General features: G+C 43.8%; 5 protein-coding genes and 1 long non-coding RNA gene across 12 annotated transcripts; 3 read left to right on the top strand and 3 right to left on the bottom strand.

Moving 5' to 3' along the window:
* Positions 1 to 14,649: 14,649 nt before the first annotated feature.
* On the top strand, positions 14,650 to 47,392 carry ASH2L (ASH2 like, histone lysine methyltransferase complex subunit). Of its 5 annotated transcripts, XR_014327078.1 has the most exons (19): positions 14,671 to 14,864; positions 15,557 to 15,623; positions 15,743 to 15,888; positions 18,787 to 18,875; positions 19,157 to 19,251; positions 22,764 to 22,859; positions 23,530 to 23,625; positions 24,492 to 24,567; positions 27,036 to 27,129; positions 27,877 to 28,094; positions 35,335 to 35,502; positions 35,792 to 35,985; positions 38,815 to 38,907; positions 40,459 to 40,557; positions 41,285 to 41,344; positions 41,441 to 42,266; positions 42,919 to 42,998; positions 43,305 to 43,471; positions 47,272 to 47,392. XR_014327078.1 is itself a non-coding variant. In XM_082863852.1 (16 exons), exons 1-16 carry the CDS (start codon positions 14,677 to 14,679, stop codon positions 41,546 to 41,548), a joined length of 1,887 nt encoding a protein of 628 aa, XP_082719978.1. In that variant the 5' UTR covers positions 14,671 to 14,676; the 3' UTR covers positions 41,549 to 42,563. The 5 variants fall into 5 exon arrangements, 1 of the variants encoding a protein (XP_082719978.1); XR_014327077.1 differs by having other exon boundaries at positions 14,650 to 14,864; positions 42,919 to 43,471; XR_014327079.1 differs by lacking the exon at positions 42,919 to 42,998.
* STAR (steroidogenic acute regulatory protein) lies at positions 45,479 to 50,259 on the bottom strand (the record flags this gene model as incomplete). The annotated part of the gene is made up of 7 exons (XM_082863853.1): positions 45,479 to 45,592; positions 46,120 to 46,213; positions 47,090 to 47,274; positions 47,391 to 47,549; positions 48,680 to 48,807; positions 49,094 to 49,207; positions 50,196 to 50,259. 7 exons carry the CDS (start codon positions 50,257 to 50,259, stop codon positions 45,479 to 45,481), a joined length of 858 nt encoding a protein of 285 aa, XP_082719979.1.
* Positions 49,354 to 52,167, top strand: LOC309977632. 2 transcript variants are annotated; one of them, XR_014327081.1, is made up of 3 exons: positions 49,354 to 50,047; positions 51,360 to 51,497; positions 51,955 to 52,167. It is a non-coding gene; the product is annotated as an uncharacterized lncRNA (long non-coding RNA). The 2 variants fall into 2 exon arrangements; XR_014327082.1 differs by lacking the exon at positions 49,354 to 50,047 and adding an exon at positions 51,116 to 51,199.
* Positions 52,168 to 59,991: 7,824 nt separating this feature from the next.
* Positions 59,992 to 71,765, bottom strand: LSM1 (LSM1 homolog, mRNA degradation associated). Its single transcript, XM_082863951.1, has 4 exons — positions 71,383 to 71,765; positions 67,366 to 67,434; positions 65,876 to 65,991; positions 59,992 to 62,493 (listed from the first exon to the last, which is right to left on the bottom strand). Exons 1-4 carry the CDS (start codon positions 71,426 to 71,428, stop codon positions 62,323 to 62,325), a joined length of 402 nt encoding a protein of 133 aa, XP_082720077.1. The 5' UTR covers positions 71,429 to 71,765; the 3' UTR covers positions 59,992 to 62,322.
* A 209-nt stretch (positions 71,766 to 71,974) lies between these two features.
* On the top strand, positions 71,975 to 104,952 carry BAG4 (BAG cochaperone 4; the record flags this gene model as incomplete). Of its 2 annotated transcripts, XM_082863953.1 has the most annotated exons (5): positions 71,975 to 72,244; positions 88,825 to 88,932; positions 98,950 to 99,204; positions 100,080 to 100,334; positions 101,059 to 104,952. In XM_082863953.1, the coding sequence occupies 5 exons, from the start codon at positions 71,975 to 71,977 to the stop codon at positions 101,548 to 101,550; spliced, it is 1,380 nt and encodes a 459-aa protein (XP_082720079.1). In that variant the 3' UTR covers positions 101,551 to 104,952. The 2 variants fall into 2 exon arrangements, with proteins under 2 accessions (XP_082720079.1, XP_082720080.1); XM_082863954.1 differs by lacking the exon at positions 88,825 to 88,932.
* Positions 93,151 to 94,537, bottom strand: LOC309977690 (heterogeneous nuclear ribonucleoprotein A1-like). The gene has a single exon (XM_082863952.1). It carries the CDS (start codon positions 94,483 to 94,485, stop codon positions 93,373 to 93,375), a length of 1,113 nt encoding a protein of 370 aa, XP_082720078.1. The 5' UTR covers positions 94,486 to 94,537; the 3' UTR covers positions 93,151 to 93,372.
* Positions 104,953 to 106,603: the final 1,651 nt, after the last annotated feature.

A 106,603-nucleotide genomic window follows, 5' to 3' on the forward strand; every position in this document is an offset into this window, starting at 1 on the left:
TGGTGCACAGGCTTAGTTGCTCCGTGGCATGTGGGATCTTCCCAGACCAGGGCTCGAACCCGTGTCCCCTGCATTGGCAGGTGGATTCTTAACCACTGCGCCACCAGGGAAGCCCAAAACTCATTCCCTTTGTACCATATTGGTTGGAACTGAGGTCTGGGCTTTAGGAGATTGGTAGCATATTCTCATTTGTGCAAAGGTTATTTATCGAGTACCTACCGTGTGCCCATGTGCAGGCACTGTTTTAGGCACTGGAGAGCAGAGCAAAGCCCTGCTTTCCAGAGCCGACCTGGCGAGGCAACATACCTTTAGCAATTGAGGCAAGTGTGATTCTTGCTTTGTGCATCCAGCTTTCATTGCTGAAATCACAAACCTGGCCTCCTCAAAATAAGCTTCAGGATTTAGTGCGTCCAGGCCTCCCTGACCCCCCTCAGGGGACACGCGCCCCTTGCTTCAGGACAATTAATCCCGTGTGGAAGAGCCAGCACCCCGGCGATAGGCAACAGACGCCTCAGTTCCTGGAATTAACTAGAACAAAGCCTCTCTCCTCTCCGCAGCCAGTTGAAGGAGTGTGAGAAGGTAAGAAAACTGCAGATTAATTGGAGAAAAGTGTGGCACTTAAAGATCAGGTTTTCTTGGGACTTCCCTGGTGGTCCAGTGGGCAAGACTCCACGCTCCCAGTGCAGGGAGCCCGGGTTGGATCCCTGGTCAGGGAACTAGATCCCACATGCATGCCGCAACTAAGGAGTGTGCCTGCCACAACTAAGACCCGGTGCAGCCGAAATTAAAAAAAAAAAAAAAAAAAAGTTAGGTTTTCTTGAATGCATACATTCTGAAGAGTATGACTTGAATGTGTCCTGCAGGGAGAGTGGCAGAGAGGAGGCCCCATGACCAAAGTAGAGGTGCATCCCTCCTCCCCCCAGCTGTTCAGAGGCCAGAGCACAGGGAGACAGTTTTAAAAGGAAGACTTTGAGCTGTCATTTTGTTCTGAAGAGGAAGGAAGGTTTTTAGTTTCCAGGTACGATATTCAACTCAGTGCTGCCTCCTGCTGGAAGACTCCGTTAAAACAAGGAAGGGAGCATCCCTCTCAAAGTGACTCAGTTCCATTCATTCCCTTAGGTGAAGAAAAGCTAAGGATGGTGCCCGTGTTCAAACTTCTCCTAGTCCGTCCACCCCAACCTGGGAGAAGCAACACTGCCCTCCAAAAGGACAGGCAGGACTTGGAACTGTTAAAAACTTCTGAGCCTCTGTAGGAGAGGTTCCGATTTGCATTGGAATCCTGGGTATAAGTGTACTTGTCACTTAGGCAATCCCCCAACTCCTGGGACAGTTTCTGCTTCTGAGCCCTCCGAGAATCACCGGAAGCCCACCCAGAGCTGTGTCTCCTGGCTCCCAAGCTGAGCCTCTAACAGACAAGGGACCTCTACAGCAAGCTAGAAAGCTCTGATGTCTGCCAAGAGGCGTGTTGACACCCAAATACTCTGCAACCTGATGAACTTGCTACGCCTTTACTCAATTCACTGACCAGTTATGCCAGTGGACCTGGTCCGATCTGGGGAGAGAGAGTAGTACGACTTCCTCTCTCCGAACCTGTGTAGATGGCAGCCTAGATTGGCCTTTTCCGGGCAAGGGGCCATCCCGCTGCCCAGGGGCAAAAGAGATCTTTGTGTGCGGGCAGTTTGTAGAGTGTGTGTCCTGTGGTTCATCCCCTCCACCTGTTCAACCCTAGGTATGGAAGCGCTCCAACCGCAGAGGACACGATGGCAGCACCATTCTTCGCTGTAGTCAGGATTTAATTGGGGACTTCCTTGGCAGTTCAGTGGTTAAGACTCCACACTTCCACTGCAGGGGGCACAAGTTCGATCCCCGGTCGGGGAGCTAAGATCCCACAAACCGTGTGATGCAGCCAAAAAACAATTTATTGGAAGCACCACTCAACAGTGACAGAATGTTGACAGAATGTCCTATTAACACCTCCAACCAGAACCTTCAGCCACTGGCTCCTCTATGCCTCCTGGAGACTCCAGCTTCTTCTTGCTCCGGACCTGCAGGGTTGAGGATGGGTCATCGGAAACAGGAGGGAGAGCTGTTGATCCTGACCCGTGAGACAGCTGGCCTGCGTGTGTGACACTCACATATGGGTGCCACACACCATGTATGTGACCAGAGGGGTAATTGGGTTCAGGGTGGAGGGGGTAGCAGAGGACCCTGGCTCTTGGGCCTGCATCACGAACACTTAAATCCTGGAGTAACTGCGTGAAAGTTGGTGGTTCACTCAGAACCTTCCTTTTGTCGAGGAGGGGAAAGAAAGGAGGTCAAGATTTTGTCCCTTGGGACTTCCCTGGCGGTCCAGAGGTTAGGACTCCGCACTTCTACTGCAGGGGGCATGGGTTCGATCCCTGGTCTGGGAACAGATCCCGCAAGCCGTGTGGCCCAGCCAAAAAAAAAAGGGATTAAAAAAAGGGAATTCTCTGGTGGTCCAGTGGTTAGGATTCTGCACTTTCACTGCTGTGGCCCCGGTTCAATCCCTGTTCGGGGAACTAAAATCCTACAAGCCGTGCCAAAAAAAAAAGAAAATTTCGTGTCTTCCTACACCTGAATGAGGCAAGCTCACTCTCAGGTGTCCCCTACTTTGAGTCTCCTCAGATAACTGCTGTCCTCTTGACCTTCCCCAGATGGTTGGGGGTTCCTGTACCACACAGCTTCCTTTACACTCAGCTGCTCACTACAGCTCATGCCCCGCAATTCCAGCAGAACCACCACCTACCACAGCCTGGTTAGGACTTGAGAGGACTAGAGCAAGGGAAAATTTACCCTCACTCTTTCCCTGCCCACCTTTATGGCCTTCAACAGAAAGCTTTCCATGGGGACTCCCCAGAGAAACTCCCTAGGGCCTAACCCACGCATTCTAAACAGGCCCTATCACGAGCTCCCGGAAGAACTGGAGGAGGGATGCCTCTTGTTTGCGTGCTGTGATTTAAATAACTACGGGGAGTTCCCTGGTGGTCCAGTGGTTAGGGCTTGGTGCCTTCACTGCCGAGGGCCTGAGTGTCCCTCAATCCACGCTGTGCGGCATAAATAAATAAATAATCTTTGTCCCAGTCCTAAGGCAGAGCTCCTAAGACCCTTGGAATTTCCTGTGATGAGAGTCATACAGGTGTCTACTGGTAAGTTAATGAGGTGACTTCGTGAAATCTAAAGATGCCGGGCACAGGTCACCAGGGGAGCCCATCACATGATTAGAAGGTTGGAACTTTCGGTCCCACCCGTGACCTGAGAGGGGAGAGGGGCTGGAGACTGAACTCAGTCACCAGTGGTCAGTGATGAATCAATCATGCCTGTGTAATGAAGCCTCCATAAAAACCCAGAAGGAGAGGGTTCAGAGAGCTTCCTTGCTCGTGAGCATGTGGGGAGATGTGGAGAGAGTGGGGTGCTGTGAGAGCACGGAGGCGCTGCACCCTCTCCCCACACCTTGCCCTATGCATCCCTTCCATCTGGAAGTAAACAATTTCTCTGAGCTCTGTCAGCTGCTCTGGCAAATTAATGGAACCCGAGTAGGGTGCAGGGCGTGGGAACCTCTGATCTCTACCCAGTCGGTCAGAGGCACAGGTGACAACGTGGACTCGCTATTGGCGTCTGAAGTGGGGGAGGAGGGACAGTCTTGTAGGACTGAGACCCTAACCTGTGGGAGCTGATGCCATCTCCAGGTAGACAGTGTCAGAATTAAATTGTAGGTCACCCTGAGAATTGCCTGGTGGTATGGGGGAAACCCTCTCCCCACGCACTGGAATTGGTACCAGCATCAGTAGGTCCCTGCCCTCGTAGCGCTCAGGATGGGACCTGAGCTTCCAACACTGTTCCTCCTTATCACCCTGCCACATCAGCGCTTCTCAAGTTTTTCTGGGCCACACCACACGGCCTGCGGGGTCTTCCGTTGCAGAGCACAGGCTCCGGACGCGCAGGCTCAGCGGCCATGGCTCATGGGCGCAGCTGCTCCGCGGCATGTGGGATCTTCCCGGACCGGGGCACGAATCCGTGTCCCCTGTATCGGCAGGCGGACTCTGAACCACTGTGCCACCAGGGAAGCCCGGCCTGCGGGATCTTAGTTCCCTGACCAGGTGACGAGCCTGCACCCCTTGCAGTGGAAGCGCGGAGTCTTAACCACTGGAGCACCAGGGAAGTCCCAGCGCTTCTCAACTTTAGAGGGTATCAGAATGACCTGGAGGGCTTGGTAAGACACAGGTCGCTGGGTGGAACCCCCTGAGTTTCTGATTCGAGGTCTTGCAGTGGAGCCTGAGAATTTTTATTTCTAATAAGTCCCCAGATGAGCCTGATGCTGCCAGTCCTGGGAATGCACTTTAAAAACTGCTGAGCTCCATAATTGGACGACATCAGCTCCGCTCATCCAAGCCTATCACAGCAAACCTACATCCACGACAAGGGCCAGAGTGGAGAACCAGCTGGTCGGTGCCCCTGTGTCCTTGGATAGACAAAGACAACTTGTTTCCAAACTTCTCAGATGCCAGAGGAGCCCGTTACTGAACCCTCTGGGCTGCTTTCCCCAGGGATTGGTGACAACTTTGGCCTCACAGTGAGACAAGCCTCATTCATAGGAGAGAAATGCAATACCGTTCATCAACAAACATTTCTTGAGTGTTTTCTATGTGCCAGCCATTGGGCTAGGTGTCTGGGATACATCAGTGAACAAAATAGATAAAAATCCCTACCCACATGGAGAATTACCTCTTTCTAATAAAAGGAAGAATAGAACTCTTTTTAAATGTGTTGAGTAGGACCCAGATACCTGGTTACTGGAAGTAATCAGGAGTCTTTAGTCAACTCAGTTTATAAACACTAGAGATTAAGGTCCAAGAGCTCCAGCAGAGACTAAAGGAATGCTCCAGTGAGATGAAACACCACAATAATTATCTTCATCTTTTGGAAAATTACAAGGAACACAGAGTGCTTTGTTTTGCTTTATAGAGGATTAAAAAACCACTGGGGCATGGGGTGGGGGGGAAGAGCAGGGGGAACCCTAGGAATCTAGGGTTCTGGGCATCTAACCAACTGCACTTTTTTAGGAAAGTATCCAGAGACTTTTGGCAAAGGCTGGTACAGGGATGGGGCATGCTTGTTTCCGTACAAGTTCTCTCCGTAAGACACTGAAGCCTTTGGGAGTCCAGAATCCTCTCTATAAAGTACAAATACAACTCTTCTGGAGGGCAAACACTTTCATCTTTGCCAGTGTCATGGATGTAATTCTTGGTCCACAGCTCAAGATGGCAAGGAATATATCTTTTTATAACTGTCGACTGAAAAAAATGCACAACCTAAAAGTTGAGAAGTATGTTTTATTTTGCAGACGAAACTGAGGACTTAAGCTCAGAAGCCAGCCTCTCAGATAGTTCTGAGGGACTGCTCTGAAGAGGTAAGGGAAGAGCCAGGGTATGTAGGAGTTTTTGCAACAAAGACCCCGTAGTCGGAACATCAAAAGATTACTGTTGGGACTTCCCTGGTGGCACAGTGGTTAAGAATCCTCCTGCCAATGCAGGGGACATGGGTTCGAGCCCTGGTCCGGGAAGATCCCACATGCCGCGGAGCAACTAAGCCCGTGTGCCACAACTACTGAGCCTGCGCTCTAGAGCCCACATGCCACAACTACTGAAGCCCAAGCACCTAGAGCCCGTGCTCCGCAACAAGAGAAGCCACCACAATGAGAAGCCCGTGCACCGCAACGAAGAGTAGCCCCCGCTCGCCACAACTAGAGAAAAAAACTTGTGCACAGCAACAAAGACCCAACGCAGCCAAAAATGAAAAAATAAAAGATTATTGTTAATTAAAGAAAACCAGACATCTCAAGTTAATGAATTTAGTGTGCTTTTCTGTGCATGGATGATGCAAGAGTCTGGGCTCACTGAAATCATTCCTTTGATATGCACCTTAGCTATCTAGGGCCAGCATCCTGCTTTCTCCATCCTAAAGCCCCTCAGCGTGCACAGCTGGGGCAGCTCTAATGTGATGGCTTGATGGCTGCAACATCCTTTGTCTACTGATGTGGCAGGTGACATTTTTCATCCACATAATCCAACCTAATTTCTCTTTACATTCTCTTTACATTTCTTTGTATAATCCAAACAGAATTTCTTGTGAACTGTGTTCTGTTGAGGGTGGTACATCCAGGCTTCATTTGAGGCTCCTCTCTCTTCCTGGGGACAGGGTTTCAGGTGTCAGGGTCCGGGCAGCTGGTGCTTGATGCTATCTATGCATTTAGGCATCCACCGAGCCTTCTCTCGTCCCACCTGGTATCCAGTTATGGGCCCACGTGTGTCATTGAAGCCTTGGCCCTTCAGCTCCGGCTGCTCCCTCCGCTACGCATGGACCAGGTTAGAGGACATGGGAGTCTTCCTGCCTCCTCTGGGCCACACCAGGGCACCCACATCTCCGCAAGGCTGAGTCCCAGTCTATCTGGACTTACTACATAGTCATGGCCCATCCCTTTCTCATCTCCTGGGTAATCTCTTCGTGTGGGAGGAAAAAGCATTTACCCCAAACATCTTAGTTATGTGCAGCGTCCTTTCTGTTCTCCTAAGAACGTGTATTATAGGGGTTTTTTTTTTGCCGCACAGCTTGCGAGATCTTAGTTCCCCAACCGGGGATCGAACCTGCGCCGCCAGCAGTGGAAGCGCAGAGTCCTAACCACTGGGCCACCACGGAAGTCCCTGTAAAGGCTATTTCTTTTTCATGCAGCGCTTTCTCCCGGAGGCACATTAGAACCACGTGGGAAGCTTTTTTAACGCTCTCAGTTTCTGGATCCCTCTTTTACAGGGTTCAGTTATATTGTCCAAAGGGTATTGTCTTTTTTTTAAATAAGATGTTGGGAGTAGGAGTTTATTAATTAATTAATTAATTTTTGCTGTGTTGGGTCTTCGTTTCTGTGCGAGGGCTTTCTCTAGTTGTGGCAAGCGGGGACCACTCTTCATCGCGGTGCGCGGGCCTCTTACTATCGCGGCTTCTCTTGTTGGGGAGCACAGGCTCCAGACGCGAAGGCTCAGTAGTTGTGGCTCACGGGCCTAGTTGCTCAGCGGCATGTGGGATCCTCCCAGACCAGGGCTCAAACCCGTGTCCCCTGCATTAGCAGGCAGATTCTCAACCACTGCGCCACCAGGGAAGCCCACTGTCTCTTTTTTTTTTTTTTTTTTTTTTTTTTGCGGTATGCGGACCTCTCACTGTTGTGGACTCTCCCGTTGCGGAGCACAGGCTCCGGACGCGCAGGCTCAGCGGCCATGGCTCACGGCCCCAGCCGCTCCGCGGCATGTGGCACCTTCCCAGACCGGGGCAGGAGCCCGTGTCCCCTGCATTGGCAGGCGGACTCTCAACCACTGCGCCACCAGGGACGCCCATGTCTTTTTTTTTTAAGCGCCCCAGGTGATTCTAATGCAAAGCCAGGGTTAAGCACTTTGTGGAAAGGGAGAGAGGGAAGGAGTGTGGCAAGAAGACTAAAGAGGGAAAAGAGGGGAAATTTACGATTTCAGAACTCTTCTGCTACATCAAGTAATCGCTAAGCAGGGTTAGTTATTGTGAGTTTTAAAGAAAGCCCTGTTGTAACCAAGCAGGATGTTATGGGGCCTTCCCAGGACAGAACCCCTCCCCCATACCCTCTGCTTTATCTCCTCTCTGAAGCGCCTAGATAATAGTATCTGGTGCACATTTCCTGAGTTGTTTTCCAGACGCTAAAACCACCACCAAATGGAAGAAATTAACTACTTGGTGACCATGAGCACATACCCCCAGACCTACTGGAGCCTAAGGATTGTTAACCTCTGTGACACCACCCTGGCCAATCAGAGAATTGTGCATCCTGGGACTTCCCCTTCCTCATCTTGCCTTTAAAAATGCTTTCCTGGGACTTCCCTGGCGGTTCAGTGACTAAGACTCTGTGCTCCCCATGCAGGGGGCCTGGGTTTGATCCCTGGTCAGGGAACTAGATCCCATATGCTGCAACTAAGACCTGGTACAACCAAATAAATAAACATTTTTTAAAAAATAAAAATGCTTTCCTGAAACCCATCTGGGAGTTCGATCTTTTGAGTACTAGCTGCCTTGGACTCCTTTCTTGGTGTCCTGCAGTAAATGCTACACTCCTTCACCACAACATGATGTCAGTAGATTGGCTTTACTTCGGACCCAAGTCTGGCTCAGTAACACTTTTGAAAAGGAGCACATTAGAGAAGCTTGTGGGGAGATGAAATAGAGCTAGAAACACTCTGCTCCCTGCTACTCCCAGCGTGATCCTCAGACTAGCATCCTTGCCATCACCTGGGAGCTTGTTAGAAATCTCAGGTCCCACCCCCAGATGTCTGGCTTCTGTGAGGTACTGCTTGAGCCATTCCAGCTGCCCTCCATATCAACAGGGTCTACATCTGTGCATTCAACCAACTGCAAATCAAAAACATATACTTTTTAAAATTCCAGATAATTCTAAAGAGCAAAACTTGAATATCTCATACACCAGCAACTATATACATAGCTCTTACATTGTATTAGGTATTATGGGTAACATAGAGATGATTTAAAGTGTACAGAGGATTTGTGTAGGTTGTATGCATTTTATATAAGGCACTTAAGCATCTGAAGATTTTGGTTTTCTCAGGGGCCCTGGAGCCAATCCCCCTGATTCCAAGGGATGACTATATTTTACTAAGGGCAGGCTCCTGGGAGGAGGCAGGTCTAATAGTGGGTTGTTAAGTGGTAGGAATTTCTGGAAAGCTTCATTCATTTCTGAGGGAACAGCAAGAAAATATTCATGCAAGAGGTGAGTGTAGGTGCTGACACAGAGATGTAAAATGGACACAGATTTGGGTCAGTTTCTGCAGAATTAGAATCCAGTTCAGTTCACATGTATCTCTGTTTTCTTTTTAAATGAGAAGAAAATCCTCAGTTCCTTAAGGGTCTGGACCATTTTTTCTCTGCTCAAAAGGTGACAGAAGTAGTGTTGTTGAACCCAAGTTCATGTACCCAACACACAGTGAGGCCATACAAACCAAAAACATCAGCGTTTGGAGCAGAGAAAGGTTTATTGCAGGGCCCAGCAAGAATGGGCCGCTTGTGTTCAGAAGACCCAAACTCCCAGACGGTTTTCAGGGGAGAGTTTTTAAAGGCAACATCTGGGGTGATGGCTGCGGGGTGTGTCACGTTCTCCTAATTGGGTGGTGGTGAGGTAACAGTGGTGTTCCAGGAATGTCAATCATCAACTTTCTGGTTCCAACCAGTCTGGGGTCTCAGCAAGTAGTCACCATGCTCCACCTGGGTGGTGGGGTTGGGGGAGGTCTTAGTTCCTATAAAACAACCCAAAGATCTGTGTCAGACTGTGATGTATATCCCTGCAGGAGGAACTAGGACTCTGTTTCATGGCTGAACTGTTGTTTTTGACTGCTTTTCCTTTGCTTCTGCATTCCTTCACTTCTCTAATTAATAACTGCTTGAATCTGGTCTTTGGAACTCAGGGAAGGTGGAGGAGACGAAAGCCTTTTCCTACAAAAAGAAGTGGGGGAGGGGAATTCCCTGGTGGTCCAGCGGTTAGGACCTTGCGCTTCCCCTTCCCCTGCAGGGGGCACGGGTTTGATCCCTGGTCGGGACGAAAATCTTGCTAAGCCACGCAGCACAGCCAAAAACAAAAAAAAAAGAAGCAGGGGGTGGGGGGAGGGAAAGGCTTTTGTACCCTGGCAGTTTCAATCCCCCTTTTCTCTGATGCTCCTCTATCTTTAGCGGAACAGGTACAGGACAAGAAAGGGAGGGAATAAAGTTTTGGATACAGAGGTTAACCATAAACTTGGCAGGGGAACTTGGTTTTGGGGGACTAGGTTTCAGTAGGTTAGTTCACTTTAATACCTGTCCTGGGAGTTCCCTGGTGGCCTAATGGTTAGGATTCCAGGCTTTCACTGCTGGGGCCCGGGTTCAATCCCTGGTTGTGGAACTGAGATCCCACAAGCCACACGGCCAAAACAAAAACAAAAATAAAACAAAACAGGGCTTCCCTGGTGGCGCAGTGGTTGAGAGTCTGCCTGCCGATGCAGGGGACACGGGTTCGTGCCCCAGTCCGGGAGGATCCCACATGCCGCGGAGCGGCTGGGCCCGTGAGCCATGGCCGCTGAGCCTGCGCGTCCGGAGCCTGTGCTCCGCAATGGGAGAGGCCACAGCAGTGAGAGGCCCGCGTACCGCAAAAAAAAAATAAAAAAATAAAACAAAACAAAAAAACCTGTCCTGGTGTTACCCGAAAACTGGGTCTCCTCTTGGTGGATGTCGAGCCATAAGATACAACCAAGCCAAAGATAAGAAGAAGGAAGGATTTATTACTTGTATCAAGTAAAGAGAACACCAGGGATCTTTCTCAAAGTTGTTTCCAAACAGCAAAATTGGGAAAGTTTTAACCTAAGGGTACGTGCATGTTCTTGAAGGGGCTTGAGCAGTGGACAGTCCAAGCTTTAGTTGATTGAAGTCAGGAGGGTCAGAAAAGGTCAACATCATCACCCCTTAGGTTCCAGTTGATCTGGTGATCGAGCACTTGAGGAGAGATTTAAATTCTGCAAAATAGCTCAAGACAGTGCTTTACGCTAGTCTTTACCATTGAAGTAGAACTGGGAGTCTACAACTGATTTGTTATCTTTGCCATTGTTAATTCTCTTGCCTGATAGGTTTGTCCTTTTGTTCCCTTAAGATCATTATTACAGTAAGTCCCCTACATATGAACAAGTTCCATTTGAGAGTGCATTCGTAAGTCCAATTTGTTCATAAGTCCAACAAAGTTAGCCTAGGTACCCAACTAACACAATCATCTATATAGTGCTGTACTGTAATAGGTTTATAATACTTTTCACACAAATAATACATAAAAAACAAACAAAAAATTAAAAAAACGTTTTTAATCTTACAGTACAGTACCTTGAAAAGTACAGTAGTACAGTACAACAGCTGGCACACAGGCTGGCACTGAATGAACAGACAAGAAGAGTTACTGAGGGGCTTCCCTGGTGGCACAGTGGTTAAGAATCTGCCTGCCAATGCAGGGGACATGGGTTCGAGCCCTGGTCCGGGAAGATCCCACATGCCACGGAGCAGCTAAGCCCGCAAGCCACAACTACTGAAGCCCGCGGGCCTAGAGCCCACGCTCGGCAACAAGAGAAGCCACCGCAGTGAGAAGCCCGCACACCAGAACAAAGAGCAGCCCCTGCTCAATGCAACTAGAGAAAGCCTGCGTGCAGCAACGAAGACCCAACACAGCCAAAAATAAATACATAAAATAAATAAATTTATTTTTTAAAAAAGAAGGGTTACTGACTGGAGGAGGGAGTGGAGGTGAGCGATGGTAGAGCTGCAGGGTCATCAGCAATAGGAGACGGAGGGCGAGCTGCCATTTCACTCATGCCGGATGTTGATGGCACAGGTTCTGGCTCCTTGCTGGAACTGAAACAGGAGAGAAGGGGGCAGGGCACCATCTTTAAAAGAATGACATAGCCCAGGGACACGACATAAACTAATTAGAACAGGTCCAAGAATGGCGGACAAGCTGACTTCCACTAGACCTTGAGCTTCTGAATAGACCCATTGTAACACACCCACGGGTGCCATGACAGTTCCAAGGCCAACCATAAAGGTCAAAAAGGGGGCGGTGGCCCAATTCCTGGAAATATCCGCCCCTTCCCCAAAATCCTTGGAATAGTCCTCCCTTTCATTAGCCTAGGAAATTACCCACCCCTATAACAACTGACAACCCTGTAACCTGGCGGCCGCTCCCACCTTCTGAGATGGCCCACACTCTGTCTGTGGAGTGTGTTTCTCTCTAAATAAATCCACTTCTTACCTATCACTTCGTTTCTCACTGAATTCTTTCTGCCATGAGACATCAAGACATCATGCAACAGACTAGCAAATTTAGCAGATGTTGACATTTTTCCCTATTGACTCAGGTTTTCTCTTTATAGAGGTACAATGCCTCAGGAAAAAGGTGGGAAGATTTGTCCACACATCTATTTCTACTTCCAGCCCTCTATTCACTTCTCAATCCACTGCAATGTGAATTCTGCCCCCACCACTCTATTACTCCATTGAAATCATTTAGGACTTTTAAAATGAATGTTACCAAACTAAACTTAGGTCTGCTGGCCAAATGTGCAGCAAATTCAATCTACCAACGCCAGGATGTGGTGAAGGAAAATACAGCATTTATTGCAGGGCACCAAATGAGGGAGTGGGAGACAAGCTGCAGATCCACTCTCCAACTTGGTCTTTGAGTCTGGGGTGTTTTAAAGGGGAAGACCAAAGAGGCTGGGATTAAACACTGTCTTGTGACATTTCACATTTTGATTAAGAACACTGGTTCTGGGCTTCCCTGGTGGCGCAGTGGTTGAGAGTCCACCTGCCGATGCAGGGGATGTGGGTTTGTGCCCCGGCCTGGGAGGATCCCACATGCTGCAGAGCGGCTGGGCCCGTGAGCCATGGCCGCTGAGCCTGCGCGTCTGGGGCCACAACAGTGAGAGGCCCGGCCGGGTACCACAAAAAAAAAAAAAAAAAAAAAAAAAAAAAAAGAACACTGGTTCTTAATCATAGTTTCGAGAGTCAGAATGTCTCTGGTTTACATTCTGTGGCCAGGGTCTATTAGCTCATCTTGCCCTGGAGAAACAATCTGAGTTTGTACGTTAATGGTGATGTCTATAACAGCAATTTTAGTACATTAACGATGTTATTGACCACAGCAATTTTAATCATCTGACTCTGGTTGATTACTGTTCAGTAAACAAGGAATTGAGCTCAGAGGGGACAAGAAAGGGAATGAAGTTTTGGATAGAGAGATTAACCATAAATTGAGTAAGGGAACTCGGTTTTAGGGGGACTTGGTTTCAGATCATTCATGACTTTCATTTAAAATGCAGATGCTGTCCAGGGTTCAATCCCCAGACCACTGCCCTTTGAAAACAATGCTATACCAGTGTTTTTCAAATTTGGGTCATCAAATCGATTTAGTGTGTCACTACTGGCATTAAAAAAAAAAAAGATATAGGGAATTCCCTGGCAGTCCAGTGGTTAGGACTTGGCACTTCCATTGCCAGGGCCTGGGTTCAATCCCTGGTCGGGGAACTAAGATCCCACAAGCCATGCGGTACCGCCAAAAAAACCCCCCCAAACAGGGACTTCCTTGGAGGTCCAGTGTAAGACTTTGCCTTCCAATGCAGGGGGTGTGGGTTCAATCCCTGGTCTGGGACTAAGATCCCACATGCCTTATGGCCAGAAAACCAAAACCTAAAAAGAAGCAATTTCGTAACAAATTCGATAAAGACTTAAAAAAAAAAACGGTCCACATTAAAAAAAAAATCTTAAAAAGCAAAATAAATAAATAAAAACCACTGAAGAGTATACTTAAAAAAAACAAAAAATACATGAACAAGATTTCTTTAATAGCTGGAAATTTTACATCATCTTATTTCCGTTCTTCTTCCTTCATAAGATAAAATGGAACATATATATATATGCACCCACATATAAAAATATATAGGTAATTAATACATATGTGTATATATCTTTTTTTTACTAAAGGCTAAATACTTCTCTGCAATAAAAATATGTATAAAAGTTGAAATTAAATTTTTATATACTTTCTGTGACCATAAATCTCTAGTGTTAAAATATTTCTTCAGTCAATTATCAGTATACAACTGATCGAATAAACATAGTATACATTTTGATTACTAAACATAAAAATTAAAATTGTATTAGAGATGCAATTCTTAATGAGACTGAGGATTAGATTTTCAATTAATCCATATATCCATGAACATCGCTACTGCTAGAATGAGACAGGTTCAGCATCAATTCTATTCCTATTTTTCGTGTTTATAGATATAAGAGCTGACAACCTTTGTTTACATAAACAAGCAGATTCCCATTTAGAAATCAGTTCAACTCAATTCTTTCAACGACTTCAAAGTTCTATGCCAAATCATATGGTGATCTCTTACCAATTACTTTTTTTGTTGTTGTTTTGTTTTGGCCGTGTTGTGCGGCTTGCGGTATCTCAGTTCCCTGACCAGGGATTAAACCTGGGCCTCCACAGTGAAAGCGCCGAATCCTAACCACGGAATTCCCCAGTTACTTTTTTGATTTAAATTTTCAATTAATTTTAAAGTCACAAAATTAAGCCGCCCATCCCTAGACGCCACTAGGAAACCTGCTCAAAGTGGCAGATCACGAGGGCAGTACAACAAACTACTTCTGGGGCGGGAAGACGTTTCCCACGTCTAACGGTGAGGAAAGTCTGCAATGCACATCACAGCCTTCAAAGCCTCTAGGCTGCCAGCGCTCTCAAGGCGCCTCATCTGCGCGGTGATTTCGTCCCGGTCACGAAAATGCGCAGCGTCCACCCTGAAATGAAGTGAGTCCTAGAGGCAATCCAACGAGTAATCTCACCTCCTCCGCCTTCACGTGGCTCGCTCTGTAGCTACCCAGCCCCGAGGCCCCGCCCACCTCTGTCTGCCCTCCCGACCCTAAAGCGGGTTTAGAGCGCGCCTTCCCTTGGCAGGCGGTGTGCTCACTGAGAATCTTTACTATTTGAAGGTTAGAGGGCCAGTGAGCAACTCGCGCGAGACGCAGACAGTATTCTCGCGAGAAGTCTGGGAGGCGGCAGTGATGGCGGCGGCGGGAACCGTACCCGGCCCGGGAGTGAATGCAGGACCCGGCCCGGCAGTGGCTGCAAATGCAACACCGGCAGAAGAAGGGGAAACGAAGCCGGTAGTAGCGGTAGCAGCCGCTCCGGCCGGGGAGGGGACGTCTGCTGCTCCAGCCGCGGAGCCTGGCTCTGGAGAGGCCGAAAGCGGGTGAGACGTCCTGCAGCCCGAGGAGGACAGAGGGAGGGAGGGGGACGGGGGGGGAGGGGAGGGAGGGGGACGGGGGGGAGGGGAGGGGAGGGAGGCCCGCCCCTCTCGGAATCCCGCGGCTCCCGGGAGCACTCCGGCCCGCCCCTTCCGAACCCAGGCCCCGCGGCCAGCCGCTCGCCCTGCTCCCTCCCGGACCTTAGTCCCGCTCGCCGCTTGGCCTGTCCCCTCTGAACTGTATCTCGGGCTACGCCTCTTTCGCACCTTTTAGGCCAAGTTTCTCCTCCTACCTCCCGGCCCTTGCACACCAGCAGGGTGCTGATAGGTCACTTTCTAGCAGGAACCCTTCAAAAATCCCAGAGAGGAAACCACTTTGCGCTGCCAGACTGGTGGAAGTAATGGTCCCTCTGAAAACAGAGCGGAAAAGCTGCATCTCTTCGAACCTCCCCCAGGACCAGTTCCATCCCCTGTAGACTTGTCTGTAAGGGCCGATTAGGTTTCCTTGATGCGCCATGGGCTTGGGTTTATCTTGGCCGCATTCTTCCTAATGCTGGGCATCCAGTCTGAGAACAGTCTTTGCTGAAAAAAGTAGGAGTGTGAAGTTCAGCTGTACTTTGATCATCTTTGGGAATAGGCGTTTTCAGGTGTGTTTCTCTTGAAAATTCTTCTTTCTGAGTGCTTTCTTTATTTTACAGGGATGCAAACTCAGTTGATGTAAGTGGTGGCTTGGAGACAGAATCCTCTAATGGAAAGGATACACTAGTAAGTATTTGTTTTGGATGTTTGCAAAGCAAAATAGGGTTGGTTTTTAAAGTTTTTAAGCGAATCAAAAATACAGTCAGGTCAACTAACTTGATTCTCTCATGGTTCTGTGGACACAGGAAGGTGCTGGGGATACTTCAGAGGTGATGGATACTCAGGCGGGCTCCGTGGATGAAGAGAATGGTCGCCAGTTGGGAGAGGTGGAGCTGCAGTGTGGAATATGTACCAAGTGGTTCACAGCAGACACCTTTGGCATAGATACCTCGTGAGTATTTTTCGTAGACTTTGTAAGAATCACTTTGTAAATGTTAGATCTCAACACGTCCAACAGTTGAATAGTCACTGTCCAGGCAAACGTAAATGCGTAGTGTTTCCTGTGTCTCCTGATCCCTGTTCACTGAGTAGTAGGATTTGAATCAGGAATTGTTTTAATAGCCGGAGCATGTCTTCTCTCTACTAAGGGCAAGCCCTTAACAGGTATAATGATAGTTATTATCCCTGTGTTTGCACTTAGGGCCTGGACGGGAGACAAACCATGTAATTACAAAGCATTAAATAAACAAATTTGAGACAGTGTCATTTAAACCTTGTATTGGGTATTGTGGATTTGGGGGAAAGGGTTGGTGTATATGGTGGAAAAAGCCTGATGTCAAAAATTTGAGATGGCCAGTCCTCTTCATGCCTGAGCCATCCTTTTTTTCCTTTTGGTTTCTAATTCACTCCCTTTAGGTGTCCTGAATTCTCTCCTCAGCAAAACCAATTTCCAGTCTTTACACCTCTTCTAGTGAATTAAAACCATTTTATGAACGATTGAGAATGAAAGGCGCCTTTACTTATTCTGAGTGTTCGGTCAACAGCTAGCAAGGCAGCATTACTGACTCACTGTCTATGGAAATAACTATACTGCTGCCTCTCTGGGGTGTTCTTTATGGTCCGTATTATACAAATAAATTTAGATAAGACTGTCTCAGAATAGGGCTGTGTTGTTAATTCTGAAATTAATCCCCCTTGGATGGGTTTGTGAAGAAATAACCTTCCTTTATAATTTGATGACTGCTTTCTAGTTAAAAAGTTAAAGAAATACTAATGTTCTTATTAATATGTGACTGGTGAGGAAGGATAGAATGTTTAAAAAAGAAAGAAAATTACTGAAGGATCAGGAAGAAGTGATCTTGGTAGAAAGACCTATAGGGAAAATATATAAGCTGGTCAGTTAGACCTAAAATTGGGCCACTTTTGCCAAGGAGAATTTGTTTAGATAAACAGGGTCTAGGAAAGGAAATTTATCAGAGTGATAATATGGAAAAATCCAGCAATGAATCAAACCACAGTTCAGAGGTTTGGTAGAGACCAGTTTGTACCTGAATTTGAGAAGTTATACCTAAAACCCAGCAGGTGGGACAGATTATCGTTTATGGCTGAGATGGAGGAAGTGAGTGAGCTAGCAGGGTATGAAAAAGGCTGCTCTAAACACTTGATTGTGTTTGAATTAGGTAACTATATACCTGCCTATCTCTTCTGTAAGTGAGCTTATCACAATGGACTGTTTAATGGAAGGGGCTCTAGAGAGAGGTAAAGGTAAGGGAACTCGATCTTAACAGTCCTAAGGATATTTCTTAATTCCTTGAGTGGTGGCAGTAGACACACATTTGGGAACATCTCTTTAAGGATACCTTAAACCAGTTTCAGCAAAGTCCAAGATAAACCTGCCTTTATTTTGATTTCTTCTCTTCCAACTTAAACCAGTCTTTTGTTTTCCTTTTACTTTCTCCTTTTCAGGACCAAGCTCTCCCTATACTTTTCCAGTCACCCAGTATAGCCACCACACTTCTCTAATGCATGGTTCCTGTTAGCCCTCAGTCTCTCCCTCCACCAGTTTCTTCCTCTCTGCCTTCAAACAGGCCTTCTCTTGCCGCCAGCTCACCTCTTAGGAGATTTCCTCTATGATACAAGCAGTCTTAGTGGTTAGGACTCTTTTTATTTCATGCCTGCCCCCGTCAAATCAGCTACCAAGCTTGACCAATTTTTTTTCTTCTTGTGCACTTGCTTGTCCTTTCCATTTTTATTGTTTCACTCGAGGTGAGGTTTTTTTTTTTTAACCTTCTGCTGGAACGGCTACAGAAGCTTCTTCCATATTCCCGTTTCTAATCTCTTCTTCCCTTCAGACCCATCCTATCACTAAACTTACTGCTTTTACAAGGTGGCTTCCCCTTCAAGATGTTCCTGTTACCCACAGAGAAGATCCACTTCCACGGGCATGTAAGGCCTCTTGTACTTCTTACCTTTCAAGCCTTATCTTTTACCATACCCCCGACAACTCCCCTCCCCTGGCCAAACTTGTGTACACTAGTTTGCCACTTTGCCTCCTAGTTTGCACTTTCTCTACACAAAATAGTTTGCCTCTAGAAAAGAAGACCAACTCATCTTTCCAAATCCTAATTTGTGTCCTCAAAAAATCTTCCCTAACTCTTAAATCTGAAGTTACTACTGGGTCCTTTAAACTCTTAAATAAGACTGTCATCTGTAGGATTCATTTGGTAATGAGGCAAGTCATGTTTTGTGACTTCTGTGTTGTTCTTGAATAATTATTTGCATTTTAAAATTAATCTTTTTATACCTGTCTGCCCTTTCCAACAATGGTATTGGCACTTTACAAAGATACTTGAACATAATATAAATACAGACATTTAAATGTAAAGATATTTAAGGAGACTACTTTGTCTTCTTCCACAAGTCGCCTGGTATACTCTTTTAGGTGCTTACAAACTATAATAAACTAGCTTGGATAGGGCTCAGGTCAGAACCTTGCAGATGCCGAATTATCAACTATAGTGGATAAGGTCTTACTAAATTTTTGTGACAGAAAAATCCAGCTATTTGTAAAAATATGAGCCCTGTTTTGGTGACCTTTTTTTTGACCCTGCTGTGCAGCATGTGGGATTTTAGTTCCCCGACCAGGGACTGAACCTGTGCCCCCTGCAATGGAAGCGTGGAACCCTAACCACTGGACCACCAGGGAATTCCCTTGGTGACCTTTTTAAGTTTTAAGAGTATATTAATACATTAGCGTTATTATGTAACTTTCACTGAGGGAGAGGATCCCCGTTGATTTACTTCTCATAAGTGTGTGTTCACTAATTTGCACAATTTGGCTGTTCTCCAGATCCTGTCTACCTTTCATGACCAACTACAGTTTCCACTGCAATGTATGCCATCATAGTGGGAATACCTACTTCCTCCGGAAGCAAGCAAGTAAGGACAAACTCCGGAGTACTGCAAAGTGACTGTCCTCTGGTTAGCTGGCAAAGAAAAGGGATTTGGGCTCAGCCGAATCAGGAAACCTTTGCTTGGTAGCTGGTAGAAGTTACCTTGGGGCTTAGCTCTGAATAATTGCTATTGTCCATTTCAGATCAAATGATGACTCTGTTCTTTGCTGCTGTGGTTGTTAATCTGTGGACCACCTAGTTAAATATTCTTTTGGTAACAGGGATATATTACTACAGGTAACTTTTTCTTCCTTTTTGTTTTTATAGACTTGAAAGAAATGTGCCTTAGTGCTTTGGCAAACCTAACCTGGCAGTCCCGAACACAGGATGAACATCCGAAAACCATGTTCTCCAAAGATAAGGTAGAGATAGAATTATTGTAATTGCAATTATGCCAAAGAATCAGGAGGAACTTCTAAATACAGTGGACCCTTGAACAGCATGGGTTTGAACTTCACTGGTCCATTTATATGCAGGTTTCTTTCACTAAGTACATCCTACAGTACTACACATTTCAAGGTTGGTTGAATCCTTGGATGTAGAACGACGAATACAGAGGGCTGACTGTAAACTTACATGAGGATTTTTGACTGTGTAGACAGTCGGTGCCCCTAATCCCAGAGTTGTTCAAGGGTCAACTGTACAGTCTAACAATAAGTTCTTTCCCCCCAATTTTTATGAATATATGACTAATTCAGTGGTTACTTTGTTCTCATTTCATGTGATTTACTAACTTCCTAGTGTGTGCTCATTGTGTCATTGGCTTAGCTATTAAAAGGATGAATCCTTATATTAAAAAAGAGTGTATTTAAAAAAAAAAGATAAATCCTTAAATAGTTTTGATTGGCTTTATAGAAACAAACAACTGTCTGTCCCACAGTTAATAATCAGACCTTGAGGTGAACCTTCTCAGCTTAGTTTGAGCTGTTTTTATGGATGCCAATCACAGATTTTGTCAGGGGAAAAGGCCAGTTTATTAAAAAGATTCATCCTTTATTGTTAAACTGGAAAACCGCATGACTAAAGTCAGGACTCAGAATTAGATGATCAGCCCGTCCGTGAGTCTTTCCTCCTGTGACTCACGGGAACAAAATATGACTTAAGTAAATTGTACAACTTTGGAGTTTACGCTGTGACCTGGTATACACGCATATGTGCCCGCTCTCATTTAAAACTGAGGCCCTCTCTGATCTTTTCCCTCTGCGTGCCGATATTTTCTATTCTAGTCAGTGCTAGTATTCACCTACAAAATTGATTTTATAGCCTACTAATTGACTGCAGCCTACAGTTTGAAAGACACTGGTTGGGGAATTCCCTGGCCGTCCAGTGGTTAGGACTTGGAGCTTCCATTGCAGGGGCCACGCTTCCACTGCAGGGAGCACGGGTTCAATCCCTGGTTGAGGAGTTAAGATCCTGCAAGCCGTGCGGCCAGGCCCCCCCAAAAAAAGAAAGACACTGGTTGGTGTAGGGTATTTAGTGAGACGAATATATTCAGGATCAGACTGACCAGGGCCTTTTCTATTAAACAGAGAGGTTAGACTTAACCCTGTAAGCCGGAGGAGTCAGCAGAGGGTCCCCTCCCTACGCCTCACCCCGCCCCAACCTTTTTTCCTACATTAAAAAGAATGCATTTAAATAGAGGTGTGCTGTGATTAGGTTTGCCTCTTATTTTTTTCTCTAAATTGTTTTTCTGAATTTTTCAAATATATAGAAAAATTCAGATAGTACAATGAACATCTGTTTATTCTTTATCTAGATTTGCCAGCTGTTACCATTTTGCTGTGTTTGCTTTATCTCTCCATATCTATATATTCCCCCTAAGCTTATGTGAGACTAAATTGTAGATATTACACTTTACCCAATATACTCTCATAACCACAGTATAGTGATCATACTGAAAAAACTTAATGTTGATGCAATACAACTATCTTATATATACAGATTATATTTTTGTGTATTGAGTGTACATTTTCTCAGTATTTTTATTGTCTAAATAATATCCGTCATAGCTTTTTCTTCTATCCAGGACCTGATCAAGGATCACACATTAAAATTAGTTGTAATGTCTCTTTTATCTCTAGACTAGTTCCTTTATTTTACTTTGTTATTTTAGTCTGCTATAACATTTGAAATTTTGAAGAGCCTAGACCGTTATTTGCCATGATGCTCCTCAATTTGCATTTATCTGATTATTTCCTTATGATTAGGTTCAGGTTAAACATTTTTGGCAAGAATATTATGTAGATTAGTGTGTGTTTTTCTGTGTATCACATCAGGAGACATAAGATATTGCTTCGTTTTATTATTAGGGATCCTAAATTTGACTACTTGGGTAAAGAGGTTATTTATTAGTCGTCCTGAATTTAACTACTTGATGTTTCCATTGTAAAGAGACCCCTTTTTCTTTGTAATTATTAAGTAATTTATCCTTTCAAGCAGTGGTTGTAGCAGCCATTGACTGTCCTAGCCTGAAGCAGTTAATAGAATGGTCATTGTAAACAGAATACATTTACTGGTTTACAGTTCTTCTGTAAAGAAGAGTCCTCCCCCCCCCACCGTTGTTGTTGTTTTTAATTTTAAGAATCACTGATTTTTATAGTCCATTATGGGATTTCTGGATTTCTGATGCTCAGATTTGACCAGTGTAGACCCATCCCAGCTGACTCCTGACACTTTTTGATATGTCCCTCTTCAGTCTTTGAACTCTTCCTTACTTTCTGGAACAACAAAACATCCCAGTCTTCCCTTGTGCTTTGCCTGATTCAGCCTGGTTCCTTTTAGTAAAGATTTGGTGTTCACGGAACTGATTCTGGTGGAAGGTGTTAGCGGCGGACAAACTCTGGTGGGCTGGGGGAGATGGCCTAGGATGGGGGGAAGTTGGTGCCAGAGGATCAAGCTCAGAGATTGTTGTGGTCATGCAGGCAGGGACTGGCGAGGACCACAGTCAAAGCAGTGGGGGTGGAAAGGAGCCCTGATTGGTGAAAAGTTTCTGAAATTTAAAAATTCATTTAGTGGGACTTCCCTGGTGGTCCAGTGGTTAAGTATCTGCTGTTCCAGTTCAGGGAACACGGGTTTGATCCCTGGTCGGGGAACTAAGATCCCACATGCTGCTAGACTCCTGAGCCCTCACTCTTGAGCCCGCGCCAAAACTAGAGAGAAGCCCGCACGCGGCAACTAAGACCCGACATAGCCAAATAAATAAATTAATTAATATTTAAAAAAAATTCACTTGGTGACCATTTAGATGTGCAGGTTATACGAGAAGAACAAGAGTGACTCCGTGTGTCAAGCCTGTGACTCTGGGTGACGGGCGATTCTGAGTGTTAAGAGCAGATTTATGAGGTGAGGTACAGAGTTCAGTCTCGGTCAGGAGAAGTCTGAGGTGCCTGCGTGGTTTCCAGCTGGAGATGTCTCTGGTGGGAAGGAACAGGAGCTCAGGAGAGAGAGTACCTGGGAGTCATCTTACAGAGTTAGGGCAGGTCTTTTCCCTTTAACTGGATTATGAGCCCTATGTGACTAAGAGTTGTATATACTTGTTTGAGTCAGAATTTTTTTTTTTTTTTTTGGCTGCGCCTTGCTGCATGCCGGCTCTTAGTTCCCCGACCAGGGATCGAAGCCGTGCCCCCTGCAGTGGAAGCGCGGAGTCTTAACCACTGGACCACCAGGGAAGTCCTTGTATATATATACTTGTTTGAAATTCCCCACAACCTATATGTTGTTCGCATGCAATTATGTATTTGTTCAGTTATTAAAAGGCAAAACATTAATTTGTCTTTTGATTCTGACAAGGTCTTTGAAAATGCAGCGTTTTTTTTGTGAATATAATTTTGAAAGCAACTATAAAAGCTTTAGTATATTTTGTTTTAAAAATTAGGATATCATACCATTTATTGATAAATATTGGGAGTGCATGACGACCAGACAGAGACCTGGGAAAATGACCTGGCCAAATAACATTGTTAAAACGATGGTAAGTAGGCTAAAATTGACTAGACTCAACATTTAGAAAACCAGTGTTCCTTGTAAGAATTTATATATATATATATGTGTGTAAATATATATTTTTGGTCTCACTGAAATAATGTGATGACTGAGAAAATGAGAACAACCTAGTACTAAATCTTGGAGCGCAATTGTAAATTTTAATAGTTTTCACACAAAATCAGTAAATTGCACATTGTGTCTTAAATGAAGACATGGTAGTATGTACGATGCTGAAACCTTTGTCCAGTGCACTTTGGCAAGTATAATTTTTTATATTGAAATTGGAGACAATTGTTTTCTTTGATTAAAAAAAAAACTCTGAACATTATTGTCCTTAGAATTAGAGAGAGCACCTGGGGAGAAGTCAGCACAAGCTGTTAACAGTATGTATCTCTGTGAGATGCAGGGATGGGTGAGGGTTACGAAGGACAGTGGCTCTCATTTTTTTAAGTTTCTCTATTGTTTGAATTTTTTGATGGTCATGCATTAATTTTCTAATCAGGGAAAAACAATACTGTTGTGTGTTGGGTTTTTTTCTGGTGGGGGGCGGGCTTTGGGATTTGGAGATTACACCTAGGGATTGGAGTTAGCGGTTCATCATCCATTCATTTTAAGTATAAAATTTCCAGTAATACTAAAATGCTGTTTCCTTTTAGAGTAAAGAAAGAGATGTATTCTTAGTAAAGGAACACCCCGATCCTGGGAGTAAGGACCCAGAAGAAGATTACCCCAAATTTGGCCTTCTGGATCAGGTACATTAATATGCTTCATAATCCCCTTTTGATTTTTAAGCCACGGGGACAGAGAGAATCAGGCTTTGTTGACATTTGTATGTTTGCCATGTACAAATGCCCATAGCATGGTGGGTTCCAAATAAATGGTTCTTACTACACATGGAAAGAAAGAACACTCACCTTAAACCGGGAGACTGGTGTTTTAGTTCTGGCCCTTCCCTAAAATGTTATGACTCGATGCGTGTCATTTTTATCTTTTTTAACTTCCATTTCCTCACTTGTAACACAAATATGCCATTCCAAGTTATTTCTCCTTTTCTTTCCATCTCAAATTTTGCTCTAAAAACATTTGTTAGTGTGAAGAAAAATTTGCCGTGAAGAAGAATTTGTGAGTCTAGCATAATATGAGGAAAAAGAAAACTTCCCCTCTTTGTTTAAATGGCAGGTGTCACATTCAGCATCTCAGGAGGTCAAATCTTTCAGCTGTGCCTTAAAATGTTTGATTTGCCCACATTGAAAATTTAAGATTTCATATAGAAATTCAGATTTCTGCCTTTTCTTGTAAAATGCGAAGCTCTAAGAGAAAAAAATTCGAAGCTCTGACTACACTGGGTCTGGTTCCCACAGGGAGGTGTGCCCTCGGCCCGGCCGTACCCCCCAGCACAAGTTGGTTGCCACTCATCCTCATTCTTAACCACTTGGAGCCTGACACTTGGCTGCCTCACATGTGTTACTGGCTGATCCCTGAAGCATCTAAGTTTGGGACCTCTGCAGGTTTCAGATCTAGGTTGTCATTCAGTTAGAATTTCTCCTGTTCTTTTGAGCATTGCCAGGTTGGTTTGATTAGATAGCCTCCCTTTATAATTGAATATTTTTCCCTCTAGGATCTTAGTAACATTGGTCCTGCTTATGACAACCAAAAACAAAGCAGTGCCGTGTCTACCAGTGGGAATCTAAATGGTAAGTGTTTCAGTGTCTCATTGATGAAATACTTATAAGCTGTTGAATTCAGATGTGCCTAGAATTGGGCAGTCTTTGGGTTGACTCTTAACTGGATATTTACTAAGATGCTTTAAAGTCCAAATCTCAATTTTTAGGAGCTAGCCAAGGGTTTGACAGATGGTAGTAGGGGAGAACTTTTTGTCACTTTACACTACAGTTTGGTCTTAAGTGAAACAGATTTAGCATAAAACAAGGTACAATTTTAAGGTCAGATTCGCTGTGTTTATATTAGACTCCCCATCTGTATCTTCATAACTAACACTTTAGATTCACTTGCTCTGCACTCTTTTTCCTTAATTCAGCTGTTATATAATACACTTCCTGCCCATCTTCTCATTTTTCTTGCCCTTAATCTTCAGCTTATTCACATGACAGCATTTCTGTGTTGATCACCCACTGTAGCATATTTTTCTCTCTAACCCATCTAAGAGCAGGAAAGCCCTTTGCTGCTAATGGTAATCTAATGAGAGTGGGTATAATGGGGAGGTAGCTAGCTATTCATCTGACACATGGTGTCATTACCTTGTCTTTTGGAGTGGTAGCATCTTAAATATGTAATCATTCCACTGTTACTAATATTCTAAGATGGGTGGGAAATAGCTAAGTGTATTGTTCATCTTTTTACATTATTTGTAAAAATTATGTAATTGTTAAATTACATAATTGTAATTTTAATCTCCTTTTAATTGTTAACATTTGACAAATACATGGTGCCACTTCTGTTCTTACAGGTGGAGCCTCTTTTGGAGGTGAATTCCTCCTCTGTCTTCTTTCAGCCTCTCAGACTTAAGTATTTTGTGTTTTGGAAAATGCTTTTCGCTGAGTTGTGGTAGAAGCTAAACCTAAGTTAAATTTTTAAAGCATTGTGGAGATGGTGGCAGTAGCACTCGATATGAAACAGTAGTTCTGGTTTAATGTTAGTAATTGGAAGCTTGTACGTTGTCATATTCTGCCTAACATGGCCAGCAGTCCCCTTTGTGTTGCTTGTTTTGTTCAAGATGGATCTAAAACTTCTCTCAGAATAATTGAAATGCAGATGCCAATAAAAACTTAATAGTTTTTTGATTAAGGTAACTCGAACTAGAGATGTTAATGTTGCAGACGTTTAACATTAAGCCTTTTATGAGGACTAGGAATGACAACCTGGTATGTTCGTAAAAGGAAGTTCAGCATGAATCTGGTCCTGTCTACGCAGAATATGACCTGCCTTCAGTGTCTTGATCCCCTTTTTTTTTCTTCTTCTTTTTTTTTTGCGGTACGCGGGCCTCTCACTGTTGTGGCCTCTCCCATTGCGGAGCACAGGCTCCGGACGCGCAGGCTCAGCGGCCATGGCTCACGGGCCCAGCCGCTCCGTGGCATGTGGGATCTTTCCGGACTGGGGCACGAACCCGTGTCCCCTGCATCGGCAGGCGGACTCTCAACCACTGCGCCACCAGGGAAGCCCATTGATCCTCTTTTTATTGCAGCAGAACTGCTGATAATTTCCAAGCTTGCCCCAAATTAAGATACAGTATTTCATGCAGTTGTTTACATAAAGGTGTTTTCCTACAGTCCAGGGATATTTTCTGGAAGTTCGAAAAACAAACTGAGAGGAATGACAGAACTGGACAAATATTTGAGTACCTTTTTAGAAATATACAAGGTAGTATTCCTTGTGGCCCTTGTATGTAGCTCATTTTTTAAAAAATAAAATTTATAAATTGTCTATGGGTATTTTCTCTTAATTCCACAAGCCAGGTTAGTCTAACCTAAATTTGGGGCATTGGCACAATTTTAATAATTGTAAAGATCGCCTGCTAAATTTAAAGCCGCCTTTCCTGCTCGTGTCACAGACAACCATACTGGATGCCTAGCGGCACTGGACAGAACCACCTTTTTAGTACCTCTGTTTTTGTTTTCCACGTTTGGTGTACTTTTGTCTTGTTGGAAATTCAAGTCCAGTGCTTTAGCAGATGCTGTGCCTCTCTTATGCTTATGGAGTGTGCGCCATGTGGAGTTCAAGCACGCGCGCACCCCCCTTGTAGTGGGGATATTCTCTCCTTATGGGTGTTTGTATTCATTTGGGTGGAAAAGGGTTTTATCCATGCACTTGTTTCTAGCTGTGGGTGTTTGGAATCTGAACGAGTGAAAATGCATTTGTGTCACATCCTCGGAAAGTGTACTAGTAGTTGCAGTTCATTTAAGAAGTGAAGGTCTAAACTATAACACAGGTATCGTTAGTGCTAGGTTCACTGCACTTACTGCCAGAACCCAGAGTCCTGGGGCGGGAGCCGCTCGGCAGACTCGTTCTGAACCAGGGTGAAGTGCACTCTGCTTTCAGGCAGGAAATCCTCCTGTGGTGTTACACAAATGCACGCTGGGAGTGTTAGCATCCCCATGGGGCATCTGTCACAGCTCATTGAAAGTGATCTGCCTTTTCTTTAAAGGGGGAATTGCAGCGGGAAGCAGTGGAAAAGGAAGAGGAGCTAAGCGCAAACAGCAGGATGGCGGGGCCACGGGGACCACCAAGAAGGCCCGGAGGTGGGCAGAACACCCACCCCACTCACCACTGTTAGAGTGCCCTCTGCGGCTGGCAGAGTCCGTCAGCGGGGAAGGGCTCAGGTGTCTGAGGACGCAAGCCTGTCTCTTTTTCTCAAATCCTTAGCACTTTGAGGGGTAAATGAGCCCCAGACTAGGTGACCTGTTTTAGGAACTTGTTACTAAGTGAAACAGCCCTGGGGCAACAGCCCTGGGGCAGCACACCTGTGGTGATTTACCTGGGAGTAAAGTTCCATTAAGGCATCTTGAGGAAGAGTAGATGGACCAGAGAGAGTGAAACAGATGCTGAATGTTAGCTCTTTTACATAAACTTTCTGCCTTCTCCCCTCTGATGGCTGTTCCCTTCACTTTGCTCAGTACTGAGGTGGCGGAATCCAGGTCATTTCCTATTCAGCCTGGAAACAGGTAGTAAATGCTCATATCTTTTGAGTTTCTGTTCATTAGTTATAGTAATAAACATGCTAAAGGCAGCTGCCCTTGTTCCTCTGCACCCTTTCTCCTCTGTGGTCTACCGGCTCAGTTTCATAGGTATCCATACAGATTAAAGTAATTTTCATTTCCCCGTTTTGCCTGCAGAGGGCAGGATCATCTATTTGAATAATGAAAAGCATTTGAAGTTACATGTGTTCCAGCAGAACTCTAATAAATCAGAGGCCTTTCTTACAGAATTGAAGGCACTGGAGCTAGAGGGGGTTTTAGTTTCTTGATTTTATTTTTTCCTTTCTGCAGTGACCCTTTGTTTTCTGCTCAGCGCCTTCCCCCTCATGGCTACCCCTTGGAACACCCATTTAACAAAGATGGCTATCGGTATATTCTAGCTGAGCCCGATCCCCACGCCCCTGACCCTGAGAAGCTTGAACTCGACTGCTGGGCAGGAAAACCGATTCCTGGAGACCTCTACAGAGCCTGCTTGTATGAACGGGTTTTGTTAGCCCTACATGATCGAGGTAGGTAAGCTATTAATGTTTGTGTTGGACCCAGTGTTACTTTGAACTTCTGTCGTCAGCTGTGTCCCGTCTAGAATTCGACAGACACATCATGCTGCTACCACTCCCTTACCCCCATCTCTGACTACACCCAGCCGGGATGTGCAAGAAATAATTTCTTCCTTTTCTCTTCTTATAAGCTCTAGCCAATTATATATGGTATGTGGGGTTTTTTTTTAACTTTCTATTTTGAACTAATTTCAAACTTACAGTACAGTTGCAAAAATAATAGAATTTCCATATATCCCTTATCAAGCTTCTCCTAATAATAAGATCTTACATAACCATAGTACAGTTATCAAAACCAGGAGATTAAATAACATCAGTAAATGCTATGAATGAAACTAAAGACTTTATTTCAATTTCACCAATTTTTCCTCTAGTGCCTCTTTTCTAGGATCTCACATTGCATTTAGTTATTTCTCCTTAGTCTGTTGCAGTGTTAATCAGTTACTTTGTTGACTGTTCCTCAGTGAGGGTCTGTCTGACTTTTTTTCATGATTAAACTGAGGTGTTGCACTTTTGGAAGAACACCGCAGACATGAATCCTTCCCACTGCGTCACCTCATGAGCTGGTGATGTCGATGTGTCTTATTATTGGTTGTGTTGTCTTATTATTGGTGTTAAGGTGGTTTCTGCTGTCTCTATTGTCTTTCCCTTTGTAGTTCATAAATATCTTAGGGAAAGATACTGCGAGGTTATGCAAGTATCCCGTTTCTCTGTAAAGTTTTGCCCACTAATTTTAGCATCCATCAGTGGATCTTGTCGGCAACAGTTGTTAATGTGGTATTTGCCTGATCGTTGCTATTCCTTTTCTTTATTATTTAATTGATTATTTTTATCAGTGTGCATTTAATAGATATTTATTTTGTTGCTCAAATTACTCCAGCTTTGGCCATTAGGAGCTTCTTTAGGTTGGTTCCTTTTTTTTTTTAATTGAAGTATAGTTGACTTATAATATTGTATTACTTTCGGGTGTACAACATAGTGATTCAATATTTTTATAGATTATACTCCATTTAAAGTTATTGTAAAATAATGGCTATATTTCCTGATGCTGTACAGTATATCCTTAAAGCATCATTGTTTTTTTCTAATTGGGGTATAGTTGCTTTATTTATTTTTTATGTTTTTATTGGGTGTTTGTTTTATGCATAGTGGTTTGTACCTCTTGATCCCCTAACCCTATCTTGCCCCTCTTCCCTTCCCTCTCCTCCTGGTAACCACTGGTCTGTTCTCTATATCTGTCAGTCTCTTTCTGTTTTGTCATGTACATTCATTTGGTTTTTTAGATTCCACATATAAATGATAACAGAGGATTTGTCTTCCTCTGATTTAGTTCACTGAGCATAATACCCTCCAGGTCCACCTACGTTGTTGGGAATGGAATCTTGTGTCCTTTTGATAAGCCCCATCATCTTTTTTTCCTTACTTGCTGACGTCACAAGATGTTTTTGGTTCATCTCATATTTTCCGTGCTCCAGGCCAAGTATCGGCTCCGTGTCCAAGGAGCCCGGGTTCCTTTGATTGGAGAATGGTGTTTAGAAATGAAGATGTGGGTGTTCTGTGTGCTTACTGTTACAGGGTGTTGCTTCTAGGCTCCCTCTGTGAACCGAGGTGGGAAATGTATGTCCGTATTCTGAACGACACATATATACATGCCTATACTGAGTTTACTTTGCTACCTTGGATTTTAATCAAACACCACAAGATTATTCCAGCCTTCCACCTTTCCATATTTGTAACTTCTTTCTTGAACAGTAAAACCTGACTCTAATTACCTCCAATACATTTTCTTACTCGTTCATGTCTAATATGCACATAAGGTGGTTTGAGAATTGCAAACCACTGTAGGAAACATTCCCTAACTAGATTACAGCATTTATGTACAGCTCTTTTTGTCTTAGCCTTGCATATCCCATCAGGATAATGCTAACTTAGATTAGTTCTTTCCTTCCCCACCTCCTTCAGTGTGCTTATGTTTTTCATTTGTGATACGGTAGGCTCAGTTGTTAGTGTTGGTATGCCATTTGGGGTTCTCCCACATCTTGGGGGCATGTGCATCTGTGTCAGGGGAGAGTTTGAAGGGTATGTGCAACATTACTGTAGTTCTAGAGCTACTGTTTTTCACAAAAGTTTGCCCAGAGTGTCATCCCTCCTCACCCCTGCTGCCCCACTCTCATTTCCTCTTTTTCTCCCACTTTCCCACCCACCCTCTACATGACCAGTCTCTCTGGTTTCTAGTTCATCCTTTATTTCTTCTGCACAGGTGAGCACACACGCGTGTATTTCCTTTTATCTCCTTTTTTCGTACATGAAGGGCAGCATACTGTAGATAGTCTTGCATTTTGCTTCATGCAGTTACTCCACGCCAGTTCAAAGAGCTCATCCTCAGTTTTTTCTTTTTTTAACTTTATGATATGGCATTATGTGGATGTACATGGTTTATTCAGCCATTCTGAATATGGGCATTTAGATTGTTTCCAGGATTTTGGATTCATCAAGAGGCAGTGAATAACCATGGGCGTGTGTGTTTTTGTATTGGTGGTATACGTTCATGGTTGAATTCTAGAAGTGGAATTGCTGGACCAAACGGTAAGTACGTATATACCTAGTTTTGTTAGATATTGCCAAAGTCCCCTTCAAATGGCTGTGCCGGTTTGCATTCCCACCAGCAACGTAGAGAATGTTTGTTTCCCCATGACCTCACAAACAGAAGGTGTTGTCCTAGATTTTAATTTTGGCCAGTCTGAGAGGTGAGAAATGGGAATCTCAGTGTTTTAATTTGTGTTTCTTTGAGTTTGAACATTTTCTTTCATGTTTAAGAGTCACTACCTTGTGAATTATATTTGTGTGTTTTTATTTCCCATTTATCTGTTGGAATTTCGGTCTTTTGTCCCTTTATATGCTAGGGATGTTAGCCCTTTGTCTCTGGGATATGTTGTAAACATTTTCTCCCAGTTTGTCAGTTGTCTTTTAACTTTGTTTATGACTTTTTTGTCATGCAAAACTCTTTTTAATGTATAATAGTTCTTTTAATGGCATAATTTATTCAATTATTCTGAGAATAGCATTCATTATCTGTTAGAATGTGAAAGTGAATTTAAATAAATACTTTTAGACAAGTGTACCTCATGGATTTCTTTGCTGTTTTTCTGAAGTATTAATGCAGATCCAGGTAGCATATTATTTCACCCTTAGATGTCTCAGTATTTATCTCCAACAAGGATTTTTTTTTATTTTTTTTTTTGCGGTACGCGGGCCTCTCAATGCTGCAGCCTCCCCCGCTGCGGAGCACAGGCCCCGGACGCACAGGGCCAGCGGCCATAGCTCACGGGCCCAGCCACTCCGCGGCATGTGGGATCTTCCCAGACTGGGGCACGAACCCTTGTCCCCTGCATTGGCAGGCGGACTCTCAACCACTGTGCCACCAGGGAAGCCCCTCCAACAAGGATTTTAAGAAACATAACCACTGTGCCATTATCTTACCTGATAGAGGTGAATAATAATTTCTTAATTATTCCATACTCAGTCCATGTTCACATTTCCACAGTTGTTTAAAATATGCCTCTTTCAGTTGTTTCTTTGAATTGAATCTAAACATGTCCATATAGTTATTCCATTGGGAAGCCCATTCATTGTTTCTTGAATTGATGCTAAAAGCTGTAACACTTGCACTGATGCTAGTCCTTCAGAAGTGGAGTCAAGTGAAGTCACTTGGACGTAATCCCTCAGTTTAATGACCATTGTACATGGATCGGGTTGACTCCTGTGAGTGACAAGCATACTTTGATAGTAAGGAAGGGCCAAATAAGTGACGTCAGGGTTTAAGAAGTGAGCCTTGTTGTGTTTCACTATACATAATAGTTATAATTCTGGAGGGGAAAAAATGGGAGAACACTGGCCCTTATTTAGCAGTAACATGTTAGAATTTAATACGTAGGATAGCAGTGGCTGCCTGCTGTTTATGCTGAGCCTTTTAAAAGTTAATAATAAATCTATATTGTATCTTTTAAACTTTTTATTTTGAGATAATCTCAGATTTATTAAAAAAAAATTGTAAGAACAGTACTAAACTTTTTTTTTTCCTGAACTACTTGAGAGTCAGTTGCCATGATGCTGTCTCACCTTTGAGAACTTTATTGTGTATTTCTTACAAACAGGGACATTCTCCTTGTGTTACCTAGTGCTGCATAATGAATTACCATAAAACTTAGCATTCTAAAACTACCAGTGTTTATCATCCCATAGTTTCTGAGAGTTGGGAATCTGGAAGCAGCTTAGCTGTGTGGTCTGGCTCAGGAAAACTCAGGAAGTTGCCGTCAAGCTCTTAGCTGGGGATGGCGGTCTGTTTCCAAGATGGCTCAGTCACGTGGCTTTGACGGGACACCCTCAGGTCCTCACTGTGTGGGCCTCTCCATAGACTGCTAATTTGTCCTCATCCATGGAAGCTAACTTCTAGAGCAAGTTCTCCAAGAGAGCTGTAAAGAGTTTGACCTGTCTTGAAGTGGGACAGTCACTTCAACTTCATTATATTTGTTACAAGAAATTAGTTGCTAAATTCAGCCCACACTCAAGTGGAGGGAAATTAGGCTCCACCTCTTGAAAGGAAGAATATGAAAGAACTAGTGGATATTTTTTTAAACTTTCACATCTTACAGAGCTGACACAACGATCAAAATCAGGAAATTAGCATCTGATTACTACCATCCGATGCTCATATTCTATCCAAGTTTGCCCAGTTGATCCAGAACGTCCATTATAGCAGAAGGGTCCAGTTGAGAATCATTTGCTGCATTTAGTTGTCGTGACTCTTAAGTCTTCAGTCTGGAACAGCTTCCCCATCTTTCCTGGACTTTGACCTTGAGGCTTTTGAAAGTTAGAAGGCAGTTATTTTACAGAATATCCCTCAGTTTGGTTTCATCTTGTTCCTGATGATCCAAGTTCTGCATCTTCGACAGGAATATCACAGAAATAATCTCATATACTACATCCTGTAGGTGGTGCAGGACTTTAATGTGTCCCATTACTGGTGATGTCCACTGATCATTTGGCTAAGGTGGTATCTGCCAGGTTTATCCACTGGAAAGTTACTCTTTTTTCCCTTTGTAATTAAAAAGTTTTGTGAGGAGGTAGACCCTTTAATATCCTGTTCTGTCACAGACACTTAACCTTGCTCAGCCCCACCTAATGGCTTTAGGACTGAATTGGTCAGGAAGGAGTAAAGGAAGAAGTATTTGTATTTGAGAAGGTAGAATTTGCCAAATACCTAAGAAAGTTCTGTTAAACAATGTGCATTTAATTTAGGGAGGTTGTCATCGTATCTCCTGAATACAAGAGCCATTGCGGGGTCACGGAAAGAGTGCCGGGCCAGGGCTTCAATCAGGCTCTGCCAACTGCGGTGTGAGCTTGAACAGCCACGTGGTCTGCTTCTCCACTGGAGGTGGGAGTTGTGAGGGGGAGTCTGTCTGGCCATCTGTCTACCTACTTACCTACCTACCTATGAAAGTACTTCATAAATCGTAAGCCTTTATAAAAGCTAATGAAACTACATTTTGTTATTCCAGCAGAATTCAGACAACTTCTAGAGTCCCACAAATACTATTTCAAATGCTTTTCCCTCAGTTAAGTCTTAACTGGGTTGGAGATGCTTCTACATCTATAGAATCAACCTACACAGCACAAAAATACTCTCCCGCCTTTTGTCATTTTTTGCTTCACTTCCAACTTCCAAGTCACAGTGTCCCTTCCAGTTGGTTTAGATTGTCCCCTTATGTTACATAATGGTCTCTTAGTAAAGTAAGATTCAAACTATACGCAAAGGTCGAGAGATGAATACAATGAAGCTCCATAGAGTTTTCACCCAGATTTAAGTTATCAAGGTTTTGCCATATTTGTTTTATCCGCTCCTTTATTTCACTCTTTTTTTAAAATTTTTAAGAAGTAAGTCTCACCCTATGTACTCTTAAAAATATGTATCTCTAAGGAGTATGGAGTTTGCTTTTATAGCCACAAGCCTTATTACACTTAGCAAAACATATAATTCCTTGCTATCATCTGAATTCAGTCCAAATCAGATTTCCTTGATTGTCTCAAATATCTTTTTATCTTCCCACAAAATACTTATTAATTACAAAGGGGAAATAGTAATTTTATAGTGGAGAAACCTGGAAGGCACCACCTTAACCAAGTGATCAGAGTTTAACATCACCATTTGGACAGCATGTGCTTCCTGACCTGACGTACTGAGAGGCCCAGCAGTACTGCAGTGGTGTCCTGCCAGCGGCATGACCTGGACCCAGACAGGAGGAAGCATCGGACAGACAAATGTTTGAGGGACATTTCTACAAACCAAGTGACCAGTACCCTTCAGAATGTCAGGGTCATGAAAGACCTGAGGAGACACGACAACTAGATGAAATGGGGGATCTTGGATTAGATCCTGGAACAAAAAAAGGGTGTTATTTGGATAACTGGCTTAACTCAAAGGTGACCTATAGATTAGTGTAACAGTATTGTGTCAGTGTCAGTTTTCTGGTTTTGATCCTTGTGTGATGGTCACAGATGGTGTTAGCACTTGGCAAGCCGAGTGAAGGACATATGAGGACTCCACTATTTTTGAAACTTTGAAATTGTTTCAAATAAAAAGTCTTGTAAAGGGTGGTTTATTCACATCAGGATCCAAACACATTACAATTGGTTTGTTATATTAGGGAATAGACAAGTATAATTAGTTTTAACCTGCCATCTTAAATAATCACATTTAAGGGCTTCCCTGGTGGCGCAGTGGTTGAGAGTCCGCCTGCTGATGCAGGGGACATGGGTTCGTGCCCCGGTCCGGGAAGATCCCACATGCCGCGGAGCGGCTGGGCCCGTGAGCCATGGCCGCTGAGCCTATGCGTCCGGAGCCTGTGCTCCGCAACGGGAGAGGCCACAACAGTGAGAGGCCCACATACCGCAAAAAAAAAAAAAAATCACATTTAATAAAAACTGATTACTCGACAGCTTTCTTCCTTTTTCTTTCTTTCTCCTCCTTCATCTATATCTGGAGACTTTTAAACTCCTGAACTAATATTTCAGATTCCTGACTTGATATTTCTGATTTTTTATTTCATTTTACTGGAGGATAAGAGTTTGTGGCAGTTGTCTCCAAGTATTTCAAATAAGTTGCAGGTCTTTGTTTTAATCTCCATCACTGCAGCTCCCCAGTTAAAGATCTCCGATGACCGGCTGACTGTGGTTGGAGAGAAGGGCTACTCTATGGTTCGGGCTTCTCATGGGGTTCGGAAAGGTGCCTGGTACTTTGAAATCACGGTGGATGAGATGCCGCCAGACACTGCTGCCAGACTGGGCTGGTCCCAGCCGTTAGGTAAGCTGGGGCTATGATACGGACGTGGCAACTGGTGGAGAGGTATAGACCATCTGGCTAAGCTTCATGACTTGTATGCTTATTGGATTGTGGTCATAAAATTCAATTCCTGAGGGTTTAGGTGGTTTGCAGTTCCTAGGAATATTTTTATAATTCATTGCTTGTGAGAAATAGTTCGTTAGCCATTTTACAAAACTGGCAAAAAAGTAAAAAAAGGAGAATATTTTCCTTTAGCAAACCAGAGTTGACTTGCAGTTCTGACTTCCTGTGTATCTTTTTATTGGGACAGGTAACCTTCAGGCTCCCTTAGGTTATGATAAATTTAGCTATTCTTGGCGGAGCAAAAAGGGGACCAAATTCCACCAGTCCATTGGCAAACACTACTCTTCTGGCTATGGACAGGGAGATGTCCTGGGATTTTATATCAGTCTTCCTGAAGACACAGAGACAGCCAAGTCACTGCCCGATACCTATAAAGATAAGGTGAGTCTGTCCTCCCGAGAGATTCCTGGGTTGAAGACCTGTGGCAGCTGATGCCTTCAACTATGTGTTCTCTTAATGATGCTTATCCATTTACATCTTTCCCAACATTTCATTTTGAAAATTTTAAGACATAACAAAATTGAAAGAACTTAAAAGTCAGTGTCCGAATACCCATCACCTAGATTCTGCCATTAACATGTTATGCATTCATTCCTCCACCCGCACACCCACCCGCCCACACTTTCATCCATGTTTTTTTAACCCCCGCCAAGTACTTAAGGGTGCATATCATTAGCTAGAGATTAACTTTTGTTTAGTTTTTTTCTTTTGATATAAAATTTACAATATAAAATGAAATGTACAAATTTTAAGTGTACGTTCACTGAGTTTTGAGGTTGAGCCAACCCCCCATGGAGACGTTGAATCTTACACCTCAGGAAGTTCCCTCATACTCCATCCTAGTCAGTGCCAGCTCCTACCGGCACTGAGGCAACTACTGTTGTGAATTTTTCCCCGCATCACAATTCTGTTCCATTAGTTTTGCTTGTTCTTGAACTCATGTAAATGGAACCATGCAGTGTGTGATCTTTTGTGTCTGGCTTTTATTGTTTGTTATAATGCTTTTGAGGTTCTTCCATGCTGTTACAGGAATCTGTGGTTTGTTCCTTTTTACTTCAGGGTAGTTTCCATTGTGGGATACCACAGTGCTTACCCATATTCCTATTAATGGACACTGGGGCCATTTCAAGTTCGGGTTTATTATACATAAAGTTGCTATGCGTATTCTTGTACAGACCTTTTTTGTCAACATGTTTTTATTTCTTTTTAGTCAATGCCTAGAAATAGAGTTACTGGGTCATTATACATTTAGTTTTATAAGAGATTGTCAGACTCTCCATTCCTGCTAACAGTGTATGAGTATTTTAGTTGCACTACATCCTTGCTAGCATTTGTTGTTACCAAACAAGTCTAGCCACTTTGGTGGGTGTGTAGTAGTATCTCATTTGGTTTAAATTAGCATTTCTTTGGCGACTAATGATATTGGACATTTTTTCATGTGCTTACTGGCCATTCATCTGTCTTCTTTTGTGAAGTTTCTGTTCAAATATTTTGACTTTTTAAAAAAATTGGGTTGTTCGTCGTCTTAATGAGTTGTAGGAGTTCTTCATATATTCTGGATTACAGTCTTTTGTTGGAAATGGCTTTTTAAAAAGTATTTTTCTCCTACTCTGACTCTTCTATTCATTTTCTTAATGGTGTCTTCTGATGAACTGAAGTTCTTAATTTTTATGAAGTGCATCTCAGATTTTTCTTTACAATTATATTGCTTTCTATGAGTTAATAAATCTTTGCCTGCTCTCAGGAAGTCATGAAGGTATTCTTCCATGTTTTCTTTGAAAACATGGTTTTAGCTCTTAATCTAGGTTTCTGATCCACCTTGAATTCATTCTTGTGAATGACGTGGAGTAGAGGTCAAGGTTAGTTTTTTTTAATAAATTTATTTATTTATTTTTGGCTGTGTTGGGTCTTCGTTGCTGCACGTGGGCTTTCTCTAGTTGCGGCGAGCGGGAGCTACTCTTCGTTGCGGTGCACGGGCTTCTTATTGTGGTGGCTTCTCTTGTTGCAGAGCACGGGCCGTAGGTGTGCGGGCTTTAGTAGGTGTGGCACGCAGGCTCAGTAGTTGTGGCGCACGGGCTTAGTTGCTCCGCGGCATGTGGGATCTTCCCAGACCAGGGCTTGAACCCGTGTCCCCTGCATTGGCAGGTGGATTCTTAACCACTGCACTACCAGGGAAGCCCCCAAGTTTAGGTTTTTTTTTTCTGTGTTGATACCCACTTATTCTAGCCCCATTTTTTGAAAACTCCTTTCCTCATTTCTTTGGTTCCTTTTGTGACAGTCCAGTGACTGTGGAGATCGATTCCTGGGCTCTCTGTTCCGCTGATCTATTTGTTGACCTTTGTTTCTGCCAATGCCACACTGTCCTCATTATGGTAGCTTTAGAGTAAGTGCTTAAATCGGGTGGTGTCTCCTCCAAGGTTGTTCTGATAATAAGCAGTCAGAGCACGTTGTATTGGTGGCATCACACTGCTGACTGTCGTCACTCCTGCCACCACCTAGAACCTTCAGCCATATGAGTGCTTGGTTCTACAGTGCACAGAGGTCTACGGTTACCGCGAGGATACTGTTGGAATCCTTAAAATTATGTACTGTTTCATTTCCATTATAAAAATTTGTTTTTAATTTGAATAAGCAATTACTAATATGTCCATAAAATGGAATACTGTGGAACTGTTCAGAAGAAAATGAATGTCAGAGAATTCCCTGGCGGTCCAGTGGCTAGGACTCCACGCTTTCACTACTGAGGGTGCAGGTTCAATCCCTGGTCAGGGAACTAAGATCCCACGAACCACGTGGTGCGGCCACAAAAACAAGTTAAAAAAAAATTAATGCCATATGTTTACCCGGGAGTGAATAGTTAAACAGAGTCTTAGGAACCAGTAAGAAAGGAGTGACCCAGAGACCACCTGTGGGAGGAACAGGTAGGGAACTAGGAGGGAAGGAAGTGACCCGCCCCCCCCCCCCCCCAAATCTTAGTAAGGGCCTTTTGGGAAAATATTTAACAAGCATGTGCCATCTGGTAATTCTAAAGACATACATAGTTGTTCAAAATCTAACAAAGCTGACTGCAAAGATTTTAAATTTCTGTTCAGAACACAAGGACTCAGTGCTATTTGTGTGAATCTGGCTTTTTTTCCCCCCCATGATGATGTAGCTAATGCTTCATTTTTCCTTTTTTTTTTTTTCTTTCCTTCTCTCTTGGTTTTCAAGGCTTTGATAAAGTTCAAGAGTTATTTGTATTTTGAAGAAAAAGACTTTGTGGATAAAGCAGAGAAGAGCCTAAAGCAGACTCCCCATAGCGAGGTGAGTCACGGTCATCAAAATGTCAGAATTAGAAGAATTTGAACATTGGGTCCAACCCCCTTATTATGAAAGTGAGGGAATTGAGGCCCACAGGGGGGATGAAGGGATTTCTGCTAACACAGCAGCAGCAGGGCCAGCGCACTCTCCTGCCTGCCGTGTTTTGTTCTTTCTGGGCTACCTGCTGCTGCTATGAGAGCAATGACCTGGATTCTTAGAGAAAAGGGGGTATAAAACAGTGGCCAAATAAGAAAGCCTGAGGGCAATTGAGGAAGCAAGTCAGAGATACTTATCCTTTGTCAGAGGAGGTAGCAAGTGCGGAAGGAGGAAACTGGAATAGGAGATTCAGGGCCTCGGTATGTGACCCGGGGGGCAGCAGGAGCTGTGATGGCTCTCTAGAACTTTCCTGCCTCCCTTCTCCAGGGTTGTTGGGAACATGTTTGCCCAAGGTCATAGCACAATCAAAGAAGGGCTGGTGCATCTGGACCAACCACAGGGGCCCAAAATAGAAGGGGAAGGGATGGAAGAAAGTTCTGAGCTGGAAACATTTTTCCATAAAAATGCTGTGAAGCCACCTGCATCAGTAATAGAAGCAAATGTAGGAGAAATAAACTAGGATTCCGATTGTTTTTAGGGAAAAAGTAGTAAAGGGAAACAGTTAATTGAACTAAGGAGATAACACAGCCAGAAAATATAGCCAGGCAGAAAATAGCTCTTGCTGGGAAGAAGAGGTAGAGAAAGTTACTTCAGAAAAAGGAGCCTTTTCTGAAGTCCATCCATAGTGGTTAGGAGAATATTCCGGATAGTTTTGAGAGAGAAAGGACAAAGAAATAAGGATTCAGAGACTTTTTTTTTTTTTTTTTTTTTTTTGCGGTACACGGGCCTCTCACTGCTGTGGCCTCTCACTGTTGTGAAGCACAGGCTCCGGATGCGCAGGCTCAGTGGCCATGGCTCACGGGCCCAGCCGCTCTGCGGCATGTGGGATCTTCCCGGACCGGGGCACGAACCCGCGTCCCCTGCATCGGCAGGCGGACTCTCAACCACTGCACCACCAGGGAAGCCCGGATTCAGAGACTTTGACAGAAGATCCTGTGAGATTTTCAAAGTAGAAATGCAGAAGTGAGAACCTGAGGCAAGGGAAGGGGACAGATAAATGAGCTCAAAAGGGTATAGTTCCAAGGGATCAGTGGATGACCAGTTACCTTTTATAAATATAATGTAATGAAAAACAGAAAGTGGAACTGTTTGATATAAGTAGGATAGGAATTCAGAAAGCAAATAAGCCTGAGGACCAAGAAAAAAAAAAAAGGCACCATTGCACCTCAAAAAAACCCCAAAACCTGAGGACCAGCTTTAATAGAGCATGTAGATAGGCTCTGAAAAATCTAAGGTATTACATAAATGTCAGCTATTGCTATTACACAAGCTACATGCTATTCTTAGGATTTCTTCAAATGCTGCCACCATACTGCTGATAAAGGGTTCTCCAACGGAGTTCTTTTTTAATTTGTTCTTTTTTAAAATTCTGAAGTAAAACCATGGTTTTTGTTTCAGATAATTTTTTATAAAAATGGTGTCAATCAAGGTGTGGCTTACAAAGATATTTTTGAGGGGGTTTACTTTCCGGCCATCTCGCTGTACAAGAGCTGCACGGTACGTATCGTCTGTTCATCCTGTGAACACAACCTGAGGGAGATAGGTGGACGGTTGTGGTGAAAGAGCCACTGATGGGATTCTAGAAAGAAATGTGAAAGGCCTAGGAGTGGGATGGGAGCATATTCCTACTGTTACTGCTTGTTCCAAAAACATGTGGGTCCTCCACGAAGTATTTGCTTGGACAGGTAAAGATCATGCGGTTATTGTAAAGGCCCATACCTTTCCTTTGGATGTACTGTGTGGTCACTGTTGTTCAGTATAAAGGATATAAAGTATTTACACGCATAAGTCAATTTGGTGTTATGTGTCGTGATAACCTACCATCATTAGTAACTGTTGCTTATAGTGATTTTTAAAAAAATATGATCCAGCATGAAGGGACTATCATTAGAGCCTACCAGCTAAAGAAACCAAATTATTTGAAAAGGCAATGCCTGGAAGTTTCCATGTCCTCTTACTCTGTCAGTAGCCCCCATTGAAGTAATATAAGGAAATCTTTAGGTTATAAACAGAAATCAGCACAAGTTTATTTTATTTACCTAATTCTTGATGGCTATTATAGGGTATTGACCACCTTTAGCAGTATTAATGTATATCATTTGTTTCAGTTATACCGTGAATATCACAGCTACATTTAAAGCGAGAAATTTCCCATGTCACATTAAGGTTTTCACTACTTTCTTCTTTTGTTTCTTCATGTCCGCTTGGATTGAATTTATCCCAGGTCTCCATTAACTTTGGACCATGCTTCAAGTATCCTCCAAAGGATCTCATGTACCGCCCTGTGAGTAACGTTGAACATGTCTGCGTGCGTCCTCAGTCTTCTTGCTGCGGTTACTCCAGTCTCACCTCACCTATCTGTTCCTTGTTCCTCCCGCAGATGAGTGACATGGGCTGGGGCGCCGTGGTGGAACACACTCTGGCTGACGTCTTGTATCACGTGGAAACAGAAGTGGATGGGAGGCGGAGTCCCCCGTGGGAACCCTGACCAAGTCCCTTTTTCTTTGCAGACACGGACTTCCTGGGGAATAATATGAGCGGGTTTTGTTTTTGTTTTTTAACTGTGACAAATGTTTTCCTGAAGATACTGCAGAACATGGCCTCTGCTGTAGCAAATTAGAGGCCGGATGGGTCTGAGAGAGACTCCTTGCCCTTCAGCACTGTCCCTTCTATCACGGCTTTTACTTGGTGTGCCATTCCCAACAGCTGCCGACCCTGGGATCCCATAAGCGCCCTGTGAACTGGGCCTGTGCCATGTACCCCACCAGCTGAGACTTGCTGCTTACTGTGTTTTCTAAGGAATGGGTAACCTTGCCCAAGTAGCTAACATGTTTAAAGACATGTCCTTCTGCGGGCATTGCCTCCATCCCGCCTGGTTCCCAAGGAAGTGGTGGGCCTGTTTCTGAGAACAGCTGAAATCCATGGCTGTACATTCCAAATCAGTCTAACAGCTCTTCCCTTTCACCGTGGGTGTGTTTTTGTTATTAATTTTGAGGTGTACCTTCGAACACTGGGATCTATAGTAGAACTATACTTGTGAAGGGAACTTGCTTGCAGCTTTAACAATTAGAAACTCTTCCCAAATAAAACTTGTCTTCGAGTGTGTGTGGCACTTTGCTTCCCTTTCAGGTTGGGGTCCATGTGGCGACAGTGTCGGAACAATAAGGCACTCTGAGGAAGGGGAGCCAGCCTTGGAGGAGAGACAGGTTTCTATCTCCACCCTCCCCCGTTGCTTCGTTCCCTCCAGCCAATTTGACCACCCCCTCTTATCCTGTGAAACCCGCCTCAAGAAGGTGAACAGGGGACACTTCCCTGGGGGTCCAATGGCTAAGGCTCCGTGCTTCCAATGTAGGAGGCCCAGATTCAATCCCTAGTCAGGGAACTAGATCCTACATGCCGCAACTAAAGATCCCATGTGCCACAGCTGAGACCCGGCACAGCCAAATAAATATTTTTAAATAAATTTATTTATTTATTTATTTTTGGCTGCGTTGGGTCTTCGTTGCTGCACGTGGACTTCCTCTAGTTGCAGCGAGCGGGGGCTACTCTTCGTTGCAGTGTGTGGGCTTCTCGTTGCAGTGGCTTCTCTTGTTTCGGAGCATAGGCTCTAGGTGCACGGGCTCTAGACCGCAGGCTCAGTAGTGGCGCACGGGCTTAGTTGCTCCGAGGCATGTGGGATCTTCCTGGACCAGGGCTCGAACCCGTGTCCCCTGCATTGGCTGGCGGATTCTTAACCATTGCGCCACCAGGGAAGTCCTAAATAAATATATTTTAAAAAAAAAAGGTGAACAGGAACTTAAAAGGGTAAATGGTCTCCCTCCAGCTCTTCCCTTTGAACTTGTGTGTTGATCTGTGCAGGTTATGTTCCTGCCTTGCTTATCTTCCTTTGTAATACCTGATGATTAAAGGACAGTTTTCAGAAGACTAAAAACTGGAATGTAAGAATGAGCCTTCCCCGGAGGTCCCTAAGTGCTTCCCTGTCCTCCTTTTAATCAGTGGCAGTGCAGTCCTCCCAGGGTTGCTCCAGACTTCCCTGTAACTTCCTACCTAGGTTAATAGAGTGGTTCACCAAGAGTCTGGTAATATGTTGCCAAGGATCCCTATATATATTATGCCTGTTTAATTTCCCAAATTTCAAGTGACTGTTGGTATCTTAACACAGAAGCTTTGACTAATGTATTTGTCTCCTAATGAATCACCCAGACCCAGGGTCTTTGTTTCGGTCATTCCACCTCTCTTAACAGGAAACCCAGCAGAATCAGGCTGAGGTCTATTCATTCGTGGTCTTATGGAGCAGACTTGGTTATAAAGCTTCTGGATCATCAGGGTTTGAAGAACTCTAAGTAAACGAGGATGGTGTTATCTAGAGGAAGCTGGAGATGAATTCTTTGTAGCATGAATTACCACACATGTAAGTTGTGCACCCACTCTCCATTTAAATGATCAAATTAGGGTTTTGTGCATTTCGCTTTCATACATTGGAGGTTACAGAAATAGTGATTTTTGCCTGTTTATACTGCATATTCTGTGTGTGTGTGTTGATTAGATTCATTTGAAGGGCTCAAAGAATACCCACTCTTCTTATAGTCCTATATGAAACGGTTTCTGTAAGCAGATCATCACTGACAACTCATTTTATTCCAGTGTAAAATTAAACAAGTGAGAAAATACCTCCCCAGGTACCTCAAAGACACAGTTGCATAGTTTGAAAAAGGCAAATTATAATCAAACTCAAAACCATGGTGTGTGTTGAAAGCCCATTTCTTTACTGTCAGCCTGTTCTCTTGAAACCGGAGCGTATGTTGCTCTACACATCTTTCAACAAGTAACCCTTTCTCTTAGCTGGGAGTGGATGATAATTCTGTTCTAGAAACACTTTTACAATTATCCCATCTCACTCTGAAGCTCCTGGCTGGATAAACATAATTTCATCTATGCCTAAAATAGACTACTAAGAAACAATCAGAATAAATATTAATAAATATCTCTATCAGTTGTAACTTCTCAATACCTCAATAAATTATAACAGCATTCCTGCTACTGCTCATTTGTTTAATAAATAAGCTAGAACTCTAATTCCAAATGGTGTAAATCATCAATGCTGTTAGCACTGGAATGGAAAAGCTTCAAGTGATAATGGTTAGGTTTTCATCCTACTTATACGTTTTAGCCAAATAACCCCATCTCAACTTACATTTTTTAAGCACCAATTCTCTGAATCTTGGAAAGGGATTTTGCTGTCACCCTATCACCCCTTCTTCCAGCCATCTCCTCCAAAATAGTAAAACATTGACCTGTTAAAGCAGAGAAATTGGCAGCCCCGAGTCAAGCCAAGAGGAAATGTAATAGACTCCAAACTAAAGATTCAGCTCCCTTTTTAGGTCTAAACAATCACTAATGGGAAAGTAATAAAATTTGCTTTTGTTTGATTTTATCTTAGTAATACCATTCTGTCACTTGCCTTTGGTTCTATCCTTTTAATTAGGTAAATAAAAGTCTTCAGTCATAATCTTCATCTTCCAATGCCCGTTAATCAGCTACCAGCTATAGAGTTCTTTTAAGAACTGATTTAGTCTTGTGCTTATCGTGTAAATTAAATTTTTATGAAAGATTCCGGTAACAGATCCTACATAATTAATGACCTAAGTCCCCTGGAGTTTTTCCTTTGAGTGAGGTAGGGGACTTAGTTTAACTAATTAAAGTCTTCATCCATGACTCCTTTAGTATGAAGTTGCAATTTACTAGCATGGATTTTAAGAGTAGAATTTTAAAACAGGTACAGACTAAAGTTTTTGTGTTAGTTACGATTCTTTATTCTGACTACTGCTCATGGAAGAAGTAGGGGAATCAGTCTGATAATTAGTTTTGTATTTTTTCATTAAGATGACTTGAACTAGACTTCTGGACGGTGTCTGCTGTGGGAGTTGCTTGTTCTTTGGCGCAGTTCTCTACCATCTTGGTGGAGGAGCAGAGGGTTTCAGGAGGCTCTGTGTAACACCTGCTCTGTCTGCACACATTGCCCACAGGGAATGGAGCTCTTGAGCTCATCAAACGTGCGGTCCTAATCCTGGTATTTTGCACCCTCTGCACCCTGCATTCGTTAACTGGTAGCATTTTAAAGATGTTTCTAGGTAGACAAGTAAGGGCCCAGAAAAAAAATTTTTACAAATATTTTGGGACCCCTGTGCTTCATTTTACAGCTAATCAGTGAATGAAGTTAAAAGAGCCTTGTCCCCACTTTCTTGGTACTAAAATGTTACCCATCTGAGTTCTAGTATCATACTGGACACGCACCACCATCCCATCCCACTGTCCCTGGATGAAGATCTTTAACAGACTTGTAGACTTCCAGCAGAGACCTCCTCGTGAGCCTGCAAGCGCGCTCAGCTGGGAGCCGTTGGCAGCAGCAGGCTGGTCTTCAACATCTGGCTTCCAGAGCGGGGCGGGACTCCAGGCGCTTGCGCAGGTGGTTGGCAAAGTCCACCTGGGTCTGCGAGAGGACCTGGTTGATGATAGTCTTTGGCAGCCATCCCTAGAGTTGAAGTTAGAAGAATTTGGCCATCTTGTGGGTGACATTCCACTCTATAGACACTGCCGTGCCCGATCACACACCTGGTGGGTTGCCTAGGCTTGGCCTTCTAGCTCTGTTGGTCCGTGCCCCCGTTCAGTTGATCAGGGTCAGGGGCTGGAGGACTGCATTACTGCCCTGCTGTCATGACCGTGTCAGAAGCGCTGGATTTGCTGTCCAGGCAGATTTCAGCCCTGTCTTCCCAGTGGTGTGACCCTGAGCTAGCTACCGTACCTTCTTGGGCCTAAGTTTCCTTGTTTCTAAAAATAACTACAGAATTGAAATTTGATATGAGAAGTAAGAGGGAGCCAGTGCAGGCTTCTGAGATGATGGACTAGCAGTTAGGCCATCACTCCAGTGTCCCCTCTGCAACGGCCCAGTTCCCTCACAATGGAGGCTCTCTCCAGTTGTGTGCGGGATGATGTGGGAGCAGTAAGAGCCTACTTTGCTCACCACCGCCTGTCCCGAGCACCCCCCACCCCGCCCCTTACCTTGAGGTCAATGTTGAGCAGCCAGGTGAGTTTGGTCTTTGAGGGGCTTCCAGCCAGGGGATGGAGCACCATGCAGGTGGGGCCGTGCTCAGCTCTGCCGGGTGAAGACATGTCAGGTCAGGGGGACAAGGCCGAGTTCTCAAACGCTGACTAGTCTTCCCAGATCTCATCAGAGAAGTGTCCTTTGCCAAGGGTGACATTTAACAGTTGGCACGGTTACCAGCTCATCAGAACAAATGCTGACTGGAGCTGGAGCTGAAGCCTGGAGGCCTCCTGCGGTGCCTTTTAGTCGCTGGATGATGGGGAGGTCAAGGAAGGGTCCAGGGTGGTGCTGGGGCCCCTGGGAAACTCAGGTAGCAACTGTTCCAAGTGGTGTGGCTTCTGTTTTAATCAACATTACAGTGGGACCTGAGCATACCAGCTAAACCTCAGCCCTACTTTTTTTTTTTTTTAATCTTTATTGGGGTATAATTGCCTTACATTGTTGTGTGTGTTTCTGCTGTATCACAAAGTGAATCAGCTATATGTATACTTATGTCCCCATATCCCCTCCTTCTTGCATCTCCCTCCCACCCTCCCTATCCCACCCCTCTAGGTGGTCACAGAGCACCAAGCTGATCTCCCTGTGCTATGCGGCTGCTTCCCACTAGCTTTATATTTTACATTTGGTAGTGTGTATATGTCCATGCCACTCTCTCACTTTGTCCCATCAGCCCTACTTCTTGTTTTAGAAAATTACTAAGGTTCTTAAACTTGCCGGGAGGGTCAGGACAAACTGATTATGTAAGTGTGGCCAGTCTTGTCTTCCCTACACTGCGATGGAAAATGAGACTTCCTCTGTGAAAGGTAGCTGAGGGTAGGAACCAAGGATTGTGGTTTCTTAGAGCTGGGGATGTATCACACACTTGGCAGGTGCGTGTCCCCAGCCTGTGTTAAAAAAGGGAGCTTTTGAGGCTGCTGCCAGTGTTACCTGATGACGCCCTTCTGCTCGGGCATCTCCCCGTAGTGTGTGGCCATGCCAGCCAGCACACACACGGAGCCCCGGCGCTTGGTACAGCGCACACTCACGAAGTCTCGGGGCCCCACAAGGTTTCCTGCCGCCTCTGCGGCCAACTCGTGAGTGATGACTGTGTCTTTTCCAATCTTCTGCAGGACCTGCCAGGCCACAGAGAACCAGAGTCACTACTCAGCCAGGTGGGGGGCCGAGGCACACCGCAGCTCACAGCCCCCTCCCGACTGCTGTGGCCATCCTTCTGCCTGGGCCTCCCCACCTTGATCTCCTTGACATTCGGGTTCCACTCGCCCATGGCCTCCATGTGCTCCACGAGCTCTTCGTAAAGCCTCTCCACGGGCTGGTCCACTACCACCTCCAGCCGGAACACCTTGCCCACGTCTGGGATCACTTTACTCAACACTTCGTCCCCATTCGCCTATCGGCAGGGAAGAGAGGAGCCCCAAGGGAAAGGTTAGAAAAAAATATTCCCGGCCTACGACACGTAGACAGTGCCAGGCAAGGCAGGAGGGGAACAGCCAGGGGAACTCCAGGCTAAGCCTGAGTAAGCCTGGAACCATCTCTGATTAAGGTAGAGGAGGTCCTCCTTCCTGCTGCCTGCCTCGTACATCTGCTGAGGACTGGGGAGGTGACCTGCCTGTTCCCTGGGCCCTTTTTTCCTGGGTGTAAATGTTGATGGGTGTGGGTAAGGGCCACCTGAGAAGGCCCTTACTTGACTTCAGAAGCTCAAAGATCCTGAGAGAGACGCATCTGGGAGCAGGGAAGGTGGTTTACAACCAGCTAATTTCACACATAGGTTTATTTTAAAAATCCAATCCCTCATTTTACACCAGAGGGATGTAGGGCCAGAGAAGGTCAGTGAGATGCCCCAGGACCCTTAGCTAAGAGCATTGCTGGGCCTAGATCCCAGATTTCCCAACTCGCAAACTTGTAGTCTGTTAACTCTGAGAACTTGGAGAAGGAAAGATCTCACCTGAACTTTGGCCAATGGGCAGCATGTGAGCTTTTGGTGAAGATAAAGCGGCCAAAGTCTCGGTAGAGCCGTTGGCCTTTAACACACGCCTTGTTCCCAGCTCCCAGTGAAGGGGCAGTGCTCAGGAGCAGAGCGCCCCAGAGGGCCTTGGGCCACCTGTATCCCACTCCAGCCCTGTTGCGGGTGAGCCCAGGTCACCCCTGCGAGGTGAGCCATAAGGCGGGCTAACAGCACAGACACTGTGCTTCAGCATTGGAACTTCTGACCCAGGGGGATGAGGCCTGTGCTGCCCCTGGAGTCCCTGTTTTGCATGGTCTGAATGGGTGTACAGTGCATTTGGAGGGGAGCTAGGGATACAGGAAAAACGTTTCTCAAACGCAGTCTCCAGGACATCTTTGTTGGGGGAGAGGGGTATCTGGGGATATATTCTTGGGAAAGGAGAATTCTCAAAAATGCTTGCTACCCAGTGACTGTTACACAAGGCCGGACTTCTGAGAGGAGCAGAGACCCCAGCTGGCCTCGAGCATGGCCCGTGAAGAGCGAGGAGCTGTGGGTTCCTCCGCACCCGCCCTTACCTGCTGGCTCTCCTTCTTCCAGCCCTCCTGGTCACTGAGGATGCCCAGGGCCCTCTGCATGGCCTCCTCTCCCTGCTGGATATAGGCCAGTTCTTGGTTGCTGTAGAGAGTGTCTTCCAGCTGAGAACCTGGACACAAAGCCACGGAGAGACTGAGCTTCCTAGCCTCCCACGAGCTTTCACCCCTTTCATCTCTGAAGAGCCCAGACCAAAGCCATATGGTCCAGCCTGCAGGTTAAGTTAGACACAGGGGACAGGGAGGGGGGTCTAGCCATGAACAATGCCATTCCCATCAAAGTGAGTGAGGACGCCTGGGGGATGCGGGGGAAGGGACCAGAGCTACATGCACATCGTTTGCCCGCCCCCCCCGGAGCCCCCCGCCGCTGGTAGAAGCCCCAGAAGCCTCAGCACTTACTGAGCAGAGAGCTGCGACGCCGAACCTGGTTAATCCAGGCAGCTGGGGTTGGGCCCCCCGGGGCCCTGCGGTTCAGCTCCTGGCCGATGGCCAGCACAGCCTGGTGCCTCAGCCCTGCAGGGAAGGGAGGGAAACTGTCGCTTAGGAGCAGAAAAGCCCCTCAGAGAATGTTCCACCCCTTCATCTCATCACAGAGGAGGAAGCTGGTCTGGGGCAGAAAGTGACTTGATGAGGAATACCTCCAGGGCCAGAAACCTGCCTGCCTTCTGGGCTGGCCGGGCCTGGAGGCAGGGCCACACTCAAGCTTGCTGAAGTTTCCTTCTTGAAAGGGAGAGAAGCTTTGAACAACCTATCCTGCTACAGAAGGGGAATTACAGACACCCGTCCCCGAGGTCTGTGTGGCCTCTGCGTGAGTAACTGCTCCGTGTGCCCTGGGGGTTCCCGCTGATCTAGAGAGAACAGCCCCACGCCGGGTACAGGTCTTCCAAGTGTGGCCTCCATCTAAACAGTGGCCACCTGAACCCAATGTAATTAGAAAGGACTTGCTTAGGTTTGTCTGTGGTCCCTTCAGTGACAGCGACAGCAGCGGACTGACTCCAGTGACCCTGGTTTCCGCCTCCTGACTGATGACAGGGAGACTCCCCACCTCACCCACCTTCCCTCTCTACGTGCTCCTCGGCTGTCTTACTCCCCTTTCTTGTCCTTCGCCCCGTCTCCCGCCTGCCCTGCCTCAGGCTTGCCAACACAGCTTCCTGGACTCCAGGCTGACTCCTGCCTCTGCCACCACGGCTTGGACTTCCCTGGCACCCTTGGTACCTATCCTAGAGACAGGCAGAGTCAGGAAGAAGCCAAGACAGCTCGGAGCCCTGGAGGGGAGGCCGGGGATGACAGAGTCTGCAAGGCACCCAGGAACCTTCGTATCCAGCTGCGTTCTTCAGCGCGGGGGACACTGAGGTACGGGAGGGGAAAGGCTTGCACAGGCTCCCCCAGTGAGCGGCACCCCTGGGACCTGAGTGGCCTGTCCCACCAAGCCCACACCTTCCCCACTAGACATTGCCTGCGGGCTCCTGGTCGGCCGGACAGGGGGGCCCCAGGAGCTCACCCTTCATGTTGCGCACGTGTCGGTAGGAGCTCCCGGCACACAGCTTAAACGTGGCGAGGAGCATGGTTCCTTGGCGGTGGGGCAGGCGTGGAGGCTGGTGGTGGTGCTCTTGGCTCCTCTCCTGGGCCGTCAGGGTTGGCCTCTGGGTCCTGCAGCCGCGGCTGGACCGTGCGTCCTGTGCCTTAAATGCCTCCAGCTGAAGGCTGTGTTTCATCATCAGGAGATAAAAAAGTCATCACTCATCGTGTAAAGGAAGGCACCAAGGATAGAAGGATTGCCTCACAAGGAGCCTTTGGCCATTTGCGGGGAGTGCGGGCGGGGGTGGGGGAAGGGCTTGGGAGGCTGGTGCCTGACCAGGCTGGATGGAGGGGAGAGGAGAAAAGGAGCAGCAGAGGTCAAGGCAATTTAGAAAAAAGTATGCACATGTGACAGTGGTTCTCAAGCAGCAAGCTGTTTAAAATGCAACTTTGTAGCCCTCATGCTCAGAAATTCCAGATTTAACAAGTCTAGAATTGAGGCTCTGAAACCTGTATTTAAAAAAAATTTTCCCAGGTGATGGCCATGAAGGTATTCTGTGAACTGTACACTAGGCTTTGAGAAGCTCTGCCCTGGGATAGCACCCAGGGCTTCTGATAGGGTACAGGCAGGCAGAACTGGCAGAGGCCACCCAGCCCCAGCATGAGGGGCCCGAAGCCTCTGGAGGAACGGCACTCCCCCCCCGCCCCGGTTCTGCAAGAATCGAGTCATTGCCCCTGCAGTCGCTGACCTACAGGACACCCTGAAAGGACTTCAGGAAGGTGATCAGGATGCGGCACACTGTGCTCTGGGGAGACAGGCAAAGTGAGCCCTTAGACAGTTACCAATCTTACAATGCTTTAGAAAGTTCTTACGAATCTGGATTCTTACATCTTCTCACACTTAGAAAAGCACTAAAGTCATGAACGGAGAAACCCGTTGCTTGTGACCAGGAGCAACCTTCTACCAAAATGTGTGCTTGAGTGCAGGTACCCTTCCCCTAAATCACACGTAAGCCAGCGTCCCCTGTACCTCTCCCTCTTTAGAGCAGTTCCTCAGAGCTATCTGCGAGGGTTTCCCAGGCTATAGTCCTCAGTAAGTCCCCCAATAGAACTGAAACTCACAGCTCTCTTGTACGTTTTTCTTCAGTCGACAGTTTTGCTGACCATGAAGGAGCACAGAGCTAACTTCTCTCCTCTGTCTGAACACTATGAGGATTCAGAACCTTGGTAGCAGCAAGAGCCTTTTATTCCCATCCACCTCCTCAGCGAGTCCAGACGAATTTGGGTGAGTTTCTCCTGGTTCTCAGATCTCCCAATAATTGGTTGATAATCCTGAGTTTTATTTGGTGGTGTATAACAGGTACCTGACGCCCAGTTGAAAGATACTGGGGGAGTGCCCCCCCACCCCCCGCCCAGTTCTGCCTCCAGAAAGACACTGAATGGTCTGGACTGAGTGACTAGGTGTGAGGCTGGCCAAATGTCTTTCCTCAATTAGGCCAACTAAGGGGTGTCAGAAAGCCAAGCTCTGACTAACACCCCAGCCAGATTGATGTAAAATACATGCGGAACTTATCTTACAAGTACTCACTTAATTGGGAACTAACCACTGAACTGGGTAAGAAATTAAAGAATTCTAGTGGAAACCCTGATGGCTTAATAAAACTGTTAAAGGATCAAGATCAAGGATTAGTTACAGGGCTTCCCTGGTGGCGCAGTGGTTAAGAATCCACCTGCCAATTCAGGGGACACGGGTTTGAGCCCTGGTCCGGGAAGATCCCACATGCCGCAGAGCAACTAAGCCCGTCTGCCACAACTACTGAAGCCCGCATGCCTAGAGCCCGTGCTCCGCAACAAGAGAAGCCACCGCAATGAGAAGCCTGCGCACCACAACGAAGAGTAGCCCCCGCTCGCCGCAACTAGAGAAAGCCGGTGCACAGCATCGAAGACCCAACGCAGCCAAAAGTAAATAAATAAATTTATTAAAAAAAAATTAGTTATATATGACTGATAACTGATGAATATGGTTATAATTTTTATGACTTTTTGTCAGAAGTATTACTGGCTTTTAATCTTTGTTTTCTAGGTATAAGGAAACCTTAAGCTAAGTATGACTTATAGCAGCTTGGTAAATTAGACCTTTGTAAGCAGAACTGAAACATTTATCTTTTCTTTCTACTTGATCCCTCCAGAAAGTGGAAACTTTCAGGTTCCCAGTAGCCTTATCAGGTGAATAAGGAAGGTCAACTCCTGGCAGGTGGAAGAATGTCAAGGTATTTTGGAGACCTTGAGAAGAGAGGAATTCACCCAAATCTATAGTTATTGTGGCGGAATCTAATGGCAAGCCCTTGGCATGGCTTTCCTGGCTCAACTTGAGAGGCCTTTTAAAAGTTCAATCTGAAATTCCTTATGAAAAGTTCCAGGAAAAACAATTTAAAAGAGCCTATATAATCAATTACACATTATGTAAATAATCAGGCCAAGTTTATTTTGCAAACAAATTAGCCTTAATTGGGCTATATTTGGTAGAAATGAAGGTGATTTTAGAGAAAAAAAAAGTTCTAGTGGATATTAAGTTCTAATGTTGTCAATTGTCTTCCAAGTTTGTACTTACTGCCCAGGGCTCACTTCTTTTGTTGGCTCCTCGTTACATTATTGTGAAGTTTAATTGAATTATTAAAAGGACATTGTAAGTTTGTTTCTGGAGCTTATCACAGTAATCCTTGGATGAAGATCAGATGCCTCATGACCTGTAACAAGATTACATATACTAGAAAATATATCATTTAAAGGATTTTCTCCAACCTATATAGAAGGACTCTCCAATGAAAATAATGACAACTGGGCGACTTGATTAACCAGATAAATAGTTCTACATAAGATCAATGATTGTAATAGTGTAACCCTAGATATGGGAAGAAGCAGTAAGAGGGAAGCTATTCCTGTAGTTTCCAGTAAGAGGGAAACTATAACAGACTAGTAAGACTATTATGGGCCTAGTTCAGTAACAGCACATTGAGTGGCCTATATCAGCGAAATCCTCACCAGACCTAAGAATGAGCCTTCCTAGCGCCATGGGACAAATTGGTCATGAAATGCCTCCTAAACCTTGGTCAAAACTATGACCAAGGGGAGGGTACTGCCAACTGAGGAATGTTGCCCACCATCCAGTTCTACAGCCCCTGCAGTTGCTGACCTATAGTTACCCCTCAAAGGACTTCAGGGCGAAGACCGTGCTCTGGGAAAACTGGCAGAACTGGCCCTCAGGTAGTTAGAGATTTTCAGGAGAAAACTTTTGTGAACCCGGACTCTTGCATCTTCCCTTACTTAATAAAGCACTAAAATCATTAAATGAGATACCTGTTCCTTGTGACTAGCGGCAACCTTCTCCTGAGACATGTGCTTGGTTGCACATACCCTCTTCACGTAACTCACACATGCTTCAGAGCAGTTCCTCAGAGCTGGGAGGCTGGCTCCTGGGCTACAGTCCTTGGTAAGTCTCCAAACAAAACTGAAAAGTCACAGCTCTCACATTGTGCGTTTCAACTACGGTGGAAATGAGCTGTTCAAGGTCACACAGCTGGTCGGTGGCAGGTCTGGGACGACAACCTTCAGCCCATCTTTTCACGGCTCCTCCTGCAGCCCCCCAACACTTCGTGTGTTCAGCTGTTCAATTACTGATGCATCCGTTTCTATCAACAGCCTTTACCAAAGCCCTGTTTAGGGTCAGTTCCTGTCTCAGGGGTTAGTTCTGGAGCAAGGATGACACCTCAGGACTGAGTCCTGTCAGCTCACAGAGCAGAGGGGAGAACGGGGCCGGAGACACGAAGAGAGAGGGCCTGGGCCTGGCCATGCCCCACGCCCTTCTTCACGCTTTCCCGAGTAACCTGGGCTGGCCAGGCTGTGCCATAGGGCCTGGCATGAGCTGAAAGGTTCAAAAGACAGGGTATTGGGGTGCCCAGCCCAGTCTTTCCACTTTGGGGGGCCCTGTGGTCTGAACGGGGACTCGTGAGAGGCCCAGTCTCTCCTCTGCAGTTCCCACGCTCCAGTCCAGGCCCAGTGAGGGGGATCTCATTCCAGTCTGCATGCTGGTCTCCAATGACATCTTTTCCTCTTAAGGTTGACCTTGAGGTTGCTTCTGAGCTGGATTCACCTGGCAAGAAGGTCGGGGGTCGAGAGAATCACATTGAATTTGGCCCTGGGCCTGGGCCTGCCCCCCAGGTGAGAGAGTTCCGTGTCCTGTCACCACTGCACAGAGATGGAGGGAAGGGCCCCCACCAGCTCTTGCTGTCCCCCTCACTCTAGAAAGGACGAAACGGACAGGACCTGCCTGGAGCCAGGCCGAGTGCCTAGTGTCCAGAGGGAACAGGTGAGTCCCACACGCCCCCTTCAGGCCGTGCTGGCACAGTGGGATGCGGCCAGCGACCCGGAGAAACGCCTGTCCCGGCCTCCGCTCTGAGCAGTGGCTGCCTGGCGGCCCGGCCCGCCCTCCAGGGCCCCTGTGCCCGCCGCCCGCATGAGCTGTGAGGCCTTAACCACCCAGTCTTCTGAAACTGGCTTGTCCCTTACTGTGGGTCCCCCTTGGGGGGCTGTCTCGGTCCTGATTTGTGTCATGGCGTGCGCATGTTTGCTGTCTCCTCTCTGGGGCCGGTTCCCCTGCCCTCCCAGTGCTCAGCTCCCCGCGGCGGTGGCTCAGGGCAGGTTCCTGCTCCTTCTCTACAGGGAGCAGCTGGGGAGCTGACTCTGACTTAGGAACGCTGCCTGTGGGCTTTGTTTCCAGCCCTCTCAGAGTCACAGGGAAGCTGGCACCAGAGGGAGAGCCTTGGCCTCTTGTTTGTCTCCAGCCCGAGCCAGCGGCGTGGAAAGAGGTCGGAGGGCCCGGCTGGTGGGGGGGGGCGGGGGGGAAGGCAGCAGGCCAGCCGCCCCAGGCTTCTCCTCCGTCCTGGCCCACGTGCGCCCTCGTGCACACGTGCCTCTCGGTGGGGAGGGGAGGGGTTACCATGAGACAGGCCGGGCAGATCACGTTCAAGGCCCTGCCACTGCTGTCGTGGGGAGAATTATGGCCGTCGTGACGGGGAGGAGGTGGTATGGGGAGACTGCAGGATCGGGGCACAGGCTTCTGCTGATGTCAGAGCCTGCCACTGACTCTGGGATGGGTGTGGGGTGCTGGTGACCTCCTCCTGGGCCAAGGTTCTCTTCCTCAGCCTTTGCAGGCTGAGCGCCTTGTTAACTCTCACGGTCCCTCTGAGCAGGAAGGTAGGCAGAGAGGTCTGGGAATTCCCTCTGGTTCTGGAAGTCCTCTGTGTCTGGCTTTGCTTTTGGATGAGGGCAGAGCCCCCAAGGGTGGAGACCAGAGGGCACCGCAGGCCAGGAGGGAAGAGATGCGGCCCAGGCCGTGCAGAGTGCTGGACAGGAAGGCCCAGGGCCGGGGAAGGAGGACCCCACTCATTCACTCAACAATCCTTTGATGAGTGTCCACTGTGTAGTTCTACAGTTACAGGGGAAAACGAACCATGTGACCCCCTATGGGGAGCTGTAGGGCAGATGAGGAGGTTCAGAAGTACAGGGGAGAAAAAAAAAAAAAAAAGAAGTACAGAGGAGGGAGCACCTGACGACACAGGAGGAGGAAGGGGGTGCTTCTGGGGGGAAGTCAGATTAGGAAGGAGTCAGCCAGGTGGGAGAGGGGCTGGGGGCCAGGCGCTCCAGGTAGAGCATGGAGTGGGCGGTGGGGGGGTGGTGGTGGAAATCTGAGGGGTGCTCAGCTGTGGAATGTTCGTAGGGCGCGGAGGGAAGTCAAGGCTGGAGAGAGAGGCAGAGGTCAGAGCCAGCTGAGTGGGCGTGGGAAGATTCCTCCACAGGTTCCCGGGAAGCAGAGGCCGGGAGTTGAGGAGGGGACCTGGAGCTGGTGTGGCCCGGCCCCGAGGAGGTGAGTACTGGGCATCGCCAGCGGCCTTCGACCTTGGGCGTGTGGGGAAGCTGTGGACTGGAGGGCAGAAAGCACAGAGGTCAAGTTCAGACAGACTTCCCATCCCACTCCCACCACTTACTTTATGGTTGGGAGCCCCTCACTTCAGTCTGAACTTCCTCATCTATAAAATAGCAGTATGTTTTCTTTTTCTTTTTCTTTGTGTAATCCTCTCAGGGTGGTTATAAGGCTTGAATCAGGTAACAATACATCAAGAGCCCCCAGGACCAAGCCCCAACTTCTCAGCCAGTGTCTGGGCCCTCGCGTCTCCCCCTAGCCACCCTTCTCATCTTGCCCAGCTCAGCGCGCTCCCGAGATGCCCTCAACGTTCAGGGCAGCTCACAGCGTTACTCCCTGAAAGGCTTCCCTTTGGGCACCCCGTCCCCCTACTCTTTAGTTAGAATTCAATACCTTTGGGCCCCCCGACAGACATTTATCACAGTAACAATAAGACTGTTACGCATTCCCCACACACACCTTTTTTAAAAGACTGTTTTAAGAGCTGTTTTAGATTCACAGAGAAACTGAGAGGAAGGAACAGAGATTTCCCATAGACCCTCCACCCCCGCACCTGTAGATCCCCCCTCTTTCCGTGTCTGTGAGCTCCATCCGTAAGGCCCTGTAAACGCCATGAGGACTTGGATCCTCTCCAAATTCTTGATTCCCCAGCACTTAGCACAGGGCTAGATAATTAATAGATACTGAATAAATGTTTAGTAAATGATTGGGAAGCATGGAGCCTGGCACTTTGTAGATTATCAATAAGTACTGATTTTCTTCCAGCTCTTCCTTCCTGCTTATAGGGTATATGCTTATTTAATATCTAAAGAGTGGAGTGTTTTCCCCCAAAGGGAACATTGTGAGAGGACAGCAGAAAGTTAAGGCAAGTTTAACTCATTGGGCTTGAGGTCATTATGGATTACCTCCCTTCACAGAATATTTTTTTTTAATAAATTTATTTTTATTTACTTATCTTTGGCTGCATTGGGTCTTTGTTGCTGTGCGTGGGCCTTCTCTAGTTGCGGCGAGCGGGGGCTACTCTTCGTTGCGGTGCGTGGGCTTCTTATTGCGGTGGCTTCTCTTGTTGCAGAGCACGGGCTCTAGGCGCGCGGGCTTCAGTAGTTGTGGCTCGTGGGCTCTAGAGTGCAGGCCCAGTAGCTGTGGCGCACGGGCTTAGCTGCCCCGCGGCATGTGGGATCTTCCCAGACCGGGGCTCGAACCCATGTTGCCTGCATTGGCAGGCGGATTCTTAACCGCTGCGCCACCAGGGAACCCCGGAGAACATTTTATGTAATCCAGCACTTAATCCTCAATTTGAGTTGGTTGCTGTTATGTTGTCACTCTTTTTTTTTGGCTGTGCCACGTGGCATGCAGAACTTCCCCATCCAGGGATCGAACCCACGTCCCCTGCACTGGAAGCACGGAGTCTTAACCACTGGACCGCCAGGGAAGCCCTATTATCATATTTGTACAGAGGAGACTAAGTGTAAGCTCAGTGAGGGGAGGGAAGGCATCCCATGAGTCTGGGGGGACTCAGCAGATGATAACGGCAGGCGTGGAGCGCTCCTGAGCCAGGGCTGGCTCTAAGCTCTTCACACGTGTTCACTCACTCCTACCACCACCCAAAGAGCTGGTGCTATTAGATCCCCATTTTACAGACAAGGAGCTGAGAGGTGCCGCTGGACCCAGTTCGGAGAGCTCTGAAGTGAAGAAACCGGGACGCACAGCCTGTGCTCTTCACCTTTTTTTTTTTTTTTATTGAAGTACAGTTGATTTGCAGTGTTGTGTTAGTTGCTGCTGTACAGCAAAGTGACTCAGTTATACATACATATATATATATATATCCTTTTTCATATTCTTTTCCATTATGTTTATCACAGGATATTGAGTATAGTTCCCTGTGCTCTACAGTAGGACCTTGTTGTTTATCCATTCTCTGTATAATAGTTTGCATCTGCTAATCCCAAACTCCCACTCCATCCCTCTCCCACCCGCCTCCCCCTTGGCAACCACAAGTCTGTTCTCTATGTCTGTGAGTTTGTTTCTGTTGCGTAGATAAGTTCATTTGTGTCATATTCTAGATTCCACATATAAGTGATATATGGTATTTATCTTTGTCTGGCTTACTTCACTTAGTATGATAATCTTTAGGTCCATCCATGTAGCTGCAGATGGCATTTCATTCTTTTTTATGCCTGTGTGCTCTTCACATTTTAAAATCTCCTGTTTCTCTCTGAAAAGCAGGGCCCATATTTGCCTCTCATGCCTGACAAATCTCAGGGTGATGTTCAGTATGCCCAGCTGTCCCCTTACCCTGGTTCCCTTGTCCTCGTCTGCCTGCTTCCAGCAGGTGAGCCAGGGACGTTGGCAGGGGCCACAGTTAAAGCTCTCTGTCTTCTGTAATAGCCTAACCAGAAGAGCAAACTGAAGGCAGGTGGGCTGAGTTGAACTTCCCAGATATTTTATTTGACCTGCACACTATTTTTAGAAAATTTTGAATTAGTTGCCAACACAAACGGTAGGGACAGAAAACAGATCAGTGGTTGCCAGGGGCTGGGGAAGGAGGGAGAAGTTAAATTCACAGGGGCAGGGGTGATGGTGATATAACTATATGCAGTTGTTAAAACTCACAGAATTGTACACTAAAAAGAGTGAATTTTACTGTATGCAAACTTATTCGTCAATAAAACTGGGTCTTAGGGATGAATTCCCAGGCAATCTGGGTTTCTGACCTTGGATACGGCCAGCACTGGGCCCTCTCTCTTCCTTGTGGTTCTAGCTGCTGGCCGGCTGGTGCTCTGACACCACTCAATGCTCTGTGTTTCCAGAGCAGCAGCATTTGAGACCATTTTCTACCCCTGGGTCCTGCAGCAACCGCTGCTGAATGTCTGAAGTTAGGGGGAAAAAAATTTTTTTTTTTTTTTAAAGGAGAATAGGTACAAAATAGGAGGTTGAGAAGAGGCAAAGCAGTGAAGTGAGACATGAGAAAAAAAGAGGACTTGATTTTATTTTCTGCTCCCAAGGAGCCCTGGCAGAGCTGGAGGAGTAGACAGCTAGGGGATGTGAACCAGGGTGGACATTCCCAGAGCTTTGGGACAGGTAGGTACGTGCCATTTTCTAGGGTGGGTTTCCTAATTCTTTCAGGCTAGGAGGTGTTGGGTCACTTAACTAGATACAAAACCTGCTTCGCTGGCAAAAGCAAGCACCCGTGAAGCAGTCTCTTGCTCTTTATCCCCAAAGGGGTAATATGCAAGGTGGAGGTGGGGCACTGCAGTTGGGAGGAACACAGACTGAAGAGTATCTGTTGCCTCCAGCAATCCTGACAAGTCCTCCCCCACCCCCAACCCCGATGCTCTTCCAGACGTTGGCGCATCAATCATCTCCAGACTCTTCATGCCTGGGGGGCTGTGGTCTCCAGTGAGGGCAGTAAGAGAACATCTCCACGTTCAGTGTAAGGATCTCTGCTAATCACTCCACTCCGGGATGCTCGGTGAGTCCTGCCGTCCTCATCCTTTGAGGCATTACTGGTCTCTGAAGCATCTTATCTGACCAGCCTGAATTCACTGCATTCCCCATCCATCCATCTGTCCATCAACCCATCCTTCAACCCCAAAAATATGTACTGAGACTTGATATATGCCTGGTATCATCCTAGATGTGGGACTACAGGACTGAACATGACAAAAATTCTGTCCTTAAGGGTTTACATCCTAGTAGGGGAGTGGAGCAGACAGTAAAGAAGTGAAACTTACGTTGGATTGCGATACTTCCTCTGGTGAAAAGCAAAGTGCCAAGGATATAGGTGGGGGGAGGGGGGAGGTGTGCTATTTAAAACAGGTCGTGAGGGAAGGATTCTTGCAGTTATCTGGGACAAGTATGTCCTAAGCAGAGAGAACAGGAAATTCCGGTCTCGTCCAGAGCCTGCTGCATCTGCTCTGCCTGCTGGCCTGCACCGTCTGCCGTCTGTACCTCGCTCTGCCTGACCTGCCACCCATACTCCTGTGAGCAAAACTGAGGCCACTCTCCAGCCATCACATCTGTGTCATACCCCTGGGGTTCATGCTGATGTGGCATCCCTGAGAAGCCCTGCACAATGGCAGCGTGAGGGCATCTGGTTCTGCTAAGTATCCAGGGCCTGTTGGGAGTTTATCCGAGCAGGGTGGGAGAGCAGATACTGTGGCTTAAATTCAGCCGACAACATGTGACGTAAGGTCAAGGGCCAAGGAAAGGGGAAAAGAACGGCTGGGAGAGAGAGGCTGCTGTACCCAGTTACATCAGAATAAAGATCGCCAGGAAAGGGGCTGCAGTAGATCTTCCTTGTTTGTTTGTTTTCCTTGAAAGTGGTCTCATGGGAACCTCTATTGGAAGAAACTATTAAAGACAAAACAAAGGTATAGAACTGAGATTGATTCTGAAGCCTGATTAACAGTAGAGGAGTACCCGCAGTGGTCCAGGAAAAAAGCACGATTTCAGTACCTGCAAAAAGCCTGGACTGGGCAAAGCTGAGGGCAGGCTCTGAGCAGCAGGGAGACAGAACAGGAGGGAAGCAGGGAGTCTCATTCCATGCTTCAGCTCTCTTTGCTGCTGCCTGTGTGACAAAGGTCTAAAGGCAATATGTTATTACGCATAACAACTGAAGCCCAGCTATGGCTTGGAAATTCCTGAACTACTGTGGAAATTCTCTCCTTTGAATCATGACTCTTTTGATTGCATTTGGAATTCTGTTTGAAGGAGGTTGAAAAGACGAGTACAGTGAATCCGAATCTCTTGAAGGTGCCGGATATTCTGAAACAGTGGTGCTCAGAAAAAAGCAGAATGCTTACAGAATGCTGTAATTCTGCTGACTCTCAAAGAACATCTTCTTGTAGTGGAAGTTAGCCACCTCTTCCACAAGTCTCCCCTTTGTGGGGAAGTTAATAACAAATTCCGGCTATTCAACAGTAAGGTTAGAGATGAAACACACTAGATAAATCATTAAGTGCGACGGTTCTTCACAAATTAGCTACCTTGAAACCAACCCAATGATGAATAGCTCAGAAGTCTGTATTTGGCGCAGTTTTAAAAACACCTGAGCTCATAAAATGTGGTATGTTTAATACTACAAAATAACTCAAACATAGGAATTGGCTATAAATATCTTCCCTGCAAAGAATGTCTTTGCTCAACAGACTATAAAATAAGTATCTGGAATAGTTTTACAGTTAAAACTGAGAATCAGGGAGGATAAGTGACTTGCTTGAGCCCAAGGTGCTAGAGAGAACAGAGTCCAGGTTTCGGAAAGTACAGCCTCTTACGCTTCCTGTGTGATCAACATCATTCCAGAAAAGGGGCATCACGTGGCTTGGCTGAGAATAACCTAGATATATCAGTCACTGCAACACGATTTTATCTGTGCTTTTTGATCACAGCATAGGAGGCTCAAGACTCAATCCAGAGGACTAGAAAACCTAACGAAATTAACAATATTTAGAGAAGTCGTTATGTGGATCTCAAGGGAACGCAGCTGGGATAGCTGTTGGTGAAGCAAACAGCTGCTTCTCAAACAAACACCAGCTTCTCTTATAATCAGTAAGTGCAAAACTTCACGGAGAGAGCCCTCCTCAAGCCTGAAAACTTGTTTTTCTTATCAGAAAAAAACATGACAAGAGGAGAAAGGAGGACTTACAGGATATCTCGTATGAAAATATTCCTTCATAAGTAACTAGTAGGTTGGAATTGTGACAGAAGGGAGATCCCAGCATGTGTGTGTATGGACTGCTTATACCTTTGAGAGCAGAAATCTAATGACTATTTACTGAAGGCAACTCAAACTTGGGAAATAATAACATTGCAATTTTGAGATTCATATTTTATTTACAAGCAAATGAAGACTATTCCCTGTAACCATTAATTTGGGGGGAGAAGAGCAATGTAAAGAAGTAGTTGCTGGCTCCACAGTGACGTGTGAAAGGAGTCCATGCCACTGTTTCTTTAAATGATTTTGTTATTAAAAAAACCGAAACAAAATGCACGATTTCTTCATGTTGCATATGTGAAAGAATTCCAAACAAAAATGACTTTTCAAAGCTCTGCAGTCTCTCGTCAAATGTGTCACTTGGTTTGGTGAGAGCCCCTGCTCCCCAAGAGCTACAGCCTCTAAGCAGAAGACTTAATACTCATCAAGAGTATCTGCTCGAGGGATAGACAGGCCTCGATCCTTCAGGGCCTGGACTTTCAGCTTCTCGGCTTCCAGCTTGGTCTGCTGCTCCACCCTCTGTTCTTCTAGGATTTCTTCAATAGACACTTGCTGGAGGGGTGTGTCACTCTCCTTTTCTAAGTCCTACAAAACAAGCAGGTTTGGAAAGCTTCACCTGATAACCAAGAATAGAAAACATCATAGATCTAAAGGCAAACCAGTTCCTAAATGGATTCCTATATCCAGCTTGGGTTATTTTTTGTACTTGAGATAGGGCAGAAATATCCTATGGACAGATAAATTTTACAAAGAAATGGCTGGCAATGCTCCTATAGAACACATGTGAGTGTGGTTTAACAGGAATCAGTATCGGCTTGTATAACAAAGCCTTCGTGTATCCAAAGTAAAGTCCTACATTAGACAAGTACTCCTTCTCTTAAAAAAAAAAAAATATTAGGGCTGCTTACAGCTATTTCCCCAGCCCCAGGGAATCCAAGAAAGAAGGTACTGAGGTCAAGATGGCTTAAAATAAATTTTGTATTTATACATGATCAAAGTCAGCCTAATTTCTGGGGGTTTGTGCTCAGTAAGAAGGTAGAGAACACTGATTCAAAGTAGCACCACCACCTGCCCCCCCCCACCCCCCAGGCCACAGCCGGTCCTGGCTCCTTCCCGGGCCAAAGGCAATAAACTGTCCCTCTGCCGCATTAACCAGGAGTTGTTACATTATAACACAGGACTTCTTCCCCCTTCATGGCAACAAGTCTTCTAGAGAAAACCTCAGCAGACCAGTTAGGTTACTAAACCATTTTGGCCCCAATGTATTTCTCGCAAATATTGGCTACTTTTCCCACTTAATATGGCATAATATGCTTAATATTTTTATTTTTGAACACCTTCTAAACATTTGATAACCAATTTTATAATGCAGAACCTTGCTATAAAATTATCTATCTACAGGGCTTCCCTGGTGGCGCAGTGGTTGAGAGTCCGCCTGCCGATGCAGGGGACACGGGTTCGTGCCCCGGTCCGGGAAGATCCCACATGTCGCGGAGCGGCTGGGCCCGTGAGCCATGGCCGCTGAGCCTGCGCGTCTGGAGCCTGTGCTCCGCAATGGGAGCGGCCACAACAGTGAGAGGCCCGCATACCGCAAAACAACAACAACAAAAACACACAAAAAAACAAAACAAAACAAAAAAATTATCTATCTACAGACTCAGTTCACTCTCCTTAAGATGAGTATACAGGTGTCACTCTGTGTTTTAGTAACATGGAAAGCCTATACCGACAGGGCATTCTTATTTCTCATCCTCCTCTCTGACTTTTAATTATAAAATTCTGGGAAGGCATCAACACATACACAAACTCTCCAGACGTTCCAGCCGACCACTGGATACTTATCTTCAGATGCTGCTAAGGCCTCGGAACGCGCAGGCAGTGACACAGCAGATGGAGGACTCTCACCAGAAAGGTTAGAATGAAAGCCACATAAATTACGTAAGCAAGCCCTGCCCTGGGTCAAAAGTTAACTGCATCCAGCAGAATATATATTATCAAGTGTAATCTTCCCTCACAACCCATGGGCAGCAGGAGGGAAGATAATGTTCTTGGCTTAGTGTACTACTTCTTGGGCTTTTCAATATTATGTGCTGAGCTGTTCATGTGGTTATGATAATGCTGTTTCCTAACAATCAGCTTATTACTTAAGGCTGTGTGTCTCATCATCCTTGAGGTAGAATCCAGGGACTCTGCAAACAACTGAATGTTTACAGAATCCAAATGGCTTCTAGGTTTGAGTTTTCCTAGAATTGGTTCATAATGTCTTCAAACTGACTACCGATTCATAGAACTATGTAAGTATTTCCTGAACCATATTTCTTTAGTGGTACCACTATAAGAATTCTGCAGCATCCAAACCATAACATACAAAAAAAAGAGCACTTTTCTCCTCAAAAGGGCTCCCAGGAAACAATGAAGCTTCAAGAATAAACACAAGTTCACTTCTCTTCACATACATCTACACAGGGGCATGTTTGTGCCAATGTAACTGGCACAGAAAGCATGGATGTGGTGTTTACTACTGTACAACTGAAGCACAGTATGCATGGATATTTTAACTTAAATCTTTCCCCCCACAGCAAAGTAATACATTTCCTCTTTAAAACAAAGAGGTGACAATTCCCGCTGCTTAAACATACACCGAAACCAAAAATATCAACCACAACTATATTTTTAAAATTAGAAAAAGTTATTTCATAGCAATACTTGGACAGTATCGATTAGTTGTCTCTAGCTGTTAATGACATGAGGTCTGAACGAACATGACCCTGGCAAAATTACCTCCTTACTTTGTCAAATGGTCTACCATTAAAAACAGCTACGGACCAAACTACTTCACTCCAAAGACTCCTGTAAACGTGATTTAAGATGTGGCTAGGGATTGGGAAACTTTACTGAAAACTTTAAAGATAAAATCAAGCAAACACCAAGGTTTGATTTTCCTGGAAAACCCAATAATCAGAAGCATGAGGATCGAGTCAAAGGTATTAAATAAAGTACTTTTCTTTTAAAGTAAATGTGTCTCATGTAAAATGTGAAATCAGGTTTTATTTTCTTTAAAAATGTCTGAGTACTTCTAATATATATTTTGGGGGAAGAGTTTTCTAATAGTTCACACACACAGACACATAGACCTACAGTAACACCACTTTAGAGGATTTAACTTTTCACCTGCCAGCTGGCTTTCCTGACAACAGATAACAGGTACCTCTCCTCCTTGGCTGGGAGCTAAGTATGCAAGTGAAGTTGAGCCCATCCTCGGAAAGTTAACAGAAAGGCTTCTTCTGCAGCCATTCTTTCCCCTCCCCGCTTTAAAAAACATAGATATCGCACTGTATATGCAGTGTGTCTTTCCCCCAAACACCACTAATTACCTTTATGTCATGAAAAACCATTTGTAAACAATTGTTTAAATGACTGCAAAATATTCCAGTGTTAACAAGCCACATTTCATTGAATTATTCTTCTCCTGTTAGATATCAAGCTTCAATTTTCTGCTATTAGAGATACAATAACAACATACTAACGAACACATTTGTGTGGGACAGTATTTACATATATATATTTATATATATATATCTATGGCTGCTCCATGTGGCTTGTGGGATCTTAGTTCCCCGACCAGGGATTGAACCCGGGCCCTTGGCAGTGAGATCGGGAGTACTAACCACTGGACTGCCAGGGAATTCCCACGTAGGACAGTATTTTTTATGATATCAGGTAAAAATCAATGGTATTTTGCTGCTAATGGGATCAAAATCTTTAAAATGCCAGGAGGCACTGAAACAAAGTTAATTGCTCTCTGTAGCTTTCCTTTTACAGTGTAGCTTTCCTAAGCTAATTGGGTGGTTTCCTTGAGAAGCTGGGTGAAGGTGGAAAATATATTTTTTCCTTCTTGAAAAGACAAAAAAGAAACCTAACTGGCATGATTATCAAGAGCCATAGCAGCTTAACAGTTTTCACTTACTATTTCTCCTAGTAGGACCACATTTTCTCCTCTGACCACAAAAATCCCTCGAGGAATATCACCGTATTTTTTGCCCACATGAATACGCTCCACAGTCTGATGTAGCACTAAGTTAGCTATAAGTGTACAGGGAAGAAACAAAGATATTTAGTTCAAATTACTTTATAGGTAAAGGTCCATTACTCAATTAATCAGTTATTTTGAGTAGAAAAGATTTAGCTGTACATGACTTTCAAACTTTCTAGTTCTGGAAAAAGCTAAAATTTCAAACAATCTCTTCCTATTACATTGAGACAAACCACTTAGGAGACTTTTAAACAACTGCAAACTGAGAGAGTATTTGGGATTATGTTGCACTAATAAGGAGGATGGTGGAAATAAATGAAGAAAATTAAATTCCTTATGAGTTAGTTGCTAATATCAACGTGGCTATAAGAAAATATAAATGACAGGGCACTTGGAAAACTCTAAAGCCCAAACAACTGCAGAAATTAAAACTCTGGGTTTATTTGGAAGGAAACCGTTTTTCTATGTTGCGTGGGTATGTGTGTGTGATGATTTACCGAAGATTTAACTTTGTTTCAGTACTTAGGAGTCATTTAACCCAATGTAGGTATTCATGGATTACGATATAACGGTAACCTATTTTTTCCCTTTGTCAGATAACCATAATCTGGTAACGTGAGAGTAAAGCCACTATTTACCACTTTTCCCTCATGTAGTCTGATGAATTTGACTTAAGGTTTAGAACCACAATCTGTGAAGAATAATTCATTTTCCTCTTCCAATTGGTGCTGTTTGTCTTACGTGAAGAAATGCGGTATCTGTGCTCTTATCGTCTATAATTCTTACATGTGTTTCAATTATGTTGTTTTTCCTCAGGCCCAAAGCCACTGGCCTAAGCAGATGTCCAGCAAATGCTGATATGAACTGAGAAGCTCCTTAAGACAGAAGCAAATGTAAGGTCTCTCTAGAAAAGTGCAGGAGGCAAAACCAAGACCAAGACCTTGAGTCTAATGTATCCCAAGGTATAAAGTCCCGAGCTTAATGTTGGGGGCCCCCAAAAAGCTTCAGCAAAGGCCTCTGACCCACTTTTCATTGGACAGGGAGGGATTACCTTCAGGGCAGGAACTGCTTTGAAGAGTAGTCGCACCCAAGCCAATGTACAAATGAGCAGCTTTTTCAGTGGACTGAGTTTATTTCTATCATCTGGCTCCCTCTAATGGGGAAAATAAAAAATAGTCCAAAACACTGTCAGCGCATGTTCTAGTGAAAACCAGTTTTAGAAATACAAGCTTGTAAACACAAGCTTTTGAACCACCTAATTGTAATTTAGAAAACAATGATGTAATGATTCAAACCAATATTCCATTATGCCAGACACGTGAAAAAAGTTGCAGACAAATAAACTTCGATATGAAACAACACAAAAATACAGTGGGCAGCTCTTATTATCCAGAGTACAGGAGAAGTCCGTGACTAATACGTACCAAATTGATCAATGCTTCTTAAAAAGCCTATAAGCGTCCTTCCATCTCGAAGCAGGACCAAGTGCTTTTCTGGGGAGAGGAAAAAAGATCTTTAAAAAATGCACTGTTGGGACTTCCCTGGTGGTGCAGTGGTTAAGAATCCGCCTGCCAGTGCAGGGGACATGGGTTCTAGCCCTGGTCCAGGAAGATCCCACATGCCGCGGAGCAACTAAGCCCGTACGCCACAACTACTGAGCCTGTGCTCTAGAGCCCGCGAGCCACAACTACTGAAGCCCATGTGCCTACAGCTCGTGCTCTGCAACAAGAGAAGCCACTGCAATGAGAAGTGCATTAGCCTGTGAGTTTACAGGGTAACAACAAAAACAAAGTTCATAGCAGATTAAGCTCTACTACTTCTTCTTCCAGTGTTTTAAGGCAGAGTTCACTGAGGAATTAGAGGGATGACCCCGGCAGCATGGTGTTTAGATGAGAAGACTGGTGATGGAAGAATCCGAGGAGGCGGCAGAGTGGGGAAGGACTGGGCACGTAGTCAGGGGGCCTGACCGACTGGTTCTAGATGCTGATGCTTGACAGTTAAACCCTCTCAGTGTCATGTCAGTTTCCATACCTGCAAATTTGGAAATTGAATCTAGGTGATCTTTATGATCTTAATTCAAGAATTATTTTCCCCTCAACTGAGATGGAGAGCTGCTATTTCAAACTCTGGAATCACGGAAGGTTTTAAATAAAAAAAATACCTCAGACATGCAAAATGAGGATACTGATAATAAAACTAGAGCAAAAGTTCAATAAAATTTATGGAGAGCTATGTGCTGTTCTGGGGCCTAGATATAGAGTAGAGCAGGGGTCCCCAACCCCTGGGCTGTGGACTGTTGTCCGAGGCCCGTTAGGATCCGGGGCCGCACAGCAGGTGAGAGGTGGGCAAGTGAGCGAAGCTGCATCTGCCGCTCCCCATGGCTCCCCACAGCTTGCATTGCCGCCTGAGCTGTCCCCCGCCCCGCCACCCAGTCCGTGGAAAAACTGTCTTCTGTGAGACCGGTCCCTGGCGCCAAAAAGGTTAGGGACTGCTGCGGTACAGAATACCATTTAGAGTCACCAACCTTATGGAACTTATATTCCTGGTGGAGAAAGTCAAACAAATTTTTAAAAATGCCCTATAGTGCGTAGTCTAGCGGAATAATAAACAAGATAGCAGGATGAGAAAAAGAGGGGAAGAAGCTACTGAAGAGAGGGTGGCTAGGGAAAAGCTCTCTGAAGAGGTGACCCTGAGCTGACACTGAAGAATGATAGTCAGCCCGTCACTAGAATAGGTAGCCAAAGTCATTCATTTGTTCCTTAATGCCACGGATAAAGTACTTTCTAGATGCAGAACAGAGGAACAAGACAGTGATTCTTTCCTGAAGGAATTTATAGGCTTTCTGGGTCTATAATTAAGCACCACAAGAGAGCAAATCTTAATTATGTGAGACTGAGAGAAACTATATCTAGCTGGAGCAGGTATCTGAGTTGGACATTTTTGGCCATAGGAAGAGTGACAGGGAAAGGGAAGAGGAGGGAAATCTGTAATTGAGGCAGAAGAAAAAAGAGCTATGTATCCAAATGTCTGGCGAAAAGTTGAGGGTGTGAAGGGAAATAACAGGAGATGAAGTCAGAGAAGTCCTGGGAGCAGAGGCTGAGTCTGGATGTGACTTTCCTGGGAGCAGAGGCTGAGTCTGGATGTGACTTTCCTGGGAGCAGAGGCTGAGTCTGGATGTGACTTCACAGGGAACAAGAAAACTCTGAAGATTAAACTGGCAGAAAAGAGAGAACGGTTTTGAGGCTAGACCCAGAGTCTGAGACATGAAGAAGAGACCTGAACCAGGGGAGAGATGGGAAGGGACAGGATGGGAGGACCAAGACACTGCAGTTATAAGGGATGGGATTTGTCAGCCAAGTGTGTTTGTATATGTGGGTATGTGTGAGAGAGTGGGGTGCTGAAGAGATGAGTTAAAGAAGATGTAGGAATTCTGAGTCATCATGTCAGGGAGGACCATTTACCAAGAGCTGGGAGTAAAAGAAGCAAGCTCAGTGGAAGGTGATTAGCTGTAGTGATTCTGAAGTGGTATCAGGACACCTATGTAGAAATGTCAACTGGCAACTGGAGATGTAAGACTGGCCAAAGAAGTCAGGATCGCAGCAGTTTTTGAATAAGTCCACAAAGAGGTGATATAATAATTAAAGTCCAGGAGCCCTCCTAGAGATTTAAAGAAAGAAGCAAGCCAAAGATGGGACCTAAGTGTCCATCTATTTTAGGGAACAATAACGGTTGCAGAGGTAAGAAAATCAAGTACCAGTGTTGGAGAAGTCAAGAAAATGAAGAATCCCATGGTAACGTTATCACAGTGTTGCAGAGGATACGGAAGAGCTCGGAGAAGTGCATCAGAAGGTGTCTTTAAGACTGCAGTTTCAGTAGTGTGTTGACAAAAGAAATCAGATTGCAGGGGTAATAGAGGTAGGTGGTCTATTGCAGGTGGTCAGGAAGTAGAGTTAAAATGGGAGACTACTCAAGAGGTTTGGGGGTAAAGATGTGAAAAAAGGGATAGGAATTTGATGGTGAAACAATAGAAAAAATTCGACAGACAAGAACATACATGAAGGGGAGGATTCAGAGGGGGAGCGAGAGAGGATATGAGAGCAACAGGATATTAATGGAAGAAGGTTCCAGAAGCAGTGGAAGGAAAGAGAAATAAGACACAAACTGAAAGGGAGGAATACTTCCTATTCAAATGAGAGGATGGGTGAAAATACAGAAAGACTGAGGAGAGGAGAGTGTCTGAATGTCACAGTGAAGGGTGCATATGAAATGGTTTCAAATCTTTCAGTAAAGGAGGAGCTTGGAATCTGCACAAAAGGGGTTAGAGGCTTGAGAAAAGCAATTATTTTTAGTAGAATGGCAGGATGTGTTAGGGGCCTCAAATAATTCAGATACATAACAAGAGAGGTGAGGGCAAAAGGGCATCCTCAGATAACTAAGACTGAGGATTTCATCACCCATTACAGACAGGCTTGTACAGTGGTTATTCATACATGACTTTGGTCCAACCTACATTTCCCTTCAATAGCAAAATCACTAAATTGGATCTAAAAAGTGATTTCAAACGACAGGAAGAGAATTTAATCATAAACTCACTCTTTAATTTACATACATAGTAACTGTTGAGATTCCTGTAACTTGTTTGGAACTGTGTGTAAACCGTTTTGCAGCAATTACAAGTTAATGAGACAGATCACACGATTGAGACTTTAAAAATGTTTAAGGAATAATTCACAGATGAGAGTTTGGAAAAAGGAAAGACAACTGTACAGAAGTGAGCTCCTCTTCAGGACAGTGACTAGGAATAAGGGAGCTCTTAATAAATGCGAGAGAAAACTGTCTAACAGAAGAAAAAAGTAAGTTTGAAGTGAGTGACTCAAGTCTTTCTGGAAAAAGCAATACCTGGTCCGGCAGTGGTCTCCATTACCATAACCCTGAAGTCTAAATACCCTCAACGGTAAAAGATTGCAAACGGCCACACAGCATAAATCCTATGTTTAGTGCTAATTAAGTCCAACTGCTGTTGTATTACTCTTTTCGTTTCTTGAAGAATCCTTTCTCTAAGAATTCTCATTCATCCACCAGTAACCACCTGGTACTTCGAAATGCCGCAGGTGGGAGATGATGCACCGGGGAGGCGGCCAACTTTCACACTTGGGCCTCAGCAGCCGCATCCCTGAAAAGCAGAAGTGAATTCTACAGCTTGCCCGGGGGCCGGTGAAGGCTGCGAGAGACAGGATACAGGGAGCAGGCTAGGAGGTGGGCAAACGGTGTGTCCCGTGGCTCCTGCATCCTGTGGAAGATGCCAACGCCGGACGTCCAGAACCTTACTAAAAACACACCGCCCCCAGCCAGACTCATTCTATGAGCTCCCTCCTAAGAGGCACCCTCCTGGGAAGAAGGGTCTCACCCCAAACTTCACTCGGAGGAGATGAACTACTCACTGTCGATGTCCTCGATGAGGCTGGCGGTGCCGGGCATATAGTTCATTTTGAGTTGAGATAAGGCTGCAATGTATAGTGGCGGTGGGCCAGCGCGTCCAACACGTCCTTCCTCCTATCGCAGTCGCCGCCTCGGCGGGACCGGGACAGGAACCCGGACCCGGACCAACTCCTCGCCCCGGCTTTCAGTAGCCGGGGCCTGCCGGAAACGCCACCATATTACCCCCACCCACTTCCGGCATCACGTGCCCGTCCTCAAGAAGAGGCGGGGCCGTAGCGCGGTCCTGGGATACGCTTTCCGCCACCCTGATAAGAGGGGAAGAGGAATCTAGATTGGATAGACAGTGGGGAAATGTGTTCTCCCTTTTAAAGGAACACCGTGCCGCCCCTCGTTTTCCTGCTTCCCAGACCCCAGAGCCACGGACCTCCGTCCTTCCTCTCTCAGGACGCGGAAGCTGAGGGGGCGGGACCCGGCCTGGGATTGGCTGTTGCCGGCCGACCACCCCTTCCCTGCGGTCCAGTCGCGCTCCCCCGCAGGCGCCTGCGCAATGGGCCGGCCTTGGGGGGCGGGAAGCGCCCGGGGGCAGTGGAGCCGATGTCGGCCTTGAGGCGCTCGGGCTACGGCCCCAGTGACGGTCCGTCTTATGGGCGCTACTACGGGCCTGGGGGTGGAGATGTGCCCGTGCACCCACCTCCGCCCATATATCCTCCCCGCCCCGAACCCCCCCAGCCTCCCATTTCCTGGCGAGTGCGCGGGGGCGGCCCGGCTGAGACCACCTGGCCGGGAGAAGGCAGAGGAGGCGATGGCTACTATCCCTCTGGAGGCGCCTGGTCGGAGCCGGGTCGGGCTGGAGGAGGCCACCAGGTAAGCTTTGCGCCATCTGTCCCAGGGGGGTCCGACAGGGTAGTCTTTGGGGGTGAGGGCCATTGGGATTGATACACCTCCAAGAGTTTGTAATGAATTGTGTTTCCTGTGTTTTCCTTAGGGGGTCTTTGCAGAGACCGAGACTAAGATCGCGGGTGGGGGGGTGGTTTGCTTGTGTTCTCTTTGCCCTTCGTCTTCTGCTTCAACCATAATAAATGTCTTACCATGAAAGGAGGAAAGAAGATCCTGCGCTGACCTGCGAAGCTGAGTAGCAGGCTGCGAATCTCTTGCCTGGGGACGAGGTTGGGCTGGTGTGGCCCGGCTCTTGCCTTTCGAGTCCTAACAATTTTTCCTGCGTGGCTCGTCAGGTCGGCTCTCCCCGAGGAGAGAGGTGGCTGCAGCCTCCTCCGTCACTCAGCAACCCCTCCCGCTGGGAAGGAACGTGAGGGAAGGAGAGGAACTGGGCATTTAGCCCTTTGCCCCTAAAGCTTTGCCCCGCATTGGATCACGGATAATCAGTGTAGGAAAGCACCTTTACTTGGATTGTTTTATTTCATCTTAACGGTGACTGCAACGTAAGTGTCATCACAGCGTTCCTATTTTACGGTGAAAGAACTGCTGGCTGTGAAAGGTTAACTCGCTTACTCAGTATATTCGGACCTCTAACATTTTATTCTGTGTCGTCGTGCCGGAAATATACTTCAGTTTTGTTAATGCAATATTCTTCGTAGAGAATTATCGTTATACGGTGGGGGCATACGTCTCCTTTGCTTCAGGAATTATAACATCCTCATTGGTTGAAAATGTGATAATGAAATTTCTAAACATTGCTGGTGGGAATGTAAAATGGTTCAATGGTTTTGGCAGTTGCTCAAAACATTAAGCATACTGCTAGGATATTCCTCAGCAAGTCTGCTCCTAGGTATACACCCAAGAGAACTGAAAACACGTCCACATGAAAACTTGCACACGCATGTTCATAGCAGCGTTATTCATCATAGCCAAAAGGAACTATCCCAAATGCTCATCAGCTGAAGAACTGATAAAATATGGTATATTCATACAATGAAATTGTTTAGCCATAGAAGGGAATGAAGTACTGAGACATTCTACAAATGGATGCACCTTGAAAATATGCTACATGAACGAAGACAACCACAAAGACCAAATATTGTATGATTCCATTTATATGAAATGTCCAGAATAGGCAAATCTGTAGAGACAAAGACTTGTCATTGCCAGGGGCTGGGGGCCTGGGGACATTGGAGAAGATAGATAAAAGGTATGGGGTTTCCTTTGGGGAAGATGAAAATATTCTGGAATTAGTGATGATGATTGCACAACTCTGAATATACTAAAGACCATTGAATTGTACACTTTAAAAGGGTGGGTTTTATGGTATATCTTTAAAAATTGTATGAGTAAAAACATGTAGTGAGAGGTTAATTGTGAAGAAAGGTCCATAATTTCTGTCTAAATGTGGAATAAGTAGCCGTGGGACTTCAGCCCCATGACAGAGTAGAAAGATGAAATGCTTAGCGTATAGGTAGGCAAACTAGACCGAGGCTCACTTGAAGGGAAAGGGGAAGGACTGCTGAACTGACGACTGCCTGGGCTTGCTATGTTATCAAAACAAAAGTGTGTTTTCAGGTTAAGGTTAGAGAAGTTAAGATCTTAACATTGTGCAGGGAGTTGTCAGGTATTGGTGGAGTACAGGTGTGCACACAGGGTGGGTGATGGTGCTGGAGGGATTGAGCTTAAAGCTGGAATGTGTAATGGGCATTTGTAAACCATTTCAAGAGTCTGTCTTTCAGGGTGACGTTTCTGAAACTTGAAAAGTGTTGGATGATAGGTTTTTTTACATTTTAAATATTTATTTATTTATTTATTTGGCTGCATCGGGTCTTAGTTGCAGCACGTGGGATCTTTAGTTGCGGCATGGGGGATCTCATTCCCTGACAAGGGATCGAAATCCGGCCCCCTGCATTGGGAGCGCAGAGTCTTAGCCACTGGACCACCAGGGAAGTCCCTGGATGATAATTTCTTATGCAGCAATAGGAAACTAATAAAAAAGATAAACATGTTGTCACACGTGTTGCAAATTTTTTTTCTAAATTCGTTGTTTATCTTTTGACTTTATTGTGATTTTTGCCATGTAAATTTTACATATTTATATAATCAAACATGTCAGACTTAAAAAAAAAGGTATAGCAGCCTTTTAAAATCTTACTCTTGGAACTCCCTGGTGGTCCAGGGCTAAGACTCCACGCTCCCAATGCAGGGGCCTGGGTTCAATCCCTGGTCAGGGAACTAGATCCCATGTGCTGAAACTAAAAGATCCCACGTGCTGCAACTAAGACCCGGCACATCCAAATAAATAAATATTAAAAAAAAAATAAAACCTTACTCCTTAAAAAGTGTGGGCCGTGGACCAGAAGCTTCAGTGTCACTTGGGGGTTTGTTAGAAATGCAGAATCTCTCCTGCTCCAGACTTACTGCTGCTGCAGTTTAATGAGATCCTTAGGTGATTCATATGCACGTTCATGTTTGAGAAGCATTGCTCGGCAGAATTGAATGTATTGAGATGATGTTGCACTGAACCACTACAAAGGCTTGACTTTATATTAACCTATTTAAATATTGCAGGGGAAAAAACAGAGAACCTCTCCCTGTGTTCTTTCTTTTCTTACCTTGTTAGCTATACTTGCAGCACTGCAGTTTGATTCCTACACTAGCAGCATACGCATCACCTAGGAGCTTGTTGGAAATGCTGTATCTCAGGCTCTGCCCCAGAACTGCCGAATCAGAATGTGCATTTTAACCACATCCCTGGGGGATTTACGTGTTCCCCCAGAACGAGTCATCTGAGAGAGTGCTGAGATGCAAGCTGGAAGCTGCAGTCTCTTCTAACCTAAGCTGGGAAGTGATCCACCATCACTTCTGCCGTATACTACTGGTCGTGGAGACCAGCCCCAGTACAGTGTGGGAGGCCACTTCACATGCGTGTGAATGCAGGAGGCAGGGGTCTTTGGGAGCCATCTTGGAGGACAGCTACAGTGGGAGGGTTTGGGGAGACAGCTTAGTTAGGCTCCCAATTAGGTCAGAAAAGAAACAAAAAGGGCATGTGTTTCAACAATGCCTGAATGTAGACAGGTTTATTTTCAACATTTTATTATAAAAATTCTCAAATATCTAGAAAAGTTGAAATTGTATGTGAAAACCAATATATCCACCACCTAGATTCTATGGTTAGCACTTATTATGTTTATCACATGTATCTATCTTATTTTTTGGATGTGTTTCAAAACAAGTTATATAGGGGACTTCCCTGGTGGTGCAGTGGTTAGGAATCCACCTGCCAATGCAGGGGACACGGGTTTGATCCCGGGTCCAGGAAGATCCCACATGCCGCAGAGCAACTAAGCCTGTACACCGCAACTACTGAGCCCACGTGCCTAGAGCCCATGCTCTGCAACAAGAGAAGTCACTGCAATGAGAAGCCTGGGCACCACAACGAAAAGTAGCCCCCGCTCGCTGCAACTAGAGAAAGCCTGTGTGCAGCAGCGAAGACCCAACACAGCCAAAAATAAATAAATAATAAAATAAAAATAATTGAAAAAAATATTTTAAAAAACCAAGTTACATAGATTCGAAAGACATTTTTTTTTTTTAAATTTATTTGGCTGCACCAGGTGTTGGTTGTGGCAGGTGGGCTCCTTAGTTGCAGCTCGCCAGCTCCTTAGTTGCAGCATGTGAGCTCCTTAGTTGTGGCATGCGAACTCTTAGTTGCAGCATGCATGTGGGATCTAGTTCCCTGACCAGAGATTGAACCCTGGCCCCCTGAATTGCGAGTGCAGAGTCTTACCCACTGCGCCACCGGAGAAATCCCTCAAAAAATTTTCAAAGGTGTGTATCAACTGCAAGTGAGGGTCGCAGGAGAAACAGAAGGTAATTCTGAATTTTTAGTATTTCATAGGATTAAAGATTTCATAGGAATGACAAAGAAGAGGAACAGGTTTTTATGGGAAGATATGTATGGTTTAGTTTTTTATATATATAAATTTATTTATTTATTTTATTTTTGGCCGCGTTGGGTGTTCGTTGCTGCGCGCGGGCTTTCTCTAGTTGTGGTGAGTGGTGGCTACTCTTCGTTGCGGTGCACAGGCTTCTCATTGCGGTGGCTTCTCTTGTTGCGGAGCACAGGCTCTAGGCACGTGGGCTTCAGTAGTTGTGGCACGTGGGCTCAGTAGTTGTGGCTCACGGGCTCTAGAGCACAGGCTCAGTAGTTGTGGCGCAAGGGCTTAGCTGCTCCGCGGCATGTGGGATCTTCCTGGAGCAGGGCTCGAACCCGTGTCTCCTGCATTGACAGGCGGATTCTTAACCACTGCGCCACCAGTGAAGCCCTGGTTTAGTTTTGTACCAAAAGAACTAGTGATTGGTTAATAGAGGAGCTTAAAAAAAAATACAAAGACTTGCCAAGTGTTTATGTACAGCCTTTATTTCATTTCTGCTGAAAGCCAGTTAGTGACGGTGGTTACTGAGAGCCAAGCTCTTGATGCAATGTATGTGATTGATTAGAGAGACGTCTGTGATTTTCTGTTTTTCTTTCGTGGTTTTTTGATGTCCAATTTTAGAGTCTGTGGTGTTGAGGAGTTGTTGTCTGGGAACAAAACAATAGATGTGGGGCTCAGGAGGGAGACAGGGCTTGGAGACAGTGATTTGAGAGTCATCAAATGGAAGCATACGTGAATTACTGAACCAGATTATGCTGCTATTGGGGAGCTTTGAGATCTAGGATGGATGAGAGAGAGAGAGGACCCAGAAGACACTGAGCAAGAATACTTGGATAGAAGGAAAATCAGAACGTCATGTGATACAGACCAAGCAAGGCCACAGTTATTTTGCAGGTGAATGATATGAGAACTGGAGAGAAGCAGTTGGATTGGCAATTAAAGAGGTATCATTGATTTTAGTGGTGGGAGTTTAAAACAGTATTTAAGTAATGAATGGGGGGTTTGGATGGCAAGAGAAGTGGTGTAAACTGTTAGTAAATGAGAAGGTGGTCACTTGACTGGGAACCAGGATTGAGGGAAGAATTTTTAGGATGAGGTGGCTTGAGGATGTTTGTAAGCAGAAATCAACAGTAACAAAATAATAGTGGGGGACTTTAACACCCCACTTAACACCAATAGACAGATCATCCATACAGAAAATAAATAAGGAAACACAAGCTTTGAATGACACAATAGACCAGATAGACTTAATTGATGAGAGTAAGCTAGTAGATTGAGAAAAAAGATGCTAACAAAAGGATGGAATATGGCTTGGGGAGAAGCGGATTAAGAAGTGAGGAAGAGCTGAGAAACCCCTTCCACAGCTAGAGGGGGAGAAAGGAAGCTTTGAGTTGTAGGAGAGGGGCATTGGAGGAGTTCCTGGTTCTTGATGTCCTTGTTGATGAAGAAGGAGGCTAGGTCATCTGAGGGTAAAGGAAGTGGGATGGGATACACTGGGAGCTTGATATGGTAAATGTTGAAGAAGGTGCTGGGGGAAAGGAGGCACTGTAGGGAAGCACGGAAGAGACCCAAATGAGGTTAAAGCTGAGAAATTTGTGATGATGGACAGTACAGGAGCATAAAGTGTTTTTTAGTGATTTTGGAATATATCGCTATAAAAATAATTTGTAATGTATTTTTCTAATAATTTTTTTTGTCTATTTCTTATGAAACATATAAACAAACTTGTAAATGGATCTTTGGTACTACCAGCACTACTGAGATTCCTCTACTGTTAGATTTGCTTGGGCTGGGGTTATTTTTTGGAGGCATGGTGGCAAGTGACTTTGTAAACCATACATCCACTTCATAAATGGGACTAGATAGTTCTATGATAAACATGAAAGGTGTTGACTCCAGCCTTCACCTGAGATATAGGTATTTCTTCTCAAAAGAGAAGAAAGTAAATAAATTTATTATCTTGCATAATTTTAATCAAATTTCCTTTGTCACAAAAACTTTAATTCACATTATTCCCACTTGTGAAAACCTTTTATCATATTTGTTTAGTTTACATCATCACCTTTGTCTAGTTTCAGACAGCACATAAAATGTTTGGAGAGACTTTGGCACATGATAAAATTGGCAATTTGGTCTATAGAACAGCTGTCAACTTCAGCCAGCTTCCTGTGAAACCAAACGCCATTTCATAGAATTAGTGTCATGTTAAAAGGGCCTTGAGCTGCAGACTTTGATTGTTACTGGGGATATTTTTAGATTTGTTCCATTTTGTCCAAAAGGGGAAAAAAAAAAGCAAAGGCAGTCTTTTTAATTAAGACTTAATAAAATTAATAATTTTTACTGCTTCATTGAGGACATTCTTTTTTTCATATAAAAATTATGATATATTTACATATTGTAAATTTTACCATTTTTAAGGTGTAGTTCTGTGAGTTTTGACAAACCCATATGGTTATGTAACCAGTACCACAATCAAGGTATAAATATTTATCCATCTTTTAAAAAAAGGACACTCCTAGGGCTTCCCTGGTGGCGCAGTGGTTGAGAGTCTGCCTGCCGATGCAGGGGACGTGGGTTCGTGCTCCGCTCCGGGAAGATCCCACATGCCGTGCAGCAGCTGGGCCCGCGAGCCATGGCCGCTGAGCCTGCGCGTCCGGAGCCTGTGCTCCGCAACAGGAGAGACCACAACAGTGAGAGGCCCGCGTACCGTAAAAAAAAAAAAAAAAAAAGGACTCCTAGGATAAGATGGAAGATTTAATTTTTATTCATCTCTAAACCCCATTAAAATTACAGAAAGGGAACTGTGTTTCTTACTGTTTTTTAAAGTATTTTATGAACTCATTTGCATAACATATATGTATGTATGTTTACACATACATATATTCAGTATTTTGAATGTGTCTCAATCAGTTGCTGTCATTCTTTTATTGCTTAAATGATCCCATATGATGCCAATGGGAGACCCTCTTCTTGGCTTCTAAGTCCTTTTGACATGACCCATTGATTTTTGACAGCTTCTTTGATTTCTGGTACAAGATATGCCAAGCTTATTGTATAGTCTGGCCCAGATGTTATAATCAGCCATTCTTTTAAGAAACCTTGTTTTTGTTTTGTTTTGTTTTTTAATTGGAGAATTTTATTTAGAAGCTATATATGTCAGGATCCAGGCAGGAAAACAGAACCTACACTAGTTCTTTTAAAAGAGAGAATTTGATTTAGGAAATTAGTTAAGTGGGTATTGGAGATCTGAAAAGGTAAAAAGAGAAAATGTAACACAGAAGATAGTTACTGCAGGAAACAGCCTCAATTCCTGGGGCTGGGGAATAAAGAGAAGAGGTTGGGGGTATGAGAACCTGGAAACTTGGAAGAATGGCCTGGTATAGCTGGCACCGAGGAGACACTGCCGAGCTGGTGCTGGTACCTGTGAGGGAGTTCTCGGGAAACCAGGAGTCTGCAGACTCTGCTGACTGACGCTGCCCCCAGGTTGAAGGGCTTTGCTGGGCTGGCACTGGCAGGAATGGGAAGCAGGCGAGCAAACAGGAGGGAGCAAGTCCATTCTCCCCTCCTCTAACCTAGTGCCCCCTATTGGCAGAACCAAATAGTAAGCAAGTGGCAAAGAGAAATGTTTGCAGACTCCTGATCCTGCATCTCAGAGCCAGTTACAGAATGCTGTGTTTGGAGCTGAGGGCCGGTAGCTTAATAACTGGTACAGAAGTTACATTTGGGTGCTAGGTATACTGATTGCTGTTGTGTTGTCATTGCTTCTAAACCTTCTCAGTGGACAGAGTTATATAAAATAAGTATTTAAAAAAAATTTTGTTGGAGTGAAGTTGATTTACAATATTGTGAATAAGTATTAATATTTTAAAATAGAAAAATAAATAAGTTCATATTTGTGTTAATTCAAATTTAATGTCATAGATTATTTTTACTTCTTAGATTGTATTTATTACTTTTGTATGGAAAATTTTGGTTCCTAACAATATTAAGGTAATTACAAATACTTGTACAATCCTACAATAATATATAAAGTAAGTTCAAAATAATGCCAGGTTGCAGCTCTGGCATGACAGCATGAGGAGCTCTGTGGGCCCAGTCCTCAGTGAAACTGGTGAAAAATATTTTTAAAAAACAACCAAATTAAAGTCTCTGGAAATGGTCTTAAGGAATTTAGCAAATGAGGAAATATTTATTTTAGAAAATTTACTCAAACTCGGTAAGAACAGTGAGATTCTGTGCCATCCTCCACCTCTCCCACCCCCTAACCCCCAGCTCAGTGAGAGAGAAACTCCATTAGCCTGGAGCGGCAAATAAAACAAAGTTTCTTCGCTCCCCAGGTCCCAGTCCTCCTGGGTGGGCAGCACATCGACATTGCTCATCTTGCCCCCAGCTACTATTGCAGAGGCCACGTTCTGGGCAAGTGTGGCCAATAGTGGTGGATCCTACCCATGCCCTGTCCCTACCTGTGGAATGGAGGCTTTACCTTGGGTAGGGCACTGCTGAGAACACTGGGGCTCTGCTCACCCTTACCCTGGCTTGTAAGGCAAGCTGGGAAGGTCTGAGGCTACTGCCCTTTCCCCCCAGATGCTCAGCTTTTAAAGCAGGAGTGTCTCTCAGAGAAGCACACCATTGTCCCCAGCCCAACTGCAGAGTGTAGCTCAGACATTTTATCTGGAGGCAGACGCAGGCTGTAAAACCGGTAGCTCCTAATCTTTTCCCAAAGGAACTGACTTTATTTGCATCAGAATATGGAGAAGCTGAAGCCAAAGGATGTTCTCAAAAACTGTGGAGGGTGTCGTGAAAGGCATTTGGGAGATCAGTAGGTTCACTGCAGATACAGACCGGGCTGCAGGCCAGCCAGTTTGCTGGAGAGAACTAGGGAAAGAGATCGCTGGGAGGGGCCCTCTGGGGTCGGAACACATCTCAAACACTGACTTTGGGAGGTGTCCCTTCCAAGGAACCCAGATTTGATTGGATCAGTTTGTAGAGCAATTTATGTCCCAAGTAAACAGTAAAGAAATTAGCTGGAAATTTGTGGAGCTTTAACAGCTAGGTGTGGTCGAGGAAAGATCGACATATATATACATCTATGTAATACATATATTTATATATACTCATTAAAGAAATTAAAAAGCTGCATTAGAAAATATTCACTTAATGCAGAAGCAGTAAAGGAAGAATAGAGGAACAAAACCAAACATGAGATATAGAAAACAGAAAAATAAAATGGCAGATGTAAATCCAACTATATCAATAATAACATCAAGTGTGAATAGATTAAACAATCCAATCAAAGACAGAGACTGTCAGACTGGATTGAAAAAAAGAAGATGCAACTATATGCTGTGTGAGATAATGGGAAAATATATATATATATTGGTCTCTGCCCCAGGTTCCTGGTGTAGAGCTCCTGAAACCCTTGTAAATTCCTAAGTCATGAGAGCACTAGGAACATCTTTTGTTCTAGTATTTGGTGTCTGAACCTGGTTCCTGACACAGGGCTCCTATATCCACTGGAGTTTCCTGGGTGACAGGAGTGTCTTTTATACTAATGAGGCAACTCTTGGTGTTTTCATGGATGGCTCCTGGATAGGGCTGGTCACCAGAAAGACCAACTCATGATTAGAAGCTTGGAATTTTCAGCCTCATTCCCCATTCTTTAGAGACTGGAGAGGGGTTGATCATGCCTACATGAGGAAGCCTCCATAAAAATCCCAATAGTATGGGGTTCAGAGAGCTTCCAGGTTGGTGAACACATTCACATATTGGGAGGGTGACACAGCTAACTCCAAAGGGACAGAAGCTCTTGTGCTCAGGACCCTCCCAGACCTTGCCCTATGTATCTATTCATCTGCCTGTTCATCTGTATCCTTTATCATATCGTTTAATAAATTGGTAAACTTAAGTAAGTATTTCCCTGAGGTCTTTGAGCTGTACTAGCAAATAAATCCAAGAGGGAGGAGATCATGGGAACCTCCAATCTGTAGCCGAGTCAGACATAATTTGTGGGTAACCTGGGGACCTACTACTTGCAATTGGCATCTGAAGTAAGGGGTGGGTAGTCTCATGGGACTGAGCCCCTAACCGGTGGAATCTGGTGCTATCTCCAGATAGAAAGTGTCAGAATTAAGTTGAATTGTGGAACACCCAGCTGGTGTTGCAGAATTGCTTGGTGTGGGGGAAACCGCCCCCACAACTGGTATCAGAAGTGTTCTGAGTGTGGTAACAGTGTGAGGATAAAGGAGAAACGTAGGAGTAGGAGGTTTTTCCTTCTCAGCTGTCTACAGGAGACATACTTCAGATTTAAAGACACAAATGGCTTGAAAGTAAAAAGATGGAAAAATATCATGCAAACTGTAGCTATAGGAAAGCTGGAGTGGCTATGCTAATATCAGACAAAATAAACTTGAAAACAAAAAATATTACTAGGGGGCTTCCCTGGTGGCGCAGTGGTTGAGAGTCCGCCTGCCGATGCAGGGGACGTGGGTTCGTGCCCCGGTCTGGGAAGATCCCACATGCCGCGGAGCGGCTGGGCCCGTGAGCCATGGCCGCTGAGCCTGCGCGTCCAGAGCCTGTGCTCCGCAACGGGAGAGGCCACAACAGTGAGAGGCCCGCGTACAGCAAAAAAAACACAAAACAACAACAACAACATCTATATATATATATATATATATATATATATATATATATAAATAACTGGGGATAAAGAGGGACATGATGAAAAGGTCAGTCCATCAGCAAGATATAACAATTATAAATATATATGTACCTAACAACAAAATACACAAAGGAAAAGCTTACTGAAATAAAAGGAGAAATAGACAATTCAATAATAATAGAGACTTCAGTACCCCACTTTCAGTAATGGATGGAACAACTGGACATAAGATCAACAAGGAAATAGAAGATGTAAACAACACCGTAAACCAACTAGACCTACCAGACATCTATAGAACACTCCATTCATCAACAGAATATACATTCTTCTCAAGTGCACATGGAACATTCTGCAGGATAAACCATATACTAGCCATAAAACAAATATTAATAAATATAAAAGGATAGAAATATACAGAGTATGTTCTCCAACTATAATGTAATGAAATTAGAAGTTAATAGCCGGAAAAACTTTGGGCAACTCATAAATATGTCAAAATTAAATGAAACAGTCCTAAAAAAACCAGCAAGTCGAGGAATAAATCAAAAGGGAAATAAAAAAATACTTTGAGATGAACGAAAATGAAGACATAACATACCAAAACTTACGAGATGCAGCTAAAGTAGTAGTGCTTAGAGGGAAATTTATAGTCATAAGTGCCAGTATTAAGAAAGAAGAATGATCTCAAATCAAGAACCTAATCTTCCATCTCAAGACACTGGAAAAAATGAGCCAACCAAACCTAAAGCAAGCAGGAGGAAGAAAATAATGAAAACAAGAGTGGAAATGAGTTAATAGAGAATAGAAAAACCATAGATGAAACCATTTCAACTAAAGGCTGGTTCTTTGAAAAGATCAACAAAATTGATGAACCTTTAGCTAGATTGAACCAGAAAAAAAAGAGAGAAGACTCAGATTACTAGAATCAGAAATGAAAGAGGGGACATTACTACTGATCTTACAGAAATAAAAAAGGATTATAATGGAATATTATGACTAATTGTATGCCAGCAAATTAGGTACCTTAGATGAAGTGGACAATTCCTAGAAAGATACAAACTACCAAAACTAACTCAAGAAGAAATAGGAAATCTGAATGGATCTATCAAATATTTAAAGAACTGACACCTGTTCTTCACAAACTCTTCTAAAAAAACAGAAGAGGAGAGACTACTTCTAAACTCATTCTGTGAAGCCATTATTACCCTGAGAGGAAAACTAGGCAAAGACATCACAAGAAAAGAAAATACAGACCAATATCTCTTATGAATATGGATGTGCAAAAATCCGCAAAAAAACCCTAGTGAACTGAATCCAGCAATGTGTAAAAAGAATTATGTACCATGACCTAATAGGATTTATTCCAGGAATGCATGGTTGGTTTAATATCTGAAAATCAATTAATGTAATATACCATATCATTCAAATAAAAAACAAAACCCCTATGATTACCTCAATAGATGTGGAAAAAGCATTTGGCAAAATCCAAAACGTTTTCATGATAAAAACACTCTAGGAATTCAAGGAAATTTCCTGAACCTGATAAAAGACATCTGTGAAACACCCACAGCCAACCTCATATTTAATGATGAAAGACTGGATGCTTTCCCTTAAGATCAGGAACAAGACAAGGACATCTGCTCTTGCCACTTCTATTCAGTATTATACTGAAAGTTCTAGCAAGGGCAACCGGGCAAGAAAAAAATTAAAAGGCATACATAACCTATATGTCTACATGGAATAGAATTGAGAGTGTCTATGGTCAGCTGATTTTTTAAAAATTTGTTGATTTTACTTATATTTATTTTTGGCTGCATTGGGTCTTCGTTGCTGTGCGTGGGCTTTCTCTAGTTGTGGTGCGTAGGGGGCTACTCTTCGTTGCGGTGCGTGGGCTTCTTATTGCAGTGGTTTCTCTTGTTGCGGAGCACGGGCTCTAGGCATATGGGCTTCAGTTGTTGTGGCTCACGGGCTCTAGACCACAGGCTCAGTACTTGTGGCACACAGGCTTAGTTGCTCCATGGCATGTGGGATCTTCCCGGACCAGGGCTCAAACCCGTGTCTCCTGCATTGGCAGGCAGATTCTTAACCACTGCACCACCAGGGAAGCCCATCAATTGGTTTTTGACAAGGATGCTAAGACCGTTCAATGGAGGGAAAAGTCTATGGCACAACATATGGTACCATGACAACTGGATAGCCACATACAAAGAATAAAGTTGGACCCTTACACCATATGTAAAAATTAACTCAAGGGACTTCCCTGGTGGTCCAGTTGTTAAGAATCCATCTTGCAGTGCAGTGGATGCCAGTTTGATCCCTGGTCAGGGAACTAAGATCCAACATGCTGTGGGGCAACTGAGCCTGTGTGCCACAACTAGAGAGCCCGAGTGCCACAACTACAGAGCCCATGCACTCTGGAGCCCACAACTAAAGAGGAGTCTGTGCGCCACAACTAGAGAGAAGCCCATGCGCCACAACGAGGAGCCGGCGTACCACAGGGAAAGATCTCACGTGCCGCAGCTAAGACCCGATGCAGCCAAAAAATAAATAATATTTAAAAAATTAACTCAAAATAGGTCATAGACCTAAATGTAAGAACTAAAACTATAAAACTCTTAGAAGAAAACATAGGGATAAATCTTCATTTCTTTGGATTTGGCAATGGTTTCCTAGATAAGACGCCAAAAGCACAACCAACAGGATAAAAAATAGACAAATTGGAGTTCGTCAAAATTAAGAACTTTTATAATTCAAGGGACACGATCAGGAAAATGAAAAGGAAGAAAATGCTTGCAAATCAGATATCAGAAAAGGGACTTGTATCTAGAATATATAAAGAGCCCTTAAGACTGAACAACAAAAATATAAATAACCCAATTTAAAAATGGGCAAAACATCTGAATAGACAGTTCTCTAAAGAAGGTGTGCAAATGGCCAATGAGCACATGAAGAAATGCTCAACATCACTGGTCCTCAGGGAACTGCAGATAAAAATCACAGTGAGATGACTTCACACACACTAGGATGACTATAAAAACAAGCAAAACCACAGGAAAAAACAGGTATTGGTGAGGAGATGGAGAAATTAGAACCCTTATACTTAGCTGATGGGAATATAAAATGGTGCAGCTTCTTTGGAAAACAAATGCCAGTTTTTAAAATTGTTAGAGTTAACTGTATGACCCAGCAATTCCACTTCTACGTATATAGCCAAGAGAACTGAAAACATATGTCCACATAAAATGTTATTCGTGAATGTTTATAGCATCATTATTCATAATAGCCAAAAAGTGGCAACAATCCAAATGCCCAGAATGGATAAGCAAAGTGTGGTATCTGTATACAATGGAATATTTTTTGGCTACAAAAAGGAATGAAGCTCTGATACATGCTACAGCATAGCTGAACCTCAAAAACATGCTAAGTGAAAGAAGCCAGTTACCAGATGTCACATATTATATGATTCCATTTATATGAAATACCCAGAGTAGGCAAATCTATGGAGATGGAAAGTAGATTAGTGGTGGTGTAGTGCTGTGGGAATGGCAGATAGGAGGGTGTAGCTAAAGGGAACAGTGTTTCTTTTTCAGGTTTTGAAATGTTCTAAAACTGGTTGTGGTGATGATCACACATGTCTCTATGGATATACTAAAAATCATTGACTTTGACAATTTAAAATGAGCGAATTGTATGGTAGTGAATTATATCTCAATAAAGCTGTTAATACAAATAATAATATCAATGTTATGACTAACAGTTCCCTAGTGGATGCAGTTTAGGTTTCTTTGCAGTTCATCTGGTCTTTAGAATATATTCCACTAAGTGTGTACAGTCAAAGTAAGATGATTCAAAAGTCATTAGAAATAATTCTTTTTTCTGTATGGTTATGTTACCAATTTGATTTTTAGTTATCTCATCAGTTGATTTTTCCTGTAGTAAAACACAACTCCAAGAGTTGCGGCTTACAACAATGAATATTTATTTCTTGCTTTTGTTCTGTGATGTCGCTGCAGCGGCTTATCTCCAGGTTCTGGGTTGGGTTCAAGTTTGTTCACGTGTTTTGTTCTGGGACTCAGGCTGAAATGACAGCTCCTACATGGGATATGCTAGCCCACGGTGGAGGGCAGGAGTCCAAATGTGTTCCTAGAATTTGCATTAATTCCTAAATCCTTTGTTTAAAACTGGCATGCTGTCACTTAGCCATATTTGTTTGTTTTGCATACAAGTTTAAATTACATTTTAAAAATATGTGAATTTATACCTGTTCCTCCAATTCTATTCATATTAAGTATAATATGAGATAAAGTTATCAGTTGAAAAATGAGGGGGTAGGATAAGAGGATACTGGAGATTTGAGGGGACAAGAAGGTGAAATAGTTGTTCTGTGAGTGGGATGAACATACTGAGGAAGTGTGGTGTAGTTGCTAGGCAGTGCTGAGTGTCTGCTTGTGTGAAACCAGAGAGCTTGTGTTTCTCTGCACCGATATTTAGGTGAAGTACAGATGTGGAACCAGTGGATAATTGGGTTTAAACTGGGTTAGGTTTTTGCAGGTGAGAACATCCGAGGGAAAGAGTGGTAAGGGATTTAAGGTGTTGAGAAGCTGAGTAAGGAAGGAATGAGGACAGGGTGGGTGGAGAGGTAGTAAAAATGTGTGGGGTACTTCGGAGGATCAGTAGAAAAGGACAGAAACCAAGGAAGTTCTGGGGATTTAGGTGTTAGTTCACCACTGCTGGAGTGAGTCAGCTTCAACTCTGGTCTTTTCACCTCTTTAATTAAGATTCAAATTCTTGGTAGAGAGAAATCAGTTAATTAGTCAAATACCACTTAACCGGGGGAAGCGGGGGGATTAGTCAGGGGAATTTGCCTGATTGAGAAATTTGGTTGTTAGGATCTGAAGTTGCTAGTTTCTATATTGCTCTAGTTGCTGTATTATGTAAGGGAGATGTTACTTGCCCAGCTTGTATAATGTCATGTGGAATAATTGCATGCTTTGAAAACAAAGTATTATGAAACTGGTAAGTAGTGCAGTTAAGCTCAGATGGTGATAATTAAATTCTCAGAGACTACAACTGCCAGTGAATTTCTTTGTGAAACCATATTTGAAGATTTGAAGATCCTCTTTAAGCTTAAAATTAAACTATAAAGCTCAGAGCAAAATAACTCAACTTATGGGATGACGAATGTATATATTAAAACAGCCTGAAAAGTTTTGAGTTGATCTAGTTTCTTGTCAGAGTGTATTGGCTTATTGAAAATGATGACACTAACTTTTTGAGGTGAAGTGAAAGCTGTAGAGATTAATGCCGTAGCTAGATTTTCTCCTTGGAGTGGTAATTATTCTACGTAATTCCTGATCCCGAGTTAGCTGTGGGCTGCCAGCAGAAACCTTAGCCATAGCAGAAAGTAGAGGAATATGAAAAAACTAGGGTGTGGCCAGGCAAAGAAGTTGAGTATTGAAGGTGTATGCATTTTAAGTAAAGTTTAGTATTAAAATATTACTTCAAGTTTCAAAGTTGTTGAGATAGGTAAGTATTATACTACTCTTCTTAACACTGGCAAAGAACTACAATTGTGCTGCACTAATTAAATTAGTTAGTGATGGCTTAGTGATTGGAGAGAGATAAAGGAATTGAATGTCTCTGGTTTTGCTAATTAACTTGACATAGTAGATATATCATTTGTTATAATTGGCATTATGCACAAGAATAGTCAATATTTGCTTTGTTCTAGGGCAAGTGATTGAGCATGTATCTGCATCAATTTTAATAATGAGTGATTTTAGAGTGGGGTTCCATTGCTTTTTGTCTCTTGCCTATTTTTTTCCGATACTTATACCTGCCTCTATCAACTTTTCAGAATGATGTAAGGATGTTAGTAAAAGTGAATCTATTTTCCTTTTTGTCCTTAGGAGCAGCCACCATATCCTAGCTACAATTCCAACTATTGGAATTCTCCTGCCCGACCTCGGGCTCCTTACCCAAGTACATATCCTGTAAGACCGGAAATGCAAGGCCAGGTAGGGTCTAAAATTGACAGACTTTCTGAATTTTTTCTTAATGAATCGATTTATTTTCAGAACCTGTGGAGATTTCATAGTGAAGGTGTGTGGGCTTTTGTTATATAATGCACTCTATCTTAATCATTTTAATGTTTTTAGCTCAGAGATAAGGAAATATCTAGGCAGATGCTACCTATAGCAAAGGCAGCTTGATGCATGATAGATTATTTCTCAGGACCTGGAAACAACAAACGCAAAATGTACTTATTTCTAAAAATTTGACCTTTTATGGAGCTATAATTGACATATAACATTATATTAATTTCAGGTGTACAGTGTAAAGGTTCAATATTTGTATACTTTCCAAAATGATCGCCACAGAAGTCTAGTTAACATCTGTCACCATAGAGTTACAAAGTTTTGTTTTCTTGTGATGAAAACTTTTAAGATATACTCTCTTAGTAATTTTCAAATATTACAGTACAATATGTTAACTATAGTTACCAGGCTGTACATTACATTCTATGATTTACTTATTTTATAGCTGGAAATTTGTACCTTTTGACCCCCTTTACCCGTTCCTGCACCCCAGCCTACTGCTCCACCTCTGGCAACCACCAGTCTGTTTTCTGTATCTATGAGTTGGCTTTTTTTGTTTTTTTTAGATTCCACATATAAATGAGATCTTATGGTATTTGTCTGTGTCTGACATTTCATTTAGCATAATGCCCTCAAGGTCCATCCATGTTGTCCCAATGGCAAGATTTCCTTCTCTTTTATGGTTGGATAATACTCCATTGTGTGTGTGTGTGTGTGTGTGTGTGTGTATATATATATATATATATATATATATATATCACATTATCTTCATCCATTCATCCAGTGATGGACACTTAGGGTGTTTCCATGTCTTGGCTGTTGTAAAATAGTGCCGCAGTGAACATGGGGTGCAGATATCTTTTCGAGTTAGTGTTTTTGTTTCCCGTGAATATATTCCCAGAAGTGGAATTGCTGGATCATATGGTAATTCTGTTTTTAATTTTTTGAGGCACCTCCATACTGTTTTTCACAGTAGCTGTACCAGTTTCCATTCCCATCAACAGTACACAAGGGTTTCCTTTTCTCAACATTCTCATCCAATACTTATTTCTTGTCATTTTGAGAATAGCCATTCTAACTGGTCATATGTCATTGTGGTTTTGATTTGCACTTCCTGATGATTAGTGATGTTGAGTACCTTTTCATGTACCCGTTGGCCATCTTGTATGTCTTTGGAAAAATGTCTATTCAGATCCCCTGCCCATTTTTTAAATCAGATTGTTTGATTTTTTGCTATTGAGTTGTATGAGTTCTTTATATATTAACTCCTTACCTTATCAGATATATGATTTGCAAGTATTTTCTTCCATTCAGTAGGTTGCCTTTCTTTCTTTTATTTATTTATTTATTTATTTATTTTTTGCGGTACACGGGCCTCTCACTGTTGTGGCTTCTCCCGCTGTGGAGCACAGGCTCCGGACGCACAGGCTCAGCGGCCATGGCTCACGGGCCTGCTCCACGGCATGTGGGATCTTCCCGGACCGGGGCACGAACCCGTGTCCCGTGCATCGGCAGGCGGACTCTCAACCACTGCGCCACCAGGGAAGCCCTCTTTTTTTTTTACTTTTTAAATTTACTTATTTAATAAATTTTTTTTTTTTTTGGCTGCGTTGGGTCTTCGTTGCTGGCTGCGGACTTTCTCTACTTGGCGGTGAGCGAGGGCTACTCTTCGTTGCAGTGTGTGGGCTACTCTTCATTGAGGTGTGCAGGCTTCTCATTGCGGTGGCTTCTCTAGGCGCGTGGGCTCAGTAGTTGTGGCTCACGGGCTCTAGAGCACAGGCTCGGTAGTTGTGGCGCACGGGCTTAGTTGCTCTGTGGCATGTGGGATCTTCCCGGACCAGGGCTCGAACCCGTGTCCCCTGCATTGGCAGGTGGATTCTTAACCATTGTGCCACCAGGGAAGCCCTGCCTTTCCTTTCGTTGATGGTTTCCTTTGCTGTGTAGAAGCTTTTTAGTTTGATGTAATCCCACTTTTTAATTTTGCTTTTGTTTTGTTGCCTTTGCTTTTGCTGTTAAAATTTTTGACTCTTATGACAAATATTAAATTTAAAATATTTCAAGCATTCTGAAAGAGTACAGAAAATATGTACATCTTTTTTTATCTAGCTCCTAGCTTTGTCAGTTTTTAAGTTTCAGATTTTTAAAAAGAAGTAAAATAAATACAGTTGAAGCCCCATATAACACTTCTTTCCATTTCTTAAAGTTATATTAATTGTCTCATATGTGTTTTTATGCTTTTACTACTTGTATATGCATTTTTATAGTATTATTTAACATGATTTTAAACTTGATATGAGTGGTTTCATACTAGCATTCTCCTGCAATTTGCTTTTCTTTAACTCAACATTGTTTTTCTCTTTTCTGTTGTACAACATATGAGAGGAGCATTTCCCTCGTGTATGGAATTGGTGGGTTTGGATACGTACATATTTATTTAATATAGCCAAATTACTTTTCACAGTGGTTGCCAATGAGGAAATGAACTTTTCAATTTCAGCACAAAAGGCAGCTGGGATTTTCATTGAGATTGCATATAGATCAATTTGGAGAGTAGCAGGCATTACTTTTACAGTTAATGTAAGAGGAAGACAGAACCCAAAGTCATGAGTCACAGTTTTTCTCAGCAATGTTAATTTGTCTGATTTCATCAGTTGTTCCTATTGATAAAGATTATTTTGGGGGACTTCCCTGGTGGCGCAGTGGTTAAGAATCCGTCTACCGATGCAGGGACACGGGTTCGAGCCCTGGTCTGGGAAGATCCCACATGCTGCAGAGCAACTAAGCCCGTGCGCCACAACTACTGAGCCTGCGCTCTAGAGCCCGTGAGCCACAACTACTGAGCCCATGCGCCACAACTACTGAAGCCCATGCTCCTAGAGCCCATGCTCCGCAACAACAGAAGCCACCGCAATGAGAAGCCCGCGCCCTACAACGAAGAGTAGCCCCTGCTCGCCTCAACTAGAGAAAAGCCCACGCGCAGCAACGAAGACCCAACACAGCCAAAAAAAAGGGAGTCAACATATTTTTTTTAAAAAGATTATTTTTGGAGATGACATTTCCCCCCCTTAGATAAAGGCATTTATTATATGTGTATATTACATATATTCAAGAAAGATTCAAAAAAAAAAAGAAAAAGAAAGATTCACTTTTAATTTAGTGATGACTTTTTGAAAGCAACAGCAATAATCTGAGAGAGCTTTTAGATACAAAAATTGTTGGATTCTGGGCTTCCCTGGTGGCGCAGTGGTTGAGAGTCCGCCTGCCGATGCAGGGGACACGGGTTTGTGCCCCGGTCCGGGAAGATCCCACATGCCGCGGAGCAGCTGGGCCCGTGAGCCATGGCCGCTGAGCCTGCGCATCCGGAGCCTGTGCTCTGCAACGGGAGAGGCCACAATAGTGAGAGGCCCGCGTACCGCAAAAAAAAAAAAAAAAAAAAAATTGTTGGATTCTAAACCCAAAGGTATCTACACATATGCTTGTGTGGGATTAGCACATGTGTATTTTCTGGTGAAGCATCACATGGGGATTATACATTTATCTTCTGACCAAAACAGACTCCTGTAGTGGTATGTAGATATGACCGGTTTCCTTTTTTAAAAATTGAATGGTTTCACTCCTTTGCCTTCTATCTGCTGCCTCATGTTAGCTTTGCCACATGATCAGTCTTCTCTTATAGACCGGGAGTGCATAATTTCATGCACTTTCCCCCGGTAATGTGGAATTTATATCCGTTTCTTCAGAACTGATGGATGTTGGGAGGGCCCCTGAGCAGTCCCCGAAGCTGATTAGCCTGTTGTGTTCAGGTGCAGTCTATGTGCTACGCAGGAACAGGGGACAGTCTTTGAAATACAGCTTTCCTCATTTTCAGCTAATAGTAAGGATTGTTGAGGAGCATGTCGGACAGTCTGTGGAGGTTTAGGCAGTATGAAGTAAACCAGCTCAGGACAGAAGATTTGGGCTCACCAGACTGTTGATGAAATTCATGAGGTATTTTCTTTTCTTTTTTTTTTTTTTTTAAAAAAAGACACATTTATTCAGCGTCACGATCAGACTATTAAATTTAGCAATCAACAGCATGGGTGCAAAAAAAAAAAAATCTACATTAAAACCCTTTGTTGGAATGCTTTACACTTTCCACAGAACAGAAACTAAAGTAACCTGTTATACAATTAGTCACAAATACAGTCCTCGAGTTTTTTTGCCCATACACATGAGTATTGTCTAAAACATGTCTTCTTTGTAGCAGCTAGGCCCTGCCACCACTGTGCTTGGCTGAGTTCACAAATCTGTTGTAACCTTTAGCTTCCCTGTCACTTCTCTGGCTCTCCTCTCCTGCTAAGCTTTGTTTCCTGGCAGTAATCAAAACCTTCTGCCACTGCCGTAGCTACTGCTGCTGCTGGAACCACCATAGCCACCTTGGTTTCGGGGTTTGGCAAAGTATTGGCCTCCACCACCATAGGGGCCAGAACTTCTGCCTCCAAAGTTTCCTCCTTTCATGGGTCCAAAATTTGAAGACTGATTGTTGTAACTGCCAAAATCGTTGTAGCTTCCACCACCTCCAAAATTGCTTCCACTACCACCGCCAAAGCCGCCTCCGCCTCCTCCGTTGTTATAGCTGTCACTCCCGCCATAGCCACTGCCCTGGTTTCCATAACCCTGTCCACTACTTCCATAGCCTCTGCTTCCTCCAGAGTAACCAGGGCCGCCTCCTCCATAACCACCATCATTACCGAATCCATTATAGCCATCCCCACTGCCACCATATCCACCACCACCGCGGCTGCCACCAAAGCCACCTCGACCGCTGAAGTTTCCTCCACGACCAAAGTTGTCATTCCCACCAAAACCACCTCCACGACCACCACCAAAGTTTCCAGAACCACTTCGACCTCTTTGGCTGGATGAAGCACTAGCCATCTCTTGCTTAGATAGGGCTTTCCTTACTTCACAGTTGTGGCCATTCACAGTGTGGTATTTCTGAATGACAATCTTGTCTACAGAGTCATGATCATCAAAGGTTACAAAAGCAAAGCCTCTCTTTTTGCCACTGCCTCGGTCAGTCATGATTTCAATCACTTCAATTTTCCCATACTGTTCAAAATAATCTCTTAGATGATGTTCTTCAGTGTCTTCTTTAATGCCACCAACAAAAATCTTTTTCACAGTTAAGTGGGCACCAGGTCTTTGAGAATCTTCTCTTGAGACGGCCCTCTTTGGTTCCACAACTCTTCCATCCACCTTGTGTGGCCTTGCATTCATGGCCGCATCCACCTCCTCCACAGTGGCATACGTGACAAACCCGAAGCCTCTGGAGCGTTTGGTGTTTGGATCCCTCATTACCACACAATCTGTGAGCGTTCCCCACTGCTCAAAATGGCTCCTCAGACTCTCATCGGTTGTTTCAAAGCTCAAACCTCCGATGAAGAGCTTCCGCAGCTGTTCGGGCTCTTTGGGTGACTCTGACTTAGACATAACGGCAGTGGAGGGTGGGGGGAGACGTCAACGATGCTTACTCGGCGGCGTCCACGAGCAGAAAGCATGAGGTATTTTCTGAGTTCTTCAAACTAAGATTGCTTCTTATTTGCTTTTAACGCCTTCATTTGCATCAAGGACTGTCTTCTGAAGCCCCAGTAGTATTTTCTTTCTCTTTGGCCTCTGTATCAGGGCTTTGAAGCTGGGCCAAGAACTCCTTTATTTTCTTTGCTATGCTGCCAGGCTACTCTTCAGAAGACTTAAAAACTTTGAACAGTTCTGAACTATGATCATAAGCTCATCCTTAATCAACGTCTGTAGCAACTGCAAGGCTAACATATGTTCTTCCGACACTGATCGTTTGTAACCATGCATGTTGTAGCTCTGATCCATTGACCCAGTGGGTACTTGGGAAAAGCATGATAAATACACAGCTTCTCTAGTAATGATTGTGGTGGGGTGTTTTTGTTTAAAATCCTCTCTTTGGTCATGAATGCAACTTGTTTTTCTAAAGCTTCTTTTCCACGTATCTAAAGGATGAAAGACGGGTGTTTTCACATTGATTTTCTGATAAAGAAGCTAATTCTCTTGGGTTCTGGGAGATCACACCACAGAACACTGAGTGCCTGGGAATAGAAATGCTGTAAGAAACAAAACTGAAGTCCTCTTATAATGTTATGAATTGAGAAATCATGATACAAAAGGACTTTCATCAGAACCTATAACACCTTTTCATTTAATTTAAAGGGGACCTGGGTTGTAAAATACAGCTTATTAAGTACTGTGGTTTGGAGCTCCTATGAGACAAAAATTGGAATAGTTCTATAAGGAGAGATACTGCATGAGGAGGTAACCAGTGGATGATAATAGATTTGGCAATTCCAGAAATGAGTATTAGTAGAAACTCAAGTTGATGTCGACTGCTGATAATTATGAAGTCTTGGAGTACTTTTGTGGTGAAGCCTTCCATGTTTTTCAAGATAAGCACAGCAGGAAGAATTGTGGTGTTGCTAATGGAAAAAAAGGTTTTTTTCCCACTTGGATTGGGTCTGTTTGCTGTTTGATATTCATGTATCAAATGGAAAGGGAATCCGTTGAACAAGTTTATCACTTTCTGAGTGAGAGACCTGATCAGTTTTCTCCTCTTTGGATTCTACATCTATAAACAGTCCGTCAACTGTAAAACCAACTTTTGGAAGAAGTGTTACCTCCTGGATAATCTTTAGCTTTTGCAATGAGACATCATATGATGTGACATGATTTTGACTTTTAAATGCTAAGTCATATTTACATTTACCTCTAGAACAAGAGCAGCACTTGGGATATTTTTTGAGTTTTAAGAGCTCCAGTCTCTTGATTTCTTCTGGAATCCAGAATGAGACTTCTACAGAAATTCAATGACTATCAAAGATTTTGTTTAATTCTTCTTGCAGTTGCTCAGTTTCAGATTTTCTGTTGCCATGTCAGCTGACAAGTTTCAAATCACAGCTTGCTATCCTTAGATACAAGTTTCCCTTCATGAAAATAGTCTACTTGGACATAGATGGAAGTAGCTATGGTCCAAGCAGCCCACCAGTTTCTAGACATACTTGGGATTTCATGACTTTTTTTTTGGCTGTACCTCACTGCATGCTGGATCTTACTTCCCCGACCAGGGATCGAACCCGTCATGACATTTTTTTTTTTTTTTTTTTGTGGTACACGGGCCTCTCACTGTTGTGGCCTCTCCCATTGCGGAGCACAGGCTCCGGACGCGCAGGCTCAGCGGCCATGGCTCACGGGCCCAGCCACTCCGCGGCATGTGGGATCTTCCCAGACTGGGGCACGAACCCGTGTCTCCTGCATTGACAGGCGGACTCTCAACCACTGCGCCACCAGGGAAGCCCAACCTGTCATGACATTTTTAATAGCATATTTTTTTTACTATAAAATACAACTTTATTACTAAACACTTGGGAGATAAAAGGGAGAAAAAACACTAATTCTGTCATCCTAATATATCCATATTTTGGTAAATTTGTTTTCAGCCTTTCCCCTATCATATTTACACAGCTTTACATTTGTCTTTTAATATGACAACTCATTTTACATATGCCTTTTAATATGACTTTTCATTTATCGTATGTACTTTACATGTTATAGGGTGAAATAACAGAAACTTTTTTTTAATAGTAAGGAAATTTTCAAACATAATCCAAAGTAACGAGAATAGTGCAATAATCTCCCATGTACCCATTACTCAGCTTCAACAAGTATCAATACATGGCCATCATGTTTCATTTATATATCCTTAGAGTATTTTGAAGCAAATTCCAGACATCATGTTATGTCTTTTGTAAATACTTAAGCATGTATCTTTAAGGTATAAGGAAGTTTTAAAGATATTACCGCAATGCCATTATTAAAACTTAAAGGAAAAAAACCCCAAATAATTCTTTGATATCATTAGATGTCTGGTCAGTTCTAACAGTGAGTTTTTTTAAATTAATTAATTAATTTTATTATTTATTTTTTTGGCTGCGTTGGGTCTTCGTTGCTGTGCGCAGGCTTTCTCTAGTTGTGGTGAGTGCGGGCTACTCTTCGTTAAGATGCGTGGGCTTCTCTTGTTGCGGAGCACAGGCTCTAGGCACGCGGGCTTCAGTAGTTGTGGCACGATGGCTCAGTAGTTGTGGCTCGCGGGCTCTAGAGCGCAGGCTCTGTAGTTGTGGCGCATGCGCTTAGTTGCTCCGCGGCATGTGGGATCTTCCTGGACCAGGGCTCAAACCCGTGTCCCCTGCATTGGCAGGCAGATTCTTAACCACTGCGCCACCAGGGAAGTCCCTAACAGTGAGTTTTTAAGACAGAATAAAATTTCCTCAATGAATAACCAGTAGTCTACTTAATCATTCCATCAGTACAGGATGGTTAGGTTGTTTATAATTCTGCGTGATGGTGAATCATGCTGTGATGAACAAATTCATGCCTATAATTTTTTCTCTAGTTGAATAATTTCCTTAGGAAGGATTTCTAGGATTTGAATAACAGTACAAAAAGTCGCATGATTTTCTTTTTAATCTTAAGTCTTCAGCTGTATATGTTGCATAAGGGATTGTTTGGTTAGGCACAGCAGCCTGTAGGCAGAAGACTTGATTAGCCTCACAGTGGCTGCTCAAGGAATGCCTGGCTGGATTTTCCCTCACCCCGTCCCTGCACGGAATTCTTTGGCCGTGTGGTGATAGTAGCCTGTCTTTTATCCTCTTGCCATAAAACTGTGGCTAAGAATTTATTTTCCACAGAATTATGCCCTCCTTCCCACTTCAATCTATCCCTCTTTTTGTTGTGGTAGATTTGGCATCAAATTTAAATTTCATTTTCTTCAGTCATTAACAACTGTAGAAGATATCAGGATTCTTTTTTTTTTTAATTGAGGTATAATTGACATATAGTTAGTTTCAGATGTACAGCATAATGGTTTGATATTTGTATACACTGTGAAATGATCACCATGATAAGTCTAGTTAATATCACAAGATTCTTATTCTTCTACCTAAAATGGGAAAGATTGTCTAGTTTTAGAAGGATGAGTCCAGGAAAACTTGATTCTGTTTTTACCATTTTAACAAGGTAAAGTAGAAATTAATAGAAAATGCTAAGGTAATCGTTTAGAGTTTAGCTTTAATCTTGTTTGGATTACTAAACTGAGGATTCTGGGTGTCAGTAATAGTCTGGATAGGTGACGTAAAACTGCAGTAAGCAATATATGAGGAATTTGTCTCTGTCTGCTGTTATCATTTGGGGAAGCAGAGTAGGCTGGTATCAATACAAAGCACATGGGCTTGGAGTCAGATCTGGGTTCGTTTCCTGACCTTGCCACATTAATACTAACAACAATTTGTATTGTAAAAATTGCAAATCATTGAGCATACTACGTGCCAGACACTATACTAAGCATTTTATATATGTCATCTCATTAATTTTTACAATAACCCTGCAAGATATGTTTATGATTTCCATTTTCCTGCTGGAGAAACTAAAGCTCAGAGAGGGTAAACACAAAGCCAATGGCAGGGCTAGGTCTTTCTCTGTGGTCTTTTTTTCTTTCTGTTGTATTATGGTTACTTTCTTCTTTCTCTCGCCATTCTCCCAGGTTTCCCGGAACACCCTCTTCAGTTTGTGGGGACAAGTTCCCTGCCATTAGGTGCAATTGTTAGGTGCACTTATGGAAATGGCTGAGAAGCACTAAAGGCCATCACTTCATCCTTCATCACAATATACCCATTGTTATGACAAAGACTCTAAGGTGATAATCTGAGTTTAATATATGTATATGATTATAATATATGAACGAATACCTCAACGGTTGCTTAGGTAGTTCATATTTTCATTAGTTACTGATCTCCTTTCTTCTCAAAGTTTTCGAAGTGAGGGCATTTCAGCTCATCTACTCATTCATGTTTTTTTTCTCCCAACTTTGCTTTTTTATAGAGTTTGAATTCTTATACAAATGGAGCATATGGCCCACCATACCCCACTGGCCCTGGGACAAATACTGCCTCATACCCAGGGGCTTATTACACATCCGGGTATGCTCAGACCAATTACTCCACAGAGGTTCCAAGCACTTACCGTTCACCTGGCAACAGCCCAACCCCAGTCTCTCGTTGGATGTATCCCCAGCAGGACTGCCAGACTGAAGCAGCCCCTCTTAGGGGGCAGGTTCCAGGATATCCTGCTTCACAGGTGAGCATTCATCTGTTATATTTTTATTTTTTCGTATTAATGAATGGTACCAAGTTTTTTTCTGTTCACTTCAAGAGGTTAGGTTTTTTGGGTTTTTTAAAAAATAAATATATTTATTTATGGCTGCGTTGGGTTTTTGTTGCTGCGTGTGGGCTTTTCTCTAGTTGCTGAGAGCGGGGGCTACTCTTCGTTGCGGTACGTGGGCTTCTCATTGCAGTGGCTTCTCTTGTTGCGGAGCACAGGCTCTAGGCACGTGGGCTTCAGTAGATGTGGCACGCGGGCTCAGTAGTTGTGGCTCGCGGGCTCTAGAGCACAGGCTCAGTAGTTGTGGTGCAGGGGCTTAGTTGCTCCACGGCATGTGGGATCTTCCTGGACCAGGGCTCGAACCCGTGTCCCCTGCATTGGCAGGCAGATTCTTAACCACTGTGCCACCAGGGAAGCCCAAAAGGTTAGGTTTATATTTTTTAATATTCTATGAATGTTTATTTCTCTGTTCACTTCAAGGAGAGTTCTAGTATGTCTTTATTTGTGCTTCCTTATAGCATAAGTGTCCATTTATATATAGTATCTGTGGGACAGACTTATGCTGTGGGACAGACTTATGCTGTGCTTCAGCCACTGAAGTTTAGGCCCTATTTTTCTGAGTTTGATGGTCACCAAATCTGCCCCTGATATCTTTGGAACCAAGCTTTTTTAGGTTTGGAGAAAATATTTGCAACTCATTAGAAATACTACAGTTTAGTCCCATAGCAGCTAAGATATACCCTGTTAAGCCAAGAGGAAGCATCTCTGAATCTGTTTACACTAGAATATTTTCATTACTTCTTTAAGTGTCTTTTAGCAATGACCAGTGTATTTCCTTCCTCTCAATCTAGAACCCTGGAATGAGCGTGCCCCATTATCCTTATGGGGATGGTAATCGTAGTGTTCCACCACCAGGACCAACTGTACGATCCCAGGGGGACTCCTGGGCTCCTCCGGGTGCTTATGGCATGGGAGCCCGTTACCCCTGGCCTTCAGCTGCCCCCTCAGCACCACCTGGGAGTCTCTACGTGAGTGAGAGCGCTTCATCATGGCCAAGCAGTGGCTCTCCTCGGCCACCTCCTTCCCCCCCAGCCCCACAGCCCAAGGTAGGAGGCTTCTAGACGTTGTCCTTTTAATGTCTGGGTAATTAAGAGAGCACAGCGTGGAACTTTTTCTGCATTGGTCTGTGTTAAATGGGGACTAACTTCAAAATGTTGGTGGCTACTACCTGTAACTTTACCTAGCCCAGTTTACTTTTTATTTAAAATAGACTTTATTTTTTAGAGCAGTTTTAGGTTCATTCCTTTTTTAAACGACAGGAGAATGCTCATTTACTAAATTAGATGTAATACCATTGGTATGTTAGACAAAATCAAAGATTAGATTTCACTACCTCAGGCTCCTGACAGAAGACAAAACCAATGTGAAATTGCATGGTTTTATGAAACCACACACTTGAACATCATTTGCTTGTGGCCAGGTTCCTTTTTAAGATTTGTCTTCAGGTTTTATCTCTTAGGGGAAAAAACTATCTGATTCCTATTTATTAAGTCACTGGACAGATTGTGAGGTGGTAAGGATAGATTATGAGGTGGTCATGATGATGACCTGTCTCAGGGTAGATTCCAGCCTTTATACTCAGGAATTCTCTGCCTTTTATCTTTTTAGGGCTGTATTCTTCTCAAATGATTAAGGAGGGCCGTCCACTTTTATGGGTGGGGAGTCTTCATGTACCTTCCTGGTCAGGTGAAAGATGTGGGCTAACAAATCTGATGTTGATGGATCTCCATTAAAACAGCTTTTTTCCCCTCTTTGCTCTCCTACTCCAAGGATTCCTCATACCCCTATAGCCAATCAGATCAAGGCATGAACCGGCACAACCTTCCTTGCAGTGTCCATGTCCATCAGTACGAGTCCTCGGGAACAATGAACAATGATAATTCAGAGCTCTTGGATTCCCAAGTCCAATATACTGCTGAGCCTCAGCTGTATGGTAATGCCACCAACGAGCATCCCAGCAATCAAGATCAGAGTCATAATCTTCCTGAAGAGTGTTTATCTTCAGATGAAGGGACTCCCCCAAGTATTAAAAAAATCATACATGTGCTGGAGAAGGTCCAGTATCTTGAGCAAGAAGTAGAAGAGTTTGTAGGAAAAAAGACAGACAAAGCATACTGGCTTTTGGAAGAAATGCTAACCAAGGAACTTCTGGAACTGGATTCAGTTGAAACTGGGGGCCAGGACTCTGTCCGGCAGGCCAGGAAAGAGGCTGTTTGTAAAATCCAGGCCATACTGGAAAAATTGGAAAAAAAAGGATTATGAAGGGATTTAGAACAAAGGGGAAGCCTGTTACTAACTTGACCAAAGAACTCTTGATTTTGGTTAACTACCCTCTTTTTGAAATGCCTGTTGAGGAGAAGAAGCAATACATTCCAACTTTCCTTTGATATAAAACTTGAAAAACTGGTAAAGGACGTGGAAGAACAGTTGGGTTATGAGTTGTTTTCAGTTTTCAGACTAATGAATGTAATAGGAAGCTATGGAGTTATCAGTATTGCCAAGTAGACTCACCCCTTAAGAAATTTATGGGTATCTGCAAGCTGCTTCTTATCAGCAGGAGGGAAATCCACCTTATGTAACAGGCTTATCAGAAACCTACCGGATAAGACTGGATGTTGTCTGAGACAAACAGGCTCTGTTTTTTTAAACATCTGGATTACTTGTCACATTTTTGTACATTGTGACTGCTTTCACTGTACACTATGTGTGTAAATTATAGCTTGGACTTCAGCCTTCTTGGACCTCTGTTTTGTTTTGTTACTTGTAGTTCACAAATATAGTGTTATTCTCTACTTCTTGGTACATTTTGTAGTAATATGTTTAATATAATTACTCAAGAGACTATACTGACAGCCAGATAGTATGGCAGTTCTGGATGAATTTATATCTTTTCACCACTTGAATATATTGCACTGTGTAGTGAGTTCCTGAGGTAGATTGTCTCCTTTTTTGTATAGATCATTAGGTTAGAGTTTTACCACTTGTATTTTTCATGTTACTATTGGAAGGTTAATTTGGAAATGGCATGGGTATAGGAATGAAAATGGGGCTATTTCCTTTTTTGCTGTCTTAATCGTATTTGGATGAAGAGCCACTTTAAAATTTCCTTTCTTCCCCCTTAATTATCTTTTTACTACAGCTGCTTGCATATGGAGCAGTGTGATGAACACAGATTAAAAATTAAATGCCACAGCACGTAGAAATAATAACTGCAAAAGTAACTGCAAAAGTAATAAATACAACCATTTGGGAATGCTGTTCTCCATCTAAAATATTAGCTTCACCATCAGGATCCCTATGAGGAGATTCCAGCTCAGTGTATCTGCTCAGTTTACAGTAAGAAACAACGACGGTAAAAGAGGATTCATGCTCAGGGAATGAATCAGCCATAGCTAGAGTGGGAAATTGTGTTCTTCTTTTAAAGGTAGATTTGATGTTTATCTTTGTTTCCCTAGAATAAATTGCATAGACAGTATTGCCTATTTTATTAAAAAGATGTTTACCATCACTAATAACAGTCATTTTAGAGCCAGATTTAAGGAAGGGATGTTGAAAGGGTCTTAGCTGGATTTGCTCGGGTAGCTCTATGCTATCATGTAGAAGAGACTTAGGTAGATAACTTACTTTTTTCATCTGAAGTGAGTTCCAGTATGCAGTATCTGTTATTGGAAAAACTGCTGTTTCTTAATAAGATATCCAAGTGATTTTTTTTTCTTGACTGCCAGGCCTATTAACAAGAAAATAAATCCACCAGCCATCTCCTCTCCTTATAAAAAAAAAACCAATACAAACATGTTATATGACGAGAAAAAGTAAAGTAAAAATACTGGCCGGGCCTTAGGTTGGTATGACTGATTTTATGAGATAATATGGTGACAATTTTATTCTAGGATTTTTATTTTTGGCCTAATATAGGAATGTTACAAAAGGCTTTTCTATGAAAATTTAGAAGTTGTACTTTAAATATTTAGAAGGGGGAGAACCTTAAAGCTAAGTTAACATAAACCAGTGAGACAATGGCTAATACAGGAGAGAACACTATTTTTTAACTGAGTGCCCAAGATACCAATTTCCCTGAGGTCTTGATTTTTTTTATCTATAAATCACACATTATACACACACACATATATATGTGTGTGTGTATGTTTTTTAACAGTTTTTTTTTTTAGTTTTGAGATAATTTTAGACCTCCTGAAGAGTTGCAAAAACAGCGGTTTCTGTATACTCTTCGCTCACCTTCCCTTTGTATTAACATCTTACATAGCTGTAGAACATTTGTCAAGTTAAGAAATTAGCCTTGATATAATGCTATTAACTAAAGTAGAGAGTTTTGAAAGTAGGGATTTTCTAGTCTTTTCACTAATGTCCTTTCACTGTTTCAGGATCCAATCCAGGATCCTGCCTCTCATTTAGTTGTCATGTCATCATAGCGTCCTCCGATCTGTGACAGTGTATCTTGACACCTGATGCGGTAATGTATTTCTGGTGTTATTAACCTTAGCCACTACCTGAGGTGGCGTCTGCTAGGATTCTCTGCTGTAAACTTACTATGTTTTCCTTTGTAATGACTGAATGTTTGCTAGAGATAATGTGAGCTACGCAAATGTCCTGTGTCTGCTTAAACTTTGGCCCACTCATTTTTGTATCCACTGGCAGATCTTGCTTGTTACTACTGTGGTGTTCGAATGTGACTTTGTTTCTCTTATTCCTTCTACATGTATTAGTTGGATTCTTTCTGTAAGGGAGGGCTATTGCTTCTGGATTTATAATTTTAATTATAATAAGATATTCAGGGTAAGTACAGACTTAGAACTTAAAGGTGTAAAAACCATGTTAAAATGATTCCAAATGCCAATGTCAAGGAAAGGAAAACTAAATTGCAACCTGTGCCAGAAAATATAGTGAATATAAGAAGGAAAATAGTATTCATTTTTTGTGGATCTGATTCAGTTCTTGACTTAGTATTGACTCTTGACTGAATTCAAATTTTTTTTGGTATTTCACATCTGGACTTTTAAAAAGTGTCTAAGTTTAATATTACTTTGGGGATAATTTCTGTCAAAATCTTGAATAAAGTTATCCAGATCTGGCATGTTAAACACAGCTATGTTCTCTATAATAAGCCACTATTGTTCCAAATATAAACGCCAATGTAAATATTTAGATGAATTTAAGTCCCAATGAAGTATTAGGATGGGCTGGTCTCTACATTGTTGGTGGGGAATTCTTTTAAGAATTGAAAGAATGGGGTTTTGAAAACAGTTTTGTAGTTGGTTAATGTAATACCATTAGAGGTGGGAAGATTTTTTTTTTAAGTTGAAGAATATGGATTAAATTGGCATTAAAAAAAGTTTTTGGGGGGATGGATACTTGAGGACTGGAGTTTTTCATCTTTTTTTCTTTTAAAAAAAGTTATGAGTTTGAAGACTCAAATAATTCTATGGAAGTTAGCAGTTTAAAGAGTCAATTCTGGGACTTCCTGGCGGTACAGTGGTTAAGACTTTACCTTCCAATGCAGGGGGTGTGGGTTTGACCCCGGGTCTGGGAGCTAAGATCCCACGTGCCTCGCGGCCAAAAAACCAAAACATAAAACGGAAGCAATATTGTAACAGATTCAGTAAAGACTTTATAAAAATGGTCCACATCAAAAAAAAAAAAAAAAAAAAAAAGGGAGACGCAACAGGGAAGACATATGGGAACATATGTTTATGTATGACTGATTCACTTTGTTATAAAGCAGAAACTAACACACCATTGTAAAGCAATTATACCCCAATAAAGATGTTAAAAAATAAATAAATAAAAAATAAATAAATAAAAAAAAAATCTTTAAAAAAAGTCAATTCTATGAAAAGGATCACTCTTCGGTTCCACTCCCATTTTTCCTTCTACAAAAGTAACTACTTTCAATTGAGTTTTTTAAAAAAATTATCTCCATATTTTTTTAATTACACAGTTGTATTGCTCCCTTTTGATTTATCAATTTTAGGTCATTTCTACTGATTTTCTGTTGTAGAGGATGAAGGTTAGGTCTCTCTGCCTCTACCATACACACATCCCAGCTCTGATCCCTCCAGTTTCTCACTCCACTTACATGGTAATTCTGTTGTATGTTATTATACTATGTAAATGCTGCCCAGAGCTCAGTCATGCAGTAAACTGCTTACTTTTCTTTTCCTGAACAACTCCTTGTTTTCTCTGGAATGAATCATTTGTCATACTTATTTTGTTTGCCTATGTGCTTATGACTGATTTGACCTCAAACCCTCCATCATTTGTCTAAATCTTCTCTTAAGATGCTCAGACATATTTTATCAATTTTAGGCTCCTGAAGACGCGTTCCTGGAGCCCTCTGCCTGCAGCACTTGTATGTTCCTGGTGCATACTTTCATTCTGGTGTCTTCTGTTCATCCTGGGGATTCTCTCCATCCCTTCTGTTGGATTCCTTTTTTCCATAGCCTGTGTCTTTCTCTTTCTCAGTTTATTCCCTCATTTTGGTAGAGCATGTTCCCCAGTAGCTTCCTGGAAAAGGGTGCATAGGAAGTAATTTTTTTCCATCTGGCATATTTGAAAATGTGTTTTCATGATCCTTTGTTTAAAACTTAGTGTTTCTTCCTGGAGGCTTGTAGGATATTTTTGTCCCCTCTACAGTACAGTGTTGGTGTGGGTCTGTTTTTGTCCACTTTGCTGGGCACATTTTGTTCTGGAAACTCCTACCCTTAAGCCCTATAACATTTTCTTGAGTTTTGTTTGTTTGTTTCTTTTCCTCCTCTGCTACCCTAATCTCTGTTACATCTTTCTAGAATTCCTGCTGTTTCTGTTATAGATCTCTTAGACTGGTTCTTTGATTTACTTACCTTTTCACTTTCATTTTTTGCCTTTTTGCTGTACTTCGTGGGGGATTTACTCACCTTTATCTTCCAACTCCACTGAATTTTGTTTCATCTGTCATATTTTTAGTTTCTAGGAATTTTTTTGTGCTCTGTGTTCTCTGTGGGATTCTGCTCTTGTTTGTGGATGTAGCATCTTATATCTCTGAGGATATTAATGATAATTTCTTGATTTTTTTTCTTCTCAAATAAATTTCCTACAAAGTTGCATTTTCCTTTCTTTTTCAATCTCCATCTTTTTCATGTTAGAGATATTTTTCAGATGTCTATTACTTCTTGGTTATGTTTTTTACAGCGTTGTTATACTGTAGACCCCAAATTGCTTCTAGAAAATGCTTCCTGACTATTCTGTTTAATTATTATTTTTTCGTAATCTTTCTTGGAGGGAATAGCTATTTTGAGTTGAAGTTGAGAAGGGAGGATTA

Source organism: Leucopleurus acutus, assembly GCF_964270905.1.
Source record: "Leucopleurus acutus genome assembly, chromosome: 21".
In the NCBI taxonomy this organism is placed as follows: Eukaryota; Metazoa; Chordata; class Mammalia; order Artiodactyla; family Delphinidae; genus Leucopleurus; species Leucopleurus acutus.

What these genes read in the sequence shown, in the direction of transcription:
- ASH2L (XM_082863852.1), top strand. Translation starts at nt 14,677, where the DNA reads ATGGCGGCGGCGGGAACCGTACCCGGCCCGGGAGTGAATGCAGGACCC. An exon ending in CTAATGGAAAGGATACACTA is followed by an intron (nt 15,624 to 15,742) that starts GTAAGTATTTGT and finishes CTGTGGACACAG; the next exon opens with GAAGGTGCTGGGGATACTTC. An exon ending in AATTTGGCCTTCTGGATCAG is followed by an intron (nt 23,626 to 24,491) that starts GTACATTAATAT and finishes TTTTCCCTCTAG; the next exon opens with GATCTTAGTAACATTGGTCC.
- LSM1 (XM_082863951.1), bottom strand. Translation starts at nt 71,428, where the DNA reads ATGAACTATATGCCCGGCACCGCCAGCCTCATCGAGGACATCGACA. An exon ending in CCTCATCGAGGACATCGACA is followed by an intron (nt 67,435 to 71,382) that starts GTGAGTAGTTCA and finishes TCCTCTCCCCAG; the next exon opens with AAAAGCACTTGGTCCTGCTT. An exon ending in AAGAAGCATTGATCAATTTG is followed by an intron (nt 65,992 to 67,365) that starts GTACGTATTAGT and finishes GTACACTTATAG; the next exon opens with CTAACTTAGTGCTACATCAG.
- LOC309977690 (XM_082863952.1), bottom strand. Translation starts at nt 94,485, where the DNA reads ATGTCTAAGTCAGAGTCACCCAAAGAGCCCGAACAGCTGCGGAAGCTC.